We start from the raw sequence: 111,769 nt of genomic DNA, 5'->3' as shown, positions 1-111,769 counted from the left end.
AGTAGATGTTTGGAGTAGAAAGCTAAGAAGAATTTGTGTTTAATGCCTTTTGTTTTATTGTAGCTAGCTAGCCATTGACTGTAAATTTTATGATTTCAAACCAATTTATCATTGTTTCATCATTGGGCTGGTTGAAGTGGGGGGGGGGGGAGCAAAATTCCCCCTTTGCCCCCCTACAAAAATCCCTGCAAACACTGAGCAGCAATGGCTTTTGGCAAGACTCCAGCTACTTTCCTTTGATCACTCGTACATGTTATGTGGAGAAATAGAAAAGGTAGGGCTTTTTCCAACTCAAAATAGGAAGACCATGCCTCTTTTTGTTGTTTCGGTGATTATCAGGTAGCAGCATCATGTGACCAACTCTTGCATTACTACACAGCACTTAATGGAAGCATCAAGAAGCCATCCAAGCAGGAAGTCACTCAATGTCATAACATGAACTCAGTGCACTCAATGTCATAACATGAACTCAGTGTATTGTGTTGCTTAGTATAACTTGTTCTGTATAAATATGTTGCACCTTATAATTGTGCTTTTATCAGTTGTACTCAAGTCATGCTCCTTCAATGGTGAGTGATTTGCCACAATCACATAGACTGACAACCACACAAGTGCTAATTTATTGGGTTGTTTGTAGTATTCTATACCACAATAATATTAACATGTGGAGATAGTCAAAAAGTGGTCATGTGACCAAAAATCCCATTAACTATATAGGCTAGGGTTTGTACTGCAAAGTATTTTCTGGTGATTTTCACACAGACTGAACTGCTATGGTTCAACGGTATTGCTTTCAACATCAGTGTAGTTTAAATGTATAATATGCCATAAGTGGTCACATGACCACTAATCCCACAGCAGCTAGAATCCACCACCAGCTCGGCTTGCATGAAATGAGCAGTGGCTATCGGAGTGGTATATTTACTGTAATGGTGGAGCCCAATAGTAGATCTGGGCCCTACTAAAGGAACCGTGGAACTCTCAGTGTATGCAAGACCAAGATACTCCAATTGAACAATCAAGGATTAGAGCAGTCTTACACATTAACGATGATGAGCAGTCTTTGTGACACATTAACTACATCATCCCAGGCCGAATAATTTTATTTTTACTGGAAGATGTTTTTAAGTGAATAGATGAAAACATTGCCTTGCTGGATTAGAAGCATTAAGTGAATTAACTAACTTAATTGCCATGACAATGCATGTGTATAATTAAGTGTTCATCCTGATGGCAACATGATAACATCCCTAAATTAAATAAAACATTTTCTATTACAACAGCAATGCCTAACACATGCAGTAAATTTTCTTTTCCTGTACATGATATACACATTGCTTCTTATCGTTGAGAAGGACATACAATGAACAAAATAGTTTCTATAGCATTACATTACCACAAGCCTCTCCTGCAAGTCATTTTTTATGTCCACGCAACCTATACTGACAGGATGGATTCTTACACAATCTATTATTTTAAACATGTTCATTTGTAAATCCAATACAGCTCAACAAGAATGTAATCTTGGTGCACTATTTATTACAAGAATCATGAGCATAAAATGAAATTGGTTTTCTTAAAGTGCATTTGTGTATGAACTAGGTTCTACCTCATGACTTTGGTATGCATATTACAAAGTTACAATGCTGCACCAAAGTGCAATGAGAGGTTGCCATGTCCAGATGGGAGTATATGGTTCACACCTTATGATATTTGCATTGGGTGAGCATTTCTGACAAGAACTAAATCTAGCTGTGACAAAAGATTCACTATCTTGTTCATATAAACATCTATACCACTGTGAACATTTATCAGGTTGGTGGCAAAAATAATAATGTGAATTCCCTTTTTATATATCTGTACTAAATTAAGTCAAATATTTGAGTTTTTAATTTTTGCAAAGTGTGCAAAAATGCAAGAAGAAACGTTGTGGCCCCATAAACCCCATAATAAGAAGACAAAAGTAATTCCCAGAAATTTGGCCATTTGGCTGCCCATCTCTCGGAAATGGTTGGAGTGATTTCAATCAACTTTGGTGTCCCCAACCTGGTGAGCAGCTACATATAACACAAAAATGACATAAGTGACCATTTGGCTATGTATGAGAGAAAATTGTATAAACTTTCTTCTTGTCAATATACCAACAATGTGGTGTGCCAGCTTTCTTGGCTGCATGACACACTACCATGTATCTTGACATGTATTAAAACTATCAAATTACACCACAATCCAGCTGTTGTGGCTCCCTTGGCGTATGCTTATATTGCATGGATCAAGTCACCACTGGGTCTGGGATTTTTTTGTACATTCCTCACATTTTAGTTACATGTTTCAGACTCCCTGTATTTACACGCCTAGCCTTCTCACAGGTCCCTAGTGGGATAGCATGTAATATATATAATAATTTATGTGTACACCTTGAAAGTTTATGTGTACACATTGATAATCAGGACATTTGTCTATATGGTCTCATTTGTATTGGTGCATATACATTTATACCCTTGAAATGAGGACACCTCACACTATGTTCCACTGCATTTCTTTTACATGCTTTCCTTGTTTTTATAACAATTTCCCTTCCAACACTTCGTGTGAGAAAAATGCAGGAAAAGAACATAACAAAAGCATAACGCTCCCCAAATTTGTGTTACAATTTTTAGCACGTGATAAAAGTGCAAGGTGATTAAGCAAATGCTAATAGATTAAACCTGGTGTATGTATTTAAATGCTTGAGTTCTTTTGATGTATATGGCAATAAAATGTACCGAGCCTATATTGCTCAAAAGAATAATATAGACCATGTCAAAAGCATAATAATGTTCCAAAATTTCCCCTATGCATGCTAAGTTGTGCCTCATATAGAAAACTGTATCTTTATGGCAGTCATACTAGCGTATAGAGTAATTAAGTATCAATTGTCGGACAATACGATGTTCGGACAGCTGCCACTCACTTCCTGGAAATTCTGCAGCTTACGTTATTATACCAAAAAGTAGGCTAAAATAAGCAATAATTATCCTCCAACAATCAGCTTTATGTGATTAAAAGCTTAAGAGTTATAGCCAATAGTATGCTTAGTCCGATAAAATCTATGTTCGGACAAAACTATCAGTTGTCGGACTTTGACTTTTACTACCAGTAAACAATGTCCACTTTATTTCAAATTTGTATGCAATATACCTGTACTCATTAGCTAGTAAAGGCCAAAAACTGGTTTCGTTATCTTTAGCATATAGAGGGAGTACGAGCCTCTCAATTTTTAGCGGTATTGTCGGACGCCCTCCGCTTTAATTTAACCATGGCTACCATGCCCACCAACAGAGTTTATATGCTTTTGCAACAAATGCACCAGTGCTAAACCACAGAAGAATTAAGGTAAATAAATATCTCTCAAGAGTAGAGGTGTGCTTTAAAGTTGATATTCAGGATATTTCCATTGGAACGCAGTATTTTTGGCTCCTAAGGCCACTCCAAATAAATTCTCTGTTTCCCGTCCACCGCCCGCATCTAGTTACTGTCAGCTCTTTACTATTCCATTATTCCGTATTCTTCTATTATTTCCGGGTTATTCTTGCATACTGACAGGCTCAGTAAAGCTAACGAGTCAGCAGTGCTATCAAGTCAGTACAAACTTCACATTTGTGTTATTTTTGCAATTTAAAAAGGAAGAAACAAGCTTAAGCATGCCTTTTTGGGTTGTGCTAGGAAAATACTGGCTTGAAAAACTGCCAATCTTATAATGAAATAATGCATGGAAATGGACCGCCCGCCCGCATGCAAATATGCTTGAGTCCAGGACGGGAAATAGAGAATTTATTTGGAGCGGCCTATATGAAGGAGATGAACGCAAGGTGGAAAAATGAAGTTATGCAAAACCACCTCCTGACCACCTCCATATGCTAGTCTTGGTGTCCTATCACAAATACTGTCACGGAAATTGAAAGGCCTTCTTTCTCTACCTTATATGGGTGAAACAAAAAGGACGAAAACGTTGCTGTGCATCCATAGAAGGTAGAAAATGGAAAATCTTTTCATTTCTAGGTGGTATTTGCGATTGAGGCACCAAGACTAACAAATGTGATTGGTCAGAAAGTTGTTTCTCGTATTTCATTTTTCCACCTTTCGTGCATCTCCTTCATTTAGGAGCCAAAAATACTGCATTCCAATAGAAATAATTATCCTGAATATCAACTTTAAAACACACCTCTACTCCTGAAAGATATATATTTACCTTCTTCTGTGGTTTAGCACTCGTGTATTTGTTGCAAAAAGCATAAACTCTTTTGGTGGGCATGGCTAAATTAAAGCGGAGGGCGTCCGACAATACCGCTACAAATTGTGTGGCTCGTACTCCCTCTATGCTAAAGATAACGAAACCATTTTTTGGCCATTAATAGCTAATGAGTACAGGTATATTGCATACAAATTTCAAATAAATTGGACATTGTTTACTGGTAGTAAAATTCAAAGTCCGACAACCAGCGGCGGAGGAAGTAGTTGATATGAGGGGGGGCTGGGCTGACCCAGACTTATTTCTATAGTTTGGTAAGGTGAGACCAAAAAAAAAAAAAAAAAAAAGAAAAAAAAAAAACGTCGCAACCAACTGACAAGAGCTTTTCACCTCACCAGCTACCATTTCTAGCTGATAAACTACATAAAAATCCTTTCATAGCTCGCTACACACTGACTACTTTATTAGAGTGACTGCTCTATTAGAGTATCTCGATCTTTATCACGGTTTTTAGCCCCACTCCAAGAAAGATAATTTCGGTGTGATATCATTCTGAGGGGGGGATTTAGCCCCCTAGCCCCCCCCCCCCCCCACCCCCCCCCCTTTCCGCCGCCTATGCCGACAACTGATAGTTTTGTCCGAACATAGATTTTATCGGACTAAGCATATATACTATTGGCTGTAACTCTTAAGCTTTTAATCACGCAAAGCTAATTATTGAATGATAATTATTGCTTGGTGTAGCCTACCTTTTGGTACAATAGCTTAAGCTGCAGGATTTCCAGGAAGTGAATGGCAGCTGTCCGAACATCATATTGTCCGATAATTGATACTTTACTCTATATAATATTATTGCTTTATGCAATTGTCAACCAACAGCAAGTATAGGCAAGAAAAAGTATTGCCTCTAGATCTAGTGCACCACATCAAAGTGATTTTCTTTGCAAAGACAAAGGTACAGTAGTGATTCCGGAATTCCATAAATTTTCTCCGTAAATCTTCCATTGGAGAGTTAGCACAATCGATTCACTGCCATACGAGTGTTTGATCAAACAATTGGACTGTTTTTAGGGTTTCTGGGGCAAGGAATACGATGGTACAGTATTTTTGCTGCTACAAATATGTTTAAGTGAAGATTTATGCCGATTAGTATACGATTATTTTGCTATATAGCCACCACAATGTTACGTTCTCTTTGCAAGAAATGGCCCAGCACATGTTATAGTTACACCAAGGTGAGCATTTTTGTCCATGTATACTGTAAATTCAGAAGTGTTATGTTCATACTGATGGTTAGTCTGGCGCCGCCCGCCCCTTCGCATAAAGTAAGGGTCTGGTGAAATACAGATACTAAATCATTTCTAGCGCCCAGATTCGGCGCTAGCCAATTAGTGCATGCCAATGACGTTCACACAGAAATCGCCTTGGCAACACAATGCTTTTGTTCGAATTGAAGTGCAATCATCTGACGTAACAAGCAATACGTAGCTACGCTGTCTAATTGAATTCCTTTTGAAATGATTAGGTATTTGTATTTCACCAGACCCTTACTTTTTGCGAAGGGGCGGGCGGCGCCAGACTAACTGATGGTATGACTCCTGCGGTCCCTTAGTGTGATGCTCATACTTCAGAAGTATGATGACCACACTAAGCGACCGCAGGAGTCATACCATCAGTATTAGCTATCGAAGGTTTTTCTCCCCACCGGGGGGAAAAGAGAAAGAAAACCGGGGAAAAAACGGAGCAAAAAATCAATCCCACAACCAGTAATAATAAGCTTCAGCTAATGATAAATTATCGATATCGATAATTTGTTATATTCATATATACCTGTGTCCATGAGTCCAATGGAGCATATGTTATATTTAGAAAAAAAACGTACCTGGGGTTAGGAATAATCGTACTGATGTTTGTGACAATCGCGCACATAATTATATAGCTATCTAGCTATAACTATGCTGGCTAATAGCTACATTATGTATACCAAATACACTGTATACAATAACAATGTTTTCTGTACATTGTGCATCATTGTGCCGAATTACTAATAACTGACTGAGAGATGCAGTATATATGAGAGTCCAATTTATCAACTTTGACGACTAATAACTTCTAATTGGAAAGGGCTATTGACCTGCAATTTAGTCACAAGTAAGCATCAACATAGCGTAGTGGACGGAAAATGTTTCAAGTAAATATGTTTCTTGAGCACTGAGTTATGGACTTCTGAGTTCACCATAGAATTGGATGTGTGTGGAAGACCCCTTTTCGCAAATCCGGTATTTAATTTTATTTATTTATGTATTTTTTTGTATTTGTAATTATTTATACAGGGAAGACAGCATCAGCTAATAGAGGCTGTTCTTCAGCTGTGCCCTGTGACAAAATACATACAATAAGTTACAATATGAGCACACACATACAACTAAACAAAACACTTTACAAACTAGCAGAAAATAAAGATTTAAATTGCTTAACAGTTACAGCTTTATACAAATCATTTTGCAAACAATTCCAAATTGAAGTTCCACGATACTTTATTGATCGTTTACCATAATTTGTCCCTACCAGCGTTGAAACCGGGTCGGGTCATCCGGGTCATCCGGGTCAACCGGGTCACATTTTCTCCGGGTCATCCGGGTCTGACCCGGTTTACAAATTATCCGGGTCTGACCCGGATTGGATCACGGGAGAAACGAAATTGATCGTTTAACGACGTGGAACCTATAAGCGCTAGTCGCGTAGCTCTTTCGTGAGCCACGCCCACTTATCGCGTTACAAACATACGCTCAGCCACGCCCATTTATTAGTAAGTGCAGTCTGTAGTGTAGCATGAAACTGTGTCCGTTTCTGTCTGCAAGCTTACGTGGAGCCACGCCCACTAATCGATTAATGTATGAGTTGTATATAGACTAGGTCTAGTCTTGCAGCAGGATAAGAGCTTTTGTGAGCCACACCCATTTTAATATATTGGGAAATTGTAATACTAAGTATGTATGAAGCCACACCCAATTGCTGTCTGTAAACTCACAGTAGCTACGTGGAACCAAACCCACTGACTGATTTTAAATTATAAACTTACCGGCTTAGTTATCACATAACTACTCGTTTACTCAACACGAATCGAACGCTCAAAACGTAGTCTCGCTCGCTCGAGAATACCCGAAACATAGCTCTTATCGCGCGCCTCGGCTTAATTCAATCCGGGTCAAATCCGGGTCAGTGGGTCATCCGGGTCAGCAGTAGTGACCCGGTTTCAACGCTGGTCCCTACTGCTGGAACAAAGAGTCTGTGAGTATTTCCGGCTCCCAACATGGCCTGTAACATCAACACTATAATAGAACAGTCCTTGTAAATACGATGGGGAGACTTCATGAAGTATTTTAAAGGCTTGCACTGCAGTATGGTAAGCTCGGCATTCTGTCAAAGTGAAATTTATATCAGAGACATGTACTAATGATATTGTGATACAAATTTAGAATGAAGTCTACGAATATTCTTGGCATTAGAAGGAGACCACACTACATCACAATAATCGAAAATTGGTAAAGCAAATGTTTTATATATTAAATGAAGCAATCTGGGAGAAACAGGTTTCAAACGATTTAGTGCATAAAGTTTTCCTCTAACTCTTTTCACAACATAATTCACATGAGTGTCCCAAGTAAGATGCTGGTCAATATAAACTCCTAAATACTTTGTTGTATAAACCTGTTTCAAAGCAGCACCATTCAAAACTAAGTTCAGATACTTTCCACTTATCCTTTGACAAGAGCCAACCAGCATACACAATGATTTAACAACATTAAGCTTCAATTTATTAACCAAAAACCAAACAGTCACAATTATAAGTGAAGTTTGTGCATATTGGTTAACCACTGCACAATGCAAGGTAAAATTAATATTATGCAACAGGGTCCGACAAGCTCAACAGTGTTAAAGCCTTTCCCAGATCAATATCCAAGTAATATAACAGGGGCGGATCCAGAGGGGGGGCTTTGGGGGATGAAGCCCCCCCCCTTCATATTTAGGCTTTACTTGATCAATATGCTGAGCATTATAATGAAATTTTTTTCTTAGCATAATTATATGATCAATAATAATACAAATACTCATAAAACCACCTTATAAACATCTTTCCAAGGTATTATCAGTGGATTTATGCTAAAGTTTATGCAACAAGGACCTGGATCAGCATTGGAGGCGTACAAGATCGAGATACTCTAATAGAGCAGTCAGCTAACTACTCTAATAGAACATTCAATGGAAACATGTAGTTGATTCTGTTATGAAATTTTTCCAAATCTGCCTGTACCTATACATACAATGAAGTGCATTGGTCTGTTTAAAGGGCTTCATTCATCTACTTGTATAGTTAATATGTACGGCAATACTTAATTCAGGTACACAATCTCCATTGAAAATGCTCTCAGATTCAATCTTGTATTGTTCAAATTTCAAAATTTTCCACTTTCGACATTATTATTCTAACATGCACCTATTCAGTGTTGTGCAATTGTGAGAGGGGTGCATCATGTACTTGGTTGTCTGTACCTACCCAAACTTTTCCATTAGCAAAATGCTTCAGAGAGCCATACCTATAATCTAAAGGCAGTATACAAATATCTACAGGAAGAAAATATTATGAAGTTTATGTGGAAATGTCCCCAAATTGCAGTATTTTAGCATCAATTTTTCAAAATTTTCCTGGGGGGGCATGCCCCCAGACCCCCCTAGTTCCAGCATGGGGAGGCATGCTGGGAAGTGTGCTTTGCACACCTCTACCCAAGAGATTAGTACCTTGAGTTAGCCCCCCCCTTTTATAAATCCTAGATCCGCCCCTGTATAACATGTAACTTTCCATTTTAGTCTTTATTGGTATTATTTAATTTCAAATTGATAAAGCTACTATATTCATTATTCACTAGATATGCATGGTGTGAGATGATCATTAACTCATGTCACGATTATTTGGAAAGACTTAGACAATAATATTATACTTTTGTTAGACTAGCTGTGCCAGATCACATAACTAGTTACAAGGATGGTCAATATACTCAGGCTACAGCAAGCACTATATGGTACAGCTACATACCATCATATCATCATAAGGGCATTTAGTTTCAACCACACTCACATATGATAGTTAGCCCACCAAGATCCCATCCATGGTTAGCCTTTGCTCCACTGAGAAAATGAGGCAATCCCATAATATTGATGGTAAATATTCAGTATCTTCATCAATACATCAGCACATATAATTAGCCAGGGTCAGTATGTATTGTATATGTAATTATATAAAACATCAGATATACACTGAAACGTCAAATGGGTACAAATGACCAGTGTTGGACAAGTTTCTTTATAAAAGTAACTAGTTACATATTACATATTACTTGCAGCTGAACTATTTAGTTACAGTTACATATTACCCATAAAATAAAGTAACTGTAATAATATTACATATTATATTACTTTGTGTCCATAGACTTAAGCTGTCACGTGTGAAACTACCACCTTATCACGTGACACGATTGCGTTGTTGGACAATGTGCAAGTCTTGATATAAGTAAGTAGCTGGTGAATAAGCCTCACTTAGTAGGCTTCATTACTTCGTTGTGGCAAGGCGTTACTCAGTGGGTTACTAACGAGATTAGTAACTTCGTTACTTTTAGTAATAATATTTCGTAATATTAGATTCGTTACAGTAACTATTTTACTTAGGTAACGCGTTACATTTGTAGGTAAAGTAACTTGAGTTATATTACCTGTTTTTATAGCGTATTTCGTTATATTACTTTGTTACCACAAAAGTAATAACGCGTTACATAAGTAGCGTGTTACTCCCAACACCGCAAATGACCCAGATTTTGGGTTGTTTTATCTGTAATTCAAATGACCAATTTTTTGCAATTGGTAGTAGTGACCCAAGCATATACTTGTTCATTTTAACTTTGTGAGATACAGTCATATTACCCGGATTCCCTATAGTCTCTTCAACTTCTAACTAAATGGTTGAAATAACCTTGCCATCATGGTCATTTTGATAATCTGTTAGTAAAATTAACCCAGGTCACAAAATGTTTGCATATTTGTCTGTTTGTTTGCATCAATTATTAGTGAGTCAGTCATCATTAAGAATAACATACATTAATCCATCTATGACATAATATATTTCACAATAATTGTTACATACAAATCTTACTAGATCTTATAGTTTTCAATTATATATAAAACCTATGATCTCTATGTTCACTTTTGATTGTGGGATGTAACACAAATATCATAACAGCTAGTGTACTGTAAATTTAACCATGTAGCTGGTAATCTAAACTTTACTATAGTAGGCTTGACAATACACACTGAAATTACCAAAATATGTTATTTCAACATCCAAAGTGAACAGCTATATTGACCTTCCCTGGTTACTTTTACTGATTTAGTTCAAATGCTTACCCTAGTTACAACCACCTTTAGATGGTCATTGCCGATAACCAAAATTTCTGTAGATTAAATTTACCCAGGGAGGTCGAATTGATCCATTTGAATATACTGCGTATTACAAGTTATGAAATGCTTACGGCCTTTTACTATAAAATGTAAAACATGTGTGTTGGTGTAACAACTTTATGTTTGCTAATCAAATGTAATCATATCAAGTGAGCAATACCTTACTTTTACTACATGCATGCATGCATGGTGTTGGTTGTATTCCTAGGCCTGTTTTTTCTTCTGTAGACGTTGCTGCACAGCTTGCACAAGCTGCAGCAACTGAAGATGTTGCTGCTGCTGCTGCTGTTGTGACTGCTGCAATTGTTGTTGTGGTTGTTGTTTCTGCTGTTGCCGCTGTTGTTGGTGTTGCTGGTGCTGCTGTTGATGAGGTTGCTGATGCTGCTGTTGCTGGTGCTGTTGCTGACCATAGTGCTGCTGTGGCTGCTGAGATTGGTATTGCATTTGCTGTTTCTGCAGCTGTTGTAATTGGTGCTGTATTTGTTGAAGTTGTGGTAATTGTTCCCATTGTTTTTGCTGCTGTGGCTACTTCTGCTGCAATAATTGTGACTGCTGTAATAGCCTCAATTGCTGTTGTAGATGTAGTGGTTGCTGTGATTGTTGTTGTTGTGCCTGCAGTTGCTGTTGAGGCTGCTGTACCAACTGTTGTTGTTTCTGCTGCTGTTGTAGCTGTTGTTGTTGCTGCTGCTGCTACTGCTGCTGCTGCTGTAGTTGTTTCTGCTGCTGTAATTGTTGTTTCAGCTGCTGTAGCTGTTGTTGAATAGCTGTTGTAATTGGTGCTGTAGCTGTTGTCTTTGTTGAGGTTGCTGTAATTGTTTCTGTTGTAGTTGTTGCTGAATCTGCTGTAACTGTTGCTGCTTCTGCTGCTGTTGGGACTGCTGTAATTGTCTTTGCTGCTGTGGCAGCTGTTTCTGCAGTTGTAACTGTGGCTGCTGTTGTTTTTGTTGCTGATGTTGCTGCTGTTGTACCTGCTAAAATTGTTGATACTTTAGTTGTAATTGTTAATGCTGTTATTTTTATACCTGTTGTTGTTGCCACTGTTGTCGCTGCTGTGGTGGCTGTGATCGATTTTGCTGCTGTTGTAGCTGTTTCTGCTGCTGTAATTGAAGCTATTGTAGTTGTAACTGCTGTATTTATTGTACCTGTTGCTTCTGCTGATGCTGATGCTGCTTCTGCTTATCCTTCCACTCATGTATTGGTATAGCTGAGTCCACAGCAGGGCAGTACCAAGCACCATGAAATTGACTATGACCAGTCTTCACTAATAATAATCAACATACAGTGTAAAATAAAATGTACATTTAGCACTACTTACCATTCAAAGCTTTATGACATTTGCTACACTCATGGGTTTTGTGCTGCTTGTGTCTTTTCCTTGGTGGTGGAGAAAGATTATCGACATCCAATCCAGCAGTAGCAGCAGCTTCCAGTCTTTGCTTCCTTTGTATGCACCACTCTTGGATACGATTCACAGTTCCTAAGATTGGAATAACAATGCGTGCACAAATAAACTGCACAATAAAACACGTACGTTCCACAACTTCCTTTTGCAGTCCCTATAGAAATGTGTAATAATATTATATATATTCTCTTAAACTGCTTGGAGTGGCTCACCACATCATTAGCAGAGTCAGAAGAACTTGCAAAGGAAGGAATTGAGGCAGCTTCCTCATAGTTCAACTTACGACACACGACTTGAGAATTACCTAGTGTACCAGAGTTAGAAATGGTTCTTTTCCTAGCCTGCCCTGTGGTATCTTCTGGCTCAATGATTTGATAGTGTGGTTGTGGAGGAGGAGGAGAGGATGGTTGGTCTTGAGCAGGAGGGAGATTTTTAGAACACAGAGGTGGCGCTGTCAATTCCAGACCCTGCATAAGAGTGACAATTTCCTTCCTCCTTGTTTGACCTTTTAACCACTTTTGCTGTGTACCACATAAAACATTGGTTATACCTCTCCTTGTCTAAAATACTCACTTACCAAGCCATTCCAGTTGACATGATACAAAGCCAAGTTTGTTCCCTCTAGCAATTGTGTAAACTCTAGCACGGATGGACCTGTATTCTTTTAGGATCAGTGTGGACTGGTGTTGGTAGATTCTCGACTTCCCACCTGCCATAACAGATTCCCTCTAGAGCTTTTATGACATGACATACCTGCACCAGAAGTCATCTGTGAGGACTGGTACTTCATACTGAGCAGGCAGCAAATTGCCTCTACAATTCTGCTCTTGGCAGGTGGAAGTGGGATAGACACTCCAGCAAGTAATGCTCTAAGAAATTTTACTGAAATAAAACACTGCTGAGTAAAATCTAATCAGTATACCTCCTCATTTTCTGTTCAGTAATATGCCATGAGCTCTCAGGTACACGTTTCCTGATACAAAATCTTCCCCTCAGATGCTGCTGTGACTTCAACAACACTTCAGTAGCTTTCTTGTCATATGGATGGAGGGAATGATATAAACATTGTAGTTGTTCAACTTGCTCATTTTTTGCAGCAATCCCAGTCAATTCAAGAAGTGCCATAGCCAATTGATCAACTTTCTCTCAACCTGGTATCCCTCTGGGGTCATTAGTGGCATCTGAGGTAGTGCAGGTACTGGCCTCATTTACCTTATTAGAGCATCAGGATTAATTAAATGGATAGTCACAACTTTATGTGATTTACCTCTTCAGATTCTTCCTCATTGTCTTCTTCCTCATCTTCTGCCTCATCGTCTTCCTCCAAACAGGCTGCAGCTGCTCCCTCATCAAACGTCAGTGGATCCTCTGAAGTTGAAGTAGCAGGGACTTCCTTACTCCCATCTACAAAGCCTTCATCAGAAGTGACATTGTCTTCAATGTCACTTCCATCACTCTCTTCTTCAGTAGCATTTCTAGCAACACAATTCTTCTTTTGTGGGAACAATGTTTCCTCTGAAAGCAAGAGATCACCGCCAGTTTGCTTAACTAAGCAGGCCACCCCAAAGAACTCGATATCATTGTGTTTGGTTGGTAAATGATGACATGGGAGCAGCATTGTGTGGAAATGTGACTGGTGTAGTCTGTTTACCTAATGTATACAATGATGTAATTCAATACCCTCTAACAATGTTCAAACCTTGCAGGCCAAGTCAAGGTCAAATGTTCGTAAACTATTGTTTTGATGCTGTACTGCTGCCAGTGCCCTTGCCTGGTTCCATCTGGACAAACCCTCCAGCAAGAATGCTTGAAAGTGTACATCACTTGCGGAAGAGCCTGGGATAAATCTAATAGAGCAACTGACTGCTACTGTACATGTACAAAATTTTGTATACATACCTTGCCAGGTGGAGGTGAAATGATTCCAATGATGTTGTCCCTCGTGAGCAATGAAAGGCAGGCAACTTCATCCCACCCTTTGTGTTGTAACCTGTGACAGTATACAAGGGCAGCCCATCTGGATCTTGGATGCATGCAACATGCTTCTTTTCAACTTTCCAAATGTCTACTATGAGTTTACTGTATTAAAAAGCAAAAGTAAGTGAAATGATGAACACAGCAGTAGTCAATGTATATACCTGAGCTTGCTCTTGTTCATTTCAATGTCCATCAAGAACAATACAAGAAATTGTACCAACATTATGTCAAGGTGACAGATAATGATCATGTGCCTACTTTGCGCATGCGTACATCCTAACCACTGTAAACATGATCCAAACTACAATGGGAAAATCCATTTTACATTATTTTCTGAAAAATTCTAACATAATTGAAAATTATTGCAATTTCACAAGCAAATATTGCATGGAACTAACACATTTTGCAACCATTTATTTGACAATTGTCATTTATTAGTCATATTTGCAAATAGCCGAAGTTTCAAAATGCTTAGAAAATAAGACTACAAATTTACATGTAAGCATATTTTACATAAATGTGCATGCATATAGTTCACTCCTAAATACAACTACCTAAATGGTGACAAATCAAGACACACGGTAGTGTGTCGTGCGGCCCAAGAAGCCAGCGCGCAACCCCGTGAGTATATTGACAGGAAGAAAGAAAACGCAATTTTCGCACCTCCGTAGCTCTGTGCTGCCTTGATGAAACAAGACAAATTTTGCTGTGTACATTCCCTCCACCTTCAGCACTCCACATTCCAAATTTGAGCGAAATCGCTTCAGGCATTCCTGAGATATGCGACTTCAAAAATTGGCTTAGTTTCTTCGTTTTTTTTTTTCTTCTTATTTTTCTTCCTCTTTTCGCACACTTACAAAAACTGCTATAAAACGCGAACTCGTTATCCGATTGCCTTGAAAGTTGGCACACAGAAGGGGGGTATAAAGGCGCATCTCTGTACCAACTTTGGCTGGAATACCATAAACAGGCAAATAGTTATGAGCGATTATGCTCGAAAAATAACACCAATATGTTGTCACGCCTACAGGGTAAACCGCGTATGGGAAGAAGCTGAAAATCGGTGGGTGAATAGGTTAACTATTGAACCTCAAACCTTTTGTGGTTTGAAAGAAATCAAGCTAAAAACCAGGAAGATACAGCGAAAAAATCAACAGTGTGTAACAATTACGCAATCGAGATTAGCTAATTTTTTATTATTATTATTATTATGCTTGCCACGCCTACCAGATAAACCACTTGGGGTAATGCTTTGAAAATCGCTGTACAGATGGAGTTATCATCTTAGAAAGGCTCTTCAATGGTGTAGAAGAATCAGACTTAAAGCCGCGGAGTTATAACACGAAATCCAACTTGGTGTAGCAAGTGCGAGATCGAGATACTCTAATAGAGCAGTCATCCTAATAGAGCAGTCACCCTGAACAGAATTCAAGAGATCAGTTAGAAATAAGTAGCCTGTATAGAGATCAGCTACAAACAAATCACCCTGTAGAGAGTTCAGCTACAAACAATTCACCCTGTTCAGACATCAGTTAGAAGAAGTTTTCTTGTAGAGAGTTCAGTTACAAACAAATCACCCTGTTGAAAGATCAGCTAGAAGATGTCACCTTATAGATAGTTCAGTTACAAAGAAACCACCATGTAGAGAATTCAGCTACAAACTAGTGACCCTGTAGATACATCAGCTAGAAGAAGTTACCTTGTAGAGAGTTCAGCTACAAAGAAACCATTGTGTAAAGAGCTCAGCTGCAAACAAATCACCTATACAGAATTCAGCTACAAACAAATCACCCTGTAGAGAGATCAGCTAGAAGAAGTTACCTTGTAGATAGTTCAGCTACAAACAAATCATCCTGTAGAGAGATCAGCTAGAAGAAGTTACCTTGTAGATAGTTCAGCTACAAACAATTCACCCTGTACAGAGCTCAGTTAAAAGAGGTTTCCTTGTAGAGAGTTCAGCTACAGACAAATCACCCTGTAGAGAGATCAGTTAGAAGAAGTTACCTTGTAGATCGTTCAGCTACAAACAATTCACCCTGTAAAGAGATCAGCTAGAAGAAGTTACCTTGTAGAGAGTTCAGCTACAAACAAATCACCCTGTGGAAAGATCAGCTAGAAGAAATCATCTTGTAGAGAGTTCAGCTTCAAAGAAACAATCATGTGAGAGTTCAGGTACAAACAAATTGTCCTGTAGAGAGATCAGCTAGAAGAAGTTACCTTGTAGAGAGTTCAGCTACAAAGAAACCATCATGTAGATAGTTCAGGTACAAACAAATCACCCTGTAGAAAGATCAGCTATAGAAGAAATCACTTTGTAGAGAGTTCAGCTACAAAGAAACTATCATGTAGAGAGTTCAACTACAAACAAATCACCCTGTAGAGAGATCAGCTATAGAAGAAATCACCTTGTAGAGAGTTCAGCTACAAAGAAACCATCATGTAGAGAGTTCAGCTACAAACAAATCGGCCTGTAGAGAGATCAGCTAGAAGAAATTACCTTGTAGAGAGTTCAGCTACAAAGAAACAATCATGTGAGAGTTCAGGTACAAACAAATTGTCCTGTAGAGAGATCAGCTAGAAGAAGTTACCTTGTAGAGAGTTCAGCTACAAAGAAACCATCATGTAGATAGTTCAGGTACAAACAAATCACCCTGTAGAAAGATCAGCTATAGAAGAAATCACTTTGTAGAGAGTTCAGCTACAAAGAAACTATCATGTAGAGAGTTCAACTACAAACAAATCACCCTGTAGAGAGATCAGCTATAGAAGAAATCACCTTGTAGAGAGTTCAGCTACAAAGAAACCATCATGTAGAGAGTTCAGCTACAAACAAATCGGCCTGTAGAGAGATCAGCTAGAAGAAATTACCTTGTAGAGAGTTCAGCTACAAAGAAACAATCATGTGGGAGTTCAGGTACAAACAAATTGTCCTGTAGAGAGATCAGCTAGAAGAAGTTACCTTGTAGAGAGTTCAGCTACAAAGAAACCATCATGTAGATAGTTCAGGTACAAACAAATCACCCTGTAGAAAGATCAGCTATAGAAGAAATTTTCTGTTACACCTTTCCAGTTACTGTATAAGTCATTAAGTCTAAGTCCTTGAAACTAGGTTAGGTAATCCTAAGGCTGCAGCACATGTTGTTGTAGACCTTCAGTGCTGGTCACTGTAAAGTGTTAATAATAATAAATCACCTTGTAGAGAGTTCAGCTACAAAGAAACTATCATGTAGAGAGTTCAACTACAAACAAATGACCCTGTAGAGAGATCAGCTATAGAAGAAATCACCTTGTAGAGAGTTCAGCTACAAAGAAACCATCATGTAGAGAGTTCAGCTACAAACAAATCAGCCTGTAGAGAGATCAGCTAGAAGAAATTACCTTGTAGAGAGTTCAGCTACAAAGAAACCATCATGTAGAGAGTTCAGCTGCAAACAAATCACCTGTAGAGAGTTAAGCTACAAACAAATCTCCCTGTAGAGAGATCAGCTAGAAGAAGTCACCTTGCAGGGAGTTCAGTTACAAAGAAATAAACCATGTAGAGAGTTCAGCTGCAAACAAATCACCTGTAGAGAGGTCAGCTAGAAACAAGTCACCCTGTAGAGAGATCAGCTAGAAACAAGTCACCTTGTAGAGAGTTCAGCTAGAAGAAGTCACATTGTAGAGCTACAAAGAAACTACCATGTAGAGTTCAGCTGCAAACAAATCACCCTGTAGAGAACTCAGCTACAAACAAATCGCCCTGTAGAAAGATTAGCTAGAAGAAGTTACCTTATAGGGAGTTCAGCTATGAACAGATCACCCTGTAGAGAGTTCAGCTACAAACAAATCACCCTGTAGAATGTTCAGCTACAAACAAATCACCCTGTAGAGAGTTCAGTTACAAAGAAACCACCATGTAGAGAGTTCAGCTGCAAAAAAAATCAATCACTCTGTTGAGAGTTCAGCTAGAAGAAGTCACCTTGTAGAGAGTTAAGCTGCAAATAAATCACCCTGTAGAGAATTCAGCTACAAACAAATCACCTTGTAGAAAGATCAGCTAGAAGAAGTTACCTTGTAGAGAGTTCAGCTACAAAGAAACCACCATGTAGAGAGTTCAGCTGCAAACAAATCACCTGTAGAGAGTTCAGCTAGAAACAAGTCACCCTGTAGAGAGATCAGCTAAAAACAAGTCACCCTGTAGAGAGTTCAGCTAGAAGAAGTCACATTGTAGAGAGTTCAGCTACAAAGAAACTACCACGTAGAGAGTTCAGCTACAAACAAATCATCCTGTAGAGAGTTCAGCTAGAAGAAGTCACCTTTTAGAGAGTTCAGCTACAAAGCAACCACCATGTAAAGAGTTCAGCTGCAAAAAACTCAATCACCTTGTAGAAAGATCGGCTAGAAGAAGTTACCTTGTAGAGAGTTCAGCTACAAAGAAACCACCATGTAGAGAGTTCAGCTGCAAACAAATTACCTATAGAGAGTTCAGCTAGTCACCCTGTAGAGAGTTCAGCTAGAAGAAGTCACATTGTAGAGAGTTCAGCTACAATGAAACTCCCATGTAGAGAGTTCAGCTGCAAACAAATCACCCTGTAGAGAACTCAGCTACAAACAAATATGCAGTGTAAAAAGATCAGCTAGAAGAAGTTACCATGTAGAGAGTTCAGCTACAACAAAACCACCATGTAGAGAGTTCAGCTACAAACAAATCACCTGTAGAGAGTTCAGGTCACCCTGTAGAGAGATCAGCTAGAAACAAGTCACCTTGTAGAGAGTTCAGCTAGAAGAAGTCACGTTGTAGAGAGTTCAGCTACAAAGAAACCACCATTAGAGAGTTCAGCTGCAAACAAATCACCCAGTAGAAGGTTCAGCTATGAACAGATCACCCTGTTGAGAGTTCAGTTAGAAACAAGGAATCCTGTAGAAAGATCACCTAGAAATATCGCCTTGTAGAGAGTTCAGCTACAAACAAATCACCTGTAGAGAGTTCAGCTACAAACAAATCACCCTGTGGAGAGATCAGCTAGAAGAAGTCACCTTGTAGAGAGTTCAGCTATAAAGAAACCACCATGTAGAGAATTCAGCTGCAAACAAACACCCTGTAGAGATTTCAGCTACAAACAAATCGCCCTGTAGAAAGATCAGCTAGAAGAAGTTACCTTGTAGGGATTTCAGCTACAAACAAATCACCCTGTAGAGAGTTCAGCTACAAAGAAACCATTCTGTAAAGAGCTCAGCTGCAAACAAATCACTTGTACAGAATTCAGCTACAAACAAATCACCCTGTAAAGAGATCAGCTAGAAGAAATTACCTTGTAGATAGTTCAGCTACAATCAAATCACCCTGTAGAAAGATCAGTTAGAAGAAGTTACCTTGGAGAAAGTTCAGCTACAAAGAAACCATTTTGTAAAGAGCTCAGCTGCAAACAAATCACCTGTACAGAATTCAACTACAAACAAATCACCCTGTAGAGAGATCAGCTATAAGAAGTTACCTTGTAGATAGTTCAGCTACAAACAAATCTCCCTGTAGAGAGATCAGCTAGAAGAAATTACCTTGTAGAGAGTTCAGCTACAAAGAAACCACCATGTAGAGAGTTCAGCTGCAAAGAAATCACCCTGTAGAAAATTCTGCCAGAAACAAATTGCCCTGTAGAAAGATCAGTTAGAAGAAGTTACCTTTTAGAGAGTTCAGCTACAAAGAAACCATTCTGTAAAGAGCTCAGCTGCAAACAAATCACCTATACAGAATTCAGCTACAAATACATCACCCTGTAGAGAGATCAGCTAGAAGAAGTTACCTTGTAGATCGTTCAGCTACAAACAATTCACCCTGTAGAGAGAGCAATTAGAAGAAGTCACCTTGTAGAGTGTTCAGTTACAAAGAAACCACCATGGAGATTTCTGTAATCAATATATGTGGCCGGATTTGCGAAAAGGGGTCTTCCACACACATCCAATTCCGTAAACGTTGGAGACCATAACTCAGTGTTCAAGTAACATATTAACCTGAAAATTTCACCATGTATTCAGCTATAGTGGTGCTCACCACTGCCCAAAATTCAAGGCAATAGCTCTTTCCAATCTGAAGTTATCAATTGTCAAATTTGGCAAATTGGATGTGTGTGGAAGACCCCTTTTCGCAAATCCAGTCACATATGTATTATACAGTATATATAATTTGTACATTTACTGGTAAAATATTTAAAGTACATCTACTTCATCTTTTCTTCTTCCTGTAGTAAAGAAAAAAACATAGGTTAAAAAAGTCTCAAAGCTGGCCATAGGCCGGCTTTGGGGTATACAAATACAAAAAGAAATGAAATCTAATCCAAAACAGCCAAGCTGTAAAAAAAGTGTGCGGCCCTCAGAAAGGCTATGGTGAAAAAAGATGTGAAATCCAAGGTGGCGGCCACGAAATGGCTGTGATGGTAGGTTAATGGTAAAAATTTTAATAACAACAATTTAGGTGAATTTTTGTGCCGCTTGGTCTAGGCAAAAAATTCATCTAAATTGCCGTTATTAAAATTTTTACCATTAACCTACCATCACAGCCATTTCTTGGCCGCCACCTTGGATTTCACATCTTTTTTCATCATAGCCTTTCTGAGGGCCGCACACTTTTTTTACAGCTTGGCTGTTTTGGATTAGATATTTATTAAATTAACATCATTGCAGCTATTTCTTGGCCACCATGCACCTTTGATTTTCACAACTTTTTTCATCCAGATTTTGAAGGCCACACCAGTTTGATTGTTTTTGCATGAATTTCTTTTGTGTTTTAAAAGTCCAAGCCTGCAAGTAAATCACAACTTTAAAATCAGTCTGTTAACCATCACAGCTCAAACCTTTTGTGGTTCAAAACAACTGAATTGTATGGACAGCCACAAAGTTAAAAGGAAAAAAGCCAAAATTGCAGGGTTGAAATACTTGAATAGAAGTTATAAAGCAATCATTGAGAATTTTAAAAGGGACAAAGAAAGTTTGTCATGGTTCAAACCAGGGACTCCATACTAACTTCACAAATACTTCACCACTGAAATTCCAGTTTTCAGTCAATAGTAAATACCAATGGAGAATCTAGACCATTCTATGTGTGTTCTATTAGAAATTCTCGAAAATGCACACTCTATTAGAGTATTTTAATTTGAAATAGTTGAATAAAGTCTGCAATACGACACATTATAACTTTAATCTTCCATAATCATCATAGTATCTGTACATAAGAAGAAATTGCAAGCCCCAAACCCAGTTAATGACTGACCATGGTGTATTTAAAATGGAAAGTAATTGTTCAATTACCCACGGTGTAGTACGCTAGAATGACAGAGCCAATAAGCTTTGAAAACACATGCTCCACTTTGTGTTTTACTACTGCATGCATAAAGTACTAAGCTGTAAGTCAATCAGATATTATATTGCTTATGTATATACTGTCCTAGCATACCTGGTACTTGCTATAAGATGCCAGATGTTAGAACCCAAATCTTTTATAGGGAAAAGCACTCTACAGAGACATACTATAAGTTGGACTATAGAGTGTTTATATGCACTGTAACTATAGTGTGCTGGTTATTAGGGAATGGTCAAATTTGTGTGTGTGTGTTTGCATTAAGACTTGTGGGTTTTGTTTTCTGTTAATTCGGTAGCAACCAGGTTTGTCAGAAATTTTTCCCAACAACATGACTATTGTTGTGTGGCTGTAATATAAAGTAGATTTCTGGGGGTGGATGTTTAGGATGAAAGGAAATGTCGCCACAATGGTAAGCCTTTCTGATCACTTAATAATAAGTGTCTTACAGTTTCTGGGATGACTGAATGCATGAGGTAGGATGTGTATCCAGCCAGAGATATCACTTTGGACAACAAGCATAAGGTGTTATACTAGTTCTATCTTCAACACCTTCAGTACGATATGCTAAACACCAACCCTGTTGACTTCTCTAAGGAAGATTTTCAATTACTTTTAAAAAGTAAACCTCCATTTTCTCATCAAATAATTGTATGACTGAGGTAAAAGCTGTATAATAACGTCATTGTACCGATTTCAGTGGTAGTGAGATATATGTATAGGTGTAGAGGTTTGGGAGCAACTGCTGACAGATTTTGAAGATTAAAATGCTTTGAAATTTTCACATTTTCATGGATTTTATAAACTGTTTAAAAATGTGCTTCCATTTTAGTCCTAAATATCATTAATGGTTTATGCATATGGCTTGCCAGCTATTGTAGTGATCTAAGGACATATTTATCCGAATTCTTTATAATTTAAGGTTTAGCTGCTGAACCATTTTTTAATTATTGCTAGTCTTACATTTATGTTATTCTTTAATATTAAAGATTGTATTCCATTATGAACGTTCTATTAGAGTAGTTTTGACTGCTCTATTAGAATACATCTGACTGCTCTATTGAAGTATCTTGATCTTAATAAAGATGTTTCACTGCATACTACCCTTGCTCTCACTTCATCTAGTTTTTGAGAAATCAATGTTAGTTTCTTACACTGTAACTACAGTGTACACTATCCTGCCCTGTTTTAAATTAATTATCATACAGTATCGTACTGTATAGTAGGGGTGTATAATTGTGCTGCCAAACTAAGATAGGCTGGTGTGCCCACAAGTTGAAATTTCAAAGGGGGCTTCCAGAGCCCCAGGAAACCTGCCCCTGGCTGTAACTGTACAACCAGGTCACCTGTCTAAAAATCTGCATCCAAGTACTGTGTAAAAATTATTAAGATGAATAATAGTCTTTTCTTTTTGGTAGCATAGTGTTCTCATTGTAGGTTGAGAACTAGGCAGTGCCTGTTTACATCTCCAGCGTAAATCATTCAAATACTCTAATAGAACAATCAGGATATAACAGAATGAGTGCTACATGCTCAGGGGTGGATTAAGGGGGGAGGTTGATTTGAAAAAACCCATTAAAGGTTCAGATCGAAATACTCCAATAGAACGGTCAACTACCCTAATAGAACAGTCACAATTTATTTTTAAGCCACCTGTACCAAAACAGTGTATCACTGAGTGTTTTTTCTTGGGATATGCCCAAGAATGGCATCCATGTTGTTGTGTGCTTCAAACTACATAATATAGCTCCACCTCTCAACTATTTATCCCACCATTGATACTATGCCAGCAGTAGCAAGCAAAAGCAACCTATGTTAATCAATTCCTAACATATATGTTTAAAATGTCAGCTTTAAAGACATTTTGAGTGAAAATTGTTACCAGATTCAATATCACAATACATAACAATTTAAAAATTTCCTCAGGAAACATGTCCCAAGACCCCCTAAATTTATGTGCACATGCAACAGAAACTTTGGAAACCTGTTACCACCAAAATTCCTGAAGCCGCCCTTGATGTTTGATAATGGCCTCACTACTTCACTGTAGATGTGTAGCACTTAGCTATACTTTGTATGTATACTGTATAGCAGTAAGTAATATCTTTAATGCAGTGATTATTTGTTTTCTGTCTAAATACCATGTAAATATTTGTTATGATTTAGCTAAGTATTTAGAGTTTGTCAACAGGGGATGCAGTATGCTTAGTTCCTTATACTACTGTTTGTCTACTACTATAACATCACTGTTGTATTTATGTAATGTGCATGTACACACTGGCATGCCGGGTTATTGTACAGTTATTATACTACCATATGATAGGAAATTTTGACTAAAGAAAATAAGAGGATGACTTTGATGAATCAGTTAAATTCATTATAATTATTTTAATTCATCTAACATCCATAAAACGCCCCTTAAAGTACATGTTGACATCTATGATTTGTTGATTTTTGTCAACATTTAATCCGTCAATGCTGATGAGGTATACCTAGATTTGTCAGCCTTTCCTTAAATCAAATTTTTCCTGTCATACGGTATGGGTAAGGTCCTGAGTCTGAAATCATAATTATAGTTTTTGGCATGGTAGGCAACAACAGTAGCAGCCAGTCCCATTGATATCCCAAGCATTAAATCTAGAACCTTTTTATTACCAGGCTAAATGCTCTACCACTTGGGCTACTACTACTCTTCACTTCATTTTTGAAAATTCCATTCATGCATGCAACTGCATTAAACCACAGTGACTCAATGCTGCATTACGGTGTGGAATAGATTTACATATTTGCAAAACTATAAGTGATGAAATTATACAGCTACAGAAAATGGGGATTTCCCTATCCATGCATATCCAGTCCAAGGAGCTGTTGACCCTTAGTCCTTTGTGTGTGAAACTGACTATCCCATGATAAGCTGTACAAGGTATATACACCAGAGGATAAAGAATAGCTACATGATTTTTTATACATTAACATTGTACCCTTATGGGTTTTGCTAACCAATAAATAAATAAATAATACATTAGCATAACCAAGAGTGGAATGTCCTACTTACAAACACAAATACCCAGGGGTGCATGGATCTATCCATTTGGAAGGAAGAAGGGGATCAAAATGTTTGAGAAGAAATTTACTCTCAATGCTCCAGCCACCCAGCTGTGTGTAAAAACGTTTCTGGTGACTTCCTGTATTACAAAGATTCTGAAATTTTCGGTACTAAAAAACAAAAAACACAGGCTGGAGATCATATCGTAGCTATAGCCTAAATATTTCAAGGTTGGAAAAAGGTTTCTGGAGTTTTCAGTGAAAATTGTATCCTTGAAAAATTTAGACCTCCATATGGGATTGTTTGCAAATCCGCGAAATTTTTAGTTTTACATTGCTCAACCTCGAAAATTTAGTGCTAGTGTATATGGTAGACTAGTAAATAAAATTAAGAAGCGCGTTATACAAGTACAAGCGCCTAGCCTTGTAAGTGGGTTTCTGCTAGCACTCGTTTCTACCTTGGTTTTTCTGAATTCTGGTCCTCAGCAATGTTCGAGATACGGGGAGAAAACTAGTAGACGGAGATTATGGATTAGTGACTGAAGTGAGCTACTACGGAGTTCCCTGCAACTGCAGGAGTAAACATTCACGAGCGACTGACGATCGGAAAGTTAAACAGATTGAAGGTGTACTGGAGCGCAAACATTATTATAACAGTGATGTGTGCCATCTAAATGTGTTGAGATTTCTTGGTGTGTGCTACTTGAACAAGCAGCAGCCACTTATTATCACAGAGATTTGGCACAAGACTCTAGCCTGGTTGATACTTGCCAAATCCACTATACCATTGTATGTCAAATTATCTGTGTTGCTAGATGTGTCTAGAGGATTGTGGTACCTTCACAGCCATAATCCATCCATTGTACATGGAGACCTGACACCTGCAGATGTGCTCTTGACAAATCATTTAGTAGCAAAAATTGGACTGAAATGTTGGCTTTGGTAGAATATTACAACTTGACCATACTGACAGAGAAACAATGTCATACAATCACACACATGCTTTTAAAGCTCCAGAAGCTTTAATAGGTAATGGCGCTGTTGATGCAAATAGGACCATGAATAAGTGTCCTGATTATCGAGTGTTCCACATTTCAGGGTGTCCTTTTTAAGGGGCTCCACTATAGAATATTGGAAATATTAGCTACTTGACTCAACATCATCATTGTATACAGCATCCTGCATGTTTGTTCTAAGGCAATTTTATTGTCTTGATCTTATGGGCATAAAATTATGTCAGTGGTGTGTAATGGTTTTATCATTTAAACCATAGAAGGATATACCATATAGCTAAATATTTCGAGGGGGGATGTTTTCAAGGTTGAATAAAAAAATCACAGATTTGGTAATTATATGGAAGTCTAAATAATACATATTTTTGTGCAAATTTTTATTGCTGACCTTTTCATTAGCACCAGTTGTCATGGGATGATAAACTGGCTACCGATTCAGTCTCTAAAGCCATCCAGATTGACTGGGAAGATGAGTTACCTGTTCCTGTGACCAGAGCAGTTTGCACAGCCATCATCTACAATGGAGTGATTTACCTCAGTAGCATATATGAGGCCAATAATTTTTGCCGCTGCTCTACTAGCATCAATATGTACAACATTGACAATGAGGAATGGAGCCTTTCTCGTATCACAGCTGTTTTAGTATGACAATTGTAAATGACCAAATAGTTATTGCCGGAGGAATGGTTGAAACGAGGCCATTAATTGTAACTGATAAAGTGTGTGCTTTAGCTGGATGAGGAGTGGGTAGCTTATGCCACTTTGTTGTCACCCAAGGCGTCTCGGAATTAAGTCATGTAATTGGGGGCAGTGGCAATAGAGATGAAGTGAAGAGTGACGCGGAAGTCACCACTGGCCAATGGCAAATCTGTACCAACCTCCCTGAGCCCCAGGTTCGATTGATGTCTACTGTAGTCAGTAACACTTTGTACCTACTGGGTGGAAGTGGTGTAAATCACCACCCATCTCAAGCAGTCTTTTCTATCTCACTTGATTCTCTTGGAAATAACATACTTGAATGGTATCATCTTCCAGTGACTCCGTTAGTTTGTTCATATCCAGTTGTAGCTCATGATGAACATCTGTTAGCAATAGGAGGAAAGAAAAGATTTAATGGTAAATGGCACCGATCATCTGACATCTATGTCCTCAATCTGGCAACTTGGCGTTGGGAACTAGTTGGTGCCATTCCTGCTGCAAGAAGCAGTGCTGGAGTAGTTAGTGATGGCAAAAAGATATTTGTAATTGGAGGGGCTAACAATGAAGTCAACTATGACAATTTATGGATCAGTAAATGACAGCTGTGATTGACCTTTTGGTATAATAAACATTTTTATACATGTAATAACTGGTGCGTTGTATATGGTTAAACTAGCCAGACAGTGTTGATTGTTTTAATTATGGCTTTTTAAGTCACGTGATCAAGGGAGTTCAGGTATGGCACACCACGATACCGGCATAGATATAAAGGATCTATGATACCGGTGAACGATTCGTTCTTAACGCTATTGAACATACTGAAAGGGAAATAATGGATGGGGAGCATGGGAAAGTTATGGAGAGGTGCGATACTACGGGGCTCAGTGTGCTGCTTTCACGATACCTCGCATGATACATGATCGTTTTAACGCTAAGCAAATTGAAGGAGGCCTCGAAGAACAGCTGAAATACCAAACTATTAATCTTTGTCATCCGAACATTTTGAAATTCCTTCACTCAGAATCAAGCAAGCAACTTCTGGTAACCGAGATGGTGCACGAGACGGTTACGTCATTGGTAGAATCTCAACCGAATGTACTACTGCACGTCAAGCTTTCCATATTACTGGGTGTGTCCAGGGGGTTGTGGTATCTTCACAGTCGTAATCCTCCCATTGTCCGTGGGAGACTGTCCTGTAATAGCCTCGTTTTGGATGATCAGTTGGAAATAAAAATTTCCATCCCCAGAGTATTTGATATGGCTATTGGTTCCGCTCCTCAATCTAAAGCACAGGAAGCTTTGCAGGAGACACTTACAGAGTACAACACTAGTGTTCCCATTGATGTCTTCTCTTATGGCAGAGTGATTCTTCATGTGGTGAATCAAGAGCTGCCAAGCCACTGTATAGCAACGAGGTTCATTGTAAACAAAATTTGATTTCTGAACTAAAATATCAGGGGTATTTAAACAATATCGCAGAGCTTGAGGTGGCTTTACTACCTCTGGTAGAAGCTTGTTTATCAGATGACCCTACCAGACGTCCCACCATGGAAAGTGTTCACAGAGGCTATTATTTGTGAGCCATTTACTGGAATTGACAACGTATTGTGGAGACTGAATCTGGAAGATGATTCTACAATCGCTGCTAGTAGAAAGAAGATTAGTGAAGTGGTACAGATGGCTAGTGATATACACGAAGCACAGCAAAGAGTTGTTAAGCAGGACCAAGTGATAACATCATTGAGGGTATGGTCATTGATAAAACTATGTGTTGTAAATGTACTAGTATTGGCTACTACATATATAGGGCTGCACCAATTCTAGTATCAGCATCGGACCAATACTGCTGTTTTCATAAAGTATCGGAATCGGCCATTTTATTGTTGCAGATACCAATTCTTATCACATGCGAGAATAAAATAATGCTCGTTTGTACTTGCTTATTTTACTACCACAATGGATGTCTTAACATTAATAACTACCAGCAAAATTACTGATCTGTGCTAAAACTTACCTGTGAAAACGCTTTACTGAGAAAAAAGCAATATACTCTAACAGAACAGTCAATAACTCTAATAGAGCAATCACGTAGAAATTACTGTTTTATTAGAACATTAATTTTGTGTTTTTGTAAGATATTATCTACACTTCTCCAGCTAAAGTACAGAAGAATACTGGACTACCCATTAAACTGTTTTGTATTTCAGTGACTTCTTTCTCTGTGAATCTTGATTGGCTACTTCATCATAAACATGAATCATAAAAAACTTGTACGAGAATATCACGAAATACAATATATACTAGATGAATTAAAAATTGGAAATTTTAAAATGAGAATAGGGATCGCTGAAAAAAGCCACAAAACAAGAAGGGATCGCTGGGGTGGTAATGTAAACCACAAATCCCTATTTTGACTCTGTCATAAATCTTTAGTTACATGCTCTGTCATTTTGAAGTGAGTAGGGATTTGTGGTTTACATTACCACCCCAGCGATCCCTTCTTGTTTTGTGGCTTTTTTCAGCGATCCCTATTCTCATTTTAAAATTTCCAATTTTTAATTCATCTAGTTTGTGTACTTTTTAATTAATCCAGTAATGGATTATGAAATTTCTTTTATTGATAATAAAGACTGTTGTGAATAGTGTAATTTTGCATTCTGCATAGTAACACTGTCAACATTTCAGTACACACATGAAACTGATCAAATTGGAATGTGCATACAGACTGAGAGTCTCCTAATATGAGCTACAATTTACATTACTGGTGCCTTTAATAGCTGTCAAATTCAGTGCAAGGATTGTAGTTATACACTTGACTGCATTATTAGAGTATTTAAGTGACTGCTGTATTAGAGTATTTAATCTGGATAACCCGCCCACGTACAATAATCACGGAGCGAAAAAAAACCACCTTGCAACAAAGTCATCAGCCCAGATTAAGCTTCCTGGCCTATACTGAGTTTAATAAAGATGGATTCTATTAGCCACAAGTAGCGCACACCATAAAACTTAACTCTGAGCGTGGTCTTGTATGGCTTCTCGAGCGTAATGGCATTTTGGCAAGAAGAAACGGCCCGGTTTGTGCTGTTTCCATCTGAAGACGAAATGAACAATAGGTCATGGACACGCACAATGATCCATTCAGCAAGCCTTGCTACTTTTTATCCCAGGATCCTCCTTGTAAACTTCGCTATGCCTGTGAAAGAATAATAAGAATAATATTATGAATAATAAGAATAATAATATGAACAAACTGGCAAATTTGCAGTGTTGGGAGTAAAGCGCTACTTATGTAACGCGTTACGTAATATTATTACTTTTGTGGTAACTAAGTAATATAACGAAATACGCTATAAAAACAGGTAATATAACGCAAGCTACTTTACTTACAAATGTAACGCGTTACCTAAGTAATATAGTTACTGTAACGAATCTAATATTACGTAATATTATTACTACAAGTAACGAAGTTACTAATCTCGTTAGTTATCCTCTGAGTAATGCTCAGCCACAGCGAAGTAACGAGGCCTACTGAATGAAGCTTATTCACCAGCTTCTTACTTATAACCAAAATTTGCATATTGTCCAACAGCGCAATCATGTCACGTGATAAGGTGATAGTTTCACACGTGACAGCTTAAGGCTGTGGACACAAAGTAATATAATATGTAATATTATTACAGTTACTTTATTTTATGGGTAATATGTAACTGTAACTAAATAGTTCAGTTGCAAGTAATATGTAATATGTAACTAGTTACTTTTACAAAGTAACTTGCCCAACACTGCAAATTTGAGTGTTGTTTGAAATACACATACTGTTTCCTTTTCACTTGATACTTACTACTGGACCTATACTCATTGCAAAGAACTACCAGAGGGTTGTTTTGAGTTGAAGGATGCTTTTCAAGGTGGTTTTTAGGTGTGTGTTCTATTAGGATTTTTGCAAAAAACATGGGCGATCCCTATTATAATCGTGGTTCATGATGGTGTTACCAATAGATGTGTGCACTCTGAAGTAGCCAGTTTAAGCTACGTAGTATTGGTGCTTGTACTTGCAGATACTTCCCATCTGAGTACTTAGATTTGGAATATCAGTGAAGTGGAATCGATACTGCCCTACTACTACGTAAATAAGTATGAGATAATTGTGGGAGTTATGTCACTGCTTAATCGGCAAGCACACCCATGCCAAACTTTTTGTTTATAGTTTATGGTATTTAGTACAAATCACCTATTGTAACCTACCAGTCAAAGTAATAGCAACAAGATGCAATAGTACCTGCTTAATATTTTGACTCAAATAATCATACAGGTTTCACTGTAGCTAACTGGAAAACGTTACTGTGTACTTTATAGAAATTTTGTATGCATTCATGCTTTTTCTGTTAGAAACAACTAGCAATGGAAAAGAAACCAGCTATTGTAGACCCATCTGGTGAAGCTATTCACATTACATGGAAAGAGACTAATCCCCTACCAGTTCCTCTGTCATCTGGAACAGCTGTGGTGCACTATCGAAAGATTTATTATGGTGGATACCTAGATATCAGTTTGTCATCTTCCTTTAGCATCTTTGTGTATGACATTGGTAATCAGATGTGGGACCCATCTCCTATTAAGACCCACCAAGCTCTGTATGGAATGACTGTACTAAATGACAGCTTACTATTAGCAGGTGGTGTAACTGATCAACGAAAACTTCAACCAATTTCAACCACCAATGAAGTATGCATTCTTCTTGATGGCAAATGGAAACAGATTTCTACAATGCCTCACGCCAGAGCACTGCTTGTTGCTGTTGGATATCAGTCAATGTTGATTGTGATCGGTGGTCAGTGTGCAGTCAAAGGTAATGTTGAAGTGTTAGACAGTACCACAAACCAATGGCATACTTGTAATAGCCCACCTGAACCACATTATCAGTTGTCTTGTGTTATAGTGGATGATACTCTATATCTAACAGGTGAGAGTACAATCATCACTGGAAGTCTTTTCTGCTTCACTAGCAAACCCTGAGAAAAATCAACAACTTGACTGGACCAATACTCCTCATGCTAATTCCATCCCTGTTGGACTGTACAAGGAATACTTGCTGGTAGTAGGTGGAAAGCAGACACGTGCAGATGAAAAGTCATACCAGTGTACTGATGTGTATGCCCTGAACACAGCTACCAGTTCATGGGAGGTATTAGATGTCATCCCATCCCCAAGGAGCACTCCAGAGATAGTGAGCTTGGATGATCATACAATAGTTGTGATGGGAGGGATGGTTAATGATGTGCCTCAGAACACAGTGTGGATTGGAATTTGCTAGCAACCAAGTATTACATAAACTTATTGTAAAATGGCATGACATTCATAACAATAAATTACACAGGACTGGTTCACACTGATAATTTTTGAAAAGCTGGGATGTCAATTTTGTAATAAATATAATGGATTAACAGTAGTAGAGTAATCTATCTATTCTCGGACACCATGTATACTCAGACACTTGTTCTCGAAAACTGCATGCTGGGTGGAATCATGTACCTTGCATAAAGCCTATAGACTTTTCTGAATTTGAGTCTAAAATCTTAAAAAGTGTCTTATTTAGTTGTTGTGCTAGACTGGATCAAAGTTGTTGCTCAAAATCCTGTATTCTAAGACAAATCGTGTATTCTCAGACACTGGCCAGTGTAGTCCTACATCAAATACTTTGATGGCTTACTACCAACACTATAACATTATTTGTAGGCTATCAGCAGAGCCATAGTTGATTTCCTTACATCTCATCTGCAGGTGGCTGTGATTGGAAATATGCAGGCATGTCACCACCTCTTATCTTGGACAGGAGCTAATCAGCTTATTCTCGTAAGCTGCTAAACCTAATTATATATATGACAATTGGTGTATAAATACAGAATAATTAAACCTCCAAATTTAACCAGAGATCTTTTATGTTTGCCTTGCTATGGCGGATTTAAGTTGCAACTCAAAGATTGTGTAACTGCAAATAATAGTACTTTGCTATGGGTCTGCTGATAGCCAATGAGTACCCCTAAGTGTTGGTGTTGGTAGTAATTCATCAAAGTATTTTAGGGACTGGTCAGTAATACATGAAATTTGTCTGGATTTCGAGCAACAACCTTGACCTGCACATTGCCCTAGACATAGTTTACTTACTATGAACAGTTTTCAATACAAATTGGATGTTTCAGAGGTATATGCAGGAATTTAAAAAAAAGGGTTTCCACTACAGCTAAGTGACTGTTCTATTAGAGTAGTTAATATTGCCTGACTGCTTTATTAGTGTATCAAGTGTATTGATCTTTTTCACTTAACTCATTGCTCTAATATAGGAATGTCAAGTACGTTTCTTGGTCACACTGTATACTGTCCTTTAAAGATGTGTGAAATACGTGTGTTCATGCACATAGATTTACAGATACAAATTCAATCAACAGACATTCATAAAACAATAGCTACTAGCTGGTAGACTGCTTTGACCAATAACAAACAAATAGTTTTAATGCATGTGTGAATGAATTACTCTCTAACATGCAGAACATTCACAGCTATAATCACATATACAACACTTGAAAATTGTGGCCAAAAATTGATATCTCGAAGCCAAACTTCATATAGCGGCACTCCATGCATGCATGAAATCCAGAGTACTATAGCTCCTACATAGTGGTGGTGGTAGTAACTCCTTCAATATTCAGGTTAGCTGTGGACCACGGTGAAGTTTAGTCAAGAGTACATGATCGGTGACTAAGAACCTTTGGTAGAATCAAGAAACAAGATCATGGCATTCTGGTTTACCGAGGAAAACAGGCCAAAAGCAGCCCCACATTTTGCTATAATATTATATAAGGACACAAAAAGAAAGTTGCACTTCATTGTTGAATCCAAATATGCACGTTGATTGTGAGGAGGCTGCATGAGATCTGTGTATTCTAATGCATTACTGTAAGATAATTCCAGATTCTTGGAAGTCTTTTGAAATAAAAGTTGTTTACTTATAATATCTGTATAGATCTGGTTTGACTCAATTTGTGATGGATGACTACTTGGGTATATCCAGTGGTATGTGTTATAGATATTATTTTGGAGGGGAATTTTTGATGGGAATTCAATTGGCACTTCCTTTCACCTTGTCCCTCTATACATGCCTTATAATATGCTACTCTTAACTGTTTTATTAGAGTATCTTGATCTCTAAAAGTAGAGGGGCTCTAACCCACTTAACTTGCCATGTTCCCCTTATGTTATGCCTATGTGGGTAGCAATTTGTTTAATATACACAGCCATAAAATACACCAAAAATGTTTGAATTATGGCTAAGGTGCCTATAGCTAGTATGTTCAATGAACACCACTGTCAAAATTAATTTATGGTGGGTTGAAAGAATATGTACACAAGGGAGTGGCACATGCACCATAACATTTAAAATGTGCCTTTTGCTATGGATAGCTAACTCATCTTTCATCTGAACATGATACAAATGCAACCATTACAGGAATTTATACCATGATGCATGTGCGATGGCGGAAGGTAAGTCTCTCTTGTTATATGAATGACCAAGGTTAGTTAGTGCTGCAAATAGTGGTACAAAAATGTAAAAATGTATGGTAGAGGTTTAGCATATGCTTTTCAAGTTTGCATACAACCTTTCAGATTTCCCTTTATGCACAGTAGCACCCACCAAGCCTGCTTGGTAGCTAAACATTAAAATTGGTATTACTGACCAAAAATATTGCAGGATAGATATATAGTTAGAATAATGAAATATTACTTAACTATGCACTGACCAACGTATGTACAATATGAATATTCTGTTTCAATAGTAGCCCCACCCATCATAATCAACGTATCATCAGCCACATTTGCTATTCCTGGAAAAGTTCTTGCTGTTGGAATATTTGCTAATTCTTTCCATAAACCAGTTGATGGGTTGAAAGCACACACCTCATTAGTCTTACTGGTCACATCAGATGGTTGTCTTCCTCCGACTGTTAACAGGAAATTGTTGTACAGAACAACAGGGGTTGAACAACACCATGGAGTGTCTGGGAGAGACTGCCACTTCACCTGGCGACTTGAGAGGTTGTCTAGTGAAGCAGTGAACACTTGTGAGGATGGGATAGCATCTCCATTAATTCCACCTAACAGGTAAAGTGTGTTGTTAATAATTTTACTCTTGAGCTGCAAGTGTGCTACAGGGAGGTCATCACAAGTGTACCAACATCCATTAGTAGTGTCTAGTAGTTCAGTGGTAGCTAATACAGTAAAATTATCTTTAACCAGTACTTCTCCTCCTGCCACAATTATCATTGACTTATATCCAACAGCAGCTGCACCAGCTCTAGCAGTTGGCATTTCACTGTAGTCCTTCCATTGCCCACGGTAAAGAACAAATACCTTGTTAGTATTACTACTACTCTTTGTTCTACCTCCAGCAATGATCAGTTTATCATCCAGTACAGTCATAGCAAACCAACAGTGTGGTGTGGTGATAGGAGAAGGGTCCCATCGATTGGCATAAATATTGTAAATATCAAGTCTGTAGCAGTCCTTCCTCTCTACATTGCTTTTCCCCTCAAATCCTCCACCAACATAAACTGATCCATGTAGTAATACTGCTGTATGTGCTGATCGACCCACTGGTAGAGGAGCTACCTCTTCCCATTTTACCATCACTCTTTTATTGAATATATCTGTTTGCAAAGTAATCTGTAAAAAATAATAAGACTATAATAAGTACGTAAATATAATTCTTACCAATGGTTCATTCCTCAGAATTTCGGTTCTTGGTTTGATCTGCCATGTTATAGGGTTCATGGTCACACTCACATTCTCTGCTACTTTCATCCTCCTCATCCTCTCTGATACATCTGATATTGGAGGACGTCTATTTGGATCATTGTGAAAACATTGTTCAACTAAACGTCTTAGGTCTGCTGGAGCTCCTCTCATCTTCTCTGCATGTTCTTGACGTCGTTCTACTTCTGATAAAGCCACCAGTTTTCTAGTCTTAGGATCAGTCACCACATAATGTAGTGGTTTAGGCCATTCTTGATTCACCACATGAAGTATCACTCCACCGTAAGAGAACATATCAAGGGGAGGACCATACTCTGGGATCTCTGCTAAAGCTTCTGGTCCCATGAAATCCACCGTTCCTGGAGCACGAGTCTTTGTCTTCTTGCTGTTTGGTCTTATCACTTTGGCTACTCCTAGGTCACTGATTTTTGCCACAAACTGACTAGTCAATAAGATATTATTGGGGGAAATATCTCGGTGGACGATGGGAGGATTATGACTGTGGAGGTACCACAATCCTCTAGACACATCCAGTAACATAGACAACTTCACACACATTGGAATGTTTGGGTACTTTTCCACCAGTGACGTGAGGCTCTCCTGCATCCTCTCCATCACTAGAACTGGTAATCGCGACTCACCACCAGGATTGTATACCCCTAGCACGTGGACTACATTCTGATGTCCAAGAACACTACTTTGATGACATTCCTCAATAAACATCTTCTTCATTCTTTCGAATCCTTCTCGCCCCACTTCTTCTATCAGAACGGAGTGAATTTCTTTCGCTGCATACAAGGTTCCACAAAATTCGACCTCGAAAACTCTTCCATAAGCACCCACGCCAATGTTGTTGCCGTTTGGCCTCACTCCAGTAAGATAAAGATGTTGAAGACGATCGCTTTCCCTAGCACTGTCCATTTTTTTTTTCTCGGGAAACGCGCTTACTTGGATTCCAATCTTGGTGGGGTCTATTCTAAGGAACGGAACGATGGACTAAACCACGGAACGGAACGCTTTCTCAAATTGAAGCTTGTAACTTACCATTGCTAAAATTGCCCTTACAAGTTGTCAGTGGCACCTCCAGTGGGTGATTAAGGGTGCTCGCGGATATTTGAAGCCATACAATGCATGATTTTGTACTGCCTCTTATAACCAGACAACGTGTAAAATGAATCCATATATGGCACTTATATTGGTAGTGGTTCCCCTTCTCTTCAACACAAACCAAACAGAATTTCACTAGCCTTTACCGTTCTATAGCTACGTGAAATTCTTTCCAGAGCGCTTAAATCGAAACTAGTCCTTCATCTTTACCACTAGAGCGCTGGAAATTGCGCTAAATATACTAAAGGTTACAACTCACTGACATATCTATGAAAAGTATTAATCCATAGCTTACATTGATAATAAGTAAGCCCTGAAAGTGTGTTTCACTAACCAAACCCTCGCGTTTCCATCGCCATTACTCGCGAACTCATAGTGATACGGACAAAATCTTTTCATAGTCCTGTAGAGAATTTATCTGCCTATCTCCGTGCAAAATTTGAAGCTTTTATGGCTATCACTGGGTGACCTGCAGTTCGAATCCTGGGGTTGGAGGGATTTTTTTTTCCTTACTTTGGCCCCTTTTCTGTTACACCTTTTCAGTCAGTCAGTAAGTCAAGTCATTAGGTCTAAGTCCCTGAAATTAGGTTAAGTAATCCTAAGGCTGCAGCACATGTTGCTGTCAGACCTTCAGTGCTGGTCACTGTAAAGTGCTAATAATAATAATAAAAACTAGTTTTATTTTTAGTAAACATGTGCAAAGATTGCGTGCGCCCAACATTATTGATATAATAACCACACAAATTCCTATTAACCGCAATCACCAAATTGTCAAAATAACATGTCATAAACGCTGTTCAAAACACAAAGAAGCTCTGTTTTCTCTTCTTCACACACGGGAACAGCTTCTTGCTACGCCTGGAGTCTCCAGCAAGCCGCTCTTCATTATTATTATTATTATTATTATTATTGTTTACTGAGCAGTCAGCCCTGCTGGTGTGCTCAGGAATCACATAAACAAATACATTAGGTACAATAATATGATTGGAGTCTAGCTGTAAATAGATCAGTATCTGCAATTTCAATTGTATCGGTTGGTAGTATGTTCCACTCGTTTATTGTTCTTGAGAAATAGCTGTTTTGGTATGCCGTGGTGGATGCGGTAGGTAAAATATAGTGAAGATGGTGGTATTGTGTCTTGTTGGTCGTGTTTTTGGTAAGTAATAGGAATTTGGAGTGATAACTGTTGGTAGTGTATCTTATGCAATATTTGTAACCTAGATAATTTCCGACGAATTTGTAATGCAGGCCATTTCAGCTGATCCAACATTAGAGAAACTCAACTGAATCTGCCATAGTCATTCAACACCCAGCGCGCTGCTCTTCGTTGTACTTTCTCTAACTCTGAAATATCTCCAACGTGGTAGGGATCCCAGACAGCAGATGCATACTCTAGTTGTGGTCTCACCATTGTTAGGTAAGCTGATTCTTTAACTTGTTTTGAACATTTGTTTAGATTGCGTTTTAAGAAATTGAGTGTTCTAGATGCTTTATTGACAACATTTGATATGTGAGGTGACCAAGACAGTGATTTATGAATTAAGACTCCTAGGTACATATGTTGATCAGATATATCTAGTATGTGACTGCATGTGAAGTGTGTAGTCGTAAGTGAGTGGTGATAAGGATCTCGTGCAACGTATGACTGTACATTTACTAATATTGAACTTAAGTTGCCAAGTATCGGCCCATTCTGACAGTTTATCTAAATCTTCTTGAAGTCCATTAGGTTACGCTAGGCACGCCATCATCAGCAGCTTGTAACGCTTTGTGATTCCAGCTGGTAACATAGTCCCCTACATAAGCAGCTTACAATTACAATACAAACTACCAGCATACCCTATCACTCGAGAAAACAAGGCACGAACGCATGTTAGCAGTGTTGGGAGTAACGCGTTACATAAGTAAGTAACGCGTTGGTAATATTATTACTTTTGTGGTAACTAAGTAATATAACGAAATACGCTATAAAAACAGGTAATATAACTCAAGTTACTTTACTTACAAATGTAACGCGTTACCTAAGTAATATAGTTACTGTAACGAATCTAATATTACGTAATATTATTACTACAAGTAACGAAGTTACTAATCTCGTTAGTAATCCACTGAGTAACGCCTAGCCACAACGAAGTAATGAAGACTACTGAATGAGGCTTATTCACCAGCTTCTTACTTATAATCAAGATCTGCACATTGTCCAACAACGCAATCATGTCACGTGATAAGGTGGTAGTTTCAAACGTGACAGCTTAAGGCTGTGGGCACAAAGTAATATAATATGTAATATTATTACAGTTACTTTATTTTATTGGTAATATGTAACTGTAACTAAATAGTTCAGCTGCAAGTAATATGTAATCTAATCCAAAACAGCCAAGCTGTAAAAAAAGTGTGCGGCCCTCAGAAAGGCTATGGTGAAAAAAGATGTGAAATCCAAGGTGGCGGCCAAGAAATGGCTGTGATGGTAGGTTAATGGTAAAAATTTTAATAATGACAATTCGGGTAAATTTTGTGAAGCAGCACAAAAATTCACCTGAATTGTCGTTATTAAAATTTTTACCATTAACCTACCATCACAGCCATTTCTTGGCCGCCACCTTGGATTTCACATCTTTTTTCACCATAGCCTTTCTGAGGGCCGCACACTTTTTTTACAGCTTGGCTGTTTTGGATTAGATTTCATTTCTTTTTGTATTTGTATAACCCAAAGCCGGCCTATGGCCAGCTTTGGGACTTTTTTAACCTATGTTTTTTTTCTTTACTACAGGAAGAAGTAAAGATGAAGTAGATATACTTTAAATATTTTATCAGTAAATGTACAAAATTATATATAATTACATATGTGACCGGATTTGTAAAAAGGGGTCTTCCACACACATCCAATTTGCCAACTTTGACAATTGATAGCTTCAGATTGGAAAGAGCTATTGCCTTGAAATTTGGGCAGTGGTGATTTCTTTGCAGCTGAACTCTCCACATGATGGTTTCTTTGTAGCTGAACTCTCTACAAGGCAATTTCTTCTAGCTGATCTCTCTACAGGGAGATTTGTTTGTAGCTGAACTATCTACAAGGTAACTTCTTCTAGCTGATCTCTCTACAGGGTGATTTGTTCGTAGCTGAATTCTGTACAGGTGATTTGTTTGCAGCTGAGCTCTTTACAAAATGGTTTCTTTGTAGCTGAACTCTCTACAAAGTAACTTCTTCTAACTGATCTTTCTACAGTGAGATTTGTTTGTAGCTGAACTATCTACAAGGTAACTTCTTCTAGCTGATCTCTCTACAGGGTGACTTGTTTGTAGCTGAACTCTCTACAGGTGATTTGTTTGAAGCTGAACTTTCTAAATGATGGTTTCTTTGTAGCTGAACTCTCTACAAGTTAACTTCTTCTAGCTGATCTCTCTACAGGGTGATTTGTTTGTAGCTGAATTCTGTACAGGTGATTTGTTTGCAGCTGAGCTCTTTACAGAATGGTTTCTTTGTAGCTGAACTCTCTACAAGGTAACTTTTCTAGCTGATGTCTCTACAAGGTGGCTAGTTTGTAGCTGAACTCTCTACATGGTGGTTTCTTTGTAACTGAACTTTCTACAAGGTGACTTCTTCTAGCTGATTTTTCAATAGGGTGATTTGTTTGTAGCTGAACTCTCTACAAGGTAACTTCTTCTAGCTGATCTCTCTACAGGGAGATTTGTTTGTAGCTGAACTCTCTACAGGTGATTTGTTTGAAGCTGAACTTTCTAAATGATGGTTTCTTTGTAGCTGAACTCTCTACAAGTTAACTTCTTCTAGCTGATCTCTCTACAGGGTGATTTGTTTGCAGCTGAGCTCTTTACAGAATGGTTTCTTTGTAACTGAACTTTCTACAAGGTGACTTCTACAAGCTGATTTTTCAATAGGGTGATTTGTTTGTAGCTTCACTCTCTACAAGGTAATTTCTTCTAGCTGATCTCTCTACAGGGTGATTTGTTTGTAGCTGAATTCTGTACAGGTGATTTGTTTGCAGCTGAGCTCTTTACAGAATGGTTTCTTTGTAGCTGAACTCTCTAAAAGGTAACTTTTTCTAACTGATCTTTCTACAGGGCAATTTGTTTGTGGCAGAATTTTCTACAGGGTGATTTCTTTGCAGCTGAACTCTCTACATGGTGATTTCTTTGTAGCTGAACTCTCTACAAGGTAACTTCTTCTAGCTGATTTTTCAATAGGGTGATTTGTTTGTAGCTTCACTCTCTACAAGGTAATTTCTTCTAGCTGATCTCTCTACAGGGTGATTTGTTTGTAGCTGAACGATCTACAAGGTAACTTCTTCTAGCTGATCTCTCTACAGGGTGGTTTCTTTGTAGCTGAACTCTCTAAAAGGTAACTTCATCTAACTGATCTTTCCACAGGGCAATTTGTTTGTGGCTGTATTTTCTACAGGGTGATTTGTTTGCAGCTGAACTTTCTACATGGTGGTTTCTTTGTAGCTGAACTCTCTACAAAGTAATTTCTTCTAGTTGATCTCTCTACAAGGTGATTTGTTTGTAGCTGAATTCTGTACAGGTGATTTGTTTGCAGCTGAGCTCTTTACAGAATGGTTTCTTTGTAGCTGAACTCTCTACAAGGTAACTTCTTCTAACTGATCTTTCTACAGGGCAATTTGTTCGTGGCAGAATTTTATACAGGGTGATTTCTTTGCAGCTGAACTCTCTACATGGTGGTTTCTTTGTAGCTGAACTCTCTACAAGGTGATTTCTTCTAGCTGATCTCTATACAGGGTGATTTGTTTGTAGCTGAACTCTACAAGTTAACTTCTTCTAGCTGATCTCTCTACATAGTGATTTGTTTGTAGCTGAATTCTATATAGGTGATTTGTTTGCAGCTGAGCTCTTTAAATAATGGTTTCTTTGTAGCTGAACTCTCTCAAGGTAACTTCTTCTAGCTGATGTCTTTACAGGGTCACTAGTTTGTAGCTGAATTCTCTACATGGTGGTTTCTTTGTAACTGAACTCTCTACAAGGTAACTTTTTCTAGCTCATCTTTCTACAGGGTGATTTATTTGTAGCTGAATTCTTTACAGGTGATTTGTTTGCAGCTGAGCTCTTTAAAGAATGGTTTCTTTGTAGCTAAACTATCTACAAGGTAACTTCTTCTAGCTGAAGTCTCTACAAGGTCACTAGTTTGTAGCTGAGCTCTCTACATGGTGGTTTTTTTTTTTGTAACTGAACTCTCTACAAGGTGACCTCTTCTAGCTGATCTTTCTACAGGGTGATTTGTTTGAAACTGAACTCTCTACAAGGTAACTTCTTCTAGCTGATCTCTCTACAGGGAGATTTGTTTGTAGCTGAATTCTCTACATGATGGTTCCTTTGTAGCTGAACTCTCTACAAGGTAACTTCTAGCTAATCTCTCTACATGGAGATTTGTTTGTAGCTGATCTTTCTACAGGGTGATTTGTTTGAAGCTGAACTCTCTACAAGGTAACTTCTTCTAGCTGATCTCTCTACAGGGAGATTTGTTTGTAGCTGAACTCTCTACATGATGGTTTCTTTGTAGCTGAACTATCAACAAGGTAACTTCTTCTAGCTGATCTCTCTACAGGGTGATTTGTTTGTAGCTGAATTCTGTACAGGTGATTTGTTTGCAGCTGAGCTCTTTACAGAATGGTTTCTATGTAGCTGAACTCTTTACAAGGTAACTTCTTCTAGCTGATGTCTCTACAGGGTCACTAGTTTGTAAATGAATTCTCTACATGGTGGTTTCTTTGTAACTGAACTCTCTACGAGGTAACTTCTTCTAGCTGATCTTTCTATAGGGTGACTTGTTTGTAAACGAATTCTCTACATGGTGGTTTCTTTGTATCTGAACTCTCTACATTGTGGTTTATTTGTAGCTGAACTCTACAAGGTGATTTCTTCTAGCTGAATTATCTCTTTCTATAGTTGCATGAATTCCCTACAAGGTAACTTCTTCTAGCTGATCTCTCTACAGGGTGAATTGTTTGTGGCTGATCTCTCTACAGGGTGGCTTGTTTGTAGCTGATCTCTATACAGGTTACTTGTTTCTAGCTGATCTCTTGAATTCTCTTCGGGTGACTGCTCTATTAGGATGACTGCTCTATTAGGATGACTGCTCTATTAGAGTATCTCGATCTCGCACTTGCTACACTAAGTTGGATTTCGTGTTATAACTCCGTGGTTTTAAGTCTGATTCTTCTACACCATTGAAGAGCCTTTCTAAGATGATAACTCCATCTGTACAGCGATTTTCAAAGCATTACCCCAAGCGGTTTACCTGGCAGGCGTGGCAAGCAGTCGTTTTTTATTAGCTAATCTCGATTGCGTAATTGTTACACACTGTTGGTTTTTTCGTTGTATCTTCCTGGTTTTTAGCTCGATTTCTTTCAAACCACAAAAGGTTTGAGGTTCAATAGTTAACCTATTCACCCACCGATTTTCAGCTTCTTCCCATACGCGGTTTACCCTGTAGGCGTGACAACATATTGGTGTTAATTTTCGTGAATAATCGTTCATAACTCTTTGCCTGTTTATCGTATTCCAGCCAAAGTTGGTACCGAGATGCGCCTTTATATCCCCCTTCTGTGTGCCAAATTTCAAGGCAATCGGATATGGCGTGCGAGTTTTATAGCAGTTTTTGTAAGTGTGCGACAAGAAAAAGAAAAATAAGAAGAAGAAAAAAAAAACGAAGAAACTGAGCCAATTTTTGAAGTCGCATATCTCGGAAACGCGCGAAGCGATTTCGCTCAAATTTGGAATGTGGAGTGCTGCAGTTGGGGGGCATATCCACAGCAAAAATCGTCTTGTTTCATCAAGGAAGCACAGAGCTACGGAGGTGCGAAAATTGCGTTTTCTTTCTTCCTGTCAATATACTCACGGGTGTTACGCGCCGGCTTCTTGGGCCGCACGACACACTACCGTGTGTCTTGATATATGTAACTAGTTACTTTTAATAAAAAGTAACTTGCCCATCACTGCATGTTAGCTACAAGCGAAACATGCGTTCACACTTGTCGCCTTATAATAACACTTACTTTTAGACTAATTCACGCTAGTGTAACTCTTGATCCATCAGACAATCATTTGCTAACACTTCAGCGACGATTTTAAAGTAAAAAACATGCTGCTCTTCCTCGTGTTCTCTGGTGCAAAACACAGGCGCTTAACACGGATACTACAAGTATGCGTAGTAATGAAGGGCATTTTATGTGAGCTGTTTTTGCTTATTTTGACTTTAGAAAACAGTCTGGGCCAGCTTTTCAAGTCATAAATTAGTGTACAAAGCAAGTAAGAAGACACTGGTAACAGGAAAGAGCCAGCTGAATTAAAACGACTTGAAGAATTTTGTGCAGTGTGTGAGGAACAAGTATTTTGGCAGACCGCAAGGAGGCTATATTCTGCAAACAAACATCGCTGAAGTGTATGCATGGAGTTATTAACAGCCAGTACAGTGGACTAATGCCGTGTTCAATAGTGAGCTGATTTTTTTCTGTTGCACAAATTCAGGGATGTGTCTGACTGCTAGCCTTGAATCAGGCTAAACCAAAACTCCAAGATCAACCAAATCTCAATTATAAGCCTTCTGTGCATGTGAAACCATGCCCATAGCCACTGTAATTTCATGGACCAGCTGGACTGAAAATAGACGAACAAATTTAACCTGTTTTGTTTGAAGTGAAGCATGTGAAATGTTACACTTAAGAAGTTCTAGGATTCTTAGGTGGTATGTAATTAATGTGAGCGTTCCATTTCAGGTCTGACTAGATACATTGAAATTACACACACATCTTGGTCCAAATCACGTTTGCCTGGTGGGATCACATGTATTTGTTACAGTGCGGGCTGCTCTGTGTTGGATCTACTCTAGAGTTGAGATTTCAAGGTAGACTGCCAAAGTACTAACACTGTTGTAGCATATTTAAGTGGAGAACAAATGAATACAGTATTGCTAGATTATTTGTGTACAAATTTTTTATAATGAAATTGATATCCCATTTTGATTTGTACCTCCACATTGCAACATATTCAAGAAGTTACCACCCTTTTAATCTCCATCCACTGTCGTTAATTAACTAAGATCTCACCAGTCTTTTTTTTTCCATCTATAATTTTGCTTTGGAACAAAAATTATCTAAAGGCTCTAAGTATTTAAATCTATAATTCACCTTATTGTAGTTGTACTAATTTTATTGACTTGTCTGTATGTTTTCTTCATTTTCCTTTGAAGTTGTACAGTATAGGTAAACAAAGATAAATTTTCTCTCCCATCTTATTCTAGGATTTCTATTGACTAAGAAAAATTTAATTATTTGTATACAGGCTCAAGACTGAGAAAATATAAAGAAAGTGAATTAATATTATACAGTCAGTTTGCTTTTGGATATTTAATGTCTCCAACCGCAACAAAAATTCGATGAATCCATGCATCCCATCACTGGTCATCTGAACATTCTGAAGTGATACCTCACTCAATCAACCATATATTCTGTTTATTAGACTGAATAAAGTCATGATCACCTAGCCTTTTCCTGTCACCAGTAACTTTTTAGTTAATTCTCTGTGGATATTATGTTCTGAAACTGAAATTGAGTGGTCTTCTAAACTATCTTGTCAAGATCAGCAGAAACAACTGACATCTAATCAGCTACTGTATTGTAGTAACAAAACTTGCCTTGGTCATGCAATAAATGAATTGAAGAGACCTGCTTGATATATCAGGTAGTAGAACAATCACTGCATGAGACAGATATTAATATTTTATTATCATCCTATTCCATTTTCCTGGAGGCTCCACTGATAAAATGCAGTTTCAGCAATGATAGTGGCTAGCCAAGCTGCAAGTTTTGATTCAGAAAGCATTCCATTCTGTAAAATAGACCCCATCCTGTATTCAACTCACTATTCAGGCTGAGATCTGGCATTAGTCCACTACTCTGTTAATGAATCGATCATTGATGTTCACACAATATAGCCTCCTTGAGGTATCTGATTGTTTGCTCCTCACACACTGCACAAAATTCCTAATAGATTCTGCTTAGACTGAGTTGATTCAGCTTGTCACCATACTTGTTTCCTTTGTAGTGTAGCTACATACTGATTTATGCCGATTAGAAAGGCTGGGCCCCAAATTATACATTCTAAAGTCAAAGTAAGCAAAAACAACTCACATACTAGTAAAAACAAGTCATGCATTAAGTTCCCTACTTGATACATCCGAAGATGAACACATTGAGTCAGCTATTCTCCCACAATTAGTACTTCGTTACTAACGACAACCAACAAGAACCCACAATCGATCCTTAAATTCGTTTTATCTTTCTTAAGGTACGTTTGATTACCTGCTGGAAGTGCCACCGATAACTTGTACAGCAATGGTAAGCTGCAAGCTTCAATTTCAGAAAGCATTCCGTTCCGTAGTTTAGTCCATCATTCCGTTCCGTTCTGTTCCGTGGAATAGACCCCACCTCCAATCTTCCAATTCAATTAGCCATACCTGTTTGAAACGTTGTTGCTACTGACTCGGAAGATCTTCAAATGCCAGACATACAAGAGCTTAGTCAACAACTATAGGCCTATTTCACTTTTATGCAATATATCTAAAGTACTTGAAAAATTTGTATATGATAAAATTATCAATTTTATATCTGAATCTATTTCTTTAGTACAATTTGGTGCCCTCAGCTGCAGGGGCAGGTCAACTCTTCAGCAATTGCTAGTATTTTTAAACTTTGTGCACAACAACCATAACCAGCAAATTGGTGTTATCTATTTGGATATAAAGAAAGCTTTTGACATTACCATGACAAGTTACTTTGCAAGCTATAGCTATAGTTTTGACATTCAGGGCAAATTGTGGAAGTGGTTCAGGAGCTACTTATTTGGTAGAATTCAACATGTTCGTATTAATCAGTCATTATTTGCCCCCTTGCTGGCTCTATCTGGGGTTCCCCAAGGGAGTATTTTGGGACCCCTACTCTTCATTATTTACATGAATGATTTACCATCTTCTGTTACCATCAGTAAAACTTTACTATTTATTGATGACACCAAGATTTATAATACTGTTTGTAGTTCTGGAGATATTTCAGCATTTCAAAACAATTTAGACTCAATAACTTTGTGGAGTACGAGATATAATATGTTCTTTACTCCAAAAAGAGTGTCCACCTTAGTATTAATGCAAAAGTCATCACTATATAATTACAAAATAGCTGACACAGGTTTTAACAAATAGCTCACATAAAGATCTCGGCATTATAATATCATCAGACCTATCTTGGGATCAACACTACAGAAACATAATTCCTAAGACCTACAGAATGTTGGGACTGCTCCATTGCAGCTCAGCAGGCATCAAACAGTGACAGCCAAGAGAACTTTGTATTTTTCCTTAGTGAGATCGCAAGTTACATTCTGTTCAGTGATTTGGAGACATAACCTTATCAAGGACATCTCACTTATTGAACAGATCCAGAGGAGAGCAACAAAGTTTATTTTGAATGACTACAGTTCTGATTACTTTGATAGGCTCAAACAACTTAACCTATTACCTTTAATGTACACCTTTGAGCTTAACGAAATAGTGTTTACGCTAAAGTCACTCAAGTATCCCTCTCCCTCTTTTAATATCACAGACTACATAACTTTTGCTGATGGAAATACCAGGTCCTCCTCAAGTGGTAAAATGGTCCATGTTAGAAACAATAATAATAATGCAGGTAGACATTTTTTCTTCAATAGAATCCCTCGATTGTGGAATGCCCTACCCTCTATTGACTTATCTCTATCTATTAAAATGAACAAGACAAGGATATATAAGTTTCTATGGTCACATTTTTTTATCAAACTTTAAACATGACAACCCTTGCACATTTCATTTTTTATGCCCATGTAGTAGATGTTCCAACACACACCGCCCCCCTTTAATGTAACTTATAAAATCAGTAAAATTTCCATCTGAAAAGTTCAACATATTAAACTTTGTAGAATTTATCTCTGGACCAACAAGATCAGAAGGATACAAATTCAGGCACATGATAGCATCTAAAAACAGTGTAATGAATTCCTACGTCTACCGTATACCCAGATTGTGGAACAGCTTACCATTAATTGACCATCCCAAACCCTTCTAACTATCAAATTCAAACTCAAGAATTATTATTGGAATCATTTTGTTAACAATTTTGACAGTAATAATATATGTACTTTTTATTTCTGTTGCTCCTGTTCCAAATGTTTAAACATTCCAGCTCCTGAAACTATTTTATTCTTTAACTTTACTCTTTATAGCTACCCCTTGTAATTATTATTTGTAGTTATATAGCTTTAATATTGCAATTTGTAAGTAATTAATTATGGCTACCAGTGCAAGACACTTTATTATTTTTATTATTATTATTATTATTAGCACTGAAGGTCTGACACTGGTAAACCTTCAGTTCTGTAATTTAATCATAAACTCTTAAATGTTGTTTAATTTTGTTTATTGATCTGTACAGTTCTCTAAAGTATTAATAAAAACTCTCTAAGTATAAGTAATGTAATTTTATAAGTAAGGCCACTCCAATTGGTAATTATGTTTCTGGTCCACCGCCCGCATCCTTTTGGAGAATGTGAAATTTCAGAAATACATTGGGTAAAATGCCCACATCAGCTTTTTAAAAAACCTGGATTTCAGAAACAAATATGAGCTGCAACAAGTACGCTAAATCTAACTATCTAAGTATCATAATGTGTATTTTATCAGTGAAAACCTGCAAGAAATGGGCAGAGTACATGGTACGGATCGATATACTCTAATAGAACAGTCAGTAAATCACAAAATACTCTAATTGAGCAGTCACTTCATTGTTGCTGAATTCCGCCCGCCCGCACCTAAAACTGATTTTCAAAGGACCAGAAACATAATTACCAATTGGAGTGGCCTAATGTAATATGTAAATTTTAGATTTTTAATGGCCGGTATAGCCGGCCTTGAGCTAGCAGACCATCAGTACTGTACCCTAAAGATTTTATTAATTGTACATCCGTTATTCTATACTTGTATGCAGTACTGTGAAGTTATAATCAATCAATCATTCAATCACAGCATAGATTTCCTTCGTCAGTCAATCCGTATTCTTTCATTATTTTCCGGTCAGCTCACTGTCAGCCGGTATCTACCTTCATGTCACTTTTTAGTCTTATAAAAAAAAGGCTTAGACCAACCCAGCATACAGAGTATATACTATTTTATTGCTATTTCTCATAGCAATGGCGGATCCAGGATGGTGCATTTGGGGCAAATGCCCCCCCCCCCCCTCGCCTTCAGTGTGGAGGAGCTGCCATACTTCTGAGTAAAATACTAGCTAAACTTTATATGTCAGGCCAAGATCAGTTTGGCTATAAAGCTCATGAAAATATGCACCATTTATTACAAACTCACCTGAAACCAAAGCAAGCCAATGTCAAACTAACTGTGAAATTGTCGCCCAGCACCTTTCCAGCGTACTAAGCGCCTCTAAAAAATAATTATCGTGTTGCTGTTGTTTAAGACATTTGGAGTCTTTAAGAAGCTTTTAAGATTTCATAACTATCTGCAAAGACCAAAATGGCAAAAATCAACAGTGAGACACTAGAAAGAAGTGATTATTTGCTGCTTCAAAAATGCAGCAACTAACAAGACAATCTGGATCTCCCTAACTACCTACATCTTAGCCTCTTTGTGCCCCTCCCCTTGCCAGCTCCTGGATCCGCCCCTGCATAGTATGCATATGTAGGAGAGAAGTGTTCACAACTACCGTGGCTATGATATAGTCTACAGTCAACTAGCTACATGATATATAACTAGCTATACACACAAACATTCACCACAACCAAGGGGTAGGTAACGAGCCAAAATCATCTACGAAATTTCAAAGATGACTGCCCATATTTCATCTTTCAAGAGAAATTTCAGTTTAAATATCTCCGTAAAATTCAGTAATTTTAAAATTAGTCTATTGTACACCATGCCTTGCTCCAAGATCACCCTGGTGTTCTTAGGGAGCAGGGCATTTCATCTGACCAATCTCGTCCTGGCGACATATACCACCCTGATTTTCATCTTGGTCGTCCTGCCTATTTTGATCTCTCCGTCAGAAGTACCACTCAGTCTGCTGTCATATCTTCTGCTTCTTCTCAGGCTGGGGTGGCCGCTGTTGGTGAGATAGCTAAGGACACTCAATACCAGGACATTGTGAATGATAATGGAGGAGATTTTATCCCTCTTGTATGTGAGACCTTTGGTGTTTGGTCACCATATGCCCTATCAATTTTAGGATCCATAGCTGACAGAACAACTGTTAGAAACGGTTTACCTCGAAAGTTTGCTAGGCGCCAATTTCTCCAGCAACTGTCTGTGACTTTGTGGAGGTACAATACAAAAATGATACTCCACCAGTATTCGCTTACTGCTGAGTACGAATTTCCTGACTTTGACATTGGTTAAGTTAAGTACGTAGCTAGTAATAGGTATATAGTTAGGTAATAAGTTATTTAAATCATTTTCAAGATTAAAATGTAGATCTGATTATTTTTTAATAGGATTCTCAATGACTGGAATGGCTTACCTGACTATGTTGTAAATGCTAATTCAATTAATTTTTTTAAATCATTGTTAGATTCTCACTTAGCTAATTCTAGATTTATTTTTGTATAGCCATCTTATGACTGTACAAGTTTTGTGTTGACCCGGTATACAGACAGTGCCTTTACCGGTAATTAATAATACTAATACTAATAAGTATAGTATGGTGTAGTTTTCAGTATGTACGTGTGTTATTATTAAATTCGAAATTAGTAAATCCGTAAATATTAGACTCTGTAAAATTCCGTAAATTTTGTTACATCTTTTCGATCGTCAAATTTCATCTTTCAAGCTGCACAAATTTCACATCTTTCAGAAATAATTTCAGAGGTGATCCATGAAATTTCAGGTCGTTACCTATACAAACAAACTGTGTAATGCAATACTACAATTGAAAACAGTCAACAATAAATTATTCAAATACACCATGCTAAGTATCTCAGAAACGTTTTGGCTTAGCAGAATTAAGCTCCTCCCTGCTTATTATCAGCCACACCCACCACTGCTGGAAAACTTCTTGCTGATGGAATATTTGCTGTTTGTCTCCATGAACCAGTTGATGGGTTAAAAGCACACACCTCAAAGGTCCTATGGGTTACATCAGATGGTTGTCTCAGTTCCTCCGACTGTTAACAGGAACTTGTTGTACATAACAACAGGAGTTGAATAACACCATGGAGTATCTGGGAGAGACTGCCACTTTAACTGGTGACTTGACAGGTAACCAGTGAACACTAGTGTAGATGCTATAACTTGTTTAACACCCAACAGGTAGAGTCTGTTAATAATATGGTGGTGTTTACACGTACTAAACCTGTGCAGTGGAACCTCTCGTAGTGTCTAATAGTTCAGTTGTAGCTAGTCCATTTACCTTCAACTTTTATTATCCCCACTGTGGTAGATCCAAGGGGCACCCCCCCTAAAAAAATAATTAAGCAATTGTACAAGATTGAGTTAATAGAGTAGTCAGTCAAATATAATAATCAAATATGCCAATCCAAGTTTTATTGGAACAAATTCCGAGTCTAGGCCCGAGTCTAGGCCCTAGACTAGAAATTTGTTCCAATAAAACTTGGAATTGCACATTATTGAGAACTAGCACTAGCAGATCCACCAAGCATAATAATTTTGTTATTAGCCACACCCACTACTCCTGCAAAATTCCTTGCTGCCGGAATATTTGCTATTTGTCTCCATAAACCAGTTGATGGGTTGAAAGCACACACCTCACTAATCTTATTGCTCTCATCAGATGGTAGTATTCCTCCGACTGTTAACAGGAACTTGCTGTACAGAACAACAGGAGTTGATAAACACCATGGAGTGTCAGGCAGAGACTGCCGCTTCAATTGGTGACTTGAAGGGTTGTCTAGTGAAGCAGTGAACACTTTGAAAGATGACTTGGGATCATTACCACCCAATAGATAAAGCGCGTTATTTACAGCAGCAGCTTTTAGTTGTTGATGAAGTACAGGGAGGCCATCACAAGTGTACCAATATCCATCGGTGGCATCTAGTGGTTCAGTTGCAGCAAGTACAGCCCATTTACCATTGACTTTGTTCTGTCCTCTCACTACAATTAACATTGACTCATACCCAACAGCAGCTGCAAAGATCCTAGCAGATAGCATTCATTATAATCCTTCTACTCTCCTTCATCAAGAACAACTACCTTGTTGGTAACCTGAATAGCGTTTGTTTCACCTCCAGCAATGATCAGTTTGTTATCCAGTACAGTCATAGCATAGTGACAGTATGGTGTGTTATTAGGATAGGGATCCCATTGGTTGGTAGTTATGCACAGATATGAGTTGCAGTGTCACTTTTCAAAGTAATCATGCCACTTGGTTTTCTGCAACAGCTTACTGCTTGAAAATATTTGAATACAACACCGTCACTATGGTGTTTACTCTCTCAAGGTTATTAATCTGAGTCAAGAGTAAAATGCTGATGTAATGTATATAGCTGTAACTGCGCCACTGTGATGAGAAGAGGTGGCTAATTTGTTCATTGTGTTCCCCCAGAGTAAGACATACCCTTTAAGAGATTCAAGTCAATATGTATCTAATCAAAAACAGCCAAGCTGTAAAAAAGGAGTGCGGTCCTTGAAAAGGCTATGACGAAAAAAGATGTGAAATCCAAGGTGGCGGCCAAGAAATGGCTGCGATGATAGGTTAATGGTAAAAATTTTAATAACGACAATTCAGGTGAATTTTGTACCGATTGACCAAGCGGCACCAAATTCACCTGAATTGTCGTTATAAAAATTTTTACCATTAACCTACCATCACAGCCATTTCTTGGCCGCCACCTTGGATTTCACATCTTTATTCACCATAGCCTTTTCAAGGGCTGCACTCCTTTTTTTACAGCTTGGCTGTTTTTGATTAGATATTATTTACACATATTCAATGTCCTCGTAGTCGGTTTTAATTTTGGGTATGTCAGTTTCCTGTAACTCCATGTTCGCATTGAATTCAATGCATCGGATTATGGATCTTCGAGGTAACTCTACTCTAACTTGCCTGCCTCCATACTTCCAGGGAGACCATTTGCCTTCAAAACTGCCATCCATCCATTTAATTTTAACTTTGGTGTTATCTATTGTTAAAACCTGCCCAATCTGTGGTATCCAGTCCTTGTACTGCTCGCATTTCAATAGAACATAGTCCCCTTTAGTAAACTGCTCCAATGGCTTTTCTGATGAGTCTCCTTCAGTACTTTCTCTGGTTGTAGTTAATGATTGCTTCCCTTTCTTAGAGGGGCGATCCATGGCCTTGGATGAAGTAGTTCTTTTATCACCAATCACAATCTGAATGTCGGTAAACAGCAACAGCATAAAAAGTATGAATCTGAGTTTAAAACTATTCCAAAACCTTATCGTACTGAAATTTCAGGACCATGGAAATTTCAGGACCATGTGGAATAAAAGGCACCGAAATGTTAGGATATGGATAAAATGGTATTGAAATTTCAGGACCATACAGGTAAAAAGGTACTGAAATTTTATGACCATACAAGTAAGAAGGTACTGAAATTTCACGACCATACAGATTAAAATTACTGAAATTTCAGGACCATACAGATAAAAAGTACTGAAATTTCAAGACCATACAAGTAAGAAGGTACTGAAATTTCAAGACCAAACAGATAAAAAGTACTGAAATTCCAGGATGTTAAGGAAGTAAAGAGTACTGACTGTATGGGTAAAATGATACCCAAATTTCAGGATCTTTTGATAGCGAAGCATTGAAATTTTAGGAGGTTCTAATTATAGAAATTTGTGCAGTTCTCAAACACTGCATTAGAATCAGCTGGTTTTCCTAGTCACATTGCTCTAATACCCATATCTGGTAGTTTCGCTGTGTTAATCACCATACCAATTTGATTTACACTTATAATAACAATACTTGAATATCTAAGTACTCATAAATATTCATGTAATACTAATCAAGTTCTGAAATTTCAATTACCTCTACACTCATACCAGTTAGCTAGACTGGCAGGAAAAATTGTCATAACAACAACTGTTCACTTATTACGATGCCACGAAGAATGGCATCTATATTTCCTGTTACTTGACACACATCATGCTGGTAGCCATTGTTTAGAATAGAGACCAGTTGCATGCAAGTTCTAAAGCACGTTATTGTAGTTACGTCACAACTGGATGCTATGGTTGCCTGTCAAAATGTATTGAAGCCATTGGGAAAACAATGATAACTAATGGTGAAATCTTTGTTACTTACAAAGTAGACGGCAACAAAGTAGACGGTATGTTCCAATTATCTGTACACAAATAGAAACTACAGTGATTTCTCCATCTTTTCGTGGTTATTCGCTGTGAATAGGATGAAAGATGCCCAAGTTATAGAGCCATTAACTAGAAATTAGGCTTTCTATATGTATTAGTGAGTTCAGAGTCCGAAAACCATTCAGGAATGCTAGCAAATCTAAACAATAGAGTTTTCTGTGAATTGATTAAAGAAAAACATTGTCCTGATGAGCTAACAGGCTAACAGCATGTACAAGTGATTCTAACACTTGTTCATGTGCTGTACCTTGTCTAGACTTAGTCTCGTGCCCAGCCGGGCTCGCGCTAATGCGCAAACACCGTCTGGTGACAATGCTCGAGTTTCTTGGGCCCGGAAGTGTGATCCAGCCAAAATATTGGCTGGCCAATCAGAATCGATGAGTTGCGTAATCGTTTTAAAACACTAAAATACCATTCCAAAATGGCTAGGAATAAAGTAAAACTCAAATTAGGGCATTTACTTAATGTGATTTCTTCATTTATCGTATTAGTAGAGGATAGCGTATCATTTCTGGTGAAACATCGAGTCACGATTCACAAGGTGAAACCGAAAACAACTTGACAACTTACGTCTTGAATAGTGTAGGAGAGTAACTTCTAATAAACGGCTTTAAATAGTCGGCTTTAAATAGTCTGCTTATTCATCTACTTCCAATACATTCATTCTGTTTTAGACGTCCTCTTCGCTGAGTTATGCCGAGACGATTGTGTTGGCATTTTTCCCTGAAGGATACTCAGCCAGCTGATGGAGTATACATAGGCGTTGGCAACCAAGTCTTGTCAAAATATGGGCTGATAAAGGATGTGGCGCTCAGTCCTCAGGACGGAGATGAATGGATAAAAGTAAGTGTTGATGCAACACTTGATAATCATTATGTTTAATATGTTCGATTTTAATTAGGCTACTTTTCAGACAAATTCTAAGGCTAAGGTCCTGAATGTTGCAGAATTTGAGTGGAACAAGAATGAGTTTTGCAGACAATTCAAAAACTGCAGCTTAACTGAATCGTTCGTGGATATATTTAAAGGAGCTACCATTGAGATGCAGCCAAATGGAGACGATAGCAACCAACAACCAACTGTAATTCAGCCATCAAACAAGAGACGGCGCATTGAAGCCATGATTCCAGCTAGTCATAGTGTTAGACGTGCACCACAAGATCAGGATGAAAATGATGAATTTAATGGTGCCAGGATGGATGAATCTATCAGGTCATATTTTAAAGGTACTGTAGATGTTTTGTTTATAAAATATACAGCAAACAGTGGTCATGCATCATATAACTGCCTTGCCATGGCCAAAATGGCATTTCTCTTCCTTTAACCCTCTAACCGTCACAACCGCCATATGGCTGATAACTTGCGCACTGGGTATAATTTCCTCTTCGCTACAGCTTGTTTGTGTGTTTAATAATCTTACCATAAAATTCTTACACCCACAGAGTCTCGGTTACTGGGGTAAATGGATCCTTCGCAGACTATTGCATGAAAGTTACATAATCATGGCAATGTCTTGTGAAAGAAGACTAGCTAGTTTATTGGTTGTTTGAGTTGTTAATAGTGTATCATTTAAAAGGAATAAGCAAAGGTGATCTGTGCAGGCTTGGGGTCAAATACTTTGAAAAGTATTTAAATACAAATACTCTGAAAGTATGGAATACAAATACGAATACTTATACCCAGGGTGTATTTGAAATACAAATACTATTAAAAGCATTTAAATACTTTTATAATACTTGATCCTTTGATCTGAACTACACCTTACACAACCACCCAATAGTACACACCTCTGTTTTAATATTGTTCTAATAAAATTTCAAATGTATGGTAAACATAACTGTAACATTATAATGCCAGAAAACAATTGGAGTATATGGACTTCTTGCTCTTCTTAGATGACATTTTTTAACTATATGTTGCAAGGTTTGAATGCTCATACCAACAGTTCATAATATACAGTAGAGAGGGAGGAAGAGTGTCCAACGCTATATCTCCCTTGCTCTCTACATTATGAACTCTTGCTAGTACTTATATACTTACTATTCAACTTCAAAGAAAAGTAAGTTCTTTATAACTCTTCCCATTCAAAGAAATTGAATAATTAGCGTTTGATATATTTTACAGATTAAGGTGTCAATAAGTGAAAGAGATCATCTTCCAACAAAATATATTTTACAGATTAGGTCATACAGATTCTCTTTCAAGCAAAAGTATTTGAGGTATTTCCAGAAAGTATTTAAAGTTTTTACATGAAGTGTTTAAATACAAATACATGTTGTTTCAAAACTTCATAATACAATTACAAATACTCAAAAATAGTATTTAAATACAGCTAAATACAAATACTCATGTATTTGACCCCAAGCCTGCAATGGGGACAGGTACAAGATACTTTTTCAAGACACGGCATGGTGGCCGTGCATTTCTTTACGCATACGCATTGGCGTAAACTCGAACAAGCTAGACTTGATGTGAATTGTTCCATGACGTAGCGACTTAGAACTGTATTAGTAATGGTATTATATACTCTCAGCTAGTTTGATAGAGATAGGAACATCTTTACAGTTGCTTTTACCATTTTTGTGATTTTATTGTTTAATAACAATCTTGTGGTTTATGCTGTGTAGATAAAAACACCACAATGCAAGTTCCTTATTTCATAGTTAGTGTTTTGATATATAGTTACTAAGTGGACATCCATTTAAGTTGGCTAATATTCGGTACATGGTATGCTCTGCTGGCAAACCAGGCTTATTGTTTTCACCTGAATGTATGTCCCAACTATTAAGTACCAAAGTAGTGAAGTGGCTGTTTTAACTATGTTAAGCCCATTACATACCATTACCAATGAAGAATGCTATGAGAAGAACTGCTGCAATCCAATGTAGCCATGATGAAGAAATCCAGATGATTCTCATTGTAAATGTATATAGGGAAGTCACCACATAATGCTATTATGAATCAACACCTTGTACTGTCTACAAAATAAACCTTGTATTGTCAGCAAAGATAAATGGGACAAAGGAGGATAAAAGTAGGTCCATGAAGCATGCATTGTTCACACAAGGTACTTGTAGAATCAGCTGTAGATATCGAACAGTAAAAAAGTCAAGCTTGTAGCCTTAGCCGTTATCGAGATAGGCTAGCATCAGGCATACAGTCAGTAGAAAATTTACTGACTATTTAAATTTTGTAGCAATCTATTTCTCATACTAAAGGCATTTTTGGATTTGGTTATACCTAACGAATACTGCCAAGCTTTGTGAGGGTGGTTTTAGTGCAATCTTTTTTGACTAGAGAGTGAAAACCTTCATGATAGTACTATCGTGCTGTATGTCTATATATCATAAATGATTATGTAACACCGCATATAACTTATAATGGTTGTTGTTTTGATCATCTAGGTTACTATGAATTACCTGTCAACTGTTTGAAGCCTCCCTGTGAGGAGTGGCTAGTTAGGGATTATTCGGAAAAAATGGTAACACAACTGAAAATTGAAATGATAGCCAACAATTTCAGCGATGTTCAACCTTTACTGGCTATTGTTGATATTGGAAGTAATGATACTTACAACTCAAACAACAAAGAGGGCTACAAATACTCTACAGTGGGTGGGAACCACTCCAGGCAAGCTTTACAAGAACTGCTATCTGAAAATCCAAATTTGGCCAACAACATACAATATAGTCATAGATTGTGTGCTGTTTATTTGCCAATGGAAACTAAATTAGTCAGACGCTTAGCGTCGAAGCATAACAGGGCGGCATCATTTCATCATGACATGAATACATGGGAATGGGTAAGATTTTTGTAACACCTACACATACTGTATCTATCAGACATGTACACATGTGTAGTGTATAGTAGAGCCTGTTAATGTGGACACAGGAAGTACCTCAAACGCTTACTTGCTCATGATCCCAAAGCAATATGTGTTAAGATCACAATACTATTGCCAAATTGCTCAATGCACAGGATGTACTATCATCCTTGTATATTTAAAAAAATATATATAATATGCCAATGTAGGGGATTTCCCATAGAGTTATGTTGTAATGCCATCATTTATCTGTTGATTCACTGGTTTTTATTGTTTAGACCCCTACTTCATTTTAAAATTAATATACCATTAGTTTGTTAAGGTTTTTGTTATAGCTACAGCTATGACGTATGCATGTGACTGTTTTATTAGAAGATTAAATGTGGCTTTTGCATTTCCTTTTTTCCTTCTATCTGCTGGTCGTCTTTTCTTCATGCTAAAAAAACCCATATTGAGACGTTTGCTTTCCATATCAACACCTCGACACCACAAATTTATTTAAAGCAAAAAAATTACACTCTGAACAAAAATATAAGGTATGTCATTACTACGCCCTTTAAATATCACATATAGTTCCGAGTAGGCACCGGCCGATTATGCCAGCATAATTTAAAGCATAATAGGTGGCCAAAAGCATCAAGCATAATGCCAGCATAATAGGGACGATGTTTGAAAAATTAATTAAATGCGCAATACGCGCGCCTGAAAGAAAGCAAATATTCACTGCCAATAGTATTATTAGTGCATTTTATAATTAAAAACACGTAATACAACTTATTAAACCGTTTCTTTGTTGGTTATTCACACTTTGCAAAAATAAGATCGAGATACTCTAATAGAGCAGTCACTTACTCTAATAGAGCAGTCAGGAAAGGCTGATATACTCTAATAAAACAGTCAGTTCTAGAGCATAATTTTGATTTTGAAAGCATAATTTTGAGCATAATAGGCTTAATTTTTGAGCAATGCTCAAAAGCATAATAGGTAAAATTTCGGGCATAATAGGCCGGTGCCTAGTTCCGAGATACTCTAATAAAGTAATCACCCTAATGCAACAGCCACGTTCGATATTCTGTCACATGTATATGACATGACTGTAGCTATCCAAAAACCAAATAAACTAGTGGTATTGATTTATGGATGTAAACAATAAAAACTAGTGAAGCAATAGATGAATGATAGTATTACAATGTAAAATTCTTACTCTACATATTACTTTTTTAATAAGCAAGTATGATAGTGCATACTGTGTATTGAATAAGGACCCCAAAAGGTACATACCACTGGTAAGTTTGCTATTTTGGCAAAAAAATGGTGATCAAAGATGTGTCATTTAGCCTCTAGCCTCGTGACCATGGTCAGGCTGTGAGGCAGACCAAAAATTAGGTTTGGACAACCTTTTAAGAGTCAAGATGTTTCTAGGGTACTTTTTGGAGGCGGTATTTTAGCATTCCCTGTTCATTATTGGGACGATCCCTGCTCAAATATTTCTACTGTACAGTTTGATTGTATAGGGACAATGAAGGCAGGCATGGTCCGTGACAAAATGTAACTGGCGAGCTAAAACCGGCCATTTTCTCACATTCCTTGAATTCAATGTTATTGCATCTCGGTAACAGAAGAGTGGACAGCCAAAGTTTCAGCCTTTAATGATGAATGGTCTTGGAGTTATGGTGCTTGAAAATTGGAACAGTGCTAAAACTCGATTTGTGCAGCAACAACATGAGAAATAAATTACAAGTGCTTAAATAATCGATCATATCTATCTGTACACCATGAATTGGCAAATCAATCACAAGGTATGGTGCTTTCCCTGTACATTTCCGTGTTTACTAAGAAGAAGGCCATTCCAGTTAAGAAATTACAGCGGTGAATGTATTTTTATCACATCGTAAATAACTGCCCACAACTCGTGTATCCTTTGCTATGTGAACATGAAACTACGATTTTCTTACTTTCCATAAACAGGCAAATCTAGTGGTATATAGGTTTCATTGATGTGAGCTTACTTTCAGTGCATATGAATACAATTAATTTGTGCGTAAAATTTTTCATATAACGCTCGTTTATTTTTACCTAGTTTATTTCTATACGGTTTTATGGCAAAAATTGAAATTTGCAAAACGGCCAGTTTTCACTCAGTGGGTCACAAATATCACCCATATTTGTGATACTGTTTTTCAGTTGATCCTACCTATTAGTCATGCCCTTTATTGTTTAAGCAAAAAACATTGCCCTGAATATGGATTATCATAATCAGTTATAATTATCATGGTATTTAATCACACAGGTTGTTCAATGTCGCAAGCTCCTCTATGAGGTGTCAGGCACACCAGATGACCAGGAGCCACCAACTAATAGACCTGATAGATGGAAAGATGCCTGTTCCTCTGTACTGGCTTTGAAATAAGTAGCTAATTTGTAAGATATTTTTCACGGTATAATATGTTTTATGGATTGCATGGCAGACTCATAGCAGTCTAGCATTAGCAGGGTTATTGTAAAGCTGGAAGCACTGCTCTTCCTTATAATTCAAGCTTGCCTCACTAGTTTAGTAGAATGTAGTACATGTTTGCCACGGGGCTTGGTCATGATGTCACAGTGTGTATGCTGCATGTATACTTGTTCATATGGCTTAGTTCCAGTAAATCATTTAAGTTAAGCACTGTCTTTATTAACAAAAGATATTTTAAAAGTAATAGAATACTTTTTGTTACTGTCATGTTGTGCAATGTGTTGCTCTTATGTTTTAAAAGTAACTTATAAAATATATTATATGTTACATTTTAGCAATGAGTGTTAACTAATATATACATAGCTAGGTTGTTTTGTACAGTGTACCTGCAGATGTACCAGTAGACATTTAAACCCTGATAAAGTTCCTGAATTTTCTTTCTACTGTTAATACTTTCAAATTCTAAAACAAATTCATGTTTAAAACATTGTGTGATTTGTTTTTCCTGTAATTTACTGCAAAATCTGGCATAATTCTAGATATTGTACAATGTCAGATTACAGAGGTGACTTGTTAATCCAACAACCTCCTTAATCCAGCAAAATTTATGGCTCCCATTGAGCATCGGATTAGAGAAGTTTGACTGTACAAGTTGTCTGGGCTGCGTGTACTTACCAAGCAGTATTTGAATGAATTCTCTACAGTATATTCACAGTCTACAATTTACAGTATATCCCATATGCTATAACACAGGTATTTTTACTGCTTAATTCTCACATAACTACTGCATGCTAATTTTTGTGATTTTCACACATAATTTTTTGGTATTGCCTGTAGGTAGAACAACTAGACGAAAGAATGATTTTCTTTCTTGCTACTCTACCAAATGAAACCTTTGTTATATTATCAAGCATTTTTAAGAAATACTTGAATGGAGAATTTGGCTACCAAAATGTGCCCAGAAGTAAAAAAGGTATAAAGTCTAGTCTTGATTTAAAAGGATCTACTTTCAAACCTTTTCGAGCATTAGACATTTCCACCATCCATGAGCTATTATTAAAAATAGAAGACGAGACAATGACAATAAAGGAAGCAATGATGCAGTGTGGTGACATAAAAAAGCTGCACAAGATACAGCAAGCATTCGTTAAAGGAATGGAATTGGATACGTGGGAGAAGGCTGTTGAGGTATATCCTCAATTTGCGACGGCCGAGAAGCTTGAACCATTTAAGCATCTAAATTTTTCAAAGGCTGAACTACCTCCTCAGTTTCTCAACTATTGCCAATATATTAAGACTCCTGGTAATGTTAGTGATATCAATACAGACAAGTTATTTTCATTTAACTACTTGGATTGCACCAGCATATTTTGGAAGAACAGCGTTTCAAACATTTCCGTTAATGCCATTGACACTATATTTACAACTACAACGGTTAGGTTCACAGGATTTACTCTAGCTGTACTGGATTATGCTCAATCAAATGATACAGACACTGACCAGGTTTTTATCCAGCACATTATGTGTTGCATACTTTTGAATTATGTTTCTTTTAGATGCTGGATGAGATTAAAACTTCAATGAGGATAGTGCGTGGAGTAAATTACAGCGTTGGGAAGCAACACTTTACAGTAATAGTACTTTGCTATCTCTCACAGCTTAGCACCTTTTCAGCTGCCCTAAATGATGTTTATGATGAAACTCAGATGGCTGTATGTTCACTACCTGTAGAAAAAGAAGAGGTATATGCACACATTATATGTATGTGTTTCTATATACGTATTTACTATATACATTTAACACTGCAATGATCCTTTAAACTAGAGGAGGCTCAACACACTTTTCATTAGCTGATAAGATTATATAAAGTAATTGAAAACTACTTTAGGGAGCTATCAATAAAAACTAGGTGCTAATCAAAAACTTTTCTCATGAAAATTTAATAGCACTGAACGTGGTTGGTTGGCAATTGGAGCCATCATATCACATGATGGAAGAGCTTGTCTAAAATTGCTTTTAGTTTTCCACCTTATCAGCCTGGAGAAGCATAATAGATACAGCTTCAATTCACACGATTGTAGTATTCATACTGAATAATTTGATGCTCTAACCTGTAGTCGATGTGTAATTGTAATTGTTTCTGTCTGTCATGAAACACGTGTTACACAGGGCCAGATAGATTTCACATTTTATTGTTTTTGTAGATGTAACATCAGTAAATTCCCTTAATGAAGTAACAATTGGTATGTTAGTGGCAAAGAGTGGAGTACCCGCACCACTACCAATGGAACACGACAATTTTTTTTTGAAGACAAAGGACCAATCTTACTATGATGCTTCAACTGGAAAGATTGTGTTTCAGTACCAGAAGCCAGTTGCATTGTTTGAGACTCTATTACAATTGTACACAACACCTACTGACTGGACTTTGTTATCACCAACTGGAATTGGTATGTAATAATAGACTGTTTGTGTGTAATAGCAAAACTGGTCACTTTTGAGAATTGTTCATAGTAAGCGTATTTCCTTGCATAAAGGCCTAGGCCCATTTCCTTCCCAGCATTATTGACCCAACCTGTAAACAAATAGGGCCTTTATTTGAGACCGGGAATTTATTTTTGATTGATCCGACTGATACCCAGTATTTGGGTAATGGTAGAACAGGATTACTGTAATGATAAGCATAGAAAGCAGTGATACAGTACGTGTGTTGAATATATAAACAAATGTAGGCAAGGCTGGAAATAGCCATTTCATACATTTTTGCATGCGTGCGGACTCGCCCACACTACTCATGTGATTACTTGAGTACCGTCACCCCTCAGAAGGCTCTAAACTAACAAGTATGGAGAAGCACCAGCAACATGGGAAACGATTAAAGCCATTAACAGTGGACTCCCCCAGGCCTCTATTTGAAACCAGGTGCTTATTTTCAAAATGTGTTGGAACCCCTCCCCAGCTTATAATCGAGACAGATGTTTAATCAAATGCGGCTTTTATACGAGGAAATATGGTATTCAAAAATAGGAGTAGATATGTGTATTTTGTAAGTTTGACTTGAGGAGTCCATCTACTATCTTGGCTAAGATGCATTGCTATATGAAAACTAGTTGAAATAGGCTTGTATAAGTGCACAACATAAGCTGCATGGAGTAGGGCGTATATTTCATAAATGGCTCAGATCATGAAGTGGTTGCAAGCTATTTGGAATTGTATGAAGAGGATGAGGTCAAGCATATCGATGGTGTATGGCCAGTTTTCATTCTCAGCAACTATATTTGCAGCTTTGCGCACCTCCAGTGCAAAGTAGGAAACCCACAATTTATCTCCAAATTGGTCTTTGAGTAGCTCAATCATGATACAAACAGGGCGGGTGGGTGGGACCCTTGATATGCTCGACTGTCACCCTCTTCATACAATTCCAAATAGCTTGCAACTACCTCGAAGTCTGAGCCATTTATGAATTATATTTCAGTGGGCTATCAATAGTGAGGTTTGTAGCTGCAGCCAAATGAGAGTACCGCTCTACCGTAGACTGAGTCCTCTGGTGGTTTATTGTAAAACCTTTGAAATACTGACTACTCTGAGGACCAGTTGGCTGCCTTATGTCACTTGTGGTTATGCCTACATCGATGATGAGGCATTTCTGACTGAGTATGCATTGAAAATTGTTATATCAATGCTGGATTGTTCTAACATTGACTTAAGCCAGCAAGCAAGTGAGCTAGAGGAGATTGTATTGTATGGTTTGTTAGTGGCTAGTTTCTTGTCCATGGATGGATTCAGTTCTCTTCTCATAAGCTTGAAAAGCTGAGACTGGGCGTAAAGTCAGATTACTTGGAAATGAGGGGGGAAAGTTGAGCTCTTTGTGATCCGGCTACTAAGGTAAAAACAGACTCCATCTGATTTGTAAGCTTGTCTAGATTTGAGATAAATCTGCTGACCTGTAAGGCCCATCCTTTCCATAAGTCTGGATCCGCCTCTGGGATATAACGTATACTTTGCATGATGTAATTGAATTCCAATGATATCAATTGTATGTATTTACCACTAACAAATAAGAATACAGTATTTACTCTAAATAATGCACCATTGAAAAATTCACCATAATATCACTGGGACTTAGTAGATAAAATGATTTCTATAGTGAAGTACCGCGTATTTCCGAAAATATTTGTTAGTGCTTTATGGTTTATCACAGTAACTTACGATACCAGAAATTAATTCGTAACTTAGCTCTTGTGTTTCAGTATTATTTCTTGTTAATTTCAGTACCTTTTTTGTTACTAAAATTTAATACCTTCTTTCATGTAAAGTACTGAACCTTTTTTGTTCTGGAGGCTATGTATAAAGAATTTCTGTAGCATTTCTTGTCTGATGGCTTTGTGTAAAATACTGAAATTCGGTACCTTTTTGTCTGTGAAATTTCAGCACCTCATTTATATTTGTGGTTCCATGTAAAGTACTGAAATTTCGGTACCTTTTTGTCTTTGTGACTGTGTAAAGTAATGAAATTTCAGCACCTCATTTATATTTGTGGTTCCATGTAAAGTACTGAAACTTCGGTACCTTTTTGTCTTTGTGACTGTGTAAAGTAATGAAATTTCAGCACCTCATTTATATTTGTGGTTCCATGTAAAGTACTGAAATTTCGGTACCTTTTTGTCTTTGTGACTGTGTAAAGTAATGAAATTTCAGCACCTCATTTATATTTGTGGTTCCATGTAAAGTACTGAAATGTTGGTACCTTTTTGTCTTTGTGACTGTGTAAAGTACTGAAATTTCAGCACCTCCTTTATATTACTATACTGTATGAATATTTGATCTTTTTGTATACCCAGGTTCCATGGTGATTGCTGCCTTGAAACAAGGGAGAAATATTCTGTACATCGAAAACAATAGCATAAACTACATCCATGCTAAAATCCGTGCTGTAAAATCGATGTCTCTTGGTTCTTTAGAAAAGGATAGTCATGGAAGTGAAGACTGAACTGTAATGTTGAACTGCCGACATAATTTTTTTGTGTTGTTCTATTATATTGTTTCAAATTATGCAGCAATATTGACTATGTAATTATTAAAATTTATCACATGCAAAATCAAGTAATTCTCCATCACAACTGGTCTGAAATAAATGCTTCGAAATGGTCCACAATTTATAATGGTTGCAAAATAAAGCAAATTTGCTCAAAAGTTTCAGACAATAAAATGCATTTTGGATTTTCCCAGTGCATTTTGGATCCTGTTCGTGACAGCAGTTTTTATTTACCACGATTACCTCAATCGTTTCGTAAATTAACTAGGTTTAATTGTATCAATGTAAACTTCATAATGTATTATCTGTTGCACCAATTTGATCATATGTGCCTATAATGATGTATTGCTGTTAAAAGCTACATAAAACAGAATTGAAAGTACATGTATATAAATAACATGTCTATTATGTATATAGTGTATTTGCGTGCATAACTATATGAATGGTACAAGCAAATAAATGTATGAATCTATATACTACTGTACATGGTTCAAAATTTCAAATAATTGGTTTGGATCTACAGTTAGTAACTCTTCTTGCAGCTGTTCATAATTTCCAGCTGGCATCATCATGAGTGCAGATTCCTTGGGTTTTCTTACAAACCTCTGAAATATGCTCAGTATTATAGCAACTTTTCCTGTAAGCTTTGAAATATATTTGCTCTTGTACAGATGGTTAGTGTACAGGTAGTAAAGGACTGTACATGAGAATTCTATAACAGCAATGGTCATTAATATTTTGAAGAATATGACATACCACGTGTTGTTAATGTTACCACTGAAATACAAGTAGAGGACCATATGACATCCTAAATTAAACATGTAGCTCATATACAACATTGCTGTTGCAGCACTTCTGAAGGGTTTGGCTGTGCACAAGTAAACTAAGAATATGACCCAGACACAACTATACAATGCCAGTGTTTTATTAACACCTAGCATTTTATTACATACTGCAAGCAACACTGGACGAATCAGCAATTCTATCCCACAATAGTTACATTGTTTCATTTTGAATGGAGCCTGATAAGCATCTAAATATGGCTTCAGATAGTTACTAACAAACCGGCATCTATAAGAGAATTTGGTGAAAATCAAAAGAAATATCATTGGCATTAGTATAAGAAGAACTACCAATAAGCATATTATAAATAGGGCAATGAATTTTGCCCCTAATAGCTTGATGCTTGAATCCCACGACCAGATTATACTAGTCTCAGTATTGTCTCCAACTATCTCATGTACGGTTGTAAAAGATACTAAAACTTTAGCTGTTACCAGTAGTATCTTACCGTATGATAACAGGAAAATGGTGGCAATTACTGGGATTACTCTCTTTCTAGTAAGTCTCTCAACATAACTGGAATATCTACTTGCTATTGCTAAAACACCAACAATACAGAGGAGATACGATGGGAAAACAAACTGCAGCCATGTTTTGTCATATTCTGTCATGCCATGATAGAAACATGTCTCAATTCCAAGATCCAAGTTGCTTAATGACAATAACACAATCAGAATATTTTTATGTGATGGAAATGCAAAGTGGCCATTCCAAACAGTTAAATTAGCATACACTATAAAGCCATTGATCTTACCATCCACTACTGTCAAGTTCAGAGTAAACAGACAAAACACTAACAATATTCCAGCTATAAAGAAAACTGGTAGTAACCACAACATGTCATTTGAACACTTCTTACACTTGAAGGAACCAAACACAGCACTAAGTCCAGGAGGACAATGTCCACAATGTAAACCTGTCCTGTTTCCATTGCATTGAGTGTCAGGCTTATCTAACTGCAGGTCATTTGGCTTTCCTTTGCAGAATATGTTAATGCAAATGTATACATATAATATAGTGTGTTCTTTAGTGTATGCTATCCAACTATTATAATAATGTCGAAGACTGAGCATCCCTGTGTCTATGTTACATTTCAGAGTTGGAAATACTGTTTGTAAGTGTTTATTGCATTTACATGAATTGCTTCGAAGCTCAAAACCAGGTGGACATGTTTGATTGAAACTAATGTAATAACGATAATAAGTGAGTTTTGTAGCACCAAATGAGCTAAAAGTCATGAAGCATGTTTCTGACGTATTAGTGAGTGCTCTATAAAATAATGGCATGCATGCTGCTATGTGTACTAACTCCTTCAAGTTGGGTGGCTGGTATGGTACTAATTTGCATGGCTTATCAATAGCATTGTGGCGGTCAACAAAGTCTGATACATCTCTCCATAAATAGGATGAAGAACTTGTGATTTTGCTACTAGGTACTTGTGTTAACTTGATGGGAATTGACTGACCAGGGTATATTGGTGTGGTTGTAAAATTGTCTCTGAAACAATCTACTACAGTACCATTATCACAGTAGCAGTATGTAGGTTCTCGTCTGTCGATAATATTAATTGTTGTGTCACATTGAATTACTTTTTTGTACACATCACCTGGAGTAGCTGTATGGAATGCACCATTTGGTAACCACTGGCAACTGTGTAGTAGTGTACCATATAATATGCTAGTGTAGTTGTGATTGTTGTTGAAGACCAAACTGAAATTGATTGTGTTACTGTTAGTGAAGTCTTGATCTAACCTTCCTTTGTTTGACAGAAACTGAAATGTACATAAATATTCATTGAAATCCTCACTAAATACTATCAGTGATCTCTGCTCTGTTGTATTTGAATTTGCACAATTGCATGAAATATTAAGTGTGGCACCTTCTTGTATGTACATAAATCTTACATTTAAGTTTATGATTACATCAACACTGTTTAAGGAAAACTCATTATTTCCTTCAAATGTTATAATTGTATTATCAATCATAATCAGCTGTTGATACTGTAGTGAATTGTAATAAATCAAGTTATTATTAAATCTAACAGTGTGAATATCGGTGATTTGAATATTGAAATCAACATTTGATTTAAATGTACAATTTGCAATGCTTACATCTGTCGTATTGTTAGTTATTGATTTCCAGGCACAATTTCCATCTTTGTTGTAGGAAAAATCTGTCGAAATAATATTAATCTTCACTTTCTGTTGTCTGACAAAGGATGTAAAATTTACTAATTGTCCAGTGTTGTCACTAAGGGTGCAGTTTTTAATTTCAAAAGAAATTAAAGCAGAGGATTTTTTCTTGCGCAGTTTAAGGACTTTAATCTCCATTATCGGAAAATCGGTGCTTCTAATTTTTGCAAAGGTGCTACCATAAACAAAAACAGAATTACCCATACTTGAATTAATAGCAAAATGAACTACTGGAGTGTTTACATCAATATTCAGTATCTCAATGTTTACGATGTTAACATGAATTGTAATATTCTTTGATGGATATATAGACCAAATAAAGATGAATATGATATACTTTTTGTTTCTCTAATAGTCTTTCGCTTCATATGAAAGGACTGATTGACACTCATACAACATATTGTACAGTTCTGAATGAGAACATTGTTCTCTGACTGTGTTTGGTTGTGATGGACACCATCTATTGTATCCACATACACAAGGATAATTCCACCCATTGGTCTGAGAGAGTTACCTGACAATTTGTTATTGTGATACACTGTGATGTTTACAAGTGTTGATGATCCCAGTACATTTATACCAACTATACCATGACCAAGACTGTTCTCAAATGTTATGTTGGACAATACTATTAACTGTACATTGAGTAAACTAATTGTTGCTGTAAAATTGTGCAATGTGGGGTATACATTACTCATTCCACAGTTTGTAAATTTCACATTTTGTACACTCACTCTTATTGAGCTGTTAATGTATATGGCAGCATTGCTTGTGCAGTTAATGGTAACAGAAGTTATCCCAGTAATTGAAAGGTTTTGTACTTTTGTTATTGACAGCTGCTTTTGTAAATAGTACTCACCTGGGTTTAGTATTATTTTTGTGTCGGAGGTGAAGTACCTTGAACTTTCATGGTTAATGGCTTCCCATGTCACAGTTGATTCAGCCTCATTTCTGTCACTGTAAGACTCTGGTATGATGTTGTATGTTTTCAGAGCAAGAATTTCTTGTATGGTAAAAAATATTAATGTCGCAATGATCTTCATAGTAAGCTCATTTACTCTTGTCAAGTCTTGTGCCTATTTTAGTTCACAATCACTATTTCTTGTTTATATACTGTACTTTATCCTATCACATTCTTAATAGAATTGTATCATTTTGGTTTCATGGTATACAATAGAATAGTATACCCCCGGTATACAGTAGCTGCATGTGTACACACGTAATAGGACTATTTCGTATTGTACACTACATAACGGCAACACTCTACATGTGTTTCTTTTCAAACATGAAATTGAAAGTAGTCTAGTGAGCTTCAAATGTGTGCATAAACATAATTAAGTAGTAAACATTTTAGCTGATCTTCATCTAAATGTTATATAGCTTGTAGAACTCTCCACGAGAATCTAAGGTGTGCCCTAATGCATTTGCCTGTTTGCTAATCTCCTCTGAGCATACACTTTATCTGGCCAGATTTCCTTCCCGCTTTATCACTTGGTGTGGGGGAACATGTACCTCTAACGTGTACAGCAATTATATAGAAAGGGCTAAGCAGACAAGCACTCCTTATACAGTATCCATGTAAATAAGTTCAGTCAAGTTGTGAAAACACAAACATTTTGCATGATAGACTTATGGCGTGTTTCACATCATTAAGTTTGGGCTATCATTACATGATCATATTGTCAGCAGTGTATACCATACAAGTCTTTTGTGGTTTGGTATCCAACACAGTTCACCCAGATTTTGTTTAAATTTGCTTGTTTCTGTAGATGTGTATATAGCACAAATCATAGTGTCAATATACAAATGTACAGCATAAAAAGTCCCAAGACATACGTAGTTGCTAATCCAGCAGGTCCCTTATCAGTTAAGTAGAGTGGAGAATGTAAGGAAATGACTTTATTGGGAAAACGTTTTGAATGAGACAATCTACTGTATGTTTACCTAATTTGGCAATTGCTTTATCAAGAGATTTTAATGAATAACAATGTTAAAGAAAATTTAGCTTACAACTCTTCAGGTTGAGTCTTTTCATCAACAATTCATTGTTTGTGAATGATCAATCACTGAAATTGATTTTCCTTTTCCTTAATTTTGGCATGATGTGAACTGTACTAAAGCAGCAGAAATATGTGGTATTTGAGTCCATCAGTAAAAAGAATGTATCACACTTTGTAGGTGTTCAAATACACTTCAAAAACTTACCAAATACATTTTGTGTTTGCAACATTACAAACAATCAGTGAATAGTTTTGCAGTACAAGTAAAGATACACAACAACAATATTATATAATTTCACTCCCAACAGGGTGTATCTTCATTTTGATGAATGTTGAATTGTATCATTTACCATATAAATCTATGTGGTCCTCCATGATTGCAGTTGAGGTTAATGTGGAAACAACCAGAACCATACCACCATCCACCTGGTACTTTGCCACCATGACCATTATTAGGACAGTTGTGGTTGGTCCATAATTTTGAACAACCTTCCATTTTGAGAGTGTGTTGCAAAACTAAAGGATCAGTCAGGGTGATTCCAGTAAATCCTGATGCTCTGGGCCTATAGTAATCATCTGGTGGTCCTTCTTTAAAATGGCTATTGTGTAGTTGGTACCATTCTTAAAGGTGAAGTCAATACAAAGCTCCCACTATCCTTGGCTAGTTAAACAGTGTATAGCTTTCAATCTGAACCAAAATTCATTGTGCAGGCTACCAAATCCATCTTCATATTCAATCCATCCTCTGTGAAAATTTGTAGAATATGCAACATCTCTCCTCTAAATAACCATCCATCCTCCTCCTCCTGAGATAGTATCACAGTAAACTTTGACATTGGAACATTTTACTCCACAGAAGTTAGCAACAGTGTAGATTCCTGAAGCCTTTTTATTGAAGTGATTGTTATAATTGTATCCAAGACAATAACAGTTCTCAATACACTGTAATAGGACCACTGTTGATAGTAATGTTTCTAATTTATATTAAGGGTCTATATTATATACGTATATATCCACTTATGGATTAACCTGTTGGGAATCTTTTGAAGAGTACACTACTTAGAACAGTGGAAATCCCAGCACACTGCATTTATGCAGTGTGCTGTATGCACATTAGAATAGATTATATACGTATATAACAAAATTCCTTTAATTAATTCATTAGAAGTGTTATCATATGTACATGTGCATAGCATATGTGACTGTGCCTGTGAAAACAGTGCATGTGGGCACAAACTACACTCCATCATGCTACAGGTCATATCCTGTAAGCGTTCGAGCATTAATCGGATGGCTGCAGGTTCGAGGCTGTCCAGGTCCAGTCATGGATTTTTTCTCCTTTCTCCACCTTTTCAAACATACTTTCTGTAACAACTTTAAACAGGCTGTAGGACCATGTGTCCTACAGACCTTCAGCACTTGTGCTGTAAAGCCTTGATAAATTAAAAAAAAACATATCTCAGTAGTGGAACAGAATGTTTACATTCTGTAACTTGGTAAATGCATCATAAAGCCAATTAAATGTTTACTAGGAGCTGAAAATTTCATTGTCATAGTGTAATGGAAGTTCGAAAAAGTAGGCAAAATCATGTGCCCACATGCCCTATTTTCACAGGCCCAGTCACATATGTATATCAATATCACATGATTTCACTGATTGATCTACTTCTACTTCTAATCATTGTATGCATGGTGATACCAGCCTTGATTTATAACCTTTGAGCAGGGGTGGTGATCAACAATCCACACAAATTGACTGAATTGATGGATGTGTTTTTGAAGGTCACAGTACAATAACCAATGGTCTTACTTTTTTTTTTAATTGTCCTTTCTTCTAGCTATCAAAGGGTGTTTTGGGGAGAAGTATTTTGAATATTTACTACCCGGACTCACTACTCCAGCTGCAATACAACAGAATGACATGCTAGTCGAGGACAAACACTGATGTGTGGGTGACATGCATGTAGCTACTTCAGTCATAGAATTATTAGCTATAAACAGAAAACATCAAACCTGTTTAAATTATGTGTTTGTAACTTAAATATATTATTGAAAAAAATATTTGATTTTTAAAGCTACAAATATAATACATATACAGATTTGACGTCTGGTATTTACCTACAGAAATTTAAAGTAAGAAAAGATAACCTCTAAGATAGCATATATAAACAATTACAAAGACAAATGTCTAATCCAAAACAAAAAAGTGCAGCTATCAAAATAAGGCTGAACCTAGTTTGTAAAATGCATCAAAGGACAGTGGCCTAGAAATGACTGGAGTAACACCAATGTTAATTAGTATTAAAATGTAATTAGCAATTAATTGATATTTATATTATTGCAGCCATTTATTAGCTGCCACCATTATGTATTTTTCAAAATAGTCTGTTGTTATGATGTCTGCACTCTTCTCACATAACAGGTTTGCTGTTTTAGTTTACATGTTGGTTACAGGAAGACAGCTAACACACTAGTGTAGTGTAACTTCCTAAATTTGATATGATAGTATCAAAAGTTGATGGATGACACAGTATGATATTTCCGCATCAGTGGATATCAAGTGTTCATAATGTTTGTATCTCCATACAAGTAATACAAACTCTTGATGATGGTAACTCCGCATCACAAATTCTGTTACAAAACGTGTGCAGCGTGGCAAATTTTGAGCCTTTACCATCAGCCAACCACAAGATTAATGATGATAATTATTTATCTAATCCAAAACAACCAAGCTGTAAAAAAAGAGTGCGGCCCTGAGAAAGGCTATGGTGAAAAAAGATGTGAAATCCAAGGTGGTGGCCAAGAAATGGCTGGGATGGTAGGTTAATGGTAAAAATTTTAATAACAACAATTCAGGTGAATTTGGTGCCGCTTGGTCTTGGCACAAAATTCACCTGAATTGTCGTTATTAAAATTTTTACCATTAACCTACCATTACAGCCATTTCTTGGCCGCCACCTTGGATTTCACATCTTTTTTCACTACAGCCTTTCTCAGGGCCGCACTCTTTTTTTACAGCTTGGCTGTTTTGGTTTAGATTTAAAGTTACAAATATATAATACACATACAGATTTGACAATGTACGGTATTTACCGACAGAAAGAAAAGATAAATGAACACTAACCTGAGTAACCTCTAAGTCAGCTAGCTACTATAAAAATACGTGCAGCTATCAAAATCAGGCTTAGCCTAGTTTGTATAAAATGCATCAAAGGACAGTGGCCAACAAATGACTGGAGTAACACCAATGTTATTTAATATTAAAATGTAATAACCAATATTAATTATTATATTGAGCTTCCACCATTATATGATTTTTCAAACTAGCCTGTTATGATGTCTGCACTCCTTACACATACAGGTTTGCTTTTTTAATTAACACGTTGTTTACAGGAAGACAGCTAACACACTAGTGTAATGTGCCTTCCTAAACTTGATATGGTAGTATCAAAAGTTGACGGATGACAGTATGATATTTCACTACCAGTGGATAGTATGTGTTTTTATAATATTTGTACATACGCATATCTCCATACAAGTTTTGCAAACTCTTGTTTATGGTAACTCCACATCACAAATTCTGTTACTAAACGTATGCAGCTTGGCAAATTTTGAGCATTTACCATCATCCAGCCTTAGCCAACAGAGATTTGAAGGCAGTAGACTAATAAAATGATGAAATCATAATTTCAAACTACCAAAGTATTTGATGACTTTTTGCTCTCATATACGTAGTTGTCATTACATTTTAATTGTTACATGCATAATATCCATTTTTTGTAAAATCGTATATATGCAATCGTTAAGATACGGTGTACGTACCACTTTTAGTAGCTATAGACGTTTAGCTTTATGCAAGATATCCTGCATGCATAAAAGCATGATGTGGTTAAATTTGGATATTCAGTGCTATATACACAATAGCTATACAGTATGATGTCAAGTACACAAAGCCTTACTATAACAATAAAAGAGCTATTCTGAAGTATTACAGTTTGATGTTGTTTACAGGAAGTGTCATGGATAGCTAACACCCTAGTGTAGTGTAACTTGTTAAATTTGACATGGCAGTATCAAGAGTTGACTGATGACAGTATGATATATCAGCACCAGGTACAGTCAGTGGAGTATCATATCAACTTCATAAGCTACATGCAAGCCACCATGTTATTGACTATTGTGTAGTCAACAAAAATAACATGACAACAGGCAACAATTCCAGAAGACAGAGGCATTAGTCCCTTCCCTTATAGCTAACTAGTTGTTCATTGTGCCTTAGGCAGCTTGAAAACATTTCTTTTTACTTTGCTATTCTTGGAGTAGCTATACAATTTTGAAGTAAACACATCTTGCTATACTGCCATTCCAGTGATACACTAAACAGATTAATATAATCAAACACTTTCTGCTAGCTACAAGGCATGAAGTTCCAAAAGTTTGTTAAATATTACATTTTTCAGATCACTATCAATATCATAATTCTGTATTTTGAATATGTGCAATTGTTTTGCATATAGTAACAGCCACAAACATGCCGCAATTTATATATTACTTAATTACTTTTTAAAAATTATATTAGCTTCCTTTTGGTTGCACAATAAGTTTGTACTGTAGCTGATGAATACTACTGTACTCTAAGCCTAAAACATTTCTTTTATTTAAAAGCAAAGCTAGTCTTTTATGTCATTTGTAAACGTATCATTTTGTACCTACGTGTTGTTTCACATTCTAATGAATTTTTTAAATACACTTATGATTTCCTAGCCTGAGTGGCTGTAATAATAGAAAAAACATTTCATGGTTTTAGTAATTTTGTTCATTGAAATGTATTGAATACAAGTGTACATAATAAAATGTACTTTGGAGCACTAATAACACGGACAAACAGTATAATTATTGAGCATGTGAAATAAATATCGTAGATCAGCATAGTAGGAAAATGTATATGCTAAGGACTTGACATTAACATTTTGTTTGGTAGTTAATGCAATGGAGTAATAACCACAAGTATAAGAAAACATTAGGAATTTTAAACTAGAGTACGGATAATTTATAGAATATAGTGCACCAATAAAAAAGTAGCTACTGAAACAAGCTTGAGTTAGTATTATTATGACAGCAAACTACTGTAACAGTGAATACCCATACTGTGATATGGAGTTTCTGTAATTGAAATGCACAGTAGGGATATTCACTCCTTTTTGTGTTACAGTAATTTGCTGTCTTAATACTAACTCAAGCTTGTTTCAGTACTTTTTATTGGTGCACTATATTCTAGTTGATCCCTAAAATTCCTAATTTTGTCTTATATTTGTTTGTGTTCTTTTTACAGAACTGGTGATCAATCTACATAACTATAGTTTGTTTCATAAAGATGAATTGAATCAATGTAGCTTTGGGAAGTCAATCAACACCATCAATTTTTTAATAACATAAACCGGCTGTAATTTTGCACATACAATGGTGTACTGATATTCTACAACAATTGATTTAATTGATTGATTTATACGTCTTGTGGTTTAAGACAAGTGTACAGGAAATAAATAAGAGGCCTAGCATAGGGGTATACCAAGGCAGCTGGAGCCCTGGCAAGGCAACACACACACACACACACACACACACACACACACACACACACACACACACACACACACACAAAAGAAACAAAATACACACATACATCAATTATAATAGTTAAATTAATTAGTTTAACAGATCTGACAGATCCCACAGATCCCACAGTTCTGAGGAGTGAGCATTTGAAAAGTCTGTATGAGCAGGATATTGCAATTCTGGCAGCTTGATCAAACAATGGCTTATCTAATATATAGCTTTGGATGGTAACTTGCATGCACGATTATGTTGGGCATCATCGCAGGTGTAAAGTTCCCTAAGCAACCAATTGTAAACAAGCTTGGTGTACAGCATCAGTATTCAAAGAATGAAATAGCTCAGTACAAAGAACATAGCTACACAACAAAGCAGTGTGTTAAGAAATGCAACCAAGTACACCGTGCCAACTTATCAGCATGCTCCCATTCTACTTTACTAGGCCACTATTTGGTGATTTTCTTTTTTATTAGAAAATTCCAAATGTTGAATGCGGGTCATTACAGTATCCCGTAGTACCAAGAGAATTCTTGCTAGTACTTGCCACAATACAGCTATAGCTAGTTAGACTTATTTTCATACTCTCAAGGGCCTTATACTCTCTGCAATTTGCTAACTTAGCTAACTCAACATAGCTATTTTGGCAACTCTCCTCTTCAGATGTAGCTGCATACAGTTGTCCTGGCTTTGTCACGCGATCGGTCCTCGATATTTGGTTATAGTTAGCTAATCGACAGATGAAATACGAGTTATCCACCCATCGTATGGAACATTCAGTTGACCTCAAACACACGAGATTATTAATCAACACGTGCCTGTTTTACTTGCTAATAACGAGTTCTTATCCACCCGTCGTCTGGAACAGTCAGTTGAACAGGGGGTGACACACAGACGCTCACTGTAGGTAGATCTGTGACCGCGGTCAAAGTCTAAGTCAAAGGTCAAGGCTACAAAATTCGGCGTGCCAAGTCAACGGCCAAGGGTGAAAATTACCAACCCACAATCGAAAAGTACTGAAATATCGTCGTTAAGTCACCAGTCGAAGATTGAAAAAGGTTCTTAGTCACAGGTCAATGCGAAATTTCGGATGGTCAAGACTTTGACCGCGGTAGCAGACCTACCTACAGTGAGTGCCAGTGTGCCAACCCCTTGAACTCAAACCACAGGTAATATACCGAGTAATATACCCCAATTTTCCAAGTCCGCAACTCCCTTGAAAATTGTCGTAAAGTTCCTGTATACTTCCGTATCAGCGTCACGTATGCTACGTCAGCATCCTATGAGACGAAAAATTATAACTCGGAAAAGAATCCCGCACATGTCCGTCAAGTTTTTAAGATTGTTGACAGGATTTCTCCTCCTTATTTACATGGAGTTTTTTCGTTTGCTGTAGATGTCACTGGTCGCTCTGGTAGAAACGTACACAGGTTATATGTTCCCAGTGCCGGTTCGAAATAACTTTGGCAAGTGGTCATTGGCCTACAGGGGCACAGCCATCTGGAACAGATTAGCTACCACCAGCACTTTATGGTGCTAAAACTGTGTCCTGTATTGCATGTTGTAACTTCGTTTTGTGTATGTATGTATGTACTGTAAGTTACTCGTAATATTGTATTTTTGTTCTAAAGGCATAGCTGAAAAACAGCCTTTTTGGCTGATGCTATTTTCCCTGATTAAATAAAATTTAAAAATAAATAATACTACGTATCACGTGATACTACTAGTCCGGATATCTAGGATTGTAAATGTTCTGAAATCCTGCCATAAATTGCTTGAAATTTTGCCAAATCACAAATATTTGAAATCAACTAGTCTAGAGTTCATAGAATGAAATACCTTAGCACAACTTACACAGCAAAGCAATGGGTTAAGAAACGCAAACGAATACACCATGCCAACTAATCAGCGTGTGCCTGTTCTACTTTGCCAGCACAGAAAGTCTATCTAAATTATTAGCAGGAGGCCTTGAATAAATGAAAGTCTTGCATTGTCAGCAAAAAGAACTGGGGACAAAGAAAAGTCCATGATGCACGTATTGTACATACTGCGGTTGGTGAAAAGGCCCACCTCAGGATGAAGCAATGTCAAACAGTGAAGAAATCAAGCCTGTAGCTATATCCAATGTCGAGTTACGCTTGGCTGAAGACATCAATTAGTCAGAATAAACTTCTGTCATGCATAAAAATTCCATAGAAACTTTTATTGGAAGGATTTGGGGTTGGTCTGAAGACATATTTGAGCTTGGCTGTGCCTAACCAATGCTGCCAAGTTGTCACAAAGAGGAAATTGAGGCTGGTTTTAGGATGATTTTTTTGGTTAGAAAAGCCCAGTTCTGCATGATCCCTATTACCATACTCAAGAGTATACCATGCAATCAGCACATAAAACAGTATAATAAATTACTTGTACATGAGTAACAGCAGTGTGTATCTAGTATAATACAATGTACTGTACATACATACATATAGTCCTGTGAAAAAGAGCATTTTAAAATTAATTGTATGGTATACCAATGAAATAGTATACATGTCTAATAGAGGTGGCTATCATTACCTGGCAGGTTTGTAAACAATATAAATATTCTGGAATCGGCATATATACCATCATTAGTTATATAGCTGTGATAATTAAGAAGCATGATGTTTACAAGCTTGATTATCTTTCTGCTACTATTGCTATTGCTTCCTTGGAATGTTTATGGAGTCACAGGCAGTGATGAGAATGAAATTCCATGTTGTTATAGTGGAAACCATTCAATTGTTGATATACTGAATAATGTCACTAATAATACTATTATCAACATATCTACTGATGTTGTGTTGTCTTCAAATGTGATACGTGAAGGTCTCAACAACATTACAATAATTGGACAGGGAAATCCCACTGTGAAGTGTAGTGGTATTGGATCAGTGAAGTTTGTATCCTGCAATAATGTCACCATTGAAGGCATCAGTTGGAAGAGGTGTGGTTTTAAAACACAAGATGAGGCATACACCAATTCAGGAATTGCATTTTATAGTTCATCCAGCATTGCAATCCAAAACTGTTCCTTTCACCACTCAACAGGACAAGCTGTTGTACTGTTAAAAGTGTCAGGAAATGTGTACATTACCAATTGTCTATTTACACATAATAAATACTACAATCATCATGGAGCAGCTATTTACTATACATCTAGCCTTGAACAGAGTACTCAGGTACAGTTGGTAATCAATAAATTGTGATTTCACTTTTAATGGACCAGCTGAAAGTGTTGTTTACATTGATAATTCAAATAATAAAGTTAATGGTCATAATACTATGCTGCATAGTTCTACATTTATCCAAACTCAAGGAGTACCCATTTACATTTCACACACCAGTCTAATTCTTAATAACAGTGTATCATTCAAGGATAATAAAGCCACTAATGGTGGAGGTATTTATAGCACTAACTCTGTTATCAAATTTGATGACAATTGCAAGACTAGATTTTACTGTAATTCAGTTAACATTTATGGTGGAGCCATCTATCTAACCTACTCCAAGATATTCTTCAGAATGAATGCAGCAGTGATTTTTACAAATAACTCAGCAAAAAGTGGTGGTGCTGTATTCTTTGAGCAAAGATCACTCATCTCATTTGAAGATCAGTCAATAGTAACATTTAATAATAACGGAGCCATTGAAGGAGGAGCAGTAATTGCTAAGAGGACTACCATCTGGATCAATGGAAACTCAACAGTAACATTTAGTAACAATAATGGATGGTGTGGAGGAGCTGTATATGTATGGGATAATTCTGCCATGACATTTGGTGAAAATTCAACAGTAACATTTACTGGAAATGGTGCCACGAATGAGGGAGGAGCAATATTTGCAGTTAGTTCTACCATCACATTTTATAAAAGCTCAACAGTAAAATTTACTGAAAATAGTGCCACTATTTTGGGAGGAGCAGTTTATGCAATTAGTTCTCCTATCACATTTCATGGAAAGTCGAAAGTTACAATTGGTAGAAATCATGCTGCAGATGGTGGAGCCATATTGCAAAATGATAGTCCTATGTCATTCAATGAACACTGCACAATAACATTCAATAACAATACTGCCATGAAAAAAAGTGGTGGTGCCATACATTCTATTGGACAGAAAAGCAGTATATCATTTTTTGAACACTCAATTGTTGAGTTTATTGGTAACAGAGCTCATTCTGTAGGAGGAGCAATAGATCATAGAAGTAATTCCGATGTACTCATTTATGAAAATGCAAGTATATTATTCCATAGCAATGCTGCTAGATCTGGAGGAGCTATTTCTAAGTATGGTGGTTCTATTTTGTTTGACGGATGTTCAAAAGTAACATTTAAAGAAAACAAGGCCACTGATAAAGGAGGTGCTGTAGACCACTATGATTGTAGATTATTATTAAGTGGTAACATAGTGATGATGTTTAGTGACAACAGCGGCGTTTATGGCGGAGGAGCTATATACTCTGCTTCTGGAGATAACTGCTACACAGCATTTCATGGAAACTCAACCGTGTCATTCTTTAACAACAGTGCCAGTCATGGTGCCGGAGGAGCAATATTGTCTGATCCAAATAAAAGAATGTTGTTTGATGAGGGCACCAAAGTTGTATTTGCAAATAATAAAGCTGTAGATGGAGGAGCTATACATTTAGCTGAAACTTCTTCACTTGTTACATTTACAGGAAGTGCTGTCGCAGACTTTTGCAACAATACAGCTTCACTGAGTGGAGGTGCCATTTCATTGCCTAAAAGCTCTAATATCTGGTTCACTGCAGGATCTACAATACATTTTAACAACAACTTAGCCGGGCAACATGGCGGAGCTATATTTTCTGATATCAAAACTAGTATAACATTTAATGAAACTTGTTTAGTTATGTTCACAAGCAATACAGCATTACAAGGTGGAGCTGTATATCATTCTGTATGGTCAGATCTTACAATTAAAGATAAGGCTGCTGTTAATTTTTACAACAATGAAGCTTCTTTGAGTGGAGGTGCCATTTCATCACTTGACAACTCTAATATCTGGTTTACAGGAGAATCCACAATATATTTTAACAACAACCTAGCCAGGCAACATGGTGGAGCTATATATTTGTTTGATAGAAGTGCAATAATATTTCTAAAAAGCTCTAGTGTAACTTATAATAATAATATAGCATTACAAGGTGGAGCTGTATATCATTCTGTATGGTCAGTTCTTACAATTAAAGATAAGGCTGCTGTTAATTTTTACAACAATAAAGCTTCTTTGAGTGGAGGTGCCATTTCATCACTTGACAACTCTAATATCTGGTTTACAGGAGAATCCACAATATATTTTAACAACAACCTAGCCAGGCAACATGGTGGAGCTATATATTTGTTTGATAGAAGTGCAATAATATTTCTAAAAAGCTCTAGTGTAACTTATAATAATAATACAGCATTACAAGGTGGAGCTGTATATCATTCTGTATGGTCAGTTCTTACAATTAAAGATAAGGCTGCTATTAATTTTTACAACAATAGAGCTTCTTTGAGTGGAGGTGCCATTTCATCACTTGACAACTCTAATCTCTGGTTTACAGGAGAATCCACAATATATTTTAACAACAACCTAGCCAGGCAACATGGTGGAGCTATATAAATAATAGTTAGACGTCAAGAACCAGGGTTCTACGGGATTTAGAAAACTCGAAGGCCCTGGGCTGTAGCGCCTGAGCGCAGCAAGGGCGCTACTAAGGGCCTGAGGGTTTTCTAAATCCCGTAGAACCCAGTGGTTCTTGACGTCTAACTTATTTAGACTACAACTCGTTATTGTACCTTGAGTTGACAGCTGCTTGTAAATAGGAAATGTATGGCTAATTACTAGAAACAAGCCCTCTACACCTCCCGACATGGCGGGACCTCAGCGTGGCTGTTGCTACCCGTTTAAACGCCCATGCGTTGCCAATGTTACAGGCGCGTGCTATGTATCGAAGTACTGGACTCAGCGAGTGGACTACAACTCATTGTTGCTGTTGTTGTGCCTCGACAGCTGCTTGTAAGCAAGTAATGTAGTGTTGATTAGTACAAACAAGCCAATTACACCTCCCTCTAATTCAGTACGGCTGTTACTAGCCATTTAAATGCCCATGCGTTGCCAATGTTACAGGCGCGTAATTATCGTGTTTCGTATCGCCTCAGAGCGTGGTCTCTATTGGACATGACCGTGGCTCTACGAGATTTAGAGACCACGTTTTCAGCCAATCAAATTTCAGTATCAAACTTGTTGTAGTCTAATTGTTTGATAGAAGTGCAATAATATTTCTAAAAAGCTCTAGTGTAACTTATAATAACAATACAGCATTACAAGGTGGAGCTGTATATCATTCTGTATGGTCAGATCTTACAATTAAAGATAAGGCTGCTGTTAATTTTTACAACAATAAAGCTTTTTTGAGTGGAGGTGCCATTTCATCACTTGACAACTCTAATATCTGGTTTACAGGAGAATCCACAATATATTTTAACAGCAACCTAGCCAGGCAACATGGTGGAGCTATATATTTGTTTGATAGAAGTGCAATAATATTTCTAAAAAGCTCTAGTGTAACTTATAATAATAATACAGCATTACAAGGTGGAGCTGTATATCATTCTGTACGGTCAGTTCTTGCAATTAAAGATAAGGCTGCTGTTAATTTTTACAACAATAAAGCTTCTTTGAGTGGAGGTGCCATTTCATCACTTGACAACTCTAATATCTGGTTTACAGGAGAATCCACAATATATTTTAACAACAACCTAGCCAGGCAACATGGTGGAGCTATATACTCTGTTATCAATACTACGATAATATTCAATGACAATTGTTCCATTATTTTCACAAGCAATATAGCAATGCAACAAGGAGGAGCTATATATTTGCTTGATAAAGGTATGTCAATATTTGAAGACTGCTGTAATGTAACTTATTATAATAATAAAGCTTTACAACAAGGTGGAGCTATATATTTTGCACTGCAATCAAATATTTTATTCAAAGGACACTCTATCATTGCATTCAAGAATAACAAAGCAATTTTAAGTGGAGGAGCTTTGTACACCTTCAGTAACAACCCTCTTTATTTTGAAGAAAATTGTACAATATCGTTTTATTATAACTTGGTTAGTAAAGATGGTGGAGCTATTCATTTTGTTAACACTACTTTATACTTTAGTGGAAGCTCTTCTGTTACCTTCACAAGTAATACAGCCTTGCAACAAGGTGGAGCTTTAAATTTATTTCATAAATCGGCTGTGATATTTCAAGATGAATCTGATGTGACTTTTACTCGCAACAAAGCCATTCAACTTGGAGGAGCTGTATATGTACATGATAATACCAGTATTAGCTTTGTAGGAAACACCAAAGTTTTTTTTCATTGCAATATGGCAGAAAGTGATGGTGGAGCATTGTATTCTAATGACCATTGTAACATTACAATAAGACAATACTCTGAAGTGACATTTGTTAAAAATAGTGCTACGCAGTATGGTGGAGCAATGTATTGTGATCGTCACTCTGATGTTACACTAGAAGGAGACATTCCAGTGACATTTACAAGTAATACTGCTAAACATGGTGGAGCTGTTTATATATCACAGTCCATCTTAAAATTTGTGAATAATTCTGCGGTGATGTTGAACAATAACAGAGCAGTGGAGAATGGAGGAGCTATGTACTTTAGTGACAACTTTACTGTAATATTTGATTATGGTTCTTTGGTTAGATTTGTTCATAATACAGCTAATCGATATGGTGGAGCTTTATACAGTGAAGTAAATCATGAGGGGCTCAGTAAACTAATACTGAACTCTACAGGAATTACCTTTACCAACAACGGAGCACTAATCGGTAACTCTGTTTACTTAGATATTCCAACATCTTGTGATGAGGTATGCTTGAGTAACATAGTAGTATTTGAAACTTTAACAAATGATACACTTGTTCAACACATTCACACTCCTCCTAGTGAACTAGTATTAGGTGATCCAGCTGTGTGTATTGATGATGACAATGTCACTAATTGTGGAACATATTATGTAAACAACATAATGCTTGGTCAAGAAATTATCATTGATGCCTGTGTACGGGACTATTATAATCAACCTACTGTTGAGACACAATTTGTGGTAGATAGTAATGATGAAAATCACTTCATTAATGGATCAAATAGTGTGTTAATATCATGTACTAATGGGTTACAAGGAATCTGTATAACAGGATCTAAATTTTCTGATGTAACAAATTGCACAATGAATCTTACTTCTCATGCTGGTAGTCAGTCTGCCTTGAAAACAATTTCTATAGAACTCATAACTGAACTATCACCATGTCACCCTGGTTTCTATTATGATGACAGAGCGCTTAGATGTGCATGCTATAATGATAATCATGTCATCACTTGCTCTGATAGTACATCATTTATCAGGAGAGGTTATTGGTTTGGAGTAGTCAGTGATACATCAACAGTGACGGTTTGTCCCAATGGATACTGCAACTTCACTTGTTGTGAAGCCTCTAATAGATTTTATGAACTCTCACCAGTGAGAATGAATCAGTGTAGTTCACACAGATCTGGTACTGCTTGTGGTAGTTGTGAAGAAGGCTATACTCTCTCATTTGATTCTGTACAATGTGTAAGTGTTAACAAGTGTACAACTGAACAGACAGCATTGGTAGTTACATTATCAATAATATTCTGGATAGTCATAGTTATGCTAGTGTTTATTATGACATACTATCATGTTGGAATTGGTTATTTGTATGCTATTACATACTGTAACAGTATGCTGGATATTTTGCTGAGTCAAAATTTATACCAATCAGAAGGATTGTTTGCGACAGTTTCCACTATGTCCAGTCTTGTGAAAATCACTCCACAATTTCTAGGACAGCTTAATTTGCTTAGTAAAGAATATGAGTGGAATTGACCAACAATTTATTCATTATGTGCACCCCCTAGCTGTCTCAGTTATAATAGTAACAATCTGTCAATCAGCAAGAATGTCTCACAAGTTTTCATCGTTTATCAGTAGAAATATTATCCGCACTGTATGTTTCCTTTTGCTGTTGTCATATACTTCTGTGGCTACAACTTCACTACTACTGTTGAGATCACTGACATTTGATAATGTGGATAAGGTTTACACTTACCTATCGCCTATAATACAATACTGTCATGGTCGTCATCTACCATATTTTATTGTAGCAGTATTATGTACATTAGTTATTGTGATTGGTCTACCACTTGTATTGCTCCTAGAGCCATTCCTTAACCACAAGATCAACTTCACCAGGGTGAAGCCATTACTGGATCAGTTTCAAGGATGTTACAACGATAGGTATCGTTACTTTGCAGCTTATTACATGATTTGTCGTCTAGTTATTATAGTAATAATTATTGCAGTTCCATCCAATCAAGATTTGCTTCATTTTTTACTGATCTTTGCTTGTGGTATTTTGGCTTTTATACCAACATTATTAAAACCTTATGGACACAAGATCTTGAATATTTTTGATGGGTTGATTTTACGGTTAGTAGTCCTGGCTACACTGATACCACTTGCTGACAATGTTAGTCAACAATTATCAACAGCTACTATTATTATTGTAATGGTTCTACCATTGATCTTCTTCATTGCTATGGAACTGATAGTACACAAAGAGATCATCAAGACTGTTACTACGAAGATGATTGCAACTTTTAAGACTGCACCAGTTACTACCACTAATGACACGGATAATAATGAGGTACCGATGGGTGATATTGGTATGATTATTGATGATAATATGAGGAAGAATGCTACTATCTGTGAAATGTACGTATGCACTAGTTGTTAAAGTGAGCTGTTCATGCAAGCACTCGATTTGTATGCAATTACAGTGTTATAGGTATAATATTATGTTCTTACTGCAATTATGCCAGTTTAACAGCATGAATGATAGTGTTCTAATGGCATGCAAGCTAAAATTGTTTGTATTTCACTATAATACTATAGATGCCTGACTTCTAAATTGGATTAAACGTAATAGTTTTACACTGATATTACTGTAGTTGGCATTTGTGTTTTTCTAGTCTGGTTAGCTTAAAGTACATTCAGTTTTGTGGAAGTCCATGCAAAGTTAAAATGTATATTCTCAATGTTTAACTTTGTGACATTTCCTGATCATTACATCTATGGTCAATATTTCACTAACAAATCAATCATATTTCGATAGAAGTAAAGTAATAATGTCACTTGTTTAAGATACTGATTATAACTATTCATGTCTTTATTGCCTAATATTCCTGTATATGTTACAATTTTGCTATAAACAACAGTAATCGGTTTCCAGTGTGTGTATTATGTTGTTGTTCATATAACAGTCCTTCAAACACAAGAGATCGTGCTATTCACTACCAGGAATCTTTCATGGAGGTGATGGATCAGATAAGAGATTGATGTATACACTGACAATATTAATCATGCACAGTACACATTATTCATGCATATTATTTAATAAACTACCATTTATACTCCAGTGAACTTGTAGAAATAGAATAAGCATTGCTGTATATTAGTTTTTGTTTTGATTATGTATACTTGAAATTCTGTAATGAAGGCCAGCATTTCGTTAATATTATCATACTTGATAGGTTGGCACTTTATATATGTCCATCAATAAAGACTTCAAATGCTATAATGTTGAGAACTCATAGCTGTAGAAGTTCACCATAGTATCATAAACATGTTTTAATTGTATAATCACAGTGCATAAAGTTTGGAAACAGGAAACTTTAGCTTTGCTGCGTAGGATTTTGGTGAAAAAATTGGAAAATTTGTAACTAAGTAGCCCATACAAATTTCTGTTGGATGAATTTTTTAATTTGGTGAAACAGCACTCACTCACTAAATTCACTCTAGATAAAGTTTCCTGTTATATGGTACATGATATAATGCTAGTATTTTTCCTTCAGCTTCATTAAATAATACCCTTTTATGGAGTACTACGTTTTCTAAAATAGCCAAGCTGTGAAAAAAGGTGTGTGTAAGATATGAAATCCAATGTGGCAGCCAAGAAATGGTTGTGATGGGAGGTAAGCGACAAGGTCAATTTGTGTTACATTCTTTAAGTTTTATAAAGAGAGACATATAGTGTAGCTGCAGAGACATCTTGTAACATAGCTTAATGTGATTCGTAACTTACAATTCGGAGCTTTCCCCAGTAAAATAAAGTAGAGTAGTACAACTGTCAAGTTGCTATCAACATCAAAGTAAGTTTTTTGATTATATACGTTCTTTTTACCACATCAAAATGTCTCTACCTCTCTTTATTATAGGAAGCCCCTGCAGTCGATACAAGTAAATTCTTGTTCGTAGCTGAGCTTTCTACACAGTATAACTTATATTACCTAGCTAAACTCTCTACAGGTGACTTATGTTGCTGACTCTCTTTAGAGTGACTTTTTACCTGTAAAGAGTTCAAGTCACCTTGTAATTGCAGAGAGTTCAGCTACAATATAAGTTACCTTGTAGAGAGGTCAACTATAACTACAACTACTAACACACTATATAATAATCCCAAAACATCATCATCGATGCTGGTTAGGGAGGATTATTTTTGAATTGCATTCCCATAAGGTAACTGACAGTTGCCAGAGCAACCAAGTGCCGCTAAGATGATAATCTGGTTCATAATGTAATAGGAGTCCATAAAAGCCGCACAAAATATAATCTCCACCATTTCCATTAACAGAGTCAAACTGCAAAGTCCTTGGCCTTCTCACTGGCCAGACACCACCCCAGCTTAAGAAGCAGCAGCAGAGATACTAGCAGGCTGAGTATATAGTAGTGCCCCTAAAAGAATGTCAAATTAGGCAAAAAGCTCATAAGAAAAGTCAGGATGGTATACTGTATATCACTAGGGCAGAACGGTCAGAATCTTGTTCACTGAGAATGCCTTACTTAAGTAACGTACAATAGAAACCAGCTAATCATATTGACAAATACACAAAAGTTCCATGAGCACATGGCCCAAGAGATGGTCTCCAAACTGATGCTGTGGGCCTGTGGCAGTGCCTCAAGCCAACCACCCCAGTATTGGTCCCAGAAGAATGTGAAACAACCAGCAGGCAAGCATGATCACAAAAAACAGGAGGCATGTAATATTTGCTTAAATTAATTATCATCAATGGCAGCCTGAAGATTCTTTTGGGAGAAGGTACTCTATGTGACAGAGGAGAAAGCATAAGCTATTCTCATATGTTCAATAAATAAATCAACTTACCAATGTGTGATACATGTACATTAATATCCAGTATCTGATTGTTAAAATGTTTGACTGCTCTGTTAGAGTATCTCAATTGTTTTCAGTATTTAAAGTGGCTAAATCGTAATTACTCACATTATGTCATCAATATTAGACAGATACCTGTACTATCCAGAACACCTAAAGCAACCACTATACTGTGTTAATTATAATCTATACCAAAACAGTCAAGCTGTGAAAAAGGATGTGACCACAAAAATCCAGTTATGAAATCCAAGGTGGCAACCAAGAAATGGCTGTGATGGTAGGTGATTCAGAATAGTAAAACTTTTAATAATGACACTTCAGGTTAATTTGTGCTTCCCCCTCCCAGGTTCAGTATCAAATTCACCTGAACTGCTGTTATTAAAACTTTTGCCATTAACCTACTATCACAGCCATTCCTTGGCCAGTTTGCCACTACCTTGGATTTCATATTTTCTCACCCTGAGGCCACACCCTTTTTCACAACTTGGCTGTTTTAGTATAGATATTACTTCCTTTTTGAAATTGCATACTCCAAAGCTGGTATATTTGGGACTATGTTTATGCGTACTTCTTTTTAATACAGGATTGAAGAAGAAAGCAGATTTTTTGCAATGTGGTGTATAGTTATGTATGTCCATTGAAACTTTTGTAATTATTGAAGTTTTGTACTAGGAAATTATCATATAATATATTAACTCTCTACAAGATGAATTGTTTGCATACATACGTAGCTGAACACCTTATATATAATAAAATCACAGCTGAACTCTGTACACAATGACTTGTTTGTGACTGGATTCTCTACAGGATGACTCATTTGTAGCATAATTCATATACAAATACTGCCTCCGTCTATGTTTTTGTGTTGCAACTACTACCCCAAATTGTACATAAGCTTAATGACATAGTTGTTTATAAATATTTTCTAAAGCCAGAGTTAGTATAGGTAGTGCCACTTTTGCTGCGTGGACTCTCTAAATGATGACTTATAAACAATTCTCTATGGGGTGACTTATTGTGTAGCTGAGCTCTCTATAATTATATATAATAGTGATCATCATTACATTTTTCCCCATTCCACCCGAGTGTCAATGTATGCACCTGAGTGATTCTACATTACCCGGGAGTTTGATGTCCCAGTGATGACTTATATATAAACGAATTCTCTATAGGGTGACTTGTTGTGTAGCTGAACTCTCTATAAGTTTAGTGATAATAATTAAATTTGTCTCCATTCCACCTGAGTGTCAAGTGATTCTACATTACCCGGGAGTTTGATGCCCAGTTATATCAAAGGAATTCAAACTCAATCTACTTTCTTGTGTCGGTGCTCCCTCTGACTCCCAACTTCATGAGTTTAATTTGATGTATATACATTTATGGCAGTAACAACATTAATGCTATAGATGTTAATGGGATATCATGTGGTAGTGGTGTTGGCATGATGCACATGCTGCCAATGCCACACTGACTGTATAGGCTTAGGCTAGGTTAAGTGTTTTCTTTTGTTATATATATATAGTATCAATCTAATTGTTACAAGTGATGGCCTTATATAACATGAGGTATACCGATTGGTCTGAAGTGAATATAAAGTTTCATTAACATCAATATACACTTGATATCATACATATCATTGCTCGCACCAGCGTTTCTTTAAATTGTATATATTGCAGCTCAGCTGTGCATGCTTATTGGTTTAAATAATAGCAGCAGTATTCATGATCCTAAAATCAATGCTTCCATTTTTATGACTATCACACTTGTAAACACATGCACTTAGGACAGTATAGCTATGTAGTTGTGCACTTTTCTTTTCCTAGATAATAGTCATGTCTGCTTTGGTGCCATTATTATATATGGCCTAATTATTATCTATGGCCTATTTATTAAGTCTAATTTTAATGTCATCAGCCAGATCTTTTAAATCAACTTCTCTTAATGCACCCAACAAATCCCTCCATGTTCCACGCTTTTGCTGTTGCCATTTCGCGAACATCTTGGACACACAGGATGTTATATCACCAGGATTATCTGTTTCAATTATGCCCAATGTTGTGGCTGACTTATTGAGGAGGACTCCCCCAACATCTTTCCACTTGTCTTTTCCGGCAGCAGCAATTCCAGGTTTAGCATAGCTGTTCCAATAGCGTACATTAATCCTGTCATCCACTGGTAAAATAAACAAAAAGTCATGAGTACTCCCATAGTACATACATACTGCACTAGAATAATAGCTACAGTAGTATAGTACTGTATAATAGGGATCATAAAGGTTTATGCATTCTCATAATAACCATTAACCAAAAACCAGCCTCACATTATCTATTTTAAATTCATTTTTTAGTGGAAGTTTCTGCTGAATGACTGACTGACTGACTGACTAACTGACTTGGAGCCCTAAAATTGGGTATCAGTTACATGTAACTATCAACTCATTAATAGTAGGGAAAAGATTAGGACATACATACTATAAATCCCTGTCTGCAAAAAATGTAAAAACAGTTCAGTCAGTAACTCTAACTTGTAGGGCAATCATATATTTGATATGACTGCTATATTGAACTATAACTTTTGTCATTTTAATAAATGCATATATACATTGGCATAGTAGTCTATACTTGTGCTAGATACCACCTTATTAAAATATAGTTGAATTACTGCTGCAAGACAGAAGAAGATTGCAGGCCATCAGAACAAGCTAGAAGTATTACAGTAACTGTAGCAGTACACTCAGTGCCTCAACAGGCATGTCTACCGCTTGTAATAATGATAACATCTTAAGGATTGCTGCTCCTTGACTGAAAAAAAATGGTAAGTAGAATTCAAATCACTTGAAAATGTAATGGACACAAACAATACTCTCCTCGCAGAAGTTCCTAGCAGTAATTGATTAGTAAGTATTTTCAATCTCATAATATTATCTATTTATCTGAATTTATATGCACGTGCACCTAAAAATCATAGTTGACGGTATATCACAGAGAAACCTAAACAGTAACAATAGTTGCTCACAAGTCAAAAGTACGTACTGAATGTGTAACTTATTAGCAAAGGAGGCTAAGGCACAAATACTGAGCAAATAGGCAACCTTGTATTGGTACTATCATATATTTCAAACTATGGAGTTTAATTCTATGAAAATAGATCAATACTCCCTAATAGAGAAGTCAGTGGAAGCAATAGAGCACTCAAATGCATTGTACATAGCTGCTTAGATCAACACTCTCTAGAACAGTCACTTTGTAGTGAAATACTCTAATAGAGCATTCACTGATCAAGATAGCTGTAAGAAATGTCGCGCTAACCTAACAGCATAATGTAAGTATAATGGGAACACTGAAGAGCATAATAGGTGAAATTTTGGGAAATTCCTGAAAGTATTTTTGGCAAAATTTTGAGCATATTTGACTCACGCCTAGTAGCAGTTGGATAATTTAGTGCAGTATAATTTCTTCAAGTATCAAGATTAGATCTCGAAAGTAGGTGACATCTGATGATGGCAGTCTATATACAGAACAAACAATAACTGTTGATTTTTGTACCTAAGGGTACAGGTGATTATTTCATTTTGGTTTACGTTGCAATTGATTATTTGATAGTCCATCACATTTAAGTCTTAGTAAAACCTTACCATATCCATAAGATCTTAGATCAAAGTATATCCAGTTGGAAAAAAATCTGTGGAATTGATAAGCCATGTTTCAGTTTAATGATATCACATAAACCAATTTAGAGAGCTCAGCTCTTTTAGCTAGTACACTTTAAAAATTGAGTTATTATTTCTCAGTGCACAAGAAATCTCTGCACTATTCCCCTGTGTTGTAGCAATTCCCCTCCTTGTTCATGTGGATAGTTTATAGTTGTGGAATGAGCTACATATTTGGGCCACTAGTGATTCTACGCATCAATTAACACTACCTTTTTTTCTTGTTATACAGCACTGAGAGTTTAAACCATCATTAAGAAGCTCAACATACAATTATCGAGACTGTACTGATGTGCAAAAAGCACAGCACAGGTATGACAAGGAAGAAATAAAGCTATTGTACAGTAGAACACACAATAACAAACAAGAGTTAAATACTCCAATCAGCACAATCATGTGCCAAATAGATTCGTTGAGTGCAACTGATGGCTTTATGGGCAGCATCATCACCGCAGATTGTTGAATTACTGTTTATAGGGCTCTAATGGAGTCTGAAAGATAAAGAGTACTGAGAAATAAAGCCTAGACGGTCTATCTCTGAGACTAATAGTTGGCATTCAGTCTTAAAAATATACTGGACTTGTGTTCATGAGCAGCATGAAAATATTAAATGGACATGTAAGTTCCAGTAATCAAATCTCACGCCTTTGCTCACTGCATGTATATAGATTTAATACTATATCAGGGTGATATGAGGTAGCCATACAAGGTAGATAGTTGAATGGTTGCCATAGGTGCATCACTATAGCTCTGTATAATCAGTAATATCAGCACTAAAAAAGCATCACCACAATAATCAGTTCTGGATGCCCAAACACAACAAGGCTTGGCATCATGTCTCAACTTTGCTGAAGAGTCATTCAAAATATGTGCAGATGTAAGTATAGAATTACAAAGTTGACAACTAGAACTGGTCTGAATTTATCTGTGTGTTTATACTATCTGTGAGGTATTACTAACAGAAGAGTGGGCGTGGCAGTCATAAAAAGTACTTGATCAGTGTTCAGGGAAACCATGTAGCTACGTAAGGATTGTTGTCAGTAGGGTACCGACTAGCTGCCTTGTATATGCTTTTCGGCTACTGTTGATAGCGAGGGGTTGATAGTAACTCAGGTTGCTAGCCTCAGGCATCTCATGTCAACGAAGTATGTATTGGACCAGCGCGACCAGAGTAGCTAGCTAACTATAACCTTTGTTGCTGGGAATCCAATTTACCCCACGATAAGGGAAAAGGGCAGAGTGATCTCAGATCAGTTCCCAATGGCACTGATCAACTGAGCAAGACTAATTCGGGAAACACTCAGATCCATGATACGAAACACGTACGCACTTACATCCTTGAGGGATTTTGTCATCGTCAGTCGTTCCAGCCATAGTTCTCTAGAGATAGATGAGCTGTAGTAGACACGAAGTGATTTTTTTTGTTGTCAGTACTATATTATAGTATCCGCCTTTTGAAGTGAAATGCGCATTCGTGGTCAAGTTTGTGGTTACTATTACGATTTCGTGGAATTTTGCTTTCCAATCCAAACAAGGAAGTAAACTACATCTATCAATAGCTAGAATTTCCTCCTCCATTACCAGTGTGACTATATGTGGAAATATTTGCATGTGTAGTGCATGGAGCCATGCCTCCTTCAGTTATTCACGAGGTTATTCATATTTGGCCTAGGGACATTCCCTAAAGATGCTCATGGGATTTAAGTTGAGGGACAATTCCATTGATAAAGTCAAAGTAGCTACTGTCGCTATCCCTGATCACCCCATAAGCACACAGCATACTTGAAATAACTTTAAATCTTAATTCATGTGTAACTATGTTATGGTATAGCTAGCTTTTAATACTTTAACTTCTATAGCCATAAACCATTTCCACAAAAAATAAACAGTGATCTTGAGATTTCCACTTCCTTATCATAGCTAATAACAAAATTCAATATCAAGACTAAGTATATAGCTAGCAGAGTAGGACACTGCGTCACAGTCACATCATCCAAAAGACTGGCAGAATTTCAAAGTACGTACTATCAAGGAATATACTCTTTTTTTTCAAGATAACAATTAAAAGATTATGGCTGTAGTTAGCTGTAGCTAGATCAATGCATGCAGCAACACAGAGGAACACCCCAATATTATACAATGACAGAGTGACAGACAGCCATGAAAGATCAAGCTATAGCTACGTAGCTATTCCAGTCACAACCACATCACACCTATAGCTAGTTACAATCATTTAGTTATATTCAAGAGTGATCACTGAATGGAACAACTTACCCAGAAATGACTGAACATATAATTAATTCTGTAGTAACTGAGTTTTTTTCCTGGTCATACTAGCTGTGAGGTAGTAATAAATTAATGAAAACATTCGTGAAGTGCAGATAGCTACTCTCTCACTAGCTATTAGCTTACAGTTAACAGATAGATCATAGCTTGAATGTGTCCCATACAATGATCAAAGGTACATTAGTAGCAGATTAAACACAAGACATGCAGAGTCACTACATATAAATTATGTAGACGATTTTCTTTAGACAACTGACCACACTAGGTCTGAAACGGTTACGGTTTTACTCTTTTGCATGGTATCCTGATATCCTAAGGATTATGATATCATCACTTATTGGAAAATCCAATATATTTATTTACACCACATCTTCAATTACAAACAAACTTTATCCCAAAAAGAACAGCATTGGTTTACACATAATTAATAATAGTATCACTATACAGCTGAGCATGGTTTCATATACTGCTAATCTTCTTGCAAAATCACAATTCTTTGAAAAGTTTGATTCGTTTACCTGGGATCTAGTTGGTAATGACTGACAAGATCTGAAGAAATTGCTCTCCTTTTCCATAGCTATACGTACATTATAACGTTTTGTAGAAAGAACCATAACTTCAAAACCAACCACTGCATGCATGCATGTTAAAATATCAGCTTCAAAGATTTTTGGTGAAAATTGCTATCAGATTCAATTTAAAACTATATAAACATTTTCTAGGAGGAAAGCAAACCCCCTAGATTTGTGTGCATGCATAGGAAATTTTGAAACCATGCAGTTACCAATTTCCTGGAGGCACCCAGCATGCATTATATGTATATATTTAGAGGGTCAGCACCTCTTCTATCAATATCATTCCCTCTTCAGATACATGTTTTCTAGGTGTTAACTGCATGTTAAGACAACTGCACCACCATAGTTGTGTTGTGTGTATTTGCATGCACAATCAACTTGATCAGAAGAACTGAGCCCGCTAGCTAGGGTCCCCAGGGCCATATTACTAATAAGAATGCTATTTTGGTGTTTAAGACAATGGCCGATACAGATTTCTAGGCAGTAGATCAAATGCACCTCTGAAAGTGCTGCAAGATACTCATTAGATAGGTGTAAGGCTTTGAGCAGGGTGAGGTAGATCTGATGAAAAATTGCCAACAACAACAAAGTAATCAATCTAACAGATACCTCTGCACTCAATAGAGTCAGCACCATTTCCATCCTGTCTGGCAGGGTATAGACCTTCTTCGAGTTTTTCCAAATGAATATAGAAATAGACTAAGGGGGTGGCACTCCAATATACCCTGTACTCCAATCTTCGTCCTCGGTCAAACTCGAAAAACAAGCTTTGACCCTTACACTAAAATCTGTGCTTGACTCTTGACCATATTTTTGTAAATTTTCATAAAATTACGGTTATATTCTAATTCTAATAGTATCATCAGTCAATTGTGGTACGCAATTTACAAACGAACTTGTCTTTTGACCTACTGCAAATTTGTTGCTAGATTTTTGACTTAGGACGAAGATCAGAGTACAGAATATGGTCGAGTGCCACCCCCTTGTAGACCGTTCTTTCTCCTAGCATCTTATACTTTATACAATAATGGCTCATGTTGGAATCTGTTATTCTTTTGCCAAAAAATGGTAAAATTTCTAATGCACGTGCAATTAAGACTTTGCGGTCAGAACCTCAGGCGGAGTACACTGTAACTCTAGCTCACTGAGATAGCTCAGTAGCTAATAGTCAAAGTTTGCATATCACCCTGCACATGACTACTATGGTATGCAGCTAGCCCGAAGTTAAGGCCTAGCATGCAGACTACTGCGAGGACTGCTCGCTGTCAGCAGCAGGCCAGCTCTACTACGGATACATTATCTGGGGGCAGCTGTAAGGCCGGCCAACGGAGCATGCAAATACTTTTCTAAACAAGAGTATCTAAAACGATCTCACGATAGCCTTGTCATCATGTTTCTTCGATTCGTGATTCTCCACTCCTTAACACTCAGAGCTGCATTAATCTCTGTTATTTGTTTACGCTGAGGCGTGGCGCTCGAAACAGTTAGAGTTGGTTTGCTCGTGATGTCTTCTTCCGCGATAGCGTACATTAATCAGTGCGACCAAGAAAAGGCATCAGAAGTAGGTTGTGGGTATCTCTGAGATGTGTCTGAGCTGTACATGTGTGCTTTTTGTATCGTTTGAAAATTTTAAGGCTTGACCTTCTCCTGTTGTTTGTATATGCGTATAACCCATGCCCAGCAGCTATATTACGTATATTTATCCACTCAAGACAGATAACCTGTGTATTTTCTGTGAAAAGTTGGGAGGATTTGTTATCAGTTGGCTGTTTAAGGTCATGATGTCTAGGGCATAGTTCAACTTGTGCGGTGACATGAATTACTGCACGATTTCTTCTTACAGGTTGTGCATCAAGTTGTTGATGGAGTGTGTGGCAGGGAATCAGTGAGGTTTGAGAACTGTGCCAAGTTAATGTCCACGTCACAGTTTGGACAGCTCAAGCAGGCACTAGTAGAGTTTGTAAAAGAATCTGTCAATGGTGAATTCAACAAAGCAAATGTGAGTAAACCACACAGCGTTTTATACTGACATTTTACATGCACATACATGCTTGCACCACACTTGTATACACAATACACAGACTACACATGGATTGGAACCACATATAATGTATACATAGATCATAGGCTGGCCAAGCGTCTGCATTAAATATGCCTCAACAATTTTATAGTGTTGTCTTATGCATACCTCCTGTTCTGTTTTGAGTTACGTGACCTTCCGTATGTGAAGGGATAGGATACAGGAAAAGTGGACCCTAATGTTACTAGTGCACACCTGGTTTGCAGGTAATTCCCAGGCACATGGGAACCAGAGGACCTATTGAATCACCAGTAGCAGTATGATCCCCTGACAAAGTCTACCAGGCTATTGTGTACCATCAGGTGATGCATTCTGGGTTTGGTACACAGACATCTAACCTAGTCTGTGTTAGTTGACAGACCGTTGTCCAATGAACACTACATATATTGGAAGTGCATGGCATGTATGCAGCGTTAACTGATGCACAGATACATGCATGCTGTACTGGGTACACACTTTGAACTTTGATGTTGTCCATTCCCAAGATGAAGTTGCCAACCTTTTTTCCCCATTGTGGAGAAATAATGTTGCACTAGTACTACTTTGTGCATACTACCACGTCATACACATACATGCATAATCCATTGTACACTCATGTTTTTTTTTCAATAGACCACAAAGCTTTCATGTTTTACTAGATAATATTTACAAGTTGGGATTCACAACAGTGACGTCACTACGGACAGTCCTTGTTACGGGTAGGGACTTTGAGTGGCGATATCTCACCCACTATACTTTGTTTCTTCTTGAATTTACCTTGACACTTTCCTATTCAATATTAGATTAAGTGAGTGTTATCAAATCACAGCGGTTTGCAGCCAGTTTGTCTCAGAACTTCTTTGCTTTGGTTGCTCGAGCATGGCACCAATAATTTTTGTGGTGCTATTACTAAGGATTGTGACAAGGTATGAGAATTTTTTAAGCATCAACTAAGTCCCCAATGACTGAAGATTTGTATAAAGGTTATGTTTTGTGAAGCGAGGCTGATTCTGAGTCCGTAACCTCACGTAACTAAGACCCATCAAACCCATAACAAGGATTGTCCGTACATAAAACTATTAGTCCTATGGAAATGATGTCACTGTTGAGAATCCCTACTTGTACAATATTATCTATGTTAACTGTGCCATTGTTTGTTAGCATTGACAATATGTGTTGCAATTAAATTACAAGACACATATTTGCTGTCCTTACAAATGTACGTTATCCACATATATAAATATATTTGCTGTCCAAAGGTACAACACAAGTTAACAGAAGAAGGGGTGTATCCAGCTTTGGCCGAGAGCATTGCAGAGTGTCTGTCTGTCCGGAGAGAGGAACTACATGAGAAACTGGTCCAAGACAGTTGTGCCATATCACATGCTCACCTTGTTGATTGTGACTGGCAAGTGAAGGTAAAAAAAGTATTAGGGATACACTGATACCAATATTTTTATCAGTATCGGTCATTTTTGGTGGTATCTGATCGGTATCGATTGTGATTTAAGTGCCTGATACTATCACCGATATTTTATATGACATTATTTAATTGTTTTCCAAGATGGAAGCATGCATAGCAACTGTTACGGAAGAACATAATAGCCATTAATTTCCCATTGATTTTGATTGTTAATACAGCTGATGAGCAGTAGGCCACGAAACATGATTCATTGAAGTCATATGTGATGATAGATCATTGTGATTCAATGCGTGATGGCTGCAAAGTCAACAAGCAGTGCCAGGGATACTGGCCGTTTCTTGTAAATAATGTTTCTATGGCTATCAACCAGGTATCAGCCTATTTTCACCCAAAAATGTATTGGTATCGGATTGGCTGGTTAAAAGAGTATCGGTGCATCCCTAGAAGGTATGTCAGGGTTTAGTGGATGGGGTTGGTGTGGTGTAACGAAATTAGAAAGATTTTAAACAAAGGTCTACACTGTAAGGGTAGTGGACAAGGAGATGTATTGTGGTTTATTGATGGTTCACTACCTACATATTAGCCTGTCCAATTAATGATCTTAAGTCATGCTGGCATGCTCACAAATGTGTGTATGTGTGTAGTGTATGCACAGTGCGTGCGTGCGTGCGTGCGTGCGTGCGTGCGTGCGTGCGTGCGTGCGTGCGTGCGTGCGTGCGTGCGTGCGTGCGTGGACCGTGGTAAGCTAGCATAAATGTTATTGTACTCATGTTTTCAATGTTTAGCTGATAATGTGCAGTGACAAAGTTGGCCACATCAGAGAGCCAGTGTTATCACTAGAACTGGACCTGTCCAAAAATGGTCAAACTGAGAAAGCAACATTTGAGCTATCTAAGGAAGAACTACGGAAAATGATCAGCTCCTTAGAAGCAGCCAACAAAGTGAGCTTTTTTTTTTTCAATAGTTAGGAAGTTTGATTCTACAAAGTATAATATACTTTTTGGACTACAGCGAAGTGAAATGCTCAAATTTCATTGGCTACTTACAGGTATCCAAATCCTGTAGATCCCTTGTTTATATCTCAGTAGATTCCTGTCTCTGGGGCAATACAAAACATGGCAATTACACGCCTGTAACATTGGCAATGCATGGGCAATAAGTGCCATTGCAAGTTACAGGGAGGTGTATTGGGCTTGTATCTACAAAAAATGCTACAACAAGCTGAGGTCTAACTTAGTTAGACATCAAAACACAATGTTCCATGGAATTTGAAACTCTCAGGCTCTGTAATAGTGCCCTCACTTTGCTTCTGCGCCACAACACAGTGCCTTTTGGGTCACTAAATTCTGTAGAACCCTGTACTTCAATGTCTAACTATTATGTAAATACCAGTTAACCCTGTACAATCTTGGATAAATATGGTATGTATGTATAGTTGTCATGTTAACATGCTGTGATATGCTATGTGAAAGTACAAAAATAAATAGGCATTCCAATTTAAAATTACATTATCTTGATAAGCTAACCCTTGAACAAAAAAGTGGCTGTTGTATTAGAATATTTTGTTACCTGGTGTTAAAAGTGTGTGCTCTGTTAGAGTGGTTAAAAAGAGAGTTCTTTGTTAATGAAAGTGCTTCATTTATGTGGACAGATTGATGCTTTTATGTACACAAATCTCCAGATAATGCTGGTCCTCATTGTACTGCAATGTGACACGTCACACCTGTTGACACAATTGGACCATTTCAAGTAATATTCTCTGCATTGCTGCATCAGTTGTGCTGCTCTTAATGTAACATCTGTTTGTTCACATGATTAATACAGAAGACCATTTTCAATCCCCTGGCATACTCTACTTTTCATAGTACGCACAGTATTTCCCACATTGCTTTCTCTGGTGATCTCTAGTTTTAGTGATAAAACTTTTGAGCATGTGTAGACCAAAATGTCTACAGATTAGTGTACAGTCTCTACAAACAAATTTTGTGTTTCAAAGACATGTGTATATTTTTTAGAATTTCATCACAGTGTAGTGCTATCAGGTACCTTTTGATTGGCTCTAGCCGGCATCGAATCCTGTAATATGTACCTGTGTATGCTCATACCATTCCACCATATGTGACCCGGTCTGACATAATTAGGCCCGTCAAATTTTGACCATAATTTCAATGTTTGAAATTTTATACCTTTCCCTGTGGACATAACTATTCAAATGTTTCACCACTTCTGTAGAACTTTATGGAGATTTTACTGAAACTTACCAAATTGTTATAGCGTACACAGATATGGAGATACACATTATTAAGCAAACACATGTATTTTACGGCTATAAGCCCTATTTTGTCAGACTCGGTCACATATGTGCTTACACAAATGAGGCATTTTTTTGTTACCAAAGAACTTTCTGTGTGATATAGAACTAAATAAAACAGTACAGTAGGAATTGTTCCAAAAGTGACACACATTGCCTAAAATTCTGCTTTTAAAATCATTCTACAGGCATCTTATGTGACAAAAATCACTAATATTAGTCCATCTAACATGAAATACAGCATTAAACAGCAAGAAAACACTTACTGGTGACCGGATATGGATTTTTTTTTTTTGATTGCCTAAACTTGAAATTTCATCTGCCTCACTCACTCATTTAGATGCCACAGAATTATTTCAGAGCTAGGTTTCAGTCCCAGCGCTACTATAAGAGGTATACTAGCTAGATATCTGCAACTTCGCGTTTGGGATCCTGTTTGCCAATTGCCATAGGTTTGCAACCACGCCCATCCAATAAAAGATAATAGCGATAGATTACAGAGACCACCCCTCTTAACAATCTAGCTATTTATTTAACAGTGAACAAGATGACATAATGGTCTAGCTAGCTGCACACTCCTTGGCTGACTCGAGATACTCTAGTACAACAGTCGCTCTAATACAATTAGTATTATTCTAATAGAGCAGTCACAAGTTACACTGTAGCCAGCTGTGCTACAATTATAACTACACAAACTAGTATTTTTCAATTAAAAAAATGAAGTAGGGATCTATGCAATAAAAAGTAGTGAAACAAGAGATGAATGATGGTATTACACCATAGCTCAGTGGGAAAGTCCCTACTTTGGCACTGAACGCTAGTGTGTCAAAGTAGGGACTTTCCCACCGAGCTATGCTGTAATACCATCACTCATCTCTTGTTTCACTACGTTTTATTACATAAATCTCTACTTCATTTTTGCATTGACAATCTTTTAAAATATTAGTTTGAATTATACCAAATGCAAGATGTGAACAATACTGTGAAGTGTTTTGTTCATGCTTGTTTACGGAAAAAAAGTTGGGTACGAAAATTAGCAGAACCACTATAGAGACTCTGCTCAGTCCGTATTAGATACACTACTGAGAACACTGAACTTGAAGTGGAACATGGCCAATTTGTAAAGATCTTGTGGGACGTACTAGTGCTGGGCGGTATACCAGTATTTTTTACATACCACGGTATGGCTATTGGTATGGCTATTAAATAGTTTACTATGTTCGACATTGAAGGAAACTGGTACAGTGGAACCTGTGTTACGGTCACCTGGATTAAGCGGTCACCTTTGCATAACGGCCATGGACACGAGGTCCCAAATATTTTCCCATACAAATGTATGCATTGTTGTTTGCATTAAGCGGTCACCTGTCTAACGCGTATAACGGCCAACCAAGAATTCGCCTATGAATCACTGTATACATAACTTTCTCCTTCATATAGTGGTCACTACCTTTTACTGTGGCTTGTTAAGCCAACTGTCTGGCACCATGGCACCGTTTCAATTAATGCACAATTATCACACTTCCTGCCTTTTAATGAATACTATATAATCTATCAGGCTTCATTGCTTAAACGTATTCAGTAGCTATAACCAACATTCATAACAAGTTCACCTTGTCCTTTACTAAAATCTCAATGCAGATATTTTAGCATAGATAAATAGTACTGCATTGCGGTTGGCGCGAGCCTCTTAATAATAATCACTCATTTATAACGGCCATAGCCACTAAAATGCTACTGACCACCTTATACAGGTTTTCTCTATAACAGCCACCTGTATATAAAGGCCAGATATATCTGGTCCCAAGGTGACCATTATAGACAGGTTCCACTGTATCTGGTTTTGTATGAATTGCATAGTATAGTACTTTAGGGGAAGCCAGACATGAAGACTCTGGCATTTAATTAAGTGTGTTGATGGTTTAGTGTTGACTACAAGCCCATGCCCCAAGTAAACATGAGGTTTACTGCTTGCTGTGTAGTGCCAACCTGCTGTGTTGTACCAACCTACTGTCTCATTACATCCCAGTAGTAAAATATATTTATAACCTGTTAGCCTTGAGCACACTTTACTTGTGGTATTTATCCAACCTGAATTGTAACTTGGAATGAGTTAAAAGGCTTACTGACTTCAACTTAAAAATATATATAATGATTACTACATTCATTGCTATATACCACCATGCCATGATATTTTTTAGATACCGGATACTGTTTATAATTTTTCAATATCGCCCAGCACTAGGACGTACTTCCTTGGGTCTCTGGTATGGTAATTTTCTCATAGAAATATAGAACAAGAGAATTTGCTCTCTAGTACTACATACCAGTATTCTAATAGAGCACACATTTAGACTATCATGACACACAGTAGTGTGTCATGCAGCCAAGAAAGCTGGTGCGCCACACAGTGAGTACATTGACAGGAAGAAAGAACACAGCTTTTTCACTCCTTTATGGTCCCTTCTCCAAAGCACACCATTTGTGCATTATAGCTGTCCACCAGGTAGGGCATGCCAAACAGTAAAATTGATTAAATTCGCACAGCCATTTGCAAGATGTGGGCGTTCAAAGTTTCGTTTTAATTTCTTAGTTTTTTTGTTTTTTTCTTGTGCCGTACGGGGGACCACGAGGCTTTGATTTGTACACACTTTGCAAAAATTGCTATAAAATGTAGACATGTAACTCAATTGCCTCAATCTTTGGCACTAATGAAAGTGTATAAGTGAATTCAAGTACCAAGTTTGCTGTGAATCTGATGAATATCCAAGGAGTTATGGACATTTATTCACTTAGAAAAAGAGTTAACTTTTGTCATGGCTACAGGGTAATCCCGGTATAGGAATAACTTGAAAATTGTTGTGTAGATAGGCTGATCATCATAGTAGTGCCTTTTGATAGTTTGAATAGCAATAGAGTTAAAGCTACAAAGTTATAAAGCAAAAACCAAATAAGTGTAAAATTACAGGATCGAGATACTCTAATAGAGCAGTCACCACGGGGTAAAAGGGCACACAAAATTGTCAAAAAACTTAACAGTTTTGGAACCAGGGACCTCCATACCTAACAGCCGCATCCTTATCCACTGAACCACTGCTATCTTAGCTTGATCACCTCACTAAGTTTTGTACCAATAATCGGTATCAGTCCAATATTGGCTACTAGCTGATTAATCGGCTTTGATTAAATCGAGGCCGATGTTAATCTCCACTGCGCTGTGTAGTATAATGATGTGAGGGAGGCTAGACATAAGTTATTTGGCATTTTAATTAAGTTATGTGTTGATGGTTTAGCAGTGACTACAAGCCATGCCCATAATAAACTGTCAGGGTTTAGGCCATGCCCAACAGTAAACTACGGCTTTTAGGTTTCTATGTAGTACCAGCCACTTGTCCCAGCTGTATAGCAATAGCAGGGGCCGCCCAGAGAAATTAAGGGGCCCAGGGCAAAGAGTTAAAGTGGGACTCCAGAGGCAAGGAAGTTTCCATTTTGAATCACAACTTCACCCAAGCTGTAAGTTGAAGACCAAAAAAAAAAAGGTACCCCTCACCAACCATATCCACTTATCTCCTCTGAAGAATACTGTGACTGTTCTATTAGAGTATTTAGATCTGACTGCTCTATTAGAGTATATCGATCTTTTAAACAGGTATTCATGGGGACTCCTGGAGTCCCTTTCAGGCTGGGGCCTGGGGCAAAATGCCCGAGTTGCCCCCTGTGGGTGGCCCTGAGCAATAGTAAAATGTACTTAAAACCTGTATACATCTAACTTTACATTTTAGCCTAGAATAAGCTGTATATCAATGGTTATGTCACTAATATGAGTCATTTAATAATGATGAGGGTGTGTGTTAGTGTTATTAGTGTATATCAGATTGGTTATCGGTATCGGCTAATTCTGTTGCTTAATATCGGTTATCGGAATCATCGGCTAATTTGGATATCAGTGCAACACTATTAATTTCTGCTTTGTTAATGAAAATTCTGGACTAAATCTGTAAGTGTTTGTAATTTCATAGACCTACAGTACCAATAGAAGCACTAGATTGTTCTAGAACATCCTAGGTATGCTAATATTTTATTAGAAGTCCTCAAAAAAGTGCACTCTATTAGTATTGCAATAGTTTTACCAGTAAATCGTGCAATACAATACATTTCTAAGTCTGTGTTCAATAATCATCATTGTGTCTGTATAGAAAAGAAGAAATGTGAGTAAAACAAACCTCTAATTCAGCCATAGGCTGGTTTTGGGGCTTTATAAACTACAAAAAGAAGTGAAATCTGTTTTGTGTGGTTATTTTAATGCAATGAAACCTAACCATATCATACTGTATAGTAGGGTCCACAAAAGTTTGCCATGGCACATGAAAAAACATCACCCAAACCCCAGTCTCACTTTCGCTGATGACGATGAGGCAGTATTGGTTAGGTAAAACTAAGCCCAAACAAGCCTTCAGATTGACCCGAAACACTTTTTAAAAATTATTAAATGGTATTTTGTAGTGATTGACTGACTGAGTAACTGACTGACTGATGCCTTCAGACAAGCGTATCTCAACAACAGCTAAGGCTACAGGCTTGATTTTGTAACTTCGACGTCACTTCAGCTGGATACTTGCCTTTTGGCATACCGCAGTACGTACAATGCATTCTTCATGGACTTACCAGTGTCCTCCTTTGTGTCCCATTCATTTTTGCTGACAGCGAAGGGTGTTGATTTGGCAGTAGCATGTGATGGCTTCCCTTCATAATGGAAATCATCTGTATTTTCACAGTGGCTACTTTGATTGCAGAGGTGCTTTTTGGACAGTTCCTGATTCATAATGTTGTGTAATGGGTTGAACATAGCTGATAACAAAGTGTTGTAATGGATACTCCACTTTTCAAATAATAATTGATAGCTGAAGCACGTGGCGCCATTTTATTCTTTTGATGTTTGATGTGGTGTGCGTGAATTCACCAGTCATAATACTTTTATTTTCAAAAGAAAATTGACAAACAAATATACAAAAAAAATTATTTTCAAATTTGTACTTTTCCATTATGGTATCTTGAGCACAGTGGGGATATAACACTTCTTAATGTTTTACCATAATTTAATATCGTGCACTACTCCAGCTTGTTTCAGTACTGTTTATTGATGTGCTATGGTCCCTACTCTAGTTGAAAATTCCAATTTTTTGTGTACTTGTTTGGTGAGTGCCTCATTCTTAACATTGCAAGCTGTTGTGTTATTTTTCAATCATTATGTGTAGCTATTACTGTATAGTTACCATAGTGATGTCTTTTTCATAGGCTGTGATTCAACTGAAGTCCTAGCAGTGAAAAAGGAGTGGACTACACTAACACCATCTAAAGGAAATATACGCACTGCGACCTGTTGTATTTTAGTAATAAAATATTTGTGCTATTAAACCTTGTTTGTCATGCTAACAGTGTTTAGTATATAGTTTGATCTGCATCAGCTCATAATGCCTGAACAGGACAAAGCACTGGTGCATAGGGTTATAATATCGTATGGCTTAGTAGACTAGTATGTAGTTGTGGGAGAAAAAATAGCTGTGAACCAGGCCTTTGCCAACCATTGAGCATAATGCTAGCATAATAGGCAGAGTTTTTGTACATTGAGTACGAGAAAAGCTGGAACTATGTATTTTGCAGATGTTCACAGATGTATTAGATATTCTAATAGAGCAGTCAAGATACAATTCATAGTAGGATTCCATAGCTACCCAAATGCTTCAACAAATTTGATTTTGAATGTATATTATAGAACACGAAAGGTTGTTTATAGTTAGGAATTTTTTGATACATACTGTGGTTATTGTAAGGCATCTTTGTTATGGGTGGAATTTAGAATTTAAGTTATTCATATGGCAGGATATTTGACACAATGATCACAGATGTAGCAGTGCACAGGTAAGGAAGAAGAGGTTCAATTTCAGCATATGTTTAATTCTAAATGATGAATGTTCTATTAGAGTAGTTGACTGTTGTATTAGAATATAATTTTAATTTTCAGCAGCTTGCTTTTTACCCCATTTTGTGTATTCCTAGAAAAGATTAGCTCTTCGCTTCTTGTTCTTTCCATTTTTTTATTTCCCTTGTGTGCTTATGATGTAATTGCACCTGCAGGTGGTGTAACTTCTAGCTCTCAAATTACACAGTATATACATACGTGTAGCAAAGAGGGGTGCTTCAGCACCCCAACCCTAAATCCACCCTTGTTTAAGCTATTATTATGAAGTTTGATACATCCCACAAGTCAAATTAACACTGTAAAACATGGTTTTAAATACATTTTGTACTTTCACTGTAGCTGACAAGCACATGTACAGGTAGGCTGGTGTTCAAACCACTATAATAGCTTGCAATTGTGTCACCACAAAACCATCAACAAATACCACTGCCTTTGTAAGGCTACTCTCTAACATTGGTATGGTGTTGTGAGTTATTCAGACACATATCCAGCACATGGACCAGCAGGTGTCCAAAGTCCTGTCACATATATATTGGATTGCACAATCTTTGCCACATTACATAATCTACATACTTATTTGCATAACACCTTAATAGTATAACTATGACTGAACTAGGGATTAAATGTCCACTAGACTATCTGCAGGTATAGGCAACCTTGTTTGTTTCACCACTAACTTAAAGGTATAAGTAGTATAAATTCCCTTCTTCAGTATATAATGTAATGATGTGTAATTTTGTGTGATGTATTTGTGTTGTACAAATAGTTCCTGTATCTGTGTGCTTGTGTTGTACTTATTGCTTCTGTACTTGTGTGTTTATAATAGCTGTGTGTTCTTTGTATGCTCTTGTATGGAAGAACGGCTATGCTGAATATTCAAGGAGGTGTCACATAGGTACTCGCTGTAGGTAGATCTGCGACCACGGTGAAAGTCCTGACCGACTGAAATTTCGCTTTGACCTGTGACTAAGAGCCTTTTTCGACCTTTGACCGGTGACTTAGTGACAATATTTTAGCACTTATCGATTGTGGGTTGGAAGCTTTTACCCTTGACAGTACAATTTTGGTGGCCTTGACCTTTGACTTAGACTTTGACCGAGGTCGCAGGTCTACCTACAGTCAGTGCCTGTGTGTCCCCCCTTGATATTTGAGCTAAAATAAAAATCAATCAATAAAAAATCCCTTGATTCACTCCTATTTTCTACCCAACTTCAAATTCCAACTACGTAGCTACTTGCTTGTTTGCTTTTAATAATGAACCCGCACATACCGTATTAAAGAAAGAATGGCATCAGGCATGCCATGAAAGTAATTTTTTTCTTCAGAACGTGTGCCCCAACTTTACTAAGACAATAAACAGATAATAATATAATGAAAAGGGAAGTGGCCATTATGCTTTGTTTTCAGCTATGCTCTGCCCATTCAGCTACTAGTCTGGTGCTGCCATAGATAATATACAGGGGGTATATTATCTATGGTGCCACCGACTTTATTTAGGTGCTTACAAGCGTCCTGGAAATAGGCCCTTGTAAGCGCCTAAATAGGGTCAGCGGTGCCAGACTATACAGCTACACAGTGTTACTCGAAATCCAGTCACTATGGAAAATACAGGTGATAAGCATAACAACCAACACAGCCAGTTTTGTTGATGCTTTTTGTTCTCAACAGCCTAGAAAGGCCTCACTATGAAAGATTAAGTTTAAAAATTGTTTTGATCATTCGACAACAGCTGGAACATTCTCAGAGGCATCCTATGGACTTAGCTTCTGTCACAAGTGCCTCAAACTGGCTTACCATGCACTCTGCCTTTGAATGAGCATGGTTTTCCTCTCCACTTTCATGATGCTGCCTTGCATTATGAATGCCCCCCCCCCCCCTTCATACACTTGGTCTTTGTATCTGTCGGGCTTCCTTCTCAGTGGAGTGCATTCTGTCATGTCCCAAAGGCGGTTTACCATCTAATGAGATTAGGGACCTTGCAGCTAATCTACTCACTGAGGTGTGTCCCCAGGTGTGTATTAAACCTGTTGCAGTCAGTTCACAATTCAATCCCCCTTGCTACTTCTAATACTCAGGAGGAAGGGCACATTTAGATATCACTGTGATAGGTTTTTCAGGTGGTCGTTCAAGGGAAGTGCTTCATCAATGTTTGAGTTTTTAATCCCTTTGCCCTCTTCAATTGCTCCACCTCTTTATCTTCCAGTTTTTAAAAAAACATGAATCAAATGTCATGCAAATGGCCAGCATATTCATGAAGTTGAGCATACCTCTTTACTCCCATCATTCTGTATACCACTGCTAGGTAAGCTCATGAAGCTCCATGTACCTGGCTCTCTAAGTGGGAGATGAATATTCAGTGGCTTTAGGTTGGCTTCGCTGTTGTCCAGGCTTTTCGCTGCTTCAACCTGATATTCAATGTGTTTGTGGAACATGTTCCTTCATTGATGTCTTCTCTAGGGCTCCACCACAAATGGATTTAGTGAAGTAAAGTCCCACCTGTCTTGTTGTGGTGATTGGCCTCTCTCTTCCATGACCTTTTGCTTTTAGTTGTCCAGCACGTGCTTTCTTGTGTTAGGGGTGGTTAGTAAGGGCAGCACATCTAGCACGGGAAAACATAATAACCAACACAGCCACAGAGAATCCACATCATGCTATCACAAATTGACACTTTACATTGTTAGCGAAAGTCCATGATGCATGTATTGCATGTACTGCAGTTGGCAAACAGGCACATCTCGGGACGAAGCAATGTGAAACAGTGAAGAAATCAAGTCCATTTGTCCATTATGGAGTTGAGTCAGTCAGCGTAATTTGCTAAATCGTTATTTTAATTCCATAGAAACTTTTTTGAAGGGTTTAGGGTGACAGTTTTGGCTTGGCTATGACAAACCAATGCTACCAAGCTGTCAGGAAGGTTGGTTTAAGGATGATACAGTAATTTTGGCTGGAAAATCCCAGCTCTTCATGATCCCTAGTACTACCATATTGTGTGATGATGATGTATATCCTTAATCAGCTATAGGGAACCAATTAACCCATGCAGTGAGATAAACTTCTGAGAAACTGAATTATCACTGATCATCAATGTAATCTGGAGCTAATATGTCACATAATGTGTGACAGTATTAAAATATGATTCATACATGCTTTCAGTTTCTGTTTTTTAAAACTAGGGATAGTAAAAAACCATATCAAGCCATCACTAGACCTATGACTTTTAACAGAAGAATATTATTTAGTGTTGAGACTGTGATTCCCTTCTATATTATCCAGCCTTATATGTACATGCATATTTTCTATTAACATACAATGTTTAATACCAAGAGTTCGGAGAGAGTATCCATGCATGCAGCTTTGGATTTACGTAGTCTGTACAAAATCACTGTGTTAAAGCTCAGCCTAATTTACCTTTGATCAAATTAATACTTCTGATGATAGAGAACTGTTGATTGGTGCTTATTATTGTTGCAGATAAGGTCAAGGCTTAACTCTGTGAACAGGCTTAATGTGTTACTTGACTTAGTGATTTTCCTGGATGTATTCCAGTTAGATACTCTCCCTTACTTGTATTATGAACTCTACTCTACATACTACACATTCTCATGGAGTACATGTTGTGTGGGTGATGATTGTTTAGATCTGCTTCATTAAGTAACAAACATGAATACACACATACAAATATGTTTACCACTATAAGAGATCATCTATGGTACATTGAGAAGGCATGCATTGCTTGCCAACACATGATATTATTTAGTGTTGAGACTGTGACTCCCTTCTATATTATCCACCCTTATATGTACATGCATATTCTCTATTAACATACAATGTTTAATACCAAGAGTTCGGAGAGAGTATCCATGCATGCAGCTTTGGATTTACGTAGTCTGTACAAAATCACTGTGTTAAGCTCAGCCTAATTTACCTTTGATCAAATTAATACTTCTGATGATAGAGAACTGTTGATTGGTGCTTATTATTGTTGCAGATAAGGTCAAGGCTTAACTCTGTGAACAGGCTTAATGTGTTACTTGACTTAGTGATTTTCCTGGATGTATTCCAGTTAGATACTCTCCCTTACTTGTATTATGAACTCTGCTCTACACACCGCACATTCTCATGGAGTACATGTTGTGTGGGTGATGATTGTTTAGATCTGCTTCATTAAGTAACAAACATGAATACACACATACAAATATGTTTACCACTATAAGAGATCATCTATGGTACATTGAGAAGGCATGCATTGCTTACCAACGCATGACAAACTGTGTATGTAATCATCAAATTTAAGATACTTTCATGGCTTGTGATTGTTAAGTGATTGTATTGATTCTGTGTGGGAATTGTAAAGTAATTTGCAAATAATTCAAAGTATTCAACATTGCACCTTTTGCTGTAGTAATACATACAACCTTACATGTTTACTAAACAACATCATCATTATAATTTTGCTTAAAAGTATTGCATAATTATTATATTATCATGCTATAAGTTTACATCATATGGTGACACTATTTCATTGCATTGAATGGACAAAGTGGAGCCATTAAAATTGTACCTTGCTAATTCTCTGTGTCAATAAAATTTGCAATAACCATTATGTTCAAATTGAAAGTACCAGTCAAAGTTGTGACATAGCTTCGTTATGTAATGGTGCTTGGTATTATGTACTGCTACAGTTGTGGCTTTGTAACTATCTGTGTGTTTACCTGGCAACATAATATTATTATGTAAATGCAGCTGTCTATGCTGGTATGCATACATTCCAGATACACAGTCATATAATTGGATATACGTACATTCAGATTACATGGATGATAAGTGATAATTCAGTTTCTTAGAAAATCTCCCTAATTAAGTTAAAGTTTAATGAGTATAATTATTAAGTGTCACATACATGATCACATTTATGCTATAGCCAGTTTGTAGATAACAAAAGTAATGTCTGAGATGGAATGTGAACATTACCTAAACTTTAATTTCAAATTTTAACATTCTGTCTTGTACCTCAAGTCTTACATACTACTATACAGTACAGCAGAAATTTAAGCAATACCCCTAGAAAGCTCTTCACATTTTGAAAGTACATGGTTACTTCTACCAGTGTGCCCCTTAGTAGATCTGCCCTTGATAGTTATTACAATAATTACCATAATATATTTTGAACATACTATGTATAACACTGAGCATTACTCAAACAGCATAATTGACTCTTTTCAAACTATAATTGGCTCGAGCCTATTGAAGCATCAGTAATCAAGGAACCAACATAACTCAATTTGCAAGAACACCTAGCATCTCAATTTACATAAATAAGTCAAGGTGGTCTTATTAATGACTCAGAGGTTAGCTAGCCAATGAAGTCACATTGTCACTATGTGTATTATATGTGTACAAATAGACTTGTTTTGACAAGACTGCTTTTCCCTGTCATTTGTGTATATAGGAAGAATAGCTAGGGCTGTTGCCTTTTGTAAGTCATGCCCTGCCACACCTCATTACAATGAGCCTGTCAACTGTAGGCCTAAAAAAGCTTTATGGTGTATATGCTGCTTGTTTCTTCTGTAGTATTCACTATCCCCATCAAGAAGGCCAACACATGTGTTGCAGAGGATCAGAAACATGT

At 37.2% G+C, this 111,769-nt stretch overlaps 8 protein-coding genes across 9 annotated transcripts; 5 read left to right on the top strand and 3 right to left on the bottom strand.

The window, feature by feature from the left end:
- Positions 1-12,800: 12,800 nt before the first annotated feature.
- LOC136250884 (uncharacterized) lies at positions 12,801-13,790 on the bottom strand. The gene is made up of 4 exons (XM_066043218.1): positions 13,411-13,790; positions 13,066-13,355; positions 12,897-13,012; positions 12,801-12,839 (listed from the first exon to the last, which is right to left on the bottom strand). Exons 1-2 carry the CDS (start codon positions 13,759-13,761, stop codon positions 13,290-13,292), a joined length of 417 nt encoding a protein of 138 aa, XP_065899290.1. The 5' UTR covers positions 13,762-13,790; the 3' UTR covers positions 12,801-12,839; positions 12,897-13,012; positions 13,066-13,289.
- A 20,136-nt stretch (positions 13,791-33,926) lies between these two features.
- Positions 33,927-36,746, bottom strand: LOC136268000 (uncharacterized). Its single transcript, XM_066063226.1, has 3 exons — positions 36,063-36,746; positions 34,977-35,994; positions 33,927-34,928 (listed from the first exon to the last, which is right to left on the bottom strand). The coding sequence occupies exons 2-3, from the start codon at positions 35,937-35,939 to the stop codon at positions 33,987-33,989; spliced, it is 1,905 nt and encodes a 634-aa protein (XP_065919298.1). The 5' UTR covers positions 35,940-35,994; positions 36,063-36,746; the 3' UTR covers positions 33,927-33,986.
- Positions 36,747-54,232: 17,486 nt separating this feature from the next.
- On the top strand, positions 54,233-59,772 carry LOC136247326 (uncharacterized). Its single transcript, XM_066038949.1, has 4 exons — positions 54,233-54,382; positions 54,441-54,765; positions 56,944-57,341; positions 59,653-59,772. The coding sequence occupies exons 1-4, from the start codon at positions 54,233-54,235 to the stop codon at positions 59,770-59,772; spliced, it is 993 nt and encodes a 330-aa protein (XP_065895021.1).
- A 582-nt stretch (positions 59,773-60,354) lies between these two features.
- On the top strand, positions 60,355-64,901 carry LOC136268055 (uncharacterized). 2 transcript variants are annotated; one of them, XM_066063289.1, is made up of 5 exons: positions 60,355-60,570; positions 60,655-61,320; positions 61,374-61,529; positions 62,022-62,267; positions 64,659-64,901. In XM_066063289.1, the coding sequence occupies exons 2-4, from the start codon at positions 60,676-60,678 to the stop codon at positions 62,025-62,027; spliced, it is 807 nt and encodes a 268-aa protein (XP_065919361.1). In that variant the 5' UTR covers positions 60,355-60,570; positions 60,655-60,675; the 3' UTR covers positions 62,028-62,267; positions 64,659-64,901. The 2 variants fall into 2 exon arrangements, 1 of the variants encoding a protein (XP_065919361.1); XR_010706862.1 differs by lacking the exons at positions 60,355-60,570; positions 60,655-61,320; positions 61,374-61,529; positions 62,022-62,267 and adding an exon at positions 63,421-63,702.
- Positions 64,902-78,133: 13,232 nt separating this feature from the next.
- Positions 78,134-81,140, top strand: LOC136247319 (probable outer membrane protein pmp6). The gene is made up of 2 exons (XM_066038941.1): positions 78,134-78,694; positions 78,891-81,140. The coding sequence occupies exons 1-2, from the start codon at positions 78,134-78,136 to the stop codon at positions 81,138-81,140; spliced, it is 2,811 nt and encodes a 936-aa protein (XP_065895013.1).
- A 1,797-nt stretch (positions 81,141-82,937) lies between these two features.
- LOC136268044 (uncharacterized) lies at positions 82,938-86,167 on the top strand. The gene is made up of 2 exons (XM_066063282.1): positions 82,938-85,339; positions 85,888-86,167. The coding sequence occupies exons 1-2, from the start codon at positions 84,438-84,440 to the stop codon at positions 85,961-85,963; spliced, it is 978 nt and encodes a 325-aa protein (XP_065919354.1). The 5' UTR covers positions 82,938-84,437; the 3' UTR covers positions 85,964-86,167.
- Positions 86,168-89,389: 3,222 nt separating this feature from the next.
- LOC136268096 (uncharacterized) lies at positions 89,390-93,000 on the bottom strand. Its single transcript, XM_066063329.1, has 2 exons — positions 92,841-93,000; positions 89,390-89,969 (listed from the first exon to the last, which is right to left on the bottom strand). The coding sequence occupies exons 1-2, from the start codon at positions 92,878-92,880 to the stop codon at positions 89,680-89,682; spliced, it is 330 nt and encodes a 109-aa protein (XP_065919401.1). The 5' UTR covers positions 92,881-93,000; the 3' UTR covers positions 89,390-89,679.
- A 2,793-nt stretch (positions 93,001-95,793) lies between these two features.
- On the top strand, positions 95,794-105,575 carry LOC136268070 (COMM domain-containing protein 8-like). Its single transcript, XM_066063302.1, has 5 exons — positions 95,794-95,928; positions 96,211-96,366; positions 97,686-97,844; positions 98,635-98,790; positions 105,456-105,575. The coding sequence occupies exons 1-5, from the start codon at positions 95,872-95,874 to the stop codon at positions 105,477-105,479; spliced, it is 552 nt and encodes a 183-aa protein (XP_065919374.1). The 5' UTR covers positions 95,794-95,871; the 3' UTR covers positions 105,480-105,575.
- Positions 105,576-111,769: the final 6,194 nt, after the last annotated feature.

The sequence above is a fragment of the Dysidea avara genome, chromosome 1 (genome assembly GCF_963678975.1).
Source record: "Dysidea avara chromosome 1, odDysAvar1.4, whole genome shotgun sequence".
Lineage (NCBI taxonomy): Eukaryota > Metazoa > Porifera > Demospongiae > Dictyoceratida > Dysideidae > Dysidea > Dysidea avara.
This window is presented reverse-complemented; position numbering and strand designations above follow the sequence as displayed.

What these genes read in the sequence shown, in the direction of transcription:
- LOC136268044 (XM_066063282.1), top strand. Translation starts at nt 84,438, where the DNA reads ATGAGTGGAATTGACCAACAATTTATTCATTATGTGCACCCCCTAGCT. An exon ending in AATGCTACTATCTGTGAAAT is followed by an intron (nt 85,340 to 85,887) that starts GTACGTATGCAC and finishes TTCATATAACAG; the next exon opens with TCCTTCAAACACAAGAGATC.
- LOC136268070 (XM_066063302.1), top strand. Translation starts at nt 95,872, where the DNA reads ATGTCTTCTTCCGCGATAGCGTACATTAATCAGTGCGACCAAGAAAAG. An exon ending in GTGAATTCAACAAAGCAAAT is followed by an intron (nt 96,367 to 97,685) that starts GTGAGTAAACCA and finishes TGCTGTCCAAAG; the next exon opens with GTACAACACAAGTTAACAGA. An exon ending in CCTTAGAAGCAGCCAACAAA is followed by an intron (nt 98,791 to 105,455) that starts GTGAGCTTTTTT and finishes TCTTTTTCATAG; the next exon opens with GCTGTGATTCAACTGAAGTC.
- LOC136268055 (XM_066063289.1), top strand. Translation starts at nt 60,676, where the DNA reads ATGATTTTCTTTCTTGCTACTCTACCAAATGAAACCTTTGTTATATTA. An exon ending in ATGATACAGACACTGACCAG is followed by an intron (nt 61,321 to 61,373) that starts GTTTTTATCCAG and finishes TGTTTCTTTTAG; the next exon opens with ATGCTGGATGAGATTAAAAC.
- LOC136247326 (XM_066038949.1), top strand. Translation starts at nt 54,233, where the DNA reads ATGCCGAGACGATTGTGTTGGCATTTTTCCCTGAAGGATACTCAGCCA. An exon ending in TATCAGGTCATATTTTAAAG is followed by an intron (nt 54,766 to 56,943) that starts GTACTGTAGATG and finishes TTGATCATCTAG; the next exon opens with GTTACTATGAATTACCTGTC. An exon ending in ACATGAATACATGGGAATGG is followed by an intron (nt 57,342 to 59,652) that starts GTAAGATTTTTG and finishes TTAATCACACAG; the next exon opens with GTTGTTCAATGTCGCAAGCT.
- LOC136268096 (XM_066063329.1), bottom strand. Translation starts at nt 92,880, where the DNA reads ATGGCTGGAACGACTGACGATGACAAAATCCCTCAAGGAT. An exon ending in TGACAAAATCCCTCAAGGAT is followed by an intron (nt 89,970 to 92,840) that starts GTAAGTGCGTAC and finishes TTATTTTACCAG; the next exon opens with TGGATGACAGGATTAATGTA.
- LOC136250884 (XM_066043218.1), bottom strand. Translation starts at nt 13,761, where the DNA reads ATGCTGCTCCCATGTCATCATTTACCAACCAAACACAATGATATCGAG. An exon ending in ATGAGGAAGAATCTGAAGAG is followed by an intron (nt 13,356 to 13,410) that starts GTAAATCACATA and finishes TGCTCTAATAAG; the next exon opens with GTAAATGAGGCCAGTACCTG.
- LOC136268000 (XM_066063226.1), bottom strand. Translation starts at nt 35,939, where the DNA reads ATGGACAGTGCTAGGGAAAGCGATCGTCTTCAACATCTTTATCTTACT. An exon ending in TTCTGAGGAATGAACCATTG is followed by an intron (nt 34,929 to 34,976) that starts GTAAGAATTATA and finishes TATTTTTTACAG; the next exon opens with ATTACTTTGCAAACAGATAT.
- LOC136247319 (XM_066038941.1), top strand. Translation starts at nt 78,134, where the DNA reads ATGATGTTTACAAGCTTGATTATCTTTCTGCTACTATTGCTATTGCTT. An exon ending in GCCTTGAACAGAGTACTCAG is followed by an intron (nt 78,695 to 78,890) that starts GTACAGTTGGTA and finishes GTATCATTCAAG; the next exon opens with GATAATAAAGCCACTAATGG.